A 120954-nucleotide genomic window follows, 5' to 3' on the forward strand; every position below is an offset into this window, starting at 1 on the left:
TCATGAAACAATACCCCAACATCCCCTGTACTCGTGAAACAATACCCCAACATCCCCTGTACTCGTGAAACAATACCCCAACACCCCCTGTACTCGTGAAACAATACCCCAACATCCCCTGTACTCATGAAACAATACCCCAACACCCCCTGTACTCGTGAAACAATACCTCAACATCCCCTGTACTCGTGAAACAATACCCCAACATCCCCTGTACTCGTGAAACAGTACCCCAACACCCCCTGTACTCGTGAAACAGTACCCCAACACCCCCTGTACTCGTGAAACAATACCCCAACATCCCCTGTACTCATGAAACAATACCCCAACATCCCCTGTACTCATGAAACAATACCCCAACATCCCCTGCACTCGTGAAACAGTACCCCAACACCCCCTGTACCCGGGGAACCGTACCCCAGCACCCCCTGTACCTGGGGAACTGTACCCCAACACTCCCTGTACTCGGGGCACCGTACCCCAAAACCCTCTGTACCCGGGGCACCATACCCCAGCACCCCCTGTACCAGGGGCACCGTACCCCAGCACCCCCTGTACCAGGGGCACCGTACCCCAGCACCCCCTGTACCAGGGGCACCGTACCCCAACACCCTCTGTACCCGGGGCACCGTACCCCAGCACCCCCTGTACCTGGGGCACCGTACCCCAGCACCCCTGTACCAGGGGCACCGTACCCCAGCACCCCCTGTACCAGGGGCACCGTACCCCAGCACCCCCTGTACCAGGGGCACCGTACCCCAACACCCCCTGTACCAGGGGCACCGTACCCCAGCACCCCCTATACCAGGGGCACCGTACCCCAACACCCCCTGTACCAGGGGCACCGTACCCCAGCACCCCCTGTACCAGGGGCACTGTACCCCAGCACCCCCTGTACTAGGGGCACTGTACCCCAGCACCCCCTGTACCAGGGGCACCGTACCCCAACACCCCCTGTACCAGGGGCACCGTACCCCAGTGGGATGCAGAGCCCGGGACAGGAGGGGATACATTCAGAGTGGGGTAGAGAGGTTTACAGGTTGCTGGTTGGGGTTGTTCAGAACTCCTGGAGCTGTGAAATCCCAGTGCTTGAGGTCAAAGCATGAGGCTCATTAATTCACAGAACAGCCCAGCTACCCCACTGGGCCGGGGGGGTTGTTGCCAGGCGACCGGCACCCAGCCACTTCCGCCCCGCACCCAGCCACTTCCGCCCCGCACAATCATGGCGGCGGACGCTCGGACGTCACTCGGTCTAGGCCCCGCCCCAGGGGGTTGTGCGCGCGCAGCCTGGCCCCGGAAGCGCGGCCGCAGTGTTCACATCCGGGTGGCGGCGGGTGACCCTGAGCCTGAGTCCGAGTCTGTGGTCGTCATGGGGGCGCACCTGGGGCGGCGGTACCTGACGGAGCGGGACACCGAGCCTGAGCCCGGCAACCTGCCCAGCTTCTCCCCACACCTGGGCTTCCCGGAGCGGCAGGAGCGCGGTGAGTAGCGGCAGCAGGGCGGGCTCACTGACTGGCAGCCGCTCCGTGGCGTTGCTCGGATGGAGCGAATCTGCAAGGGTGGTCCCACAAACACAGGCATCCCATAATAATGCGGTATTCTGCTGCTGACTGGACCACTGCCCCGTCTTTCGGATGAGATGTTAAAGCGAGGCCCCACGTCTGCTCTCTCAGGTGGATGTAAAAGATCCCATGGCACTATTCCGAAGAAGAGCAGGGGGAGTGCTCCCCGGTGTCCCGGCCAATATTTTTCCCTCAACCAACATCACTGAAACAGATTATCTGGTCATTATCATGTTGTTGTTTGTGGGAGCTTGCTGTGCTCAAAATTGGCTGCTGCGTTTCCCACATTACAACAGTGACTACACTCCAAAAGTACATCATTGGCTGTAAAGTGCTTTGGGGTGTCCGGTGGTCGTGAAGGGCGCTATAGAAATGCAAGTCTTTTTATTGTCCGGATTTGGGTCCTAGCACTGCAGATTGTCGATTGCTGTGTCAGTTTCAGGCTGCCGGTCAGTAGGGTTCAGCATCATTGGACCATTTGGCCTCTCTGGTGCCTGACTTTACTGCATTCATTATCATGGACTGCCTGTGATATCTAAACATTTTAGAGATCAATGGCCCGGCACCTGTCCCCCTCTGCAATTCTGGATGTAGTTTTATATATATGTATAATCATCCCTTTTGTCATTTAATCTCTCCTGCCTTCCACCCTATCACAGACCTTTGCTTTTGTTCTTTCCTCCCCTCCCCTCTTTCCCTGCCCCTACACTTGCTTAAAACCTGTTAGCCCTCGAACCTTTTCCAGTTCTGACGAAGGGTCATCGACCTGAAACGTCAACTCTGTTTCTCTCTCCACAGATGCTGGCTGACCTGCTGAGTATTTCCAGCATTTCCTGTTTTTATTTGTAGTTTTATTTATTGAGCTAATGGGATCAGTGAGGGTGCACAGCCCTGGTACAAACTGTTACACGAGAAACACCCGGCATTAAACTCCTGGCTTAGTGAATGTTTGCAGGAGGTAGCTGTAAATAAACAAAACTGGTCCACCAGCCTAAAATCTTATAATTTATCACTGATGTTAGCAAAGGTTGGAATGTGATCCCAGAGTGTGTGATTTATGCATTCTTTGCATGTGATGCAGGCACATTCTGTTATGCATATGCAGTGTCTGATATATATACTGTGTCTGATATACAGGCACTCGAAAACGACAACTTGCTTGTATACAGCACCTTTAACATAGTAAAACATCCCAAACATCAGACAAAAACTGACATCGAGCCAAAGGAGGAGACATTAGGACAGATGACCTAAAGCTTGGTCAAAGAGTTTTGACTTCGTCAAGTTTTAAGGAGCGTCTTAAAGGAGGAGAGAGTGGGGGTCTTAGAATAGCAGGACATGGAGAGGTTTAGGGAGGGAATTTCCAGAGTTTAAGAGCATAAGATAAGAACGTAGGAAATAGGAGCAGATGTAGGCCTTGCGGCCCCTCGAGCCTGCTCCACCATTCAATAAGATCATGGCTGATCTTTGACCACTTTCTCGCCCAATCCCCATTGAGGGCCGAGACTGTTGAAGGCACAGCCACCAATGGTGGGGGAAGAAAGTAGGGGAGCACAAGGGGAGGTCTTGGAGGGTTGTTGGGCTGGAGGAGGTTACAGAGAGGGGGAGGGGGTAGAGCCATGAACACAAGGATGAGAATTTTAAATTCGAAGCGTTGGTGGATCGGGAGCCAGTGTAGGTCAGCGAGCACGGGGGGGTGATGGGTGAACGGGACTTGGTGACAGTTAGGAAACAGGCAGCCAAGTTTTGGAGGAGCTCAAGTTTATGGAGGGTAGAAGGTGAGCGGCCAACCAGGAGAGCAATGAAATAGTCTAGAGGTAAGAAAAATGCAGGTATGAGGTATTGAGTAGCAGTTGAGCTGAGGCAGGGGCAGAGCCGGTCGATAAGTGCAACGAGACCTGGGTGTCCTTGTGCATCAGTCACTGAAGGTAAGCATGCAGGTGCAGCAGGCGGTTAAGAAGGCAAATGGTATGTTGGCCTTCGTAGCGAGAGGGTTTGAGTACAGGAACAAGGATGTCTTGCTGCAGTTGTACAGGGCCTTGGTGAGACCACACCTTGAGTATTGTGTGCAGTTTTGGCAGCCTTATCTGAGGAAGGATGTTCTTGCCATGGAGGGAGTGCAGCGAAGATTCACCAGGCTGATACCTGGGATGGCAGGAATGACGTATGAAGAGAGATTGGGTCAATTAGGCTTGTACTCGCTGGAGTTTAGAAGCATGAGAGGGGATCTCATTGAAACTTATAAAATTCTAACAGGACTAGACAGACTGGATGCAGGAAGGATGTTCCTGATGGTCGGGGAGTCCAGAACCAGGGGTCACAGTCTAAGGATAAGGGGTAGGCTATTTAGGACAGAAATGAGGAGGAATTTCTTCACCCAGAGAGTGGTGAACCTGTGGAATTCTCTACCACAGAAGGCAGTTGAGGCCAAATTATTAAATATATTCAAGAAGGAGTTGGATATATTTCTTGAGGCTAAAGGGATCAAGGGATATGGGGAGAAAACAGGGACAGGGTACTGAAATTGGATGATCAGCCATGATCGCATTGAATGGCGGAGCAGGCTCGAGGGGCCGAATGGCCTACTCCTGCTCCTATCTTCTATGTTTCTATAATACAAAGGTGGAAGTCGGCAGTCTTAGTGATTGAGAGGATATGGAGTCGGAAGCTCATCTCTGGCTCAAGTAGGATACTGAGGTTGTGAACAGTCCGGTTCAGCCTGAGACAGTGGCCAGGGAGAGGGATGGAGCCAGTGGCCAGGGAGAGGGAGGGAGTCGGTGGCCAGGGAGAGGGAGGGAGTCGGTGGCCAGGGAGAGGGATGGAGCTGGTGGCCAGGGAGAGGGAGGGAGTCGGTGGCCAGGGAGAGGGAGGGAGTCGGTGGCCAGGGAGAGGGAGGGAGTCGGTGGCCAGGGAGAGGGAGGGAGTCGGTGGCTAGAGACGGATTTGTGGCGGATGCTGAGTGCACTGGCTTTGGTCTTTCCGGTGTTTAATAGGAAACTTTGGCTCAGCCAGGACACAGTGTGACCAATCCGAGACAGTGGAGGGGTAGAGAGAGGTGGTGGTGAGGTCCAGCTGGGAGTCAGCGTACATGTGGAAACTGACGTATTTTCGGAAGTTGTCGCCGAGGGGCAGCATGTCATTTGTGACTCTGATGAGGACCATTTCAGTGCTGTGGCGTGGCGGGGGTGAAAACCTGATTGGAGATGTTTAAACATGGAAAGATTGGCACAAATTTGGGAAGCGACAGCACGTTGAAGGATTCTGGCGAGGAAAGGGAAGTTGGAGGTGGGGCGGTAGTTTGAAGGACAGAGGGGTCAAGGGTGGGTTCTTTGAGGCGGGGGTGATGACGGGAGATGTTGGCACTGGTGAAACGGGCAGATACATGGCATTTTGGTAGGAAGAATGAGGCAAGGCAATGCAAACTAAAGGTACAATGTTAAAGGGGGTGCAGGAACAGAGAGACCTGGGGGTGTACGTACACAAGTCTGCGAAGGTGGCGGGACAAGTTGAGAAGGCTGTTAAAACTGCAAATGGGATCCTTGGCTTTATAACTAGAGGCCGAGAGTACAAAACCTTTATAAATCACCGGTTAGGCCTCAGCTGGAGTATTGTGTTCAATTCTGGGCGCCACACTTTAGGAAGGATGTCAAGACCCTTAGAGAGGGTGCAGAGGAGATTTACTAGAATGGTACCAGGAATTCGGGACTTCAGTTACGTGGCGAGACTGGAGAAGCTGGGGTTGTTCCCTTGGCGCAGAGAAGGTTAAGGGGAGATTAAATAGAGGTGCTCAAAATTATGAAGGGTTTTGATAGAGTAGATCAGGAGAAACTGTTTCCACTGGCAGGAGGGTCGGTAACCAGAGGACACCGATTGAAGGTAATTGACACTTCGTCACTTACTCCCACCACCTCTCTCTCCACCTTAAAATCTCCTTAAAACCCATATCTTCAGCCAAGCTTTCATTCACCTCTCCTAATCTCTCCCCTCCTGGCTACATCATTATTTTCCCAGTGCCTATCTGCCTGGTGCTTTGGAACGTAAAGGCTCTGTATATGTGCAAAAGCAAAATACTGTGGATGCTGGAAATCTGAAATAAAAACAGAAAATGCTGGAAATACTCAGCAGGTCAGGCAGCATCTGTAGAGAGAGAGAGAGACATGTCTTCCTTTTTCCTCAACCGAGGATTCCCCTCCAACGTGGTTGACACGGCCCTTGACCGTGTCTGTTCTGTTTCCCGCACTTCTGCTCTCACCCCTTCCCCTCCCTCCCGGAACCACGCTAGGGTTCCCCTTGTCCTCGCCTTTCACCCCACCAGCCTCCACATTCAACGGGTCATCCTCCGCCATTTCCGCCACCTCCAGCGTGATCCCACCACCAAACGCATCTTCCCCCTCCCCCCCCCCCCCTTCAGCATTCCGAAAGGACCGCTCCCTCCGCGACACCCTGGTCCACTCCTCCAGCACCCCCAACACCCCTTCCCCTTCGCCCGGCACCTTCCCGTGCAAGCGCAGGAGATGCAACACCTGCCCTTTTACCTCCTCCCTTCCCACTGTCCAGGGCCCCAAACACCCCTTCCAGGTGAAACAGCGATTTACTTGTACTTCTTCCAATCTAGTATACTGTATTCGCTGCTCACGATGTGGTCTCCTCTACATTGGAGAGACCAAACGCAGATTGGGTGACTGCTTTGCGGAACACCTCCGTTCAGTCCGTAAGGGTGACCCCGAGCTTCCGGTCGCCTGTCACTTTAATTCACCGCTCCATTCCCACTCGGACCTCTCCATCCTCGGCCTCTTACACTGTTCCAACGAAGCTCAACGTAAACTCGAGGAACAGCACCTTATCTTTCGATTAGGCACTTTACAGCCTTCTGGACTCAATATCGAGTTCAACAATTTCAGATCATAACCTCTGCCTCTGTGTGTTTTTTTCTCTCACATGGCAGCTGTCGATCATTCTGTCATTTACACTTCATCTAGACTCATCTTTTGTTTCTTTACTTGTCCCATTACCATCTCCTTTCGTCTCGCACCATCGTCCCTTTTGTCTCTAATCTCTCCTGCCTTCCACCCTATCACAGACCTTCCCTTTTGTTCTTTCCTCCCCTCCCCCCTTTCCCTGTCCCTGCACTTGCTTAAAAACCTTTTACATCTCCAACTTTTTCCAGTTCTGACGAAGGGTCATCGACCTGAAACGTTAACTCTCTCTCTCTCTCTACAGATGCTGCCTGACCTGCTTTTATTTCCAGCATTTTCTGCTTTTATTTCTGTATAAGTGCAGCTTGTTGTCATGTGGAATAAACTTTGCTTGTATTCCCTTGAGTTTAGACGGGTGCGGCGTGATCTAATTGAGGTGTTTAAGATGATTAAAGGAGTTGATCGGGCAGATACAGTGAAATTGTTTCCTCTGATGGAAGAATCACGAACAAGGGGGCACAATCTTAAAATTAGAGCCAGGCTATTTAGGAGTGAATTCCGGAAGCACTTTTCCACACAAAGGGTAGTGGAAATCTGGAACTCTTCCCCCCCCCCCCCCCAGAAAGGCTGTAGACGCTGGAGGACAATTGACATTTACAAGACTGAGATTTTTGTTAGGTGACCGTATCGAGGGATATGGGAGCAAAGGCGGGCAGATGGAGTTACGATACAGATCAGCGTTGATCTAACTGAATGTCGGAACAGGCTTGAGGGGCTGAATGGTCTCCTCCTGTTGCTGTGTGGACACTCAGTACTTGATAGTTATACAGGGGTCAGGTGATCCCAAAACCCCGCCTCTTATGCCCCTCCGACCCCCATGTGAGCTACAGCCGTGAAACCCACTCTGAGTGTTAACTGTCAGCCATTCAACCTCTATTACTGACCAGTTTTACCGTGCCCCGATTCTGGTAACAGCCTCGTACCCTGACATAAGGGCAGGCCATGGGGCTCGGGACTGGGAGAGGGGGTTTCAGTGGGACTCGGGTAACAGCCCTGCAACTGTGGACTCTGGGAACTGTTTCTAACAGATACCTGAACTCTAACCCTGTCAGCTGTCTGTGATACACTCAGGCTCAGCTTGAGTGTCAGCCTGGATTTTTGTGCTCAAGTCTCTGGAGTGGGACTTGAACCCACAACCTTCTGACTGAGGGGAGAGAGTGCTGCCCACTGAGCCACGGCTGACTCTTGAGTGAGTGCTGCATTTTTGGAAAACATTAAATCTAAGGACCTGTCTGCCTGTTTAGGTGGTGGTTAAAGATCCCATAATTCTCCCAGTATCCTGGCCAAGTCTTCCCTCAACCACGACCATCTAAAACAGATTAACTGGTCACTCATCTCATGCGGGATCTAGCTGTGCACAAATTGGCTGCCGCACTGGTGTGCAGAAACCACGGTGACTGCAGTAGTAGTGCTTAGGCTGTGATGAGAGATGTGATGAGTTTTCTTCCTTAACTGTCCACTTGAAGTGTGAAAAACACCCAGCAGAACAACGCCCAATTCTGGGCAGAGTATTTTGAGCTGATTTTGTGCAGTTGTACAGGGCCTTGGTGAGACCGCACCTTGAGTATTGTGTGCAGTTTTGGTCGCCTTATCTGAGGAAGGATGTTCTTGCCATGGAGGAAGTGCAGCGAAGATTCACCAGACTGATACCTGGGATGGCAGGAATGACGTATGAGGAGAGATTGGGTCGATTAGGCTTATATTCACTAGAGTTTAGAAGAATGAGAGGGGATCTCATTGAAACTTATAAAATTCTAACAGGTCTGGACAGACTAGATGCAGGAAGGATGTTCCCGATGGCGGGGGAGTCCAGAACCAGGGGTCACAGTCTAAGGATAAGGGGTAAGCCATTTAGGACAGAGATGAGGAGGAATTTCTTCACCCAGAGTGGTGAACCTGTGGAATTCTCTACCACAGAAGATAGTTGAGGCCAATTCATTAAATATATTCAAGAAGGAGTTGGATATATTTCTTAAGGCTAAAGGGATCAAGGGATATGGGGAGAAAGCAGGGACAGGGTACTGAATTTGGATGATCAGCCATGATCTCATTGAATGACGGAGCAGGCTCGAGGGGCCGAATGGCCTACTCCTGCTCCTATCTTCTATGTTACTATGATTAACACTGGGGTGAAGTTCTGTAGTCAGTGGCGGTGAGCGCAGGTTAAAGGGATGATCAAGAACATTGCAGAGCAGTAAAGTGCATCAGTCTTAGCGTCTTTCTGTTCAGTGCATCACACTCTTTTACAGACACAAAACCATCTTCAAAGAAAAAGGAAACCAGTTGTTTTAAATGCTGGTACTTCTGTCCCGCAGCTCGACACTTACAATCTGCACAACTCCCTGACTGAACACCAAATAAACTGATTGACCTGAGCCCGTATTTACTTAATAACAATGAGGCTTTGCAAGAGGGACATAGCTCCATCTTAGCAGCGGAATTACTGAGTTATACTGTGTAATGTGTGCACAGCAAGATCCCACAAACCGGACAATGAGATAATGTCAGAGGTCATCGCTTTTTTTTTAGTGATGTTGATTGAGGGATAAATATTGGCCCCATGACACCAGGAGAACTCCCCCTGCTCTTCTTCGAAATAGTGCAGAGAGATCTTTTACATCCACCTGAGCGAGCAGACGGGGCCTCGGTTTAATGTCTCATCTGAAAGACGGCACCTCCGACAGTGCAGCACTCCTCAGCACTGCCCTGGGAGTGTCAGCCCAGGGAGCAGTGAGCCTCTGGAATGGGTTGCCGGCTGGTGGGGTGGTTGCTGACTCTACGCCTTCGAGAGGGAGCTGGAGCGGTTCCTGACTGGGGCAGAGGTGGCATCGTATAGAAGGTCAGTGTCTTTATAGACAACACAGTGTGATCTCCTGGACTGGTATCGATCGCCAGAGGGGGTCGGAGAGAAGTTTTCCAGATCACGTGGCTGCGGCTGGGGGAGCGTCTAGTCACGACGCTCCAGCCATCACGTGTGGGGGAAGGCTCGATGGACCAGCTGGTGTTTCCTGCCCATCAATTTCGTATGTTCGTATGTAACACTCCTGCCCTTTATAAAAACACGTGCAGTGAGCAACACCACGTGAAATCGACTAGTTGCATGAAATGTCGGCAACAACACTGGAAAAAAGCAATTTGGTAAATAGAAGCGGTGATGGGAAGTGTTCAGTGAAGAGCAGGAATTCTGTAACCGGAGTTAATCAGAAGTAATTTTTTTTTTAAGTGCTTCTGTTGCCTCCAGACTCAACTATTTCAATGCTCTCTTGGCCTTACACCCTCTGTATTCTTCGACCTGACAGAATTCCACAAGGTAATTGAAGCTTTACGATAGGTAAACGTCAACTTGAGCTCATCCAGACTCTGCTGCCCGTGTCCTAAGTCGCACCAAGGTCACGTTCACCCATCGCCCCCCCCCCCGTGCTCGCTGACCTACACTGGCTCTCCATCCGGCAACCCCTCAATTTTTAAAATTCTCATCCTTGTTTTCAGATCCCTCCATGGCCTCGCCCTATCCTATCTCTGAAACCTCCTCCAGTCCTGCAACCCTCCAAGATCTCTGCGCTCCTCCAATTTTGCCCTCTTCAGCATCCCCGATTTTAATCGCTCCACCATTGGTGGCCGTGCCTTCAGCTGCCAAGGCCCTAAGCTCTGGAATTCCTCCCTAAAACTTCTCCGTCTCTACTCTAAGACACTACTTAAAACATATTGCTTTGACCAACCCCATCCTGATATTGGAATCGAATTTTGTTTGAAAACACTGCTGTAAAGCACTGTGGGACGTTTTACTACATTAAAGGTGCGATATAAACACAAGCTGTTAAGTAGAATTGTCTGCTGGGAATTTAATATAGTGACCGTGTGTTTTCTCTCTCTCTCTTTCTCAGTGATGATCGCGACACAGCAGGAGATGAATGATGCCCAGCTGCCCCTCAATCAGCGAGATTACTGCGCTCATCACCTCATCAAGTTTCTGAAGTGTAAGCGGGACATGTGGCCCAATTTCCTGGAGTGTAAACATGAACGTCACGACTGGATTACTGCGAGCACCAGGAGTAAGAGTTCACCTTTGCCTGCTGCGCTCGCGCTGTGTCTGGGGTGGCGGGTGGTCTGACTGACCCACTGAACCTAGTTTAACCCCCGCCCCCCCCTCCCTCCCTCCCTCCCTGGTCAATGAGTTGGTTAATACATCAGGAAAGGCATCTGCTTTGTTCCCAGGTTTCCGTCCAGTCCACTGAGGAAGTGGCAGAGGCTACAACTTGCTTCAGTGCCCCTCACTGGGCCAGAGAGCGTAACATTCAGCCAGACCTCCCGTCGGTGGGTTGCTATCTTGTGGTGACAGGATCCAATGGGTGGTGGTGTCCTACTCATAGCCAGTTGGTACTCGGGTTCCAGATTGGCATGAAGAATGGTCATTTTGGGCAGAAGAATGGTCATTTTGGGCAGGGTACCAGAGGGCTGCTGGCCTCTTTGGAGCTGTACTCAAATATAGTTCCCTAAGCCAACAGCAGATTCTGACGAAGGCTCTCTTTCTCTCTCCACAGATGCTGTCTGACCTGCTGAGTGTTTCCAGCATTTTCTGTTTTTATAGCAGATTCTCTGCTCATTTGTATTGGTGCATTCAGGAGGGGGTTGGGGGGCGAATTGGTGGAGCAGAGAGCCCAGCCCACTAACCTCATGTTCTCTCACCCCAGTTACGTGATGCGTATGAAAGAGTACGAGAGGGAGAGGCGCCTGCTGAAGAGGAAGAGGATGATGGAGGAGAGGCAAGCGGCATAACCAGCGCTCCCGGACCCACTCCGAGTAGCGCCTGGGTCGGTCTCCCACCGCGAACAGCGCTCCTAATCTGGCCCGGGACATCCCGTCTGCAGCGGGTGTTGGTGAATTATTTTGTATATAATTCTAACGTCTTCTGAAATCAATAAAATGTCTAGTTATAAACCCAACTCTTTTGTTCATATATTCCCTTTGTCTCTACGCCCCCGTGTTCCTCAGTTTCCGTCACCTCGCTTGTTTGCTTGATGTGCCGGTATAGACGGCGAGTCTGTGGGTTGTTCATTCGTCAAGGGCATCACAGCTGAACCCAGTCTTGTCCTCGCCCCGCAGGCTCCCCAGTTCCTGGAGAGCAGAGGGAGCAGGACCTGCCCCCAGCCTGCGTGATGAGGGTAAATACTCCCCCTCTGCCCAATGGTGGGAAATCACCACCTCCATCTAAATGGATTTCCTGAGCTCTGCTCCTGGAGGCTGAGGCTCACCACTAGGGGCGCATAATGAGAATTTACCCTACTCCAAGATGGGATGGCATCGTTGGCAGTGATAAGCTACTTCACTTAATGAATAACAGGTTCCCTGTGCCAGAGAACAAGTTAAGTTTACCCGTTGTTCTTCTGATTCAGTGATGATTATTCACAAGTTCCTGAATATCTCAATATCGAGTTCAACAATTTAAACTCATAACCTCTGCCCCTATTACTTTTTTCTTGTAATTTTTCCACTCCTTTCCCCCCCCCCCCCTCTTTCACTCTCCCACCTGGCAGCTATCTCTTGCCCTGCCAGTACACTTCACACCTAATCTCAGCCTATTACCATCTCGGCTGGCTTCGAATACCTTTTATTGTCTTTTACTACTTTTGTCCGCTCGCAGCCCAGCCTTCGATCTATTTTCTTTTCTTTCCAGTTTTGAAGAAGGGTTCGACCCGAAACGTCAACTCAAATTTCTCTCCACAGATGCTGCCTGACCTGAGTTTTCCCAGCATTCTCTGTTGTTATATTGAAGATCCCCCACTGTTAGGGTGCCAGATATAAATTACACCCAGCAGTGTCAGGGGGCCGTGGCTCAGCGGGCAGCACTATAGTCTCGGAGTCAGGAGTCCCACTCCCGAGACTTGAGCACAAAATCTAGGCTGACACGCAGTTCACCACTGCGGGAGTGCTGCACTGGTGGAGGTGCCATTTTGCAGATGAGACGTTGAACAGATTGCCCTCCCCGATGGCACTATTTTTCACTTTTCATTATCTCATTGCTGTTTGTGGGATCTTGCTGTGCACATATTCCCCACATCACCACACTTTATTGGTGCTTTGGGATGTCCCAAGGTTGTGAAGGCGCTATAACCAAGGCTTTCCAAAGTCATAACGCTTTTTTAAAAAAGTTACTGAAATCCCTCGTGCCTTGGTGAAGCTTCCCACCTGGCCCATTACAACAAGCGGGAGATCCAGACCACCCTGTGTCTGCTGCCGCCCAGGGGGAGCTGATCAAGCACGCTGTGTCGGAAGGGACAAAAGCAGTGACCAAGTAAAGCAGTGACCAAGTACACCAGCTCCAAGTAACACGCCACACTGTAAAAATAAAACACAACCTCCAGCCTTCGGTCCGGCCCTGTGCCTCCCTCTCCGCAGCAGAGCCTTCACTGCCTCAGCCCAACATGGTGTAGTTAAAGCGAGTAGCTAAACACAGGGGAGAAAGGACTGGGAAATGCTGATTAGGGTTAGATGAAGTAGGGTTAGATGAAGTAGGGTGGGAAGGCGGGTCGACCCGTTGTGCCAAATAGCCTGTTTCTGTGCTGTAAATTCTCTAACTCTCTGGCACTCCGCTGTTAAAACCTTTCTGTTCAAAAACCCTTGCAGCCATCTCGCCTAACTCTTCCCCCTGCTGCCAGGATAACTGTTGCTCTGCATTCCTTCACTCCACAGGCCCCGGGCCTGTTTTCTACATTAAAGGTGCGGTTTGTTTAAATGCAATGGATTAAAAATTAGTTTTGGGAAGTAACAAGAACAGTCACTGGAATGGAATACCCAGCGGACATGTAACAGACCAACTGCGCGTGACACACCCCATTAGTGCTTCCGCCCATGATAAATTGCCACCCCAATCTGTTCTGTAGGTTGTCTTTGTTCCCCATTCTAGTCTCTGCTTTTTCAGAATACTGAAGAAACCAAATACCTGAATATTTAACAGATCCAGGCAGCGGGCGGTGTAGTTTGGCCTGACTGCCTTCCTCTCTGTCGCGGCTACATTTGGACCTGGGTCCCTGGAGATGGAGTACGCGGCCTCTACTGGTACGCTTAAGGTCCTCCGCAACCTGTGGACACTGGATAGTTTCATCACCACCCCCCCTGCAGAAATTGAATTGAATTTGCTAAGTTTCATTTAAAACCCCTAAACTAAATTAAACAAGTTATGCCCCTTGAAGGAGGCTCTTGCTACCTCTCAATTGGCAGTGACAGCTGTCATCTATCATCATTAGTTATCATAGGTAGAATTCCACTTGGCCCCACCGCAAGAACTGCATGTAGTTTTGATCTCCCTATTTCAGAAAGGATAATCAGATATTGGAGTCGGTACAGAGAAGGGCCCCGTGTTTAATGTAAGCTACTATACACATAATAAAACCGCTGCTACTGTGTGGAGATCAAAATTGCAAATGAATTGTGAGATGACAATGGACGGATTCAAAATGGAGGAGGTCAGTGTGTGATCCTTTGTAAGACCAGATGGACAGGAAGGGGGAACACAGGGTGAAGAGGGAGTCCCACCTCCCCCACACATCACAGGAACATGAGCATATCATGCAGAAAGAACACCAATCAGGGAAAGATGGGAGTGAAACTGACTTATCAAAGGCAGGCAGCTGAAGAAATACAAGGGGGCCTATTCAGAGGACAATATAAAGAGAATTAGTCAAAAACTCTGGACAAAGGAAGCTGTTTTGAATGGCCAGTCGACTCGTGCAGCCTACCACCAGTTCGGATTGATCACCCGAGGCGGAGCGTATATATGAAAGTCAGACATAGGGCATATACATTGCTGGGGGTATTTAAACACAGGCTCATATTTACAAATTAAAAACAAAAAGAAATAGGATATGCAAGAGGAACTTGACTAAGAATGTTAATAAAGCCACAGGCCAGTTTCTCGGAGTCTAAATTACAAGAGACAGTAAAAGAACAATTCCAGTATTAATATTGCAACAGAGAAACACACAAGAGACGAATCAAGTTTATTCTGTTTCTTTTGTAAACGAGTTATTGCTGACATTGCAGAGTTTGAAAGAAAAACATTCTTTAATCCACCACACAAATCTCAGACAGAAAATAAATCATTGAAAAAGAAATCTGAAATCGTTATTCGAAAGCCCAACTTTCCCCTAGTAACTGGCGACACAAAATACTAATTAACCGTGCGCCTGCAAACAACATTGAGCAGAGATCAATGGAAACACGCAACGCATTGCCATTACACACAGAGACAGCAGCTAGTCACACTGTTGATACGAAGACTTAAGGTTACGTGAAGCAGCAATTAGAGAGAGAGAGAGAGAGAAAACCAAAAATTCACTCGGGTGTGAACGGCGCACAGTCCTCAGTTAAAGTAACCCAGGAAAGCTCCTGTAGTGTCAACTTTCCACACCATTTTCTATCGCCTTTCTAATCAGTGCATATCCATTTTCTAAGCAGGATCAATAATTGGAATCTGCCAACATTCAGTGCTGAGGCCCGCTTTGGTTTTGTTCATTATCTGCTCCAGGATGAAAGGCGGACACAAGCTCCTCTTCAGTTTATTAATCACGTTGAGATAAAAGTACGGGTGAAGGGTGAAAACAAAGCCTACGAGCTGAAATGTGAGGCTGGGGCGGATAATGAGATTGAGCGGCTCACAGCCCTGTAATTAAATTGGATACAGAGCCCCCCAGGTCCACCCCTCTCCTGCCCTGAAGCAGACGGCACCTGACTATGTTACAGGTCGACAAGTGTCATGGCCAATGATCAAGGTCTGCCCCATCAAACACTCCCAGGGCAGGTACAGCACGGGTTAGATACAGAGTAAAGCTCCCTCTACACTGTCCCATCAAACACTCCCAGGGCAGGTACAGCACGGGTTAGATACAGAGTAAAGCTCCCTCTACACTGTCCCATCAAACACTCCCAGGGCAGGTACAGCACGGGTTAGATACAGAGTAAAGCTCCCTCTACACTGTCCCATCGGAAAAGGTGCTCGATGTAACAAAGCGTGAGGATCGCCGCTCGACAGGACAGGTGTCGATCCAGGGGGATCAGAACCTCTGCTCCCGCTGTTTGGAGGAAGTCGTCGAGCCCCATTAACGGCAGAGCTCGGTGGGGATCAATATCCTCAGAAGTGTCTTGTCGTCAGTACTCCCGTGTTAGCCAAGATTTAATGCTGTGCCTTTAAACAACAAAACATTTAGAGCTGATGTTCTGAGTGAGGAGCCCTCCCCCCAAAATCTGGAAATCAGGGGGTTGTGAACCCACCTGTCCCAAGCGGCAGCCAGTGGGCATGGCTCAAACTTGCAACATTACCCCGTTTAAATGAGCTGATGTTGCCAGACCGGCTGCGAATGTCAACATCAACACTGGTGGAAGCAGGAGTTAGGATTCATCCACCAGCGAGGCAACAGCACCAAGAGCAGCCACTTCACTAAACCTCCAGGCCCACAGGAATTCAAACCAGTGAGAATACAAGTGCAAATAGGCCGAGGCAGCTGGGGCTCAGATCCCTCACGCGCACTCCCCCCCCCCCCCCCCCCCAGTAACCCCCACCGATCCCCTGCCCACCCCCAGGAATTACACTGTTCAGATGTCCAACAGGGGAGGAGAAAGGCTGGAAGGAAGTGAAGGTTGGCAGGGTAACAGGGCGGGAAGGTGGGGGGAGTGGGCACCATGGCGGGGGGGTAGGTATAAGCCAGTCTTGGGCGGGTAGCGAATCAGCTGCCCATTTCACACCCGATTTCCTTTCCACCGATATCAAAATCGTGCAAAGAGTAAAACGAGCTGCGATTCGCAGTCGCCCAGCACGTGCCAGGACCCAAGACCAATTTATACCCCCCCGCCACGTCCGACTGTCCTGCCACTAATGGACCTGGGGATCCCGCAGAGTAACCGGAACTCGGGGGAGCAGAATTAAAAAAATTAGGAAAATACACAGCATCCAAAGAGAATAGGCCGGGACCAGATTCCCAGTATTTCCCCCACCTTTACTTCCCGTACAAAAAAGGACAGAATTCCCCCGGAGGTTTTTCATTCACAAGAACACGATGGCAGCACAGGACGGTATAATCACACAACTCTGCAGAAGCTTGTGATTGGTTTACTGCAGGAGAGACAGACAGACAGACATTGGGGGGTCACAATCCCCGGCCCACCCAGGCTCACGGAGTCCGTGTTCTACAAGAAGAAGGGGACGATTGGGGTGCGCAGAGGCGGGTAGTCACGGAAGTCCTTCAGGTAGCTGCGATGCTTCCCATTTGCCCAGATCGCCATCTGGATGAACCCAACCAGCGTAAATAACGCAACTGAAAAAACAAAGAGAATGAAGCCTTTTACAAACAGGCTCAAGGTCCCTCCCGCTCCTCCGCCAGGCCCAGTAAACCTGCCCTTACACAGTGAGCACCGGATACTCGGGTCCCTCAGCCGCCCACAGCCCGGGTTCACCACGGTCTCACCGCCCGTGTCAGGAGCTGGCAGCACAAAAGCCGATCCACAGATTGGATCCAAACTGCGGACAGCAACCCCAGCATGGTCACTGGTCCCTCGCCTTCTACCCTTAGAACGCAGCACTCTGTCCTGCACAGTAACCAACATCCGGAGGTGGTGAGAATGAGAGGGAGAGGAGAAGAGATGAAAGAGGAAAGAGAGAAAGAGAGAGAAAGTGGGAGGAGCTCACAGACTTGTCTCCAAGATCGACACCAGCTGTTCAGCTGCCTCTGCCATATTCCTCCCTTCCCCTTAGAGGGTATATCAGGAAAGGATGAAGAGGCTGGGTCTCTTTTCTCTGGAAAAAAGGCTGAAGGGTGACCTAATAGAGGTCTATAAAGTTATGAAAGTTTTGATAAGAGTGGATAGAGAGAGAATGTTTCCAATTTTGGGGGGGGAAGAGCATAACTAGAGGCCATCAATATAAGATAGTCACCAAGAAATAGGGAATTCAGAAGAAACTTCTTTACCCAGCGAGTGGCGAGAATGTGGAACTCGCTACCACAGGGAGTGGTTGAAGCGAATAGTATAGATGTATTTAAGGGGAGGCTAGATAAGAACATGAGGGAGAAGGGAATAGAGGGTAACACTGATAGTTAGATGAGGAAAGACGGGAGGAGGCTCGAGTGGAGCATAAATCCAACATGGACTGGTTGGGCCGAATGGCCTGTTTGTGTCGTATATCCTATGTAATCCCGTGAACACTATTTTCTGTCTTGCACAGTGGTCAATGGGGGCGACACTTGGAGGTTGAGGGTGGGGGAAGGAGAGCGAGAGCGTGACAGGGAGCAGTTAATGGCTGTAACTAGTGATGAATTGCCAGCTCACAGAGAGTCCAGTATCTCACCCCCCCCCCCACCTCACCACAAATAGCTGCCCAATAACGTTCCCTCCCAAAGCTTCTCTCTCCTCGTTTGACTTCAACACAGAGAAGTCACAGCGAGGCTCAAGCTGTTCTGAAGACATTGGAGAAGGGCAATGCGATCCAACCAACGCTGTACGGGAGAATCCGGTTACCCAATGATGCCATTTTAAGGATCTAAACCACAGGACACGACAATTAAAGGCTGCGCTCCTCTCCTTTGCCAGTGCCTAGCTGGGCAGAGGGTGGGGAATAATTACCAGGATGCGGGACATAAAAGGAAAGAGCGAAGGAACAGTGCAACCTAACCGGAGGCGACGGCAGTGGGACCTTCCCCGATTTCCAAAAATACCAAGGGGTGATGTCACAGGGCAGCAGCTAAGTGATTGGTTGGTGAATATTAAGGTTTTTTTTTCTCTGAACTACGACAGTGGTTTATACTATGAGCGGGAAACTAACATACTGTATTAGTTTTAACTAGTTAAGCTATAAATTAAGAGGCATGGCAGAGCAGCTCAGTCCTGTGATTTGCACATCCTGGGCCATGTGGGATATCCTGGACGCTTCTTGTGGCCTGGACGACCACGTGTGCAGGAAGTGTCGCCAACTGCAGCAACTCGAGATCTGGGTTTCGGAGCTTGAGCGGCAGCTGGAGTCACTACAGTGCATCCGCGAGGCTGAGAAACACTTGGAAAGCACGTTTCTCGAAGTGGTCACCCCGCAGCCTCAGAATGTGCAGGCAGAGGGGGAATAGGTGACCACCAGACAGAGAAGGGGGACCAGCTAGGTCGGGCAGGAATCCCCAGAGTGCATCTCGCTCGCTAACCGGTTCACAGTTCTGAAACTGGTGGGGGTGATGGCTCCTCTGGGCAGAGCAGCCAGAGCCAAGGCCAGGGCACCACGGGTGGCTCGGCTGCACTGGGGGGGGGGGGGGGGGGGGGGGCGGTGGAGGAAGAAGAGTGGAAGAACAATAGTGATAGGGGATTCATTAATTAGGGGAACAGACAGGCGTTTCTGTGGACGCAGATGTGACTCCAGGATGGTATGTTGCCTCCCTGGTGCCAGGGTCAAGGATGTCACTGAGCGGCTGCAGGACACAGAGAGGAGGGGGGGGGGGGGGGGGAAAAAGAGAAAGAGAGGGTGAACAGCCAGAGGTCATTGTCCATATCAGTACCAACGACATAGACAGAAAGAGGGATGAGGTCCTGCAGGCAGACTATAGGGAGCTAGGAAAGAGATTAAAAAGCAGGGCCTCAAAAAGGTAGTAATCTCCAGATTACTCCCGGTGCCACATGCTAGTGAGTACAGGAATAGGAGGATAGAACAGATGAATGCGTGGCTGGAGAGATGGTGCAGGAGGGAGGGCTTTAGATTCCTGAGGCATTGGGACCATTTCTGGGGAAGGTGGGATCTGTACAAGCCGGACGGGTTACACCTCAACGGAGCCGGGACCAATATTCTCACGGGAAGGTTTGCTGGTGCTGTTGAGGAGGGTTTAAACTAGCTTGGCAGGGGGGCTGGGCACCAGCATATAGGAGTAGAAAAGAGGAATAAGGTGCATAAAAGAGTGAGTGTGTTGGATAGTACTAGAGAAGAAAGTATTACTAGAGGCAGAAGCAGTACCACATTAGAGAGGAGCAGACTAAGACTACGAAAAATTCAAAAATGGGTTTAGAATGCATGTACATAAATGCACAAAGTGTGGTGAATGAGGTTGGTGAGCTACAAGCACAATTAGTCGTATGGCAATGTGATGTTGTGGCAATAATGGAAACGTGACTTAAAAGCGGCGAGCACTTAATATTCAAGGCGTTCAGAAAAGATAGGGAAGGAAAAAGGGGAGGTGGGGTGGCAGTGCTGATCAAGAAAGACATTGTAGTGTTGGAAAGGGAGGATGTTCTTGAGGGGACAAGGACAGAATCCATTTGGTTAGAGTTGAGGAGCAAAAAGGGTATGATCACGCTATTGGGGGTATTCTATAGGCCTCCAAATAGTGAGAGGGAGGTAGAGGAGCAACTCTGCAGGGAAATCGCAGAGATATGCAAGAACTATAGAGAGTGGTGATATTGGGAGACTTTAATTTCCCAAATATCGAGGGGGAAGAAATTTCTGACATGTGTTCAGGAGAATTTCCTTGACCAGTATGTTCTTGGCCCAACTAGGAAGGAGGCATTGCTGGATCTGGTGCTGGGGAATGAGGTGGGCCAGGTCGACCAAGTGTCTGTGGGAGAACACTTGGGTACGAGTGATCATCGTATAAGATTTAGATTAGCAATGGAGAGGAGCAAGGAACAATCTCGAGTGGAACTTCTAAACTGGAATAGGGCCAACTTCAATGGGATGCGAAAGGATCTAGCCAGGGTAAAATGGAACTAAAGACTGACAGAAAAACCTGTAACGGAACAATGGGTGATCTTTCAGGAGGAGATGTTCCAAGTACAGGCTAGGTACATTCCAACAAGAGGGAAGGGTAAGGGAATCAAAGCAAGGGCTCCTTGGATGACGAGGGAGATAGAGAAGATGATGAAACAAAAAAAGGTGTATGATGCATGTCAGGTGAATACCAGACCAAATACAGTAAGTTGAGAGGGGAAGTGAAGATGAAAATAAGATTGGCAAAGAGAGAATGAGAGTAGAATGGCAGTTAACATAAAAGGGAACCCAAAAATCTTCTACTGGCATGTAAACAGTAAGCGGGTAGTAAGAGGCGGGGTGGGGCCTGTTAGGGACAAAGGTGGTGATATATGCTTGGAGGCGCAGGGCAAGGCTAGAATACTCAATGAGTACTTTGTATCGGTGTTTACTAACAAAATAAAAAATAAAAATCGGTAGAACTGGAAAAGGTAGAAGCAATGGAAGGGGTGAAAATTGATAGACAGGATGTACTGGAAAGGCTGGGTATGCTTAGAGTGGATAAGTCGCCTGGTCCAGATGGCTAAGGGAATTGGGGGAGGAGATAGCAGACGGGCTTGCCATAATTTTCCAATCTTCCCTAGATGTGGGGGGAGGTGCCTGAGGATTGGAAAGTGGCAAATGTGACACCATTGTTTAAGAAAGGGTGCAAGGACAATCCTAGTAACTACAGGCTGGTCAGTTTAACATCAGTGGGTAAAGTTTTAGAAACAATAATCAAGGGAAAAATTAACGGGCACTTGGAGAGGTTTAAGCTAATTAAGGAGAGCCAACATGGATTTGTAAAAGGCAGATCGTGTTTGACTAATCTAATTGAATTTTTTGATGAAGTAACAGGGAAGATCGATGAAGGGAATGCAATGGACGTTGTCTACATGGACTTTAGGAAGGCGTTTGACAAAGTGCCACATAGAAGGCTGGTTAACAAAATTGAGGTTCATGGAATAGGTGGGTCAGTGGCAGCTTAAGGACAGAAAACAGCAAGTTGTGGTAAATGGCTGTTTTTCAGTCTGGAGGATGGTAGACAGTGGTGTTCCCCAAGGGTCAGTGCTGGGGCCACTGCTTTTTGTGATAGATAGATAATAGGAATACAGTAGAATTTCTAAATTTGCCAATGACACCAAACTTGGGGGTGTGGCAAACAGTGAGGATGATACCAATCGACTGCAGCAGGACATAGAAAGGCTAGCAGAATGGGTAGACAAGTGGCAGGTGGAATTTAATACAGAGAAGTGTGAGGTGATGCACTTTGACAAAAGGAACAGGGAGAGGCAATATACAATTAATGGCACAGTTTTAAAGAAAGTGTGTGCAGGGACAGAGGGACCTGGGAGTTAATGTGCATAGGTCCCTGAAGGTGGCAGGACATATTGAGAGAGTGGTTAACAGAGCATATGGGATATAGGCTTCACAAAAAGAGAGGTATTGAGTACAAAAGTAGAGAAGTTATGCTGAACCTTTATAAAGCGCTGGTTAGGCCACAACTGGAGTATTGGGTCCAGTTCTGGTCACCACACTTTAGGAAGGATGTGAAGGCCCTTGAGAGGGTGCAGAGGAGATTTACCAGAATGGTTCCGGGGATGGGGGATCTTAGCTACAAGGACAGGTTGGAGAAGCTGGATTTGTTTTCATTTAAGGAGGTTGAGGGGTGATTTGATAGAGGTGTACAAGATTATGACGGGTTTGGATAGGCTAGACGGGGAAAGGCTGTTCCCACTAGTTGACGGTACAAGGACTAGGGGACACAGATTTAAGGCTTTGGGCAAGAGATACAGGGGGGACGTGAGGGGAAACTTTTTCATGCAGCAAGTGGTGAGGACCTGGAACTCGCTGCCGACGGAAGTGGTGGAAGCGGAGACACTCAATGTTTTCAAGGGGAGACTGGATACGCACTTGAGGGAAATAAACTTGCAGGGCTACGGGGATAGAGCGGGGGAATGGGACTGACTGGATTGCTCTGCAGAGAGCTGGCGCAGACTCGATGGGCCAAATGGCCTCCTTCTGTGCCATTATGACTATGAAGAAATGCCTCCTCATCTCAGTTTTAAATGGCCGACCCCTTATCCTCAGACCCCTGTAAGACAGCAGTTGTAAGTTCTCGGTTTGAGGGACTCCCCCATAGAGCTCCAAGGAGACTTTCAGATCAAGACTGCACAGAGCGAACCTGCTGCAGGATCTGCCTCGGTCAGTTACCTTACCCACGTCAGCATCAAGGTGTGACCTTACCTGGGAGACACTGAGTCATTATAGTGAAGCCAATCCAGGACCCCACCTGCGGACAGAGAGAGAAAGCTACACATTACTCACGGACGTCGGATGCTGCATCTTTTTTTCCACAGAATTCACAGAAACCCCACAGTGCAGGTAGAGGCCATTTCGGCCCATCGAGCCTGCACCGACACATATCCCACCCAATCCCCGTAATCCCTACACCAACACATATCCCACCCTATCCCCGTAACCCCACGTATTTAATCCCCCTAGCACTAAGGGTCAATTTTATCATAGCCAATCAACCTAACCCGCACATCTTTGGACTGTGGGAGGAAACCGGAGCACCCGGAGAAAACCCACGCAAACACGAGGAGAATGTGCAAACTCCACACAGACAGTCGCCCGAGGCCGGATTCGAACCCGGGTCCCTGGCGCTGTGAGGCAACAGTGCTAACCACTATGCCACCAGAATTCCCATAAACCCGCGCGCCATAACCAATTACCCCATGGGCTGATATGAAGATGGTTGCGGCCAATGTTCCCTTTAAGCTGCGGACCGCACAGCTCCCTCGCAGCCGGCTCACTGGCTTTTAAATAGGGAAAAACCACGTATGCGCGGTACTTTGAATGGGCCGCGCACCCCCTTAAAGGGGCCGCGCACTCGAACAAAAATGACAGGGAACACTGGTTACGGCCACGGAAGGAGTGTTCACATCACGCTCGGCCGGTCAATCAGGCTGCAAACCCTTCCACTACTTCACACTGTTCTCCAAGGGAGGATACGAGAAATAAATGGATTTGATTTGGAAAGACTCTCGGAACCTGCCCCTCTCTAGCATTCTGATACGTTGACATATTTCACACTGGATCAGATCAGTAGCTGCACTTCCAGGGCTTCGAGAGATGACTGACAGAGGGAGATATTCACACCCTCAGTGGGGGCAGAGCACAAAAATCACCAACACATTCATCCACCAGCAGCCTTTTCGATTAGAGTCTGCGGTCACATTATCTCCAGTCGGCAGCTGGCAATAGGCTGAAAATAAACGCGGGGATAATTAAAAAAAAAAAAAAAAAAAAGTCTCACATTGCAATAACAGGAAATATCGCATCATTTTCCCAGCAGTACAAACTGGGACACCTGTCGACAAAAGGTTGGGGAGAATGTGTGGCGTTGCTCAGATCTCAAGCTTAAATATTTCAGGGTGGAAAATTCAGCAGCCGGCGCCTCCAGTCAGAGGTCCGTCTGTCTGTGTGGTCTGTCCATGCGTGCGTGCATATTTTTAAATTAACTAAAGCCACGAGGTACTCAGTTCAGTCAGAGTTCCAAGCAACAACAGACCAGCAGATGACAGCAGCGAGTTCAGTGTACAGGCAGGGACTTACCTCACACTCGAGGAACAGCACCTCATCTTCCGATTAGGCACTTTACAGCCTTCCGGACTCAATATCGAGTTCAACAATTTCAGATCATAACCTCGGCCTCTATTACATTTTTACTTATATTTTTTATCCACATCTTTGTTTTGGCCTTTTTCTCTCTCCCACATGGCAGCTGTCTCCCATTCTGCCAGCGCATTTCACACCTAATCTAGAGCCGTCTTTTGTCTCCACTAGTCCTATCACCATCTCGTCTCGCTTTGAATACCTCTTAATGTCTCTTCACTTCTCTTTTGTTCTCTCCCAGCCCTCAAACTGGCCTTTTAATCTGTTTCATTTCCTGTGCTTCTTCAGTCTTGACAAAGGGTTTTCACCCGAAACGTTGACTCTATTCTCTCTCCACGGATGTTGCCTGGCCTGCTGAATTTTTCCAGCATTTTCTGTTGTTATTTCGGATTTCCAGCATCTGCAGTATTTTGCTATCGGACTTACCTCATACGTATAGTTAGGACATGACACCAAGAGGAACAGCCAGGTAAAGGGGTTCTTTGTTGGGAAAGGAATCCTGCGTGCCTTGGAACCTGGAGGGAGAGAAGGAGCGAGAGGATGCAATGATTTCCACTGATTTCACAACATGCGTTGCCCAACCGGGCCCTCTCCTATAGGCGAGGAGTTGGCCTGAGCGACTATCCCAGGGGCCACTCGCCATTTACCTTGCACAGATGGTTCTTATCCTGGCTAGTGCCACGATGGGGTGCGTCAGCTATTCAACTGTACGAGGCATCACAGCGGAGCTCAGTCCTACCCCCACAACACCAGAGATCAGCAGGTAGCAACCAGCAGTGGGAACCCGGTCCTATTTCCCACTTGCCAACCCAGGGCACAGAGACCAGTGTACCCCATCTGCTACACCAGCTGGAATCATCCAACAACACAGAGGCCAACTGGTGAGTAAATTGCAGCACCCGATGCGATACAGAATAAGGAGGGGTCAATCCCTGGGCAGTGTGGGGTTAGCTGAACTCCCCCAGGGCAACACGAGGGCATGACAATCAGCTGCCGTGATCCTCCGGCATACGAAATGGTCAGCCGCGTTCCCACTCCTGCTTCCTGCCCGGTGAGGGTGTGTTTGGGTGAACATCTGGCAAGAATAGGATCAGGGTCAGTCGTGGTGCCCTCTATGGCAGAGCTGCCTGTTGACAAAGTTATTGTCACGTGAAAAACAGCCTCTGTGGGATTGGGGGTTCCCACAGGGCAGATGACACTCACTGATCTTTACCCCGGCACAATCGGAAACACAGATGGCCATGATGTTCTTTGTAAAGAGACACAGACAAACTGGAGAGGGAGGGAGACAGGGGATGCAGACACACAGACAGAGACGCTGAGGTTGGGGATGGCATTAAAACGGGAAATTAGAGATGCATGCAATAAGGGCACAGCAGTTATCATGGGTGACTTTAATCTACATATAGATTGGTCTAACCAAATTAATAACAATACTGTGGAGGAGGAATTCCTGGAGTGTATACGGGATAGTTTCCTGGACCAATATGTCGAGGAACCAACTAGAGATCAGGCCATCTTAGACTGGGTATTATGTAATGAGAAAGGATTAATTAGCAAGCTTGTTGTGCGAGGCCCCTTGGGGAGGAGCGATCATAATATGATCGAATTCTTCATTAAGATGGAGAGTGAAGTAGTTGACTCCGAGTCTAGGGTCCTGAATTTAAATAAAGGAAACTACAATGGTATGAGGCGCGAGTTGGCTAGGATGGATTGGGGAATGTTACTTAAAGGGTTGACAGTGAATAGGCAATGGCAAACATTTAAAGATTGCATGGATGAACCACAGAATTTGTTCATCCCGGTTTGGCATAAAAATAAAACAAGAAAGGTGACTCAACATTGGCTAACAAGGGAAATTAGGGATAGCATAAGATCCAAGGAGAGGACATATAAATTGGGCAGAAAAAGCAGCAAACTTGAGGATGGGGAGCAGTTTAGGATTCAGCAAAGGAGGACAAAGGGATCAATTAAGAGGGGGAAAATAGAGTATGAGTGTAAGCTTTCAGGGAACATAAAAACTGACTGTAAAAGCTTTTATAGATATGTGAAGAGAAAAAGATTGGTGAAGTCAAGCGTAGGTCCCTTGCAGTCAGAATCGGGGAATTTATAATGGGGAACAAAGACATGGGAGACCAATTAAATACATACTTTGGTTCTGTCTTCACAAAGGAGGACACAAATAACCTCCCAAAGATGTCAGGGAACATAGGGTCTAATGAGAGGGAGGAACCGAGAGGGAGGAACTGAATGAAATCAGTATATGTAGGGAAATGGTATTAGGGAAATTGATGGGATTGAAGGCCGATAAATCCCCAGGGCCTGATAATCTACATCCTAGGGTACTTAAGGAAGTGGCCCTAGAAATAGTAGATGCATTGCTGGTCATCTTCCAAAAATCTATAGACTCTGGAACAGTTCCCATGGATTGGAGGGTAGCTAATGTAACCCTACTATTTAAAAAAGGTGGTAGAGAAAAAACAGGGAATTATAGACCGGTAAGCCGGACATTGGTAGTGGGGAAAATGCTAGAGTCCATTATAAAAGATGCAATAGCAGAGCACTTGGAAAACAGTGACAGGATTGGACAAAGTCAACATGACTTTACAAAAGGTAAATCATGCTTGACTAATCTACTGGAATTTTTTGAGGATGCAACTGGTAGACTAGAGAAGGGAGAACCAGTGGATGTGGTGTATTTGGACTTTCAGAAGGCTTTCGATAAGGTCCCGCATAAGAGGTTAGCGTGCAAAGTTAAAGCACATGGGATTGGGGGCAAGGTACTGACTTGGATAGAAAACTGGTTGGCAGACAGGAAGCAAAGAGTTGGAATAAACGGGTCTTTTTCCGAGTGGAAGGCAGTGACTAATGGGGTACCGCAGGGATCGGTGCAAGGACCCCAGTTATTCACAATATATATTAATGATCTAGACGAGGGAACTAGATGTAATATCTCCAAGTTTGCAGACGACACAAAGCTGGGTGGGCGTGTGTGCTGTGAGGAGGATGCAGAGAAACTCCAGTATGATTTGGACAGGTTGGGCGATTGGGCAGATGCATGGCAGATTCAGTATAATGTGGATAAATGCGAGGTTATCCACTTTGGTGGCAAAAACAGGAAGGCAGATTATTATCTGAACGGCAATAGATTGGGAGTAGGGGAAGTGCAATGAGACCTGGGTGTCCTTGTGCACCAGTCGCTGAGGGTAAGCATGCAGGTGCTGCAGGCTGTTAAGGCGGCAAATGGTATGCTGGCCTTCATAGCGAGAGGATTCGAGTACAGGAGCAAGGATGTCTTGCTGCAGTTGTACAGGGCCTTGGTGAGACCACACTGAGTATTGTGTGCAATTTTGGTCGCCTTATCTGAGGAAGGATGTTCGTGCCATGGAGGGAGTGCCGCGAAGATTCACCAGACTGATACCTGGGATGGCAGGAATGACGTATGAAGAGAGATTGGGTCAATTAGGCTTATATTCACTAGAGTTTAGAAGAATGAGAGGGGATCTCATTGAAACTTATAAAATTCTAACAGGACTAGACAGACTAGATGCAGGAAGGCTGTTCCCGATGGTGGGGGGAGTCCAGAACCAGGGGTCACAGTCTAAGGATAAGGGGTAAGCCATTTAGGACAGAGATGAGGAGGAATTTCTTCACCCAGAGAGAGTGGTGAACCTGTGGAATTCTCTACCACAGAAGGCAGTTGAGGCCAATTCATTAAATATATTCAAGAAGGAGTTGGATATATTGCTTAAGGTTAAAGGGATCAAGTGATATGGGGAGAAAGCAAGGACAGGGTACTGAATTTGGATGATCAGCCATGATCGCATTGAATGGCGGAGCGGGCTCGAGGGGCCGAATGGCCTACTCCTGCTCCTATCTTCTATGTTTCTAGGTGCAGGCAGCTCCTGGTGGTTGCAGTAAATGAATGTGTAGGACGTCCCCTGTTCAGTGATAACTTTCACTACCACGAATTGGGAAGTGGTGCCTGCAGTCCATTTGTCTCCTGTGTGTGTAGGGCCCAAATTTCAATGTGATCTGACCCAGACTACAACAGCCTGGAGAGATCCTGTACAACAGTATCTCTAATTTCGGATGAGACCTTAAACCGAGGCCCCGTGTGCCCTCTCGGGGTGGATGTAGCAGATCCCATGGCACTATTTCGAAGAGCAGGGGAGTTCTCCCCTTCCTGGCCAATATTTATCCCTCAGCCAACATCACAAACAGATTATCTGATCATTATCACATTGCTGTTTGTGGGAGCTTGCTGTGCAAAATTAACTGCCACGTTTCCTACATTACAACAGTGACTACACTTCAAAAGTACTTCATTGGCTGTAAAGCGCTTTGGGATGTCCTGCGGTCGTGAAAGGCGCTATATAAATGGAAGTCTTTCCTAATAATGTGGGAGGGAAGCTCCGATCACAAACCCCCTCAACGTCCTTTGACAAATACAGGAAATAGTGGCACGACCTCAAATATATCTTCATGGGATTGTCAGAAAACATGAAGGATTTCTCAAATTATAAACCACAGGAATCCTGGGTCGGTCATGGGCATTGTTCCTCCCAAGGTGCGCGGGCGTGCATCCATCGGGCAGTCCCGCGCAGGCCGCTCACACGCTGTTGCCGCTGGAATATACCGCGCCGGTCACGGGGATGGATAGGAAGTTTGTTAAAAAGCGAGAGTGTGCCTGTGAGAGGTGCACGAACAGAGTGGGGGTGGAGGAGGAGAAGGAAGTGTTGATTGGACAATCTGCAGGGTCAACGTGTTGCCGTCTGTTGCTTCTAATCTAAAAAGGACGTGGTCACTGAAACAGCAACTGTTCAGTTCTCAGATGACACTAAAATAGGGACGGCAGGAGAGGCAGAGGATGCAGTTAAATTTGCAAAAAGGCTTACAACACTTATACTTCTAGAGTGCTCATCACAGAGAGACAGCTCAGAGCACGTTACACGGACAGAACTGCAGAGGTGGATCGGCTATGCAACAGGGCAGACAACGTTTAATACAGACAAATACGTTGAATGGAAAAGAATCAGCGACTGACACTTGGGAGTGAATAGCAAACTTTTAAAATGCTGAAGCAATGTTAAAAATCCAACAGAATGTCGGGGTTATAAAGCTAGAAGAGTCTACAGGAGGTGGTGCGGAGCTTTTAGAATACGCTGGACAGATCTCACTACGCACTGTATCTGGATACCACACTTCAAAAGGGTGCATTGGGAGTAGAGACAGGAGCAAAAAGGGGGCGAGCTATGAGGAAAGAACACTACAGTGTGGCGAGACTGTCAACAGGGAAACCTCACCTAGACATCAAAATATTAAATAGATCGATAAATGAACCCGGAATATCACTTCATGATAGTACAACCAGGGGACACAAAGCAAAACAATTTCTTTATTCATAAAGGATGCTCAGGGATGGAGGGTTTTAAAGTACTAGAGGGGTGAGCTTTGATTGGAGGAGCTGGTAAGTTAGCCTATCAGAGGGACAAGCTTTGACCTTGTCTCATCCATGACTTTGCACTCGACTGGGGCGGGGGGTGTTGGAGAGGACGAATTGACAGCATGTGGACACGCGAGTGTTGCGAGGAAAGCCGGTCAGCTTTCTCAGCCATGGTTCCTGGCTGCCGCTTTTGTCCCATTAACCCGGGGGGGGGGGGGGGACTGCACCATCTACGGCTGTCGATGCACTGAAATAGTGATGGCAAGGGTTCGACATTCCTGAGGCTGTGGTGATCTACGAGCAAGGAGAAGATTTGCTGACTGACTGAAGTGTCTAGCTAACCTGTTTCATAAGACTGTGGGCCAGCAGTGGGCCCAATATGGGGGTGGGGAAGAGGACAGACAGGCCTGCATCACTTGCAGTAGGGCAACAGGCCCGGAATCCAGCTCACTTCCACGGTGATGCCACAATGGCCTTTGATAAGAACAATCACGTTGCTCGGTCACACACCTTTGTCACATGACAAGCTGATCAGGGCTCGGTCACAAATCAAGCTACTAATATTGTTTAAGAGCAAGACACATCTCGTCTCCAGATTATAAAAAAGATGGAGACACTGGAGAAAGTCCAAAAAATATTTACAAGGTTGATACCAGAACCGAGAGGATACACCCATCAGGAAGGATTGAACAGGCTGGGGCTCTTCTCTCTAGAAAAGAGAAGGCCGAGGGGTGACCGGATCGAGGTCTTTAAGATTATGGAAGGGGTTCGATAGGGTAGACACAGAGAGAGAGTGTTTCCACTTGTGGGAGACACCAGAACTAGGGCCCATAAACAGAAGATAGTCACTAATAAATCCAGTAAGGAATTCAGGAGAAACTTCTTTACCCAGAGAGTGGTGAGAATGTGGAACTCGCTCCCACAGGGAGTGGTCGAGGTGATTAGCACAGATACATTTAAGGGGAAGCTCGATAAATAGATGGAGAGGAATGAAAGGATATACCGATAGGCTAAGATGAAGGTGAAGGGCGAAGGCTCGTGTGGAGCATAAACACCAGCACGGACTAGTTGGACTGAATAGAATTTTACAGCACAGAAACAGGTTATGTACATTAGCAAAATTAAAATACAAATTAAGTTTAAAAAAAGAGCACTTTTCCCCCATCTCAGGCAGTTCTGAAACTGGTTTGTGGGAGATTAGAAGCAAAGCACAAACGGCACTATTTCTGGCCTCAATCTCCTCTACAACAAGGAGCATTTATAGAAGAACATCTCGAGGCGTTCTACAGTGGGGGGTAAAGGAGGGTGCACGCACAGTTGAAGAGACGGAGACTCTGAAGGAAGGGAGAGGTACTGTGGGGCGGGTTGGGGGTAGAGACAGAGAGCTGGCGGTCTCTTGGTGAGGTGGTCAGCACTCCCCATGGCTGCAGCGTTCCATCAGCGGCCCTGAATTGTACACCGGAGTAGCCCGCTCGCTCCCAATTGGCCTGACGGTCAGGGAGCGAGTTATTCCAGCGGTTTGGGAGTGCCAAACGCGGTTACATCTGGCTGCCAGACTGAGCAGAGTCTGCACAGGAAGAAACCCCAGGATTGGAGGAGGCGGTGAGCCTCATTCACACGGCAGCACGCTGCAGCTCCCACAGGCCGAGATCAGCTCACAGCTCAGACTGGGCAATCCAACCTGGGGGCCTTCCTGGTTCCTATGGGCCAGTACCCCATGATGCATTCAATCGGGGAGCCATTGGGGCACTGGAGGGAGGGAGGGAATTACACCAAGTGATACGCACGTATAAAGCTCAAGGCATTGTTCAGTATTTAAAATTTTTTTTTTTTACATAGAATTTACAGCACAGAATCTGGTCTGTACCGGTGTTTATGCTCCACACAAGCCTCCTCCCACCTACTTCATCGCACCCTAGCTTTCCCTTAAATGTATCTATACTATTCACCTCAACCACTCCCTGTGGCAGCGAGTTCCACATTCTCATCACTCTCTGGGTAAAGAAGGTTTCTTCTGAATTCCCTATTGGATTTCTTGGTGACTATCTTATATTGATGGCCTCTAGTTATGCTCTTCCCCACAAGTGGAAACACTCTCTGTGATCACTCTATCAAAACCGTTCATAATTTTAAAGACCTCTATTAGGTCACCCCTCAGCCTTCTCATTTCAAGAGAAAAAAAGAGACCCAGCCTGTTTATCCTTCAGCGACAGGTATACCCTCGCATTTCTGGTACCATCCTTGTAAATCTTCTCTGCACCCTCTCCAGTGCCTCTATATCCTTTTTATAATATGGCGACCAGATCTGTACACAGTACTCAAAGTGTGGTCTAGCCCTACTGGATTTATTAGTGACTATCTTATATTTATGACCTAGTTTTGAACTCCTCCACATGTGGAAGCATCTTCTCTACATCTACACTATTAAAGCCTTCCAACAGGGCACCCCTCAGCCTTCTGTTTTATAGCAAAAAGCCCAGCCTGTCCCGATAGTTATAACCTCGCAGTTCTGGTATAATTCTTGCAAATCTTTTATGCACCTTCTCCAGTACCTCTATCTTTTTTGTAATATGGAGACCAGAACCGTGCACAGTACTCAAGTGTGGTCTAACCAAGGTTCGATACAAGTTTAACATAACTTCGCTGCGTTTCAATTCTATTCTTCTAGAAATAAACCCCAGGCGGCGATAACCAGTTTAAACTGTTTCAAAACAGCAAGTGTCCCTTATAAACTTATAAAATTCTAACAGGGCTAGACAGACTAGATGCAGGAAGGATGTTCCCGATGGCAGGGGAGTCCAGAACCAGGGGTCACAGTCTAAGGATAAGGGGTAAGCCATTTAGGACTGAGATGAGGAGGAATTTCTTCACCCAGAGAGTGGTGAACCTGTGGAATTCTCTGCCACAGAGGGCGGTGGAGGCCAATTCATTAAATATATTCAAGAAGGAGTTAGATATATTTCTTAAGGCTAAAGGGATAAGGCAGGGACAGGGTACTGAGTTTGGATGATCAGCCATGATCTCATTGAATGGCGGAGCAGGCTCGAGGAGCTGAATGGCCTACTCCTATCGACCGGAAACGTTAACTCTGTTTCTCTCTCCACGGATGCTGCCCGGCCTGCTGAGTATTTCCAGCATTTTCTGTTGTTTTTTCAGATTTCCAGCATCCGCAGTATTTTGCAATTATATTCTATGTTTCTATGTCCCAGAATATTCAGCGCAAGTCATTTTGCAGAAAACCTCACCAAGAGATCGCCAGCTCTCTCACTCTACTCCAAACCCACCCCACAGTACCTCCCCGATATTCAAGGGTTGGGGTTATAGCTGTTCAGAAAGCTCCTCGGCACTGAAAGGGTTACTCGAAGACGTGAGTACTGCCTGCTGTTAATGGGCTGTCAACAGGCCACCTGTTCGAAATGAATAAGCCGCCCGTTTGGATAAGTAAATGCTCCAGAATCCTTGGCATCAGACTCGGGCACTCAACCGGACCAGGGATTAATTATAAACAAATTATCTTTAATTAGAGCAGGAGCTGGAGTTACAAAACCACCAGAGGTTAAAGTTGACACCAAATTCTGCACACGGACCGTTTGCTCGGAGAGACAGTGGGTCGTGCGGTGCTTTTCCTGAGGCGCTCTGGGCCAGTTTCATACCCCCCTCAGAGCCACACGCCCACCTCACACTGAAAGGAAAGGCCGCAACATGCTGCCCAAGGAGATACTGCCTTTTCTTCAGGAGGGTTTGTGATAAACCACTAATCTGCCTGTGCAGAACATGTCTGGGCATGCCTCAGCTGGCTCCGCCACTGGCTCCACCCCTAAGCCCAGGTATAAAGGTGATTGACCTCCAGTCCCCCTGGCTTTAAGGATCGGTCTACCAGCAGAAGCATGCTCGTATTCTTTTGTTAATAAAAGCCTACTTGTTATAAGTTTAACTCTTAGTCTTCTGGAGTTATTGATGGCGCATCAGGGTTAAACCCTATTTTCCTCAGGTATTTGCTCCCTTCTTCCCATCTCACCCAGCAACCTTGACCTGTGGGTGTAGGGTCTGCCCTGCGAGGACACCAGTATTTTCGTCCTCCATAGAAACAGGAAAGATCTGCCTCTCTTTCAGGGGTTTAAAACTAGCCCAAGATGGAGGCCAGCTTTCCTACCAAATTTCAAAATGGAGGCTAGTCATCCATGAGACACAGGTTGTTTGATCTGTATGACCTTGTGTTCAAATCCCTCCATGGCCTCGAGCCTCCCCATCTCTAACTTCCTCCAGCCCTACAACCCTCCGAGATCTCGGAGTTCCTTCAAATCGGGCCTCTTGTCCAGCCCCTACTCCCTTCACCATCGGCGGCCGTGCCTTCAGCTGCCTGGGCCCCAAGCTCTGGAATTCCCCTCCCTAAACCTCTCCAACTCTCTCCCCTCCTTTAAGACGCTCCTTAAAACCTCCCTCTTTGACCAAGCTTTTGGTCACCTGTCCCAATATCTCCTTATTTGGCTCGGTGTCAAATTTTGCCTGATCAGAGAAGCTCCTTTGGATGTTTGACTATGTTAAAAGCGCTATATAAATGCAAGTTGTTGTTGTAGATTAATCAGTGTACAGAAGCTTTGCCTCACATGCTAATTAAAGTTGTAACTGGTTCAAGGCAAACAGACAACGTGTGAACACTTGCTGGTCAGCCATTCCATACCGTAGTGCGCTGTGTTGGGTCAGTGACCTTGACTGACTGACAGCTCCGTCTCCAGAGGCTTTGTATCCAAAATATATAATGGATACCTCCTCAACATCTTTCGTTCTATCTACAATTCTGGACTTGGGATTAGTCATTTGCATCATCCACGTAATTTTTATTTTTGAAGAACTATCAGAGAGTCCCATCGTTGATCAAACTTCTAAAAAGGGCATATTAACAGCTCCTGGATCAATTCCAACGTTTAGTCTACACTTTCAGTTCCTCGCTTGTCTTGCTACAGGAAACTCTTGATTTACCAGCACCTAAATAACCAGAAATCTCTGTTAACCAGCAAAATTCATGAGTAGGTTCAGGTAAGTTTTACTTCATATTAGTGGCCGTTCCTGGATCTGTGGCTGTGTAACCAGGGTTCCTGCACCTGTTGCCAAGCAACAGGGAAGCCCGGATCTGTTGCTGTGTACGGGGCTCTTGTACCTTTTAATTATACCTCTCTGTAATCCGGACTTTTTGATAAACCGGCGCCACACCGGTCCCGGATAAAAGAGAGAGTTTCCTGTATATTATTCCAATTGCAAATAAATCTATCCATTTTAGCCGGTCTGTGTCAGTTTTTCCGGAGGAGGAGGATGTAGCGGAGAGCTCGAGGGGAACACGGTGACCAGTATCACGATAAAAGGGTAATTGTCAATAGTGGGCCCAGTGCAAAAAGGTGCAGGCTTCCACTCAGAGAAAAACGGCTCTGCCGTGAGCCCAGAGCGCGAGGAGAAAGTCGGAGCTCTGACTGACCCTCCGCCCGGCCGCAGCTGGGCACCTCTCACCGCCGAGTGTAGCAATTCAGCTCGCTAATCGCACCCACAGTGAATCTCCCAAAACACGTGTTTCCCTTCCCCCTTCATTGTGGGGGAGGAGGGGGGAGAAGATCACCTTTTTAAAAATTGAGAAAAGGTGTTGAATCCTAAGCTGGGAAAGAGCGAGGGAATGGGAATAACTGGATTGTTCTTCGAAAGAGCTGGCGCAGACTCGATGGGCTGAGTGGCCTTTGATTCTATGAAGAGGGGAAGGGAAAACTTCTCACAATTTAAAAAGTATATTTAAGGTTTCAAAAGTTTATTGACATTTATCTTGGTTATAACAGCAACATATACGCCATTTACAGGATAACGTGTACGGGGAGGGCGGCATAGCATCGGGTGTACCCAGGATAATCTACACACCAACCTGCAGTGTACACGAAGCGGGTGATGACAGCGCATGGTATACACAGGAGGCGGCAATATGGCAGTAAATGGTGTGCATGGTAAATTGGGGTGTCGAATGACCTCGTGGCAGTCGGTGCTTATGGACCATTCTTGGCAAGATCATTCTTAAATTGTATTTGCAAGAAATAAAAAAATCAGGTTATTTATTTATTAATTCACGGGACGTGGGCGCCGCTGGCAAGGGCAGCATTTATTGCCCATCCCTAGTTTCCCCCGGAGATGGTGGTGGCTTGACACAACTGATTGAAGTGGGCCTAGCGAGCCAGAGGGCAGTTAAGAGGCAACCATATTGGTATGGGACAGCAACACCTTGCATTTATATAGCGCCTCTAACATAGTAAAACATACCAAGACACTTAACAGCAGCGTCAGCAACAAAAAATCTCGACACCGAGCCACAGGAGGAGATATCAGGACCAAAAGCTTGGTCAAAGAGGCAGGGTTTAAGGGGCATCTTAAAGCAGGAGAGAGCAGTAAAGAGCAACGACAATCGGGAGGTCCCACGCACACCGCTTTGCAAGCTCACAAGCTGGAAGAGATACCATGCATTTATTAGAGGGAACATTGAGAGAGAGAGAGGCAGAGGGGTTTAGGGAGGGAATTCCAGAGCTAAGGGCCGAGGTAGCTGAAGGCACAGCCACCATTGGTGGAGCGATTAAAATCAGGGATGTGCAAGATGCCAGAATTGGAAGAGCGCAGATATCTCGGAGGGTTGTGGGGGCTGGAGGAGGTTAGAGAGAGATTGGGAGGGGCGAGGCCATGGAGGGATTTGAAAACAAGGACGAGGATTTTAAAATTGAGGCGTTGTCAGACTAGGAGCCGAGGTAGGTCAGTGAGCGCGGGTGATGGGTGAACGGGACTTGGCGCAAGTTAAAATACGCTGGCAAGGAGCGCAGTTAAATAGTCAAGTCTAGAGGTAACAAAAGCATGGATGAGGGTTTCAGCAGCAGATGAGCTGAGGCAGGGGCGGAGACACATATAGGCCCAGACCGGGTAAGCATGGCAGGTTTTGTTCCCTAAAAAAGGACATTCATGAAGCAGTCGGGTTTTTACAACAATCTGACATCTTCACAGTCACTTTTACTGAAACTACCTTTTTATTCTTTAAGCCGAATTCAATTTTCAAACTGCAATGGCGGAATTATAAACTCACGTTCTCGGGATTACTAGTCCAGTGACAGAACCACTGCACCACCGTACCCGTTTGAACGGTTAGCGCAGCCGGCACGTCATGTACAGTCTCACCTGGTGGCCGGAGGTTCCTCAGCGCTACGTGGATCGAGAAGTTTCCAATCTGGCAGAACTGCAAGAAAGAAAGAAGAGGAAGAGGAGGTGTGATCAGCAAGAACTGGTGGAGCGGAGGCTGCCGCGAGCTCGGCTCCCAGCGGTTTATAGCGGCTCAGCGCAGCGAGTTTGAGGAGCTCCACCGCCAATCGATACTGGATTAGCATCACAGGAGGAGGAGGGGCATGATCCAGAGTGCAGCAAGGGAATCAAAGACCAGCAACATCGGTTGGGATATGCTGATGGGGCGAGATGAGGCCATGGAGCATAAACACCGGCATGCACCAGTTGGGCCGAATGGCCGGTTTTTTGTGCTGTAAATACTATGTTTCCGGGGCCTCCTCTGCGTCACATTTTAGTGGCAGTGGTTCAGGAGCACATCAAGAGCCCTGGAAGTCACTCTGTGTGTGCACTGCCGTTCAGAAATAGTGAGTGCAGCCTCCTAGACGTAGATGGGAGATTGGCCCAGATCGCGCTCCTTTACACAGTCAGTGACGGTGTTTCCCGTGTCGCAGGTATTGGCACCACAGCGCTGGAGCCCGGGTACAGCATTCCCGTTCCCCGGCCCCCCCTCCCCATTCCCGACTCTCTCTCTCTCTCTCTCTCTCTCTCTCTCTCCGGCACCCTCCTCAGGAACCCGCTCCCAAGCGCCCACCAGCATTGCTCTAAATCCAGCCACTCGGCGACGTGGAAGAGCGGCTTGGGACAACTTCCCCCCGGATTGTCCCTCCCTACCCGTTTGATCTCAACACTGCATAACAGGGAGGTGAATAAATGCACTCTTGTAGACTGTAGGGCCGTCTCCGAAACAGGAGCCTCAAACTAAATGTTAGTAACAGATTGAAAGAAAGTTAATTTGGTAACTTTACTCAGGAGGCAAGGAAAAGAAATTAAAATGGAATGAAATCCAGTAAAACTCACGTGATCTGGCTATACAAATAGTTTAAACTCCAGAGCAAAACCACCTCAATAACACTCACTTTACCAAATGACAAGCTGCAGTTTCCATATACTGGGGGAAGGGGAACTCACCAGGAATATGACAAGTGCCACTTTCACTTGTCTATCTCCATAAGCTGAAACAGAAAAAGAGTCAGATTATCAGTGCGATTCTCGAAAAGGAACCACATCTTCACCACCGTCCCCCCCACACATCCCCCCCCCCCTGCCCGGCCATCTAAAGGTTGCTGATCGATAACCATCAGGAGGCCTCAAACAGCTGGAACCGGGGCCTTGCCCATTCCAAACAGCTGGAACCCCGTTTACTTTTGCATTTATACAGCACCTTCAATGCAGTAAAGTGTCCCAAGGCACTTCACGTGAGTGTAAATCAGACAAAAAAAAATTGACACCAAGCCAAAGGAGATACAGGAAACTTTGTGATCTGGCACAGACGGGACCGATGTGGTGCCGGTTCATCAACAATTCCGGATAACCGAACGCTGTAGTAAAAGATACGGAGCTCAGAGCTCCGTATAAAGCAACAAACACTGCTTCAGAACAATGGCCACAAGTTGCAAGCGTCTCTGTAGCTTAGCAACAGCTACACCCTTGCACAGCAACAAATGGAGTAATAAAAGTTACCTGAACCTACTTCTGAATTTTGCCGGTTAACCGACATTTGCAGTTATTTAAGGGCCGGTTAATCGAAAGTTTCCTGTATGAGGAGGTGATCAAAGAGACTGCAAGAGAGAGAGAGAGAGAGAGAGAGAGAGAGAGAGAGAGAGAGAGAGAGAAAAAAGAGGTTAAGGGAGGGCATTCCAGATCTTGGGGCTCAGATGGCTGAAGGCACGGCCGCCAATGGTGGGCGAAGGGAGTGGGGGGATTCACAAGAGGCCAGAGTTAGAGGAGGGTTGTATGGCTGAAGGAGCTCCGTATTATAGGACCCGTAGCCGAGTGGGAGTGGGAGGAAGTGGGCTCCAAACCCATCGCTCTCCCGTGTGGCAGTACACTGCTGCACCAATGTGTGCGCCAGACTATTCGCTCACAGACAGGGGGGGGGGGGGGGGGGGGGGGCGGGGGGACGCGCACACGCATGCACACACTGCAGTTGTCCCAAAAAGATACGGTTTATTTTGTTCCGGAGATGCGGGTGAAGCGGGCACGGCCCCGCTTATTGCCAGTCCCTAGTTGCCCTGAGGGTGTGGTGGGACAGCTGCAGTGATGGTGCTCCCACGATGGTGTTGGGGAGGGAATCCCAGGATATTGCACATCCCCAATTTCCTTCACCCCACCATTGGCGCCCCTGCCTTCAGCCGTCTAGGCCCCCAAGTTCTGGAATTCCATCCCTAAATCTCTCCGCCTCTCTTCCTCCACATTTAAAACACTCCTTAAAACCTACCTCTTTGACCAAGTTTTTGGTCACCTGTCCCAGTATCTCCTTATGGGGCTCGGTGTCACATGTTGTCCAATTCCGCTCCCGTGAAGTGTCTTGGGACGTTTTACTATGTTAAAGGTGCTATATAAATGCAAGTTGTTGTTGCCCCAAAAGAGATCAGGAATATTTTATTCCCGGGATGTGGGCGACACTGGCACAGCCCCATTTATCGCCCACCCAGAGGTGGTGGTGGAACTGCTGCAGCCCTTGGTGCTCCCGGGTTGGCGTTAGAAACAAACATGGAAACATAGGAGATAGGAGGAGTAGGCCATTCGGCCCCTCGAGCCTGCGCCGCCATTTAACGAGATCATGGCTGATCATCCAAACTCAGTACCCTGTCCCTGCCTTCTCCCCATATCCCTTGATTCCTTTAGCCTTAAGAAATATATCCAACTCCTTCTTGAATATATTTAATGAATTGGCCTCAACTGCCTTCTGTGGTAGAGAATTCCACAGGTTCACCACTCTCTGGGTGAAGAAATTCCTCCTCATCTCTGTCCTAAATGGCTTACCCCTTATCCTTAGACTGTGGCCCCTGGCAAAGACCCTGCAGGATATTGACCCAGCGGCAATACATGTCCTAGTCTGTGCGACTTGGAGGTTATGGCGCTCCCACGACATTGCTGCCCTTGTCCTTCTCGGCGGGAGAGGTGCGTGGGACTGGGCGGTGCTGTCGAGGGAACCTTGGGTCAGCTGCTGCACTGCAGCCACGGTGAGCTGGTTGGGAGGGGTGTTTGTTACGGAGTTCAGTGGCAGGAGCGGCGATCGAGCAGACTTCTTGGTCCTGGATGGACCTCACCAATGGACACCACTGGTCTGTGAGTCAGAGTATCGCACCTGGGCAGTGCATTTACTCACCGAGCCACCGGCAAACAGCTGGGCCTCCCCAATTAATTAAATTTCCAGCGTTTGTGAACCATCTTTTCCAGTCGAGCCTGCCTGCTCAGCACGCCCTACTGGGGCATGACTTGCACGACCGTCGCATGTGGAGGAGCAATTACTGCCACGATTCAGCGCAGGGCAGACGGGTTACCGCACACTCTAGCACCTCAACTTGCAGTCCACTGATGCGCGACGCAACTTACCGGGAGGCGTGTAGAGCGGGTGGTTGATGTGATATGCCAGCCAGGCCGCGAAGCCCCAGTAGTAGGTGCAATTCTAAAAGAGTGGGGAAAACCAGACTTAAACAGGACTCGAAACAAAATGGGAGATCAAAGCAGCAACAGACAGGGTGAAGACACAGCTCAATCCAATATAGTCACTAACAGCACCAAATGACCAGGACAACACGCGCATGAACCTGATCAAAACTCAGCCCCATGTCTATCTTTGGAATTCTCTACCCCAGAGGGCTGTGGATGCTCAGTCGTTGAGCAATGTTCCCTCTAATTTTTTTATTCCCTGCATGGGCCCTTTAAATTTGCCGCGCGGCTGCTGCACCGTATCTCCTCCAGCGGCAGCAGCTGGCGATTGGCCCGCGCGGGGCCCTGGCGATCGGGGGGTGGCCCGCGCGGGACCATGGCGATCGGGGGGCGGCCCACACAGGACCATGGCGATCGGGGGGCGGCCGTGTGCCTTCTATGAACACTGTCGTGGAGTACATTCAAGGCTGAGATTGATAGGTTTTTGTACTCTAAGGGGAATCAAAGGATATGGGGAATCGTTCAAGAAAGTGGAGATGAGCTCGAAGATCCACTGTGATCTTATTGAATGGCAGAGCAGGCCCGAGGGGCTGTACGGCTTCCTCCTGCTCCTATTTCTAATGTTCTTGCACGCACTAACCCGTCCCAAGGGTCAAGAATCTCCAAATTCCACACAGCTAGAATTTCTGTTTACCAAACACAGAGTGCACATTCTCTCTCTCCTTTAGAGGTGCATGCCACCTATCCAAGCCTAAAACAAAGGTGCAGATTGGTGGAGCAGAGGCTTAGTGACCCCAGTGTGTGTGTGCCGGGATACTGCTGGACCGCAACCAGATAGAACCACGCAGCCCTCCGGCACAGCACCGGTAAACCCTACCCACAAGTGCACTTGTTTTTGTTATTGGAAAGAGGGAGTGACTGGCAAGACTGGCATTTATTGCCCATCCCGAGTAACCTGGAGAAGGTGGTGGTCAATCACCGCCTTCTTGCAGTCACTGGGGTGAAGGTACTCCCACAGTGCTGTTAAGTAAGGATCCAGGATATTGACCCAGCGACAATGAAGGGGCAATATACGCCCAAGTTTGGATAGTGTGTGATTCGGACTGGAGCTTCGAGGCGATGGTGTTCCCATGCACCTGCTTCCTTTGTCCTTCTAGGTGGTGGGATTGGGCGGCACTGTTGCAGTAACCTTGGCGAGTTGCTGCGGCGCATCCTGTAGATTGTATACACTGCAACCACGGTGCGCTGGTGGTGGAGGGAGTGGATATGGAGTCTCGTGGCAAGGGCACTGGTCCAGTTAAGTGCTCTGTCCTGGATGGTGTCGAGCTTCGAGTGTTGCGGCTGCACCACCCAGGTACGTGGTGAGTATTCCATCACACTCCTGACTCGAGCCTTGTGGATGGCGGAGAGGCTTTTGGGGGGGGGAAAAGAGAGTCAGGAGGACAGACACTAGTCGCCCAGTAACTGGCCTCTGCCCTGCCCCTGTTGCCACATCGTTGAAGGCAAATGGAATATTGGCCTTTATTGCAAAGGGGGCTGGAGTATAAAAGTTGGGAAGTCCTGCTACAACTGTACAGGGCGCTGGCGAGACCACAGCTGGAGTACTGTGTACAGTTTTGGTCTCCTTATTTAAGGAAGGATATACTTGCATTGGAGGCAGTTCAGAGAAGGTTCACGAGGTTGATTCCTGGGATGAAAGGGTTGTCTTATGAAGAAAGGTTGAGCAGGTTGGGCCTATACTCACTGGAGTTTAGAAGAATGAGAGGTGATCTTATTGAAACGTATAAGATGCTGAGGGGACTCAACAGGGTGGATGCAGAGAGGATGTTGCCCCTCGTGGGGGAATCTAGAACTAGGGGGCATAGTTTCAGGATAAGGGGGGTCACCCATTTAAAAGGCGAGGAGGAATTTCTTCTCTCCAGAGGGTCGTGAATCCTTAGAATTCTCTACCCCAGAGAGCTGTGGAGGCGGGGTCATTGAATATATTAAAGGCTGAGGTAGACAGATATTTGAGCTCCAGGGGAGTCGAGGGTTATGGGGAGCGGGCAGGGAAGTGGAGTTGAGGCCAAGATCAGATCAGCCATGATCTTATTGAATGGCGGAGCAGGCTCGAGGGGCCGAATGGTCGGCTCCTGCTCCTATTGCATTTGAAGAAGGGTTCGACCCGAAACGTCAACTCAAATTTCTCTCCACGGATGTTGCCTGACCGGCTGAGTTTTTCCAGCATTTTCTGTTGTTATTTCCTATTTCATATGTTATGTTCTGGTCAAAGGTGACCCTCCAAGATGGCGATGACGGTGATCTCAGTGCTGGTGGTGCCAGAGGGCTGGGGGGAGATGGTGGGCTCTCTCATGGTCAAAATGGACATTAGTTCAGCCCGAGGGAAGGGGGCAAAGAAACAAGGCAGTCACCGAGTGTTTCTGCTTCCAATTGCTAGTGGCAGCAGTGGCTCAGGTGGTAACACTCGCGCCTCGGAGTCAGAAGGTTTGTGGGTTCAAGTCCAGAGACTGCAGCACAAAAATCTAGGCTGACATTCCTCTGCAGTGCTGAGGGAGTGCTGCACTGTTGGAGGTGCCATCTTTCGGATAGGCATTAAACCGAGGCCCCATCTTTCCTCTCAGGTGGACACATTTCAAAGAAGAGCTGGGGGAGTTCTCCCCGGTGTCCTGGCCAATATTTATCCCTCACCCAACATCACTAAAACAGGTTATCTGGTCATTATCACATTGCTGTTTGTGGGAGCTTGCTGTGCGCAAATTGGCTGCCGCTTTTCCTACGTTACTACAGTGACTACATGTCAAAAGTACTTTTCATTGGCTGTAAAGAGCCTTGGGACGTCCTGAGGTCGTGAAAGGAGCTATATAAACAAGGCTTTCTTTTTAAAATTTAAAACAGAAACTCATAACCAGCTCCCAAGTAAATCGATTTAAAAATCAAGGCAGCTGATGAACAGGTTGTGGCCTCATGTTCATTCTGTTCTGACTGACTGAATCGCGGCACGTACGTTGCATGTAACGCGATACCGCCTGGAGGATGTACTAAAGGGGGCAGCTCAAATTCAGTGCGGATCAACATATCTGAACCGGTCGACCTCCCAGTGCCGGAGGAATGCAGGACCGGTTTTGTTGAGGGGCGTCACCGGCATACTCTTTGGTTAAAGTTAACGCCCGCCCCAAAAATGTTGTTTCTGTAGCTACAGGCAATGATGTTCCCTTGAGCTCAAAGGGTTAAATTAAGGAGGACAGGTTTCACAGACTAGGCTTGTATTCCCTTGAATATAGAAGATTAAGGGATGATCTAATTGAGGTGTTTAAGATGATTAAAGGATTTGATCGGGTAGATCAAGAGAAACCATTTCCTCTGGTGGGCGAGTCCAGAACAAGGGAGCATAGCCTTAAAATTAGAGCCAGGCCGCTCAGGGGTGATGTCAGGAAGCACTTCTTCAAACACACAGGCTGGTGGAAATCTGGAAAACTCTCCCATAAAAGGCCGTGGATGCTGGGAGTCAGTTGGAGCTTTCAAGATGGAGATCGATAGATTTTTGTGGGGTAAATGTTATCAAGGGATATGGAGAAAAGGCAGGTAAAAGATCAGCCATGATCTGACTGAATGGTGGAGCAGGCTCGAGGGGCTGTTCCTATGTACTGTAGCTGTGGGGCCAGTCTACAACACTCCCAGGCAGGTTAAGAGCGCTATACAGATGGGAAAACTCCACAGATAACCAGAGGGTAAGCTTTACAAGGAGGTCATTGTTACCTTAAAGATGTTTCGGAATGGCATGGTGCCGTGGGAAAACCGGTGAACAAACAGCGTCTCCAGTAGCCTCTTGATGTAGTGGAAAGAGTGACAAATACAGGCCAGGCTGCAGGAGAGAGAGAGAGAGAGAGAGAGTAGGGTTAACCTCAAACAGTGGATGCCTGTCACTCAGCACTGCAATCTGGTAGAGCACTGCTTAATATGGCTGCTACCCTGTTGGGTTACTGACTGCATTAAATGAACACAACGAACTTTGGCAAGTGCATTACGGAGTGGTCACTAAGGAACATTCAACCCTTCAATGCCCAAGTGCAGTGCTCCATCCAGGTTTCCCACATTCTACCCCCGGCCTCCTCACTAATTACATAGGATATACGGCACAGAAACAGGCCATTCGGCGTTTATGCCCCACTCGAGCCTCCTCCAGTCTTTCCTCATCTAAATCCATCAGCATAGCTCTCTATTCCCTTCTCCCTCATATCCTTATCTAGCTTCCCCTTAAATGTATCTATACTATTCGCCTCAACCCCTCCCTGTGGCAGCGAGTTCCACATTCTCACCACTCTCTGGGTAAAGAAGTTTCTTCTGAATTCCCGATTTGATTTCTTGGTGACTATCTTGTATTGATGGCCTCCAGTTTTGCTCTTCCCCACTACTCTATCATAGGTTTTGATCAAGTAGATACAGATACTTTCATAATTTTATAGACCTCTATTAGGTCACCCCTCAGCCCTCTCTTTTTGAGAAAAGAGACCCAGCCTGTTCACCCTTTCCTGATAGGTATACCTTCGCATTTCTGGTATCATCCCTGTAAATCTTCTCTGCACCCTCTCCAGTGCTTCTATATCCTTTTTATAATATGGCGACCAGGACTGTACGCAGTACTCCAAGTGTGGTCTTGCAGGGGCTCTGACACAAATTCTCAGAACCTCTCTGGCCACAGGGGATGTGCCAGAGGACTGGAGAACAGCTAACGTAGTACAGGTAGACTACCCTTTATCCGAACTTCCGAAAACCGAAACCCTCTAAAAACTGAAGGTTTTTTTGGTCAGCGTAAGTCGTGCGCACGACATGACCAGAGTAGCGCACGACTTACGCTGAGCAGAGGGTCAGCGCAAGTCGTGCGCACGACCCCCCCGCGATCCCCGGCCCCCGCCGACCCCCCCGCGGACTTACGCTGAGCAGAGGGTCAGCGTAAGTCGTGCGCACGACCCCCCGCCGACCCCGACCCCCGCTGAGCAGAGGGTCAGCGTAAGTCGTGCGCACGACCCCCCGCGGACCCCCGCCGACCCCCCCGCGGACTTACGCTGAGCAGACCTGTTGGTGGAAATGCGGAACTTCATTGCATTACAGGCTAGCAGCGACGGACAAGCCATGACTGCGGACCCCCCCGCGGACCCCGACCCCCGCCGACCCCCCTTGCGAAATCCGAAATTTTCCGAAAACTGAAACACGGCTGGTCCCGAGGTTTTCGGATAAAGGATAGTCTACCTGTACCATTATTCAAGAAGGGTAGTAGGGATAAACCAGGGAATTACAGGCCAGTGAGCCTAACATCAGTGGTAGGGAAATTATTGGAAAAAATTCTGAGGGACAAAATTGGTCTCCACTTGGAGAGGCAGGGATTAATTAGGGATAGCCAGCATGGCTTTGTCAAGGGAAGATCATGTATGACCAATTTGATTGAATTTTGCGAGGGGGTGACTAGGTGTGTGGATGAAGGTAGTGCAGTGGATGTGGTTTACATGGATTTCAGTAAGGCTTTTGATAAAGTCCCGCATAGGAGACTGGTCAGGAAGGTAAGAGCCCATGGGATCCAGGGTGCCTTGGCACATTGGATCCAAAACTGGCTTAGTGGCAGAAGGTGATGGTGGAAGGTTGTTTTTGTGACTGGAAGCCTGTGTCCAGTGGGGTACCGCAGGGATCGGTGCTGGGTCCCTTGCTGTTTGTGGTCTACATTAATGATTTGGATGTGAATGTAAAAGGTATGATCAGTAAGTTCACAGACGACACGAAAATTGGTGGGGTGGTAAATAGCGAGGCGGGAAGCCTCAGGCTACAGGACAATATAGATGGGTTGGTCAGATGGGCGGAACAGTGGCAAATGGAATTTAACCCCGAAAAGTGTGAGGTGATGCATTTTGGACGGAGTAACAAGGCAAGGGAATACACAATGAATGGCAAGACCCTAGGAAGTACAGAGGGTCAGAGGGACCTTGGTGTGCATGTACATAGATCCCTGAAGGCAGCAGAACAGGTGGATAAGGTGGTTAAAAAGGCATATGGGATACTTATATTCTATGCCTCGGCTAATGAAGGCAAGAGCAGGGAGGTTATGATGGAGCTGTACAAAACGCTGGTAAGGCCACAGCTGGAGTACTGTGTGCAGTTCTGGTCGCCTCACTATAGGAAGGATGTGATTGCTTTGGAGAGGGTGCAGAGGAGATTTACCAGGATGATACCTGGGCTGGAGCGCTTCAGCTATGAAGACCGGACAGGCTGGGGTTGTTTTCCTTGGAGCAGAGAAGGCTGAGGGGGGACCTGATTGAGGTGTACAAAATTATGAGGGGCATAGATATAGGGTGGATAGAAATAAACTTTTCCCCTTAGTAGAGGGGTCAATAACCAGGGGGCATAGTTTCAAGGTAAGGGGCAGGAGGTTTAGAGGGGATTTGAGGAAAAACTTTTTCACCCAGAGGGTGGTTGGAATCTGGAACTCACTGCCTGAAAGGGTGGTAGAGGCAGGAACCCTCACAACATTCAAGAAGCATTTGGATGAGCACTTTAAACGCCATAGCATACAAGGCTACGGACCAAGTGCTGGAAAATGGGATATTAGACAGGGCTTCTTTCTGTGCTGTATAACTCTATGACTCGCTGTCTGGGCTCGTCGGAGGAGTGAGCCAGTAGCTGTGGAACTGTACTGAGGCAAGGAGTCGGCACTTTCAGGAGAGAAAAACTAGGGGAGGGAGGAGCAAAAAACACGCAAGTAGGGCATTAGTGAAAGTAAAAATATACACTAGCATTGAGCAGGTCTCTGACTGGCCCTGAAGGAGAGGAAACACTCGTATCGCCCACTGTGTAGGTTGAACCCTTTTAGAAAATTAATTCTTGGGATGTGGGCATCGCTGGCAAGGCCGACATTTATTACCCATCCCTAGTTGCCCTCGACAAGGTGGCGGTGGGCCTTCTTGAACTGCTGCAGTCCTTGTGGGCTTTCCACGTTTAAGTCTGGGCCGATAGTAAAAGATCGTCTCCAAAAGTCAGACAGCATTCAACTTACTGCACGACCGAGTGTGGACTCGAGGTTAAAGCGTATTTAGGGCCGTAGATAAACGGCAGCCGGAAATAGAAGAGCAGGTAGATCATCAAAGGCCCAGCATACTCGGTGAGAAACACCTGGGGGAAAAAAACAACAAAGCACGTCACACGCTGCACTTGCCCTCTTCGAGGGGGTCCGCTCCTCAACACCTGGCTCCACTTCCGTCCCATGCTCTTGATCTCTGGCTGCCCGGGTGTGGAGGTGGGGGGTGGGGGGGGAGCCAGAGGAGTGTCTCGTGGGTCTGTTCCTGGGCCTGGCCAAGGTGGCCATCTACAGGTCCAGGATGGACGCGGCCCGTTTTGGGGGGGGGGGGGGTTGTCGCTCTGCCTACTTCTTTTCCGCGGTCTTTCCCCTGCCAGGGTGGTCCTGGGAAGGGAGCACACTGGGCCCTTCCGCGATCGGTGGGCACCGCAAGGGATTGGAGTGTTTGATGGGTGTCTAGAACCATGCGATTATTTTGTTTGCTAAGCCTCCTTTATAGTTAAGTTACAACAGAAAATGCTGGAAAAACTCAGCAAGTCAGGCAACATCCGTGGAGAGAAATTTGAGTTGACGTTTCGGGTTTGACCCTTCTTCAAAACTGGAGAGAAAGGAACTAGATCGAAGGCAGGGCTGCGATCGGACAAAAGAATAAAAGAACCAAAAGAAGTAAAAGAGATTAGAAGCTAGACGAGATGGTAATAGGCTGTGATTAGGTGTAAAGTGTACTGGCAGGGCAAAAGATAGCTGCCAGGTGTGAGAGAGAAACAAAAGGAAAGGGGGGGGGGGGGGGGAAGGAAAGGAGTGGAAAAATATAAGTGAAAATGAAATAGGGGTATCTTTATAGTTAAGTTCTTTTAATTAGTTGTGCCCCTTTAAAAGAGGCATTCATGACTAAATCACTAACTCATTGCTTTCCTGCTAATTCAGATCCTCTCTTGCACCTGCACACACATTGAGGGAACATCCCAAGGATTCTTGGTTCTGTTTAGTTCACTTACAAAATTCAGTTATGCACTTGTAAACCAAATCTTCTGCGAGTGTTGTTAACCATACATTAGGTTGGTTCTTCTTGTAACACTGAAAATTTATCAAAGGCCACTTCTACAGCATAGAGTGTAATTTAGAGTCACTTGACATCACTGGGGACTGACTGTACTTCTATAAAAATAAAATATCTTCGCCGCCTGTGCCAGCTCGGCTCGGTGAGTAGCACTCGTACCTTGGAATCAGAGAGTTGTGGGTTGAAGTCCCACTCCTGGAGTGGAACATATAATCCAGGCAGGCACCCCAGTGGGAGTGCAGCATTGTTGGCAGGGCCTGTGTACTTAGGCTTTAATTAGCAAGGTTACCACTCAAATTCAGGCTGGTCCTTTGGTGAGCTCAAAATAGCTACTCAGAGACAATCCATCTGACTTAGAGTAGAATCATAGTACAGGAAACTCTCGATTTACTGGCACCTAAATAACTGGAAATCTCTGTTAACCGGCAAAATTCAGGGAGTAGGTTCAGGTAAGTTTTACCTCATAATAGTGGCCGTTCCTGGATCTGTGGCCGTGTAACCGGGGTTCCTGCACCTGTTGCCATGCAACAGGGACGCCTGGATCTGTGGCCGTGTACGGGGCTCTTGTACCGTAGTAAGTATACCTCCCTGTAATCCGGACTTTTTGATCAACCGGCAACACGCCGGTCCCGTTGGTGCCGGATAAAAAAAAGTTTCCTGTAGAAACACAGGAGGCCATTCAGCCCATCGTGCCTCTGCCAGCACTTTGAAAGAGCTATCCAATTAGCCCCACTCCCCTGCTCTTCCTCTCTTTAAGACACTCCTTAAAACCTACCACTTTGACCAAGCTTTTGGTCATCTGCCCAAATATCTCCTTATATGTGGCTCGGTGTCAAATTTTGTTTGATAACGTTCCTGTGAAGCACCTTGGGACGTTTTACTACGTTGAAGGTGCCGTATAAATACACGTTGTTACTGTTGCTCTTTCCCTGTGGCCCTGCAAATGTTTTCCTTTTCAAGTATTTATCCAATTCTCTTTTGAAAATCACCATCAAAACTTCCAGATCAAACCTGAATTTATATAGCGAGTCATCACGTCCTTCAAACGACCTGTTGGATGAATTACTTTGACGCGCACTAACTTATATAGGTGGACAGAGCGGTCAACTTTCACCAGGATCCCACAAACACCTGGTCACTAGTTTACCATGTACAAAAACAGGCTAGCACTGCGGTACTGCGGCTCTTCCTGACTGGCCGATGGAATGGGCATCCTAAAGGCCTTTCAGTAAAGAACTCACCAGGATTGTGTTAGTTGTTAGTCTTGAGGTGCAGTAACTCAGTATAGCGGAGAGTAAAAGACACAGGTTTCCATTCATAAGGTGGGTCCATTTACAAATCTATCAAGCAGTTTGCACAAGAAAGATGTTCATACAAAAAGGTTGAACTGTTAACGGTGGTGCCCTTCAGATCAGACAAGGTCCAATCTCCCTGTTTAGGTGGCTATTAAAGATACCACAAGACTATTCAAAGAAGGGCTGGAAGCTTTCAGTGACCCGGAGAACATTGCTCCCTCCACCAACACCACTGAAAAAAATTATATATATATATTTTTTAATTCGTTCTCGGGTTGTGGGCGTGGCTGACAAGGCCAGCATTTATTGCCCATCCCTAGTTGTCCCTCGAGAAGGTGGTGGTGAGCCGCCTTCTTGAACCGCTGCAGTCCGTGTGGTGAAGGTCCTCCCACAGCGCTGTTAGGGAGTTCCAGGATTTTGACCCAGCGACGATGAAAGATCGGCGATATATTTCCAAGTCAGGATGGTGTGTGACTTGGAGGGGGTGGTGTTCCCATGCGCCTGCTGCCCTTGTCCTTCTAGGTGGAAGAGGTCGCGGGTTTGGGAGATGCTGAAGAAGCCTCGGCGAGTTGCTGCAGTGCATCTTGTAGATGGTACACACTGCAGCCATGGTGCGCCGGTGGTGGAGGGAGTGAATATTTAAGGTGGTGGATGGGGTGCCGATCAAACGGGCTGCTTTGTCCTGGATGGTGTCAAGCTTCTAGAGTGTTGGAGCTGCACTCATCCAGGCAAGTGGAGAGTATTCCATCACACTCCTGACTTGTGCCTTGTAGATGGTGGAAAGGCTTTGGAGAATCAGGAGGCGAGACACTCGCTGCAGAATATCCAGCCTCTGACCTGCTCTTGTAACCATAGTATTTATGTGGCTGGTCCAATTAAGTTTCTGGAGCGATTATGACAAGGTACTGTATAAATAGAAGACTTTCTTTGCTGTGGTGTCAGCCGTGGCAACAATGTTGTCTCGGAGTCAGGGGTCGGGGGTTCAAGTCCCACTCCAGAGACTTGAGCACAAAATTCCAGGCTGACACTCCAGTGCAGCACTGAAGGCATGCTGCATTGTCGGAGGTGCTGTCTTTCGGATGAGACGTTAAACCGAGTCCCCGTCTGCCCTCTCAGGTGGATGTCAAAGATCCCACGGCACTACTTTGAAGAGGAGCAGGGGGAGTTCTCCCCGGTGTCCCGGACAATATTTATCCCTCAACCAACATCACTAAAACAGATTATCTGCTCATTATCACATTCCTGTTTGTGGGCTCTTGCTGTGCAAAAACTGGCTGCTGTGTTTCCTACATTACAACAGTGACTACACTTCAAAAGTATTTCACTGGCGGTAAAGTGCTTTGGGATTCCCAGAGGTTGTGAAAGGCGCTATAGAAATGCAAGTCTTTCTTTTTATAAAAGAACAAGGACTTAGGAGTCCAAATTATATGAGAAATGTGTGCTTTTTAATGAGTACCTCTATAAAATTACACGCTGGCTGGGAGATCATTCTTGCCAGAATACACGGCATGCTGGAGCAGCAGTGGCTCCCTCGAGACTTGCAGACTCCCTCACGTCACAGTGGAGAGTGTACAAGGACACACCGCTAAAGATTTCACTTGTGATTGAAGCACTGAGGTTATTAAAAACTTACCGTGACCCACCCGATCTGGGCACCGAGGTCTTTGAAGTAAAGGGTGGCTGTGGTACCAACAGGGAGGTTCTGCAAGATTTCCTCGTCCCTCAGCGACTTTCCCTCTGCAAGAGAGCAAAGGGAGTTATCTCACCCTGCCCCAACCCAAAGAAAGGCCGTTCCTGCATGATCACACACACAGCAGCATTAATAACAGGTGAAGGCCATTCAGCCGCTCCAGCATTGAATTAGACCAACTCCATTTACCCACCGTTGCCCCATATCCCTCGATACCCTGACCCAACTAAAATCTATAGTCTTTTTTGAGGGGGGGGGGGGGGGGGGGGGGGGAAAGTGTGAGAGTGTGAAATACCCTAAAGCAGTGACACACCCAGAACTTCGAGTACAGGAGCAAGGATGCCTTACTGCAGTTGTACAGGGCCTTGGCGAGACCACACCTTGAGTATTGTGTGCAGTTTTGGTCGCCCTATTTGAGGAAGGATGTTCTTGCCATGGAGGGAGTGCAGCGAAGATTCACCAGACTGATACCTGGGATGGCAGGAATGACGTATGAGGAGAGATTGGGTCGATTGGGCTTATATTCGCTGGAGTTTAGAAGAATGAGAGGGGGTCTCATTGAAACTTATAAAATTCTAACAGGACTAGACAGACTAGATGCAGGAAGGATGTTCCCGATGGTCGGGGAGTCCAGAACCAGGGGTCACAGTCTAAGGATAAGGGGTAAGCCATTTAGGACAGAGATGAGGAGGAATTTCTTCACCCAGAGAGTGGTGAACCTGTGGAATTCTCTACCACAGAAGGCAGTGGAGGCCAATTCATTAAATATATTCAAGGAGTTGAATATATTTCTTGAGGCTAAAGGGATCAAGGGATATGGGGAGAAGGCAGGGACAGGGTAGTGAATTTGGATGATCAGCCATGATCTCATTAAATGGCGGAGCGGGCTCGAGGGGCCGAATGGCCTACTCCAGCTCCTATCTTCTATGTTTTACCAACCCAGATGGAGTGGTACCTCAGTGTGGCGTTACACTGATCATGCTGGACACACAGTTGGTGCTGGCTATCCAGTAACTGGGGATATGGCAATTGCAACAATTGCTCAGTATTCTACTGCTTGGTCAACCCTCTTCACCTCTGTACGAGGGAGTAGGGGGCTTAAACCTAGAACTGGATCTCCTCCACTCTCCTGCTGCCCGCCCCCCCTCCCCCTCGCTGCTTGTAATCTGTCTGACAAGAGTTCTATACAGACTCGAACCACTTCCTATTTTAAACAAAAATCAATTAACCTTTATTTTCCAAAAGAAGCGCCTTGAAATTTGGACCTGGCAGATTAAAAAAGGTTATTAGAAAGAGCCCAAGCTTCGGATGACTTTTCAATGGACACTCCAGTACTCTGGTGCCACGGGTGGTGGAACGCAGTTTGCCCGCAGATAGCGGGCTCTCAATCAGAGTCATGCCGTTGGGGGCAGGCGCTGGGTGGAGCCAGAGAGAGCTGAACAAGACAGGCTCCTGCCTCATAGATACTTAGAAGAGGAACACCGGTTGCATACAAGCCTCTCAGCTGATGGTGACTGTGTGAGGGGCAGGGGAATGCAGAGAGAACAACAGGGAACATGTCGGCTATTTCAAATAAACAGGTGAACACATCTGAGAACAGCAGAGTAGGTCTTTATCACATTACAACAGTGACTCCACTTCAAAAGTACTTCATTGGCTGTAAAGCGCTTTGAGACATCCGGTGGTCATGAAAGGCGCTATATAAATGCAAGTCTTTCTTTCTTTATCAATGCAATAAGCATAGGCTGCATACAGAGACACCACGAGTCCCGGCCCGTCAATCACCGCACTGCTGCAAGTGACTGGGATCGAACGAACGCTCACACACACACACACGACTAGTTCCATTTACTGGCTGCAGGACCCACTGGTGAGATCACACAAACACTGCTTCCTCCAATACCAATACAGCGTATCCCACCCTCCAGTTCTGAGGGAATACAGACGGCTTCTAGATAGGAACAGGAGGAGGCCATTTAGCCCATTCAAGTCGATCCTGGCTGATCTGTATCTCAACTCCCATTTACCTGCCTTAATACCCTTACCTAACAAAAATCTATCGATCTCAGTTTTAAATGACTCCAAGCCTCGACAGCTTTTTGGGGAGAGTTGCAGATTTCCGATACCCTTTGTGTGAAGAGGTGCTTCCTGACATCACCCCTGAACGGCCTGGCTCTGATTTTAAGGTCATGGCCCCTTGTTCCACCACCAGAGAAAATAGTTTTTCCACCATCTACCCTAACAAATCTCTTGATCATCTTAAAACACCTCACCCCTTAATCTTCTACACTCACAGGAATACAGGCCTAGTCTACGCAGCCTGTCCTCATAATTTAACCCTTTTAACCCCAGGTATTATTCTGGTGAATCTGTGCTGCTCCCTCTCCAAGGAAGACACCGCCATGAGGACAAGCGCAGTACTGCAACGCAGTGCGTCACCACTGGCCCAGCACAGGGCGACAGGCACGGATTCATACTGCGCGGTTCACCAGAGTAATTTGATTTCGATCAGCTGGGTGACTGAAAGCTGTGGGAAGCCATCAGCGCGAGCAGGAGCCTCCGAACCAAGCTACCGATATGGAGATTGTTCGGCAGACGTGGGGTGCACACCAGCTGCCGGTACAAAGCTTGGACGCAGGGGGGCACAGCCAAGGCTAGGAGGGCACAGGGGGTAGCGCCAGAGTGTAACCAGGCACCACTGCTGCCACGGGTGGGCACCAAGACGAGTGTAAATGGATGTGGGATTGGTTTATAACTTACTTGGGTCCAGCCGGATGGATTGCCTGGCAGGATACCACTGAGCATCTGAAACAGAAGAGAAGACCATTGCGTTAACACTTAGCTCCACAGCAGAGTATGGGTGCACACCTTACCTGTAAATAGGAGCAATTTAAAATACTGAGAACCCATTATACAGTCCCCACCACTTAAAACATCCACTTTTAAATGGGCAGTCGCTTAGATCGGCTAAAACACGGCAACCATGATCTAGCTACAGTAACATTAATTCAAAGTTTCCTGTATAGTGTTGTAAGCGCTCTGTTTATTTCGGGCAGAAGCAGCCAGCTGAGTTCCAGGAATTTTGTCCTAGTGCTCTGCAGACTGGATGGTCTTGTTTAGCACCCTGCCTATCAGAGCAACAAATATTACCAATACCCTTGAAGGGGAAATATTTCCAGGGAACTTATTGAAAGCTTTTAAGAAAAACTATCGAGCATGCATCTTACGCCAGGCATGGCTCGGATCACGAGGGACTCTCCCGGTTACGAGCACCTCTCACTCAGCTGAAAGAGTACAGCAAATCAAATCCTAACTCTTTCTGGCACCCTGGGTGTCGTATCCGGTGTACCGTATCGGGGGAAAATGGCGTTCGCATGCATGTGTCCGCTATAGGCGGTGGGGGCCGTGTATAAACCATCGCGAACTCTGCAAGTTCCTTCACTTTACCAGCCGGTGTTGTAGTCAGACAAAGACCACAAGGCTCCAGGTTTCATCCCAGGTCCGGCTCAAATCCCCTGATCCCAGTCGCTGAGCCAGTGAGGGTGCTGCAATGGACCCCCTCGCCCCCGACCGCGATCTAGTGCTCTGCTGTTAGAATGTGTATTGGAGGTCAGGTGGTCAGTACCAGGCTTGCTGCGCGGCCTTCCATCGTCAAATAGCTGGTCAACACTCACCGTCGTGGGCGAGGTACCAGAGGCTAACGAAACCCCAAGCAAAAATAAAGGCCTGGGGGGGTAGGGGGAAATCCAGGAAGCATCCAAACTGTAAAAGTTATGTGACGATCGCATGTTGTGGTTTACAGCCATCAGTCAGATAGAGGCCCCAATGCAGAACCTGATCACCCCATGGACCCTACATTAAAACAGAGAGCAGAGACTCAAGAAGGTAAGAGCCCATGGGATCCAGGGTGCCTTGGCACGTTGGATCCTAAACTGGCTGAGTGGCAGGAGGCAGAGGGTGATGGTCGAAGGTTGCTTGTGTGACTGGAAGCCTGTGTCCAGTGGGGTACCTCGGGGATCGGTGCTGGGTCCCTTGCTGTTTGTGATCTACATAAATTATTTGGATGAGAATGTAAAAGGTATGATCAGTAAGTTTGCAGATGACACGAAAATTGGTGGGGTGGTAAATTACGAGGAGGAAAGCCTCAGGCTATAGGACGATATAAACGGGTTGGTCAGATGGGCGGAAAAATGGCAAATGGAATTTAACCCTGAAAAGTGCGAGGTGATGCATTTTGGACAGACAAATAAGGCAAGGGAATACACAATGAGTGGTAGGACCCTAGGAAGTACAGAGGGACCTTGGTGTACATGTACATAGATCCCTGAAGGCAGCGGATCAGGTAGAGAAGGTGGTTAAAAAGGCATATGGGATACTTGCCTTCATTAGCCGAGGCATAGAATACAAGAGCAGGGAGGTTATGATGGAGCTGTACAAAATGCTGGTAAGGCCACAGCTGGAGTACTGTGTGCAGTTCTGGTCGCCTCACTATAGGAAGGATGAGATTGCTTTGGAGAGGGTGCAGAGAAGATTCACCAGGATGTTACCTGGGCTGGAGCGCCTCAGCTATGAAGAAAGACTAAACAGGCTGGGGTTGTTTTCCTTGGAGCAAAGAAGGCTGAGGGGGGACCTGATTCAGGTGTACAAAATGATGAGGGGCATAGATAGGGTAGATAAAGAGGAACTTTTCCCCTTAGTAGGGGGGTCAATAACAAGGGGGCATAGATTCAAGGTAAGGGGCAGGAGGTTTAGAGGGGATTTGAGGAGGAACTTTTTCCACCCAGAGGGTGGTTGGAGTCTGGAACGCACTGCCTGAAAGGGTGGTAGAGGCAGGAACCCTCACAACATTCAAGAAGCATTTGGATGAGCACTTGAAATGCCATTGCATACAAGGCTATGGACCAAATGCTGGAAAATGGGATTAGATTAGACAGGGCTTGATGGACGGCGCAGACACGATGGGCCGAAGGGCCTCTTTCTGTGCTGTATAACTATGACAACTGGGGAGCTGGAGTGATCAGAGAGTGTTTGAAGAGCTCACACGGACAAAGATGGTTCCTGGGCGCGCTTAGAGGCTCAATCTTCCTGCAAGTGTCACTCTTACTTTCTGTCACACTTTGAAGATACACCCCCGTGGTTATAAAACAGCCTCCGACTCACCACATGCAGTGCTGACGGCTTGATTCAGCTTTGGGTCCTTTGGTCGCAGTGTGCCAGACATCGTTCACACTGAAAGACTAGCGATGCCGCTACCACAAGCTCATTACAAAACATCACTTGCACCTACTGTCCTGTAGGATCGAGCTGTGGAAACCTAAAGTTTGAGCCCTGCTCCGTGCAGAGCCAGTGGATCCCAGTTGGGGTGGCAGTGCTGTTGCTGCACTTTGACCCTATCATCCTCTTGGTTGGGGGGGGCGGGGGGTGGAGGAGAGGGAGCCAAGATTCCTGCTCCCAATTTCCACCCAATGATGGCCGGAAGTGTGCCCATCTCCCCGAATGCCACCATTTATCTTGGCTGATTTGACTGATTAAGCCAGGGAACAACCACCGATGGGCTTGGTGCTGCGTGCCCACTACGGAGGAATAGCCGGCCTACACTCAATGTCTAGGCTCACCCCTGAACGGCCAACTGGGTGTTGTACTGAAGGGTGCTCAGTACCCGTGCGACTGTACCGCAGCGAGAGGGGAGGGGAGAAACTGTAGTGTCAAAACCGTGTCACAATCTTCCCAGTGTCCGAGGATACTGACCAGCATGTTCCCGCTAAGGAGCGCATGTGCACGGTCGTGCAAAAATCTGAAAGGCCCCACGCAGGCCGCTCACTGGCTTATACACTGTGAATACCGCGCATGCGCAGAAATTTAAATAGACCACGCATTAAAAGAAACAGGACGCGCAGAGCAAAGCGCAGCTTAGAGAACATTGCTGATCAGTGTTTTTTAATATATAAAAAGGCCATCAATCCTGCTGTGGGACTAGAACTGCTGAGGGCTCAAATCTGAATCCCAAGCCCGAGCTGGAACGCGAGCTTAGTCAGCAGCTACAGGCGGTAGTTTATGCAGACAGCCAAACAGGGCACCAAGGTAAAGGGCGGTTCACAGGGCACCGGGGGGGGGGGGGGGGGGGGGGGGGGGGGGGTAAAAGGGTGGTTCACAGGGCACCGGAAGGGTAAAGGGCGGTTCACAGGGCACCAGGGTAAAGGGCAGTTCACAGGGCACCGGGAGGGTAAAGGGCGGTTCACAGGGCACCAGGGTAAAGGGCAGTTCACAGGGCACCGGGAGGGTAAAGGGCGGTTCACAGGGCACCGGGAGGGTAAAGGGCGGTTCACAGGGCACCAGCTTCCTGCCAGGTTAAAAGTCAACAGCAGCATCGAGCGAAACATCGATTAAAAAACCCCAAAGTAAAACAAGCTTCGGAAAGGACTGGGCTCTGGTTTGTGCCTCACTGATTATGCAGCTGGACCACTGCTTGATGCTTACGGTTCTTGTGGAACATAACCTTGATCTCCCCAATTGTGGCATTTGGCTCCACCTGTTTAAAAAAAAAACAAACACACACCCGAGTTCAATAGTTAAGCGTAAAAACACAACCAAATTCAGCTTCCACAGTAACAGACACCCTTCAGAGTCTGGGGTGCACCAGTTAAATTAAATTATGCCCGGCGATGCAGAGTCCCAGGTCAGACCTTGGAGTGCCAGCTATTTATCCAAGGGGTGCATCGCACCCGAGCATGCTCCTTGCCGTCCAGCAGGGGTCACAGGACAGCAATCTGGACCTGAAATCTTGACCAACTTTTCAACCTCTCCAGCCCAGGGGCTCAGAGTCTAACTGCAGCACTAACCCTGTCCTTGATTCCTGGGGTGAGAGAGCTGTCCTATGATGAGAGACTGTGTAGAATGGGCCGATACTCTCCGGAGTTTAGAAGAACGAAAGATCATCAGATTCTGAGGGGGATCGACAGGGTCGATGCTGAGAGGTCGTTTCCCCTGACTGGAGAGTCTAGAACTAGGGGGCATAGTCTCAGGATAAGGGGTCGGCCATTTAAGTTTAAGTTTGAGAGGAGAGGAATTTCTTCACTCAGGGTTGTGAATCTTTGGAATTCTCTGCCCCAGAGGGCTGTGAATGCGGAGTCTTTGAGTATATTCAAGGCTGAGATCGATAGATTTTTGGACTCTAGGGGAATCAAGGGATATGGGGATCGGGCAGGAAAGTGGAGTTGAGGTCGATGATCAGCCATGATCTTATTGAATGGCGGAGCAGGCTCGAGGGGCCGTGTGGCGGAGCGGGCTCGAGGGGCCGCGTGGCGGAGCGGGCTCGAGGGGCCGTGTGGCGGAGCGGGCTCGAGGGGCCGTGTGGCGGACTCCTGCTCTTATTTCTGATGTTCCTTCGGCTTCCACTCTGCCAGTGATCAGCTAAATCAGCACAGGCTGGGACTCAGACCTGCGATGCTGCTGCCCCGTGTGGCATTCGCCAACACGAGATAAAGTTAGCAAGGCAGGGCAGCCAATGCCACTGCTACAGCCAATCAATCAATCACAAGACAGTATTGGCACTTGGGAGTAAGGGTCCCAATTAACCTCCGATTACTGAATGGAGAATGACTGAGGAGTTGAGGGGGGGGGGTGGTGTGGAGCACCCAAAAAAAGAGCAGTTTTAAAAATCAGAATCTCAATGCCAACAAGCCAGAGACCAGTCAATTCTTCAACCCCTCACTCCAACAGAGTCTTCATACCAGTGTGACTCACGCACCGAGGGAGTTCACTTTCGAGGCTGGCACTGGTGCAGGAACATAGTTGTAAGGAGAGAGGTGAAAAACAAACTCCACTTGTGCCAGTATCTGCTCCGGAGCACAGAGCAAGTGCAAGGCTGCTGGCACCAACGAATGCCGAACCCATGAAATCAGAACAGCAACTTGGGGAAGAGGGTTACGCAACTGGACAGGTACAGCGAAGCAGCGAGATGCCCTTTGTTTAAAAAAAAAATGCAACTTGAATCTCTGGAATCTTTACAACTAAGTGTCCTGGCCAAGGTTTAATCCCTCAACCAATTAAAACAGATGATCTGATCATTTCTCTCATTTGTGGGAGCTTGCTGTGCGCAAATTGGCCGCCACGTTTCCTACATTACAACAGCAACTACACTTCAAAAAGTACTTCATTGCCTGTGATGCGCTTTGGGACGTCTGGAGGTTGTGAGGGGCGCGATATAAATGCAAGAGGAAGACCGCACCGACCATTCTCCCTCATCCAGTATCGGCCTACAAGCTCAGGAGATGACAGACAAGCTGCAGGAGGAGTCGGGAGTAGGGACAACGTACAGACCCAAGAGCACAACAGGACACGCGTGCTGGGGTGGGACAACGCTTAGGAGAAGCTGCTGGACTTCTCCAGAAGTGTCTCTACCGGTTGGCCCTAAAGTGGCTCCTGCACAAAGAGAGTGGCCTCCTGCTCTGCCAGGGGGGCAGATGAAGATACATTCCACAGCTAACAGCGTAAAGGGCAGCCGACGTATTGATGGCTGGTGTCACCAGGCCTAGGATGGGAGGTCCATAACTTGTACCCATCTCTCTCTCTCCTCCCCCCCCCCCCCCCCAAAGCCAAGGAGCATTTCACTTCAATCATATCAAACCTGTTCCACAAGAGAGAGACGATACCCTTCCCTGGCCGGAGGAGACAAGGCTCAACAAGACTGGCTCAGTGTCAGATGCAACTGAATTTCCCCCCCACTGTCCTGGGATGGCGGGACTGTCGTATGAGAAGAGATTGAGTAAACTAGGCCTGTATTCTCTTGAATTCAGAAGAATGAGAGGGAATCTCATTGAAGCATACAAAATTATTACAGGGCTTGATAGGGTGGATGTTGGGAGAATGCTTCCCTTTGCTGGGGAGTCTAGAACCAGGAGCCACAGCCTCAGGATAAAGGGTAGGCCATTCAGGACTGAGAGGAGAAGAAATTTCTTCAGAGGGTGGTGAATCTTTGAATCTCCACAGCCCTCTGGGGTAGAGAATTCCAGTCATTGGGTATATTCAAAACAGAAGTCGATAGATTTCTGACTAGTAAGGGCATCAAGGGATATGGCGATAGGGCCGGTGAATGGAGTTGAGGCAGAAGATCAGCCATGATCTCACTGAACGGCGGAGCAGGCTCGAGGGGCCGAATGGCCGACTCCTGCTCCTAATTCTTATGTTCTTATGTCAGGCGTTCCAGCAGCATCAGGACCTGCTCGACTTGTCACTTTTGTACAGCATGTTCTGACCAGTCACCCACCCAGAGAGCCCTTGCTACCTCGGGGATGCTGCAACCACTGACAGGCACTTAGTGAAAGCCCTGGAGGGATCAGGTCAGTCCGACTGAGGACTTGCACCACTCACTCACCAGCTGCCAACCGAGCGGAGGTCAGCACAGGCGGTTGATCAGACCTGGGATCCTCCTGCTCCCTGTAGTTCACCCCCACACACCTTGCTGAACTAGGCCTGGCCTCAACAGCCACCTTCATGGCACCAGACACACATATGTTTCAGTAACTTCTACATTTTCCACTGTCAAGAGCTAGTAGTAAAAACATTGGGTACAGAATGCCAAGCTCATGAGCTGCAGGCCCCTCTCTGCCACCATTAGAAGCAATGACTGGCGCCCACCTGGCAAGGCGGGCGCAGGAACAACCTCCAGGGAGCAACACAGACAGCTGATGCTCGGATAGCCTTCCCTGGCAGGACGCTCCACAATGACCTCAGGACAAGGTTCCTCCACGTGACCTCCCAAACGGGACGGCATTCCAGACCCTGCAAATCGGTCGAGATGGCCGCGAGATAAAGCCACGCGATCAATTATCGCGTCTTCGTTCACTGGCAGACCGGGACTCCCGGCTGACAGACCGAGCCACCATTTGGCAGCTGGTCTAGTTCGACAGCTACTGACGACACTCATCCCCACCTCCTCTCAAAACAAGAAGCCTTGAACAGTAGCAGCGTAGTCACTGGAACTTCAGTGAAGAGTGGCGGTGCTGGGGCGAGGGGATTCCGTCATAGAATGATACAGCACAGAAGGAGGCCATTCGGCCCATTGTGCCTGTGCCGGCTCTTTGAAAGAGCTCTCCAATTAGTCCCACTCCCCTGCTCTTTCCCCACTGCCCTGCAAATTTGTTCACTTCAAGTATTTATCCAATTCCCTTTTGAAAGTTAATATTGAATCTGCTTCCACCGCCCTTTCAGGCAGCGCGTTCCAGATCATAACTCGCTGTGTAAAAAAAAAAAAAAAATTCCTCATCTCCCCCTCGGGCTCTTTTGCCAATCACCTTAAATCGGTGTCCTCTGGTTACCGACTCTTCTACCACTGGAAACAGTTTCTCCTTATTAACTATCAAAACCCCTCATGATTTTGAGCACCTCGATCAAATCTCTTCTGCTCCAAGGAGAACAATCCCAGCTTCTCCACATAACTGATGTCCCCTCAACCATCCTTCGAACCTTGAGCTACATAGAAACATAGAAGATAGGAGCAGGAGATTCAGCCCCTTGAGCCTGCTCCGCCATTTAATGCGATCATGGCTGATCATCCAAATTCAGTACCCAGTCCCTGCCTTCTCCCCATATCCCTCGATCCCCTTAGTCTTAAGGAGATCAGGAGTTAGTACACACCAGTGTGAAACCCCGATGATGGGTCCATCACTGGTGCAATTTGAGGTGATGAATCAAGAGCCAATTCCCGGGGTGCAGGCTCGAGAACAAATTTTCCCATAGCACGGATAGCAGTACTTTCCACAAGCCTGGTGACACATGGAACAGGCGCACATTCCCTACTAGTTAACGGTTTGTCGACAGGTTATGTTTTTGTTTAAAAACGCACGTCCAATTGCGCTTACCTTGTCCAGAAAGCTGAGCTTCTGTTTGGTCCTTGCATCCAAGATCTCCACCTCAAAGAAAACAGAGGCTTTTTTAGATTTCTTCTGTGATTTTAAGGGACGGCCGGGCAGAAGCAGCCCGTTAGCCAGCAGCAGGCTTGACTCTGGCAGCATCACGCTAGTGTGCATAGTCATTCCGATCTGTTCTACTCCAAAATTTAACCTCTCTTTCCTTTCCAAAAAATGTTTTCCTCTTTTTAAATTTAAAAAAAAAACAAGAAAGCAAAATCCAAATCACTTCTCTTGCCCGAGGCACAGGGAGCAGAGATCAAACTCAGTTATCTGCTGCTTTCAGACGGGGCAGCTCTAAAAAGGAGACCGCCCGGGGGAGGTAACTAGATAGCCCCGGAATGTGAGCTTCTGACAACTCCAACTAAATATAATCCAATTAAACAGCAGGAGAACATCTGGGACACGAAAGGTTGAGCGGACCGGAGGAATTCACTCGTCTGATTTTTTTGGCTAACTAATGAACGTCGCGCGCGGTCAAGCCAGGCAGGGCGCCTGGGAGACCCCACACGCCGAGTCGGAAAGACACCCGGGAGACCCCACAGGGCGAGTCAGAAAGGCACCCGGGAGACCCCACAGGGTGAGTCGGAAAGACACCCGGGAGACCCCACACGCCGAGTCGGAAAGACACCCGGGAGACCCCACAGGGCGAGTCGGAAAGACACCCGGGAGACCCCACACGCCGAGTCGGAAAGACACCCGGGAGACCCCACACGCCGAGTCGGAAAGACACCCGGGAGACCCCACACGCCGAGTCGGAAAGGCACCTGGGAGACCCCACACGCCGAGTCGGAAAGGCACCTGGGAGACCCCAGAGGGCGAGTCGGAAAGATACCCGGGAGACCCCACATGGTGAGTCGGAAAGGCACCCGGGAGACCCCATACGGTGAGTCGGAAAGATACCTGGGAGGCCCCACACGCCAGACTGTCTCTTGAGCCATGAGTCAGTGACCAGCAGCCCCCACACCTCTAAAGGAGGAGTTGGCGACGGGACAATGCAGTCCTCGTCTAGCACGGTGATTCTTGAAAAGTGCCGACCCTTCGAGCCGTGAGGGAATCTCGATCGTCACTTGGGTTGGACACGGGTCCCCACTGAGATACAGCACCAATTTCATCAAATGTACAGCACAGAAACAACCATTCGGCCTCACTGAGCCGTGCCGGTGTTTATGCTCCACACAAGCCTCCTCCCACCTACTTCATCTAACCCTATCAGCATATTTTAGAAGGTCAGTGTCTTTATGGATAACACTCGGGTTTCGATCGTCTTGAGGGGGCCAGAGAGAAATTTTCCAGAGTATTTTTTTTCCCCTTATTGGCCCTGGGGTTTGCTCATATTTTTGCTTCGCCCAGGAGATCACATGGCTGTGGAGATTGGGGCGGTGGGAGAGGGGACCGGGGAGCGTCTAGTCACAATGCTCCAGCCATCAGGGTGTGGGGCAGGCTCGATGGGCCAGTTGGACTTTTCCTGCCTGTCAATTCTCTATGTTTCAACAGGATCAACTGTGATGCTTCTTGCTGTTGAATAGTCAGCAGACACTCCGAGTCAAGGGTCACAAAATGAAGAATTCCTCACCCTCGTGACCACTGAAGGGCAGCCAGGGCATATCGAACCTAACCCCAGCAGGGATACTTGGTGAAAAAAAAATTAAAATCAGATTAGAAGCTCAGCCAGCACAATGTGACGGATGCAGTGCCTTTTTATTTAGAACCAACATTCCCATTTTGCTAAATAAGTGCAAAGTGTTCTTCCCTCAAATGCCCCTTCTCCTTTCTCCCCACCCCCAAATAACTGCACCCCACAAGTATGCCCCCCCTCAGCCTCCTGACTCGCTGGTACAGCACTGGGATCCTCAGTGACCACAGCACCTGCCCCCAGACAGCGGCCGGCCCTCAGTGAGGGAGGGGCTCTTTCAGAAGTGGCAAAGGAGGTTACGGATTTGGTCCGCTATCGGGAGAGTCAGCTGTATATCAACCACTTTAACCTCTGCCAACACAGAGCGCTGAGGATTCGGATATACAGCATTAGTACTTTAACCCGGGGATTCCGATATACAGCATTAGTACTTTAACCCGGGGATTCCGATATACGGCATTAGTACTTTAACCCGGGGATTCCGATATACGGCATTAGTACTTTAACCCGGGGATTCCGATATACAGCATTAGTACTTTAACCCGGGGATTCCGATATACAGCATTAGTACTTTAACCCGGGGATTCCGATATACAGCATTAGTACTTTAACCCGGGGATTCCGATATAGAAGCTGGGATTGCTCTTAGAGAAGAGAAAGCGAAGGGGAGATTTGTTAGAGGAGTTGTAAATCATGAACGGGTTTGATAAAATAATTAAGGAGAATCTGTTTCCAGTGTATGACAGGCCGGTAACAAGAGGACACAGATTAAAAAAGGTAGTTGGCAAAAGAACCAGAGGCGAGATGAGAATTTTGTTTACGCAGCGAGTTGCTGCGATCGGGAATGCGCTGCCTGAAAGGGCGGTGGAAGCAGATTCAATAAAACTGTCAAAAAAGGAATTGGATAAATACTTGAAGGGAAAAAAATTGCAGGGCTCTGGGGAAAAGAGCAGGAGAATGGGACGAATTGGAGAGCTCTTTCAAACAGTCAGCACAGGCCGAATATTTGTATCATTCCATATATCGATATACTGCATTAGTACTTTAACCCTAGGTGGGAAAATAGAATGCTTTGGTGCAGAGCTACGCAAGACAGAAACATTAAAACGCCCATTTAAATTTTCATGATCTGCATTTTGTGTGTTGTAAAAAAAAAAAATCCAGAGAATGACAAATTCAGAGAGTGATCATTTGAATCATGGAAGTATTTTGTCAGACACAAGACCATTTGGGCAAGTTTCAAAGTCTTCTTGACTATTTTCTTTAGCCTCTAGGCTGGAGGTTGGCAGAGGCCCCACACTGCAGCCTGTGGGCTGTTCGTAGTCCATTCGGCCCAGGCCACCCTGTACTAACTGTGCTGATGTCCCTCGCTCGCGGGCTTCCAAGTCCAGTTTGGGTTTCTTGGCCCTGGAGGTTCGGAGGGGGCTATTCTTGGTGCTGTTGCCTCGTTGGTGAATCGGAACCAGAGATCTGTTAGTATCGGCAACTCGGGACTCCGGCAAATTAAAAGGGAGCAGGGATTTAAACTTTGGAGAGCAAATAAAGAAACTGTTTCCATTGGCTGAAGGGTCGGTAACCAGAGGGCTCAGATTTAAAGGTGATTGGCAAAAGAACCAGAGACGACATGAGGAAAAACTTTTTTTTACACAACGAGTGGTTAGGATTTGGAATTCACTGCCTGATAGGGCGGTGGATACAGATTCAATAGTAGCCTTCACAAGGGAATTGAATACTGTAAGGAGAAAAAAAAATTGCAGGGATATGGGGAAAGAGCAGGGAGTGGGACTAACTGGATTGCTCTTCGAGAGAGAGCCAGCGCAGATTCGATGGGCCGAATGGCCTCCTTCTGTGTACTATTCTAGGATTGTGTGTGGCCCGGGACTCATGAAGATGAAAATACTCCTCACGGGACACAGACTGACACTTACTTCATGCCCAGATATGGCTGGCGAGCAAGTTCTGATGCAGACAGGGGCTCTGGAGAGCTTTGCAGTCAGTCACAGACACTGTGAAAGCAAGCTGAGCGTTGCGTTAATGTGCAAATGCTAGCACCTTAGTTGCAGCTGTTGGGACCGAGCACGGAGCTCAGCTTGTGTCAGTCATATTAATAGAACACAGGCAGGAGCAAATGCAGTGGGCAGTGCACAAAGGGAACAGCGATCGTCACACAGCCGTCCTTCACAGGGAGACCACAGGGTGTAGCAGCAATGGACTTTACCTGAAACCCCGGCTCCATCATCATCACACAAACCGTAAGCTACCCAGCGCTTTAAATCTACCTCCTCCAATGGATCGCGCCATTATTTTTTAAAGTGCTGTAGGAGACAGTTGAGAAGGCGCAGGAGGGTACGACACACGCGTAGAGGGGCCACACAAGTAATGCGTTTTCCTAAAGTTTTGACAGCAAGGTTCTATAAAATAATTGCAAGGATACAGCCCCGACGCAGGTCTCCGGGCTGGGGGACAGGGGCAGGATAAGAATAACCGAAGAGGCTCTCAGAGAACAGAGACCTTTCAAGGCCGAATGTCACCCACTTTTCCGCAGCGAGTCAGAATACGGTGAACTCCAACACTTGGCTACAGCAAAGTAATTGGTGATTTATATGGCAGCTTGTGGGTGGGCGGGGAAAAGAGGGGGAGGGAGGGTGAAGCAAGATCAATCTCAGCTTTCAGGAGCTGTGAACAGTATCTGCATTGACCTCCTGCGACCGAGACTGCCTGGGTTGAAGTGGCTGCCACTGGGCTATTTTTTGCACTCCCATCCCTCGGTTTGCCTTCTCACAGCAAGGCAGTCGGTAACACTCCACCCGCAGTTCACAAGCGCCGGAGAATCACTCTTCACCTTGCTGTCGGGGGGCCGGACGTTGCTGGAACTGGGGTCTGCGAGAGCTCACCGTCTCTTGAAACCAGAGCGGACGAAGCACTTAAACAGCACGCTTGGTATTCTACAAAATGTAGACAGCCAAAAGCAACAATTGCCAGCCGCTTAAACCCAGGCAGTCTCGCTTGGAGGAAGACACAAGGCAGCTGCACACAAGCGTTCTCACACTGCCAAGTGCTCCTCGCAGTGAATTACTGAAGTGCCGTGACGATCGGGTAGGCACGTCCCTGCTTTAGGGATAGCAGCAGTCCAGGAGCTAATGGTATTCTACAAAATGCAGACAGTCTAAAGCAATAATTGGAAAACATAAACCTATACATCCAGGAGGAACAGGTAACTTTGGACCTATAGTTCCCAAAGTTCTCCAGCACTGCAGTTTTCCTCGCTTCACGTCTGGGTTTGTTGTAGGCTAATTAACAGAAAGTTAACATGCAGCTACAGCAAGCAATAAGGAAGGCAAATAGTATGTTAGCCTTTATCGCAAGGGGGTCGGAGTATACGAGTAAGGAAGTCTTGCTGCAATTGTACAGGGCCTTGGTGAGGCCACACCTGGAGTACTGTGCACAGTTTTGGTCTCATCTAAGGAAGGATATACTTGCCTTGGAGGCGGTGCAGCGAAGGTTCACTAGATTGATTCCTGGGATGAGAGGGCTGTCCTATGAGGAGAGATTGTGTAGAATGGGCCGATACTCTCTGGGGTTTAGAAGAATGAGAGGTGATCTCATTGAAACAGACAAGATTCTGAGGGGGATTGACAGGGTAGATGCTGAGAGGTTGTTTCCCCCTGGCTGGAGAGTCTAGAACTAGGGGGCATCGTCTCAGGATAAGGGGTGGGCCATTCAGGACTGAGAGGAGACATTTCTTCACTCAGAGGGTTGTGAATCTTTGGAATTCTCTGAGATTTTTGGACTCTAGGAGGAATCAAGGGACATGGTGGGCAAGTGGCGTTGATGTAGACGTTCAGCCATGATCTTATTGAATGGCGGAGCAGGCCCGTATGGCCTACTCCTGCTCCTATTCCTTGTGTTGTTAACTGATAGATCGCTGTGATTAGCCAACAACTCCCATAACGTTGTATCGTGCGACTACCAGGATGGTAGGAGGTGAACTAGATGGGCCTTGGTCTTTCATCATTGAGCAATTCCTATGCAACACCAGAGGCAGAGCTCAGTCATGCTTCAAACATGTATACCTTTATATGGCTTTAGATAGACAGGGTAGTGCAAATTAAAAGGATGCTTTTGGACTAGCTGCATCTTTGGGAGAGAGTTTGAATCAGTAACAAAATATCTAATAGTCTTTTACTTTTCCATGGGAGAGGGACAGCTAGCCGAACTGATTTCCTCGTTTGATGTTACTGCAATTAAAGAAATCAACTGTATCAGAACATTGCTCAATGTCTAGACATGTGAACGTGAAAGTCAGCACATCGAGGGAAGCGGAAACCATCATTACTTGTAACCCGACACATCAGGACGTATTTTGTAAAGGGGGCAGTTGATATCTAAAGCTCAACACCCGTAGCTGTGCGTTCAGGAGAACCTCGGACGTCCTGACTGGCACATCGGATGATCAAAGACAACAACAACTTTTATTTATATAGCACCTTTAATGTAGTAAAACATCCCAAGGCACTTCACAAGAGTACTAAAAGAAAAATATTTGACGCTGAGCCACATAAGGATAAATTAGGGCAGGTGACGAGGGAGGTTTTAAGGAGCGTCTTAAAAGGAGGAAAGAGAGGTAGAGAGGCGGAGAGGTTCAGGCAGGGAATTCCAGAGCCCTTGGCAGCTAAAGGCACGGCCACCAATGGTGGAGTGATTATAAATCAGGGATCCTCAAGAGGGCAGAATTAGAGGAGCGCAGATATCTCGGGGGGTGTTGTGGGGCTGAAGGAGATTACAGAGATAGGGAGGGGCGAGGCCATGGAGCGATTTGAAAACAAGGATGAGAATTTTAAAAATTGAGGCGCTGCTTAACCAGGAGCCAATGTAGGTCAGTGAGCACAGGGGTGATGGGTGAGAATCAAAGACAGGAGTGTAACTGGGATATTTAGCGCCCTGCCTCACAGTGCCATGTACACTGACCAGAGAGGGGCTCCAAACAGTCAGTCATTCGCCTCTGTAATGTTTCACCGGAGCTTCAATCAAAACTTACCGTAAAGAACGAAGGGCTAAAAATGGAGTAGCGCCTAATTTCGCCAAGGCGCTAAAAGTAGCGCCCCGGCACCGGAAATTGAGTGGTTGCGCCCCAAGAGGGAAGCGGGGTGCTACTGGAGGCGACCCGCATCCTTCTTGGGGCGCTGAGTCAATATTGCGGCGTTATGTGCTGCAGCGCCATGTCGCACCGCGGTATTGCAGGCCTTCCTCCCCTTCTTAAAGGGGAGGGGCCTTGTGCAGCACGATCTGGGGCCCAGCTGGGCCCCCCGGGGATCGTTGGAGCGCAGCCAGCACTCCGCGCCGGGGGGGGGGGGGGGGGGGGGGGGGCCCTTGGCGTTTCAGGAGGCCGGGGACGGAGCGCAGGCAGGTGGCCAGCAACAAAAATGGCCGCCCCACACCTCGCCTTTAATTAGCGCCTCCCCGGCCGCAGGTACGCCCCCGACCCTGTCAGACATAGTGTCCGGCGGTAAGTCAGGGGGCGCTCCCGAAGATCGTGGCCGGGGCGAGCAGGGCGCTGCGCGCAATGATGTCATCGCCAGGGCGCTACCGGTTAGCGCCACCACTAACCTCCCGCTGAATTTTGCGGGAGGCGTGGGCAGTGCCGCGCCCGGGCGCTAGTTGGTTTGCGTCCACTTAGCGCCCTCTTAAGGCACTAACGGGAGGCGCGACCAACTGAATTTTTACCCCCAAGGGTTTTAGATACAGTGTTTGAAGCAGTTCCCAATGCCCATTGATGTAGACACAGTGTATAAATATACCTCTAACCACACAGCAACACTCCCAGTTGAGTGGGACACTGCGATCTCATTGGGGTAATTTTAAATTTTGGGTGATATTGAATTAGCCCACCCCAGTTAAACACCCCGCCCGATTATCCTCTCTATTGAAGTCAGTGGAAGGGAGAAATGCTGGGTTTTATTACCGAGTCAACTTCACCGGTTTTTTTTTTAATTCAGAGGAATCACGGGGAATAGGGGAGTCGAAGAGTACAAACAGGAAATGGCTCAGTTCACCAGGTGTCCTACACCAGCCAACACCACTGAAAAACACTGGCCATTCATTTCACTGCTGTTTGTGGAGCCTTGCTCTTGTGCAAATGGCTGTGGAGCTGCCTACATAACGGGCACCATAAAGTTGAGCTCATCCAAAACTCTGCTGCCCGCACCAAGTCCCACTCACCCATCAACCCCCTACACCGAGCTACACTGGCTCCCGGTCCGGCAATGCAGAGATTTTAAAATTCTCATCCTGGTTTTCAAATCCCTCCATGGCCTCGCCCTCTCCCCATCTCAGAGTCATGGTGGCATAGTGGTTAGCACTGTTGCCTCACAGCGCCAGGGACCCGGGTTCGAATCTGGCCTCGGGTGACTGTCTGTGTGGAGTTTGCACATTCTCCCCGTGTTTGCGTGGGTTTTCTCCGGGTGCTCCGGTTTCCTCCCACAGTCCAAAGATGTGCAGGTTAGGTTGATTGGCTATGATAAATTGACCCTTAGTGTTAGGGGGATTAAATACGTGGGGTTACGGGGATAGGGTGGGATATGTGTTGGTGCAGGGGTTACAGGGATCGGGTGGGATATGTGTCGGTGCAGGCTCGATGGGCCGAAATGGCCTCTATCTGCACTGTGGGGTTTCTGTGATTCTGTTTCTGTGATTCTGTGATTCATAGAGTTATACAGCACAGAAAGAGGCCGTTCGGCCCATCGTGTCTGCGCCGTCCATCAAGCCCTGTCTAATCTAATCCCATTTTCCAGCATTTGGTCCATAGCCTTGTATGCAATGGCATTTCAAGTGCTCATCCAAATGCTTCTTGAATGTTGAGGGTTCCTGCCTCTACCACCCTTTCAGACAGTGAGTTCCAGACTCCACCCTTTCAGGCAGAGAGTTCCAGACTCCACCCTTTCAGGCAGTGAGTTCCAGACTCCACCCTTTCAGGCAGTGCGTTCCAGACTCCAACCACCCTCTGGGTGAAAAAGTTCCTCCTCAAATCCCCTCTAAACCTCCTGCCCCTTACCCTGAATCTATGCCCCCTTGTCATTGACCCCCCTACTAAGGGGAAAAGTTCCTCTTTATCTACCCTATCTATGCCCCTCATCATTTTGTACACCTGAATCAGGTCCCCCCTCAGCCTTCTTTGCTCCAAGGAAAACAACCCCAGCCTGTTTAAGTCTTTCTTCATAACGGAGGCACTCCATCCCAGGTAACATCCTGGTGAATCTTCTCTGCACCCTCTCCAAAGCAATCACATCCTTCCTATAGTGAGGCGACCAGAACTGCACACAGTACTCCAGCTGTGGCCTTACCAGCGTTTTGTACAGCTCCATCATAACCTCCCTGCTCTTGCCTTCATTAGCCGAGGCATAGAATATAAGTATCCCATATGCCTTTTTAACCACCTTATCTACCTGTTCCGCTGCCTTCAGGGATCTATGTACATGTACACCAAGGTCCCTCTGACCCTCTGTACTTCCTAGGGTCCTACCACTCATTGTGTATTCCCTGGCCTTATTTGTCCGTCCAAAATGCATCACCTCGCACTTTTCAGGGTTAAATTCCATTTGCCACTTTTCCACCCATCTGACCAACCAGTTTATATCGTCCTGTAACCTGAGGCTTTCCTCCTCTGCGAACTTACTGATCATACCTTTTACATTCTCATCCAAATCACTTATGTAGATCACAAACAGCAAGGGATCCAGCACCGATCCCTGAGGTACCCCACTGGACACAGGCTTCCAGTCACAAAAGCAACCTTCGACCATCACCCTCTGCCTCCCGCCACTCAGCCAGTTTAGGATCCAACATGCCAGGGCACCCTGGATCCCATGGGCTCTTACCTTCTTGACCAGTCTCCTATGCGGGACTTTGTCAAAAGCCTTACCGAAGTCCATGTATACCACATCCACAGCATTTCCCTCATCCACACACCTAGTCGCCCCCTCGAAAAATTCAATCAGATTGGTCAGACATGATTTACCCTGGACAAAGCCATGCTGACTCCCCGATTAATCCTTGCCTCTCCAAGTGGAGACTAATTTTGTCCCTCAGAATTTTTTCCAATAATTTCCCTACCACAGATGTTAGGCTCACTGGCCTGTAATTCCCTGGTTTATCCCTGCTACCCTTCTTGAATAATGGTACTACGTTAGCTGTTCTCCAGTCCTCTGGTACATCCCCTGTGGCCAGAGAGGTTCTGAAAATTTGTGTCAGAGCCCCTGCAATCTCATCCTTTGCCTCACACAGCAGCCTGGGATACATCTCGTCCAGGCCTGGGGATTTATCCACTTTTTGGCCTGCTAAAACCGCTAGTACCTCCTCCCTCTCGATGCTAATATGTTCAAGTATATCACAGTCCCCTTGCCCGATTTCTAATGTCTACATCGTCTTTCTCCATAGTGAATACAGATGCAAAAAATTCATTTAAAACCCCGCCTACATCATCTGGCTCTACACACAGATTGCCACTTTGGTCCCTACCCTTTCCCTGGTTATCCTCTTGCCCTTAATATACTTAAACATCTTAGGATTTTCCTTTACTTTGCTCGCCAGTGTTATTTCATAGCCCCTCCTCGCTCTCCTAATTTCTTTTTTAAGTATGCCCCTGCACTTTTTATACTCCTCTAGGGCTTCCTCCGTCTTTAGTAACTGCTAAAAATCCCCCTTTTTTTCCTAATGCATTTTTGTATATCCCTTGTCATCCAAGGTTCCCTTTGCTTGTTGGTCCCACCCTTGACCTTTACAGGAACATGTTGGCGTTGTACTCTCTCTATTTCCCTTCTGAAAGTCTCCCACTGTTTTGATGTGGATTTTCCTATAAGTAGCTGCTCCCAGTCCACTTTGGCCAGATCCTGCCTTATCATATTAAAATCGGCCTTCCCCCAATTTAGAACCCTTATTTCCGGGCCGTCTTTGTCTTTTTCCATGACCACCTTAAATCTCACCGAATTATGGTCACTGTCGCCAAAATGCTCTCCTACTGACACTTCCACCACTTGCCCGGCTACATTCCCTAGAATTAGGTCCAGTACCACCCCCTCTCTTGTAGGACTTTCTACATGTTGGCTCAAAAAGCTCTCCTGGATGCACTTTAAGAATTCTGCACCCTCCAACTATCCCAATTAATATTGGGGAAGTTGAAATCCCCCACTATTATAACCCTATTATTTTCACACTTCTCTGAGATTTGCCTACATATCTGTTCCTCTATCTCCCCCTGACTGTTTGGGGGCCGAAAGTACACTCCCAGCAAAGTGCTTGCCCCCTTTTTGTTTTTAAGTTCTACCCATATGGCCTCATTAGAGGAACCCGCTAATAGATCATCCCTCCTTACAGCAGTAATTGATTCCTTAATTAATATTGCAACACCCCCTCCCCTTTTACACCCCCCTCTGTCTCGCCTGAAGATTCTATACCCCGGAATATTGAGCTGCCAGTCCTGACCCTCCCTCAACCATGTCTCCGTGATAGCAACAATATCGTACTCCCATGTGTTCAACAACAACTTCAGTTCATCCACCTTATTTGCAAGACTCCTTGCATTAAAATAAATGCCTTCCAGCCCTGCCATATTCCCTTTTGCGTTCACATATTTGCTCTGCCTTCCCAGCTGACTTGTTTTTTCCTCCGTATTTGGCTGTAAATCACCCCCTACTATAGCTCCACTCTGTATCCCATCCCCCTGCCAAGTTAGTTTAAACCCCCCCCAACAGTGCTAGCAAACCTCCCCAGCAAACCTCCCCGCAAGGATATTGGTCCCCCTCTGGTTCAGGTGTAAACCGTCCGACTTGTACAAGTCCCACCTTTCCCAGAAGCAGACCCAGTGATCCAGGAAACTAAAGCCCTCCCTCCTGCACCATCCCTTTAGCCACGCATTCATCTGTTCTATCTTCCTATTCCTATACTCACTAGCACGTGGCACCGGGAGTAATCCAGAGATTACAACCAATCTCTGTAACCTCCTCCAACCCTCGCAGAGCTCTGCGCTCCTCCAATTCTGGCCTCAATCATGGGGAAAGAGCAGGCGTGTGGAACTAATTGGATAGCTCTGCCAAAGAGCCAGCACAAGCTCGAGGGGCCGAACGGCTCCTTCTGTGCTGTACCATTCTAGAATTCTCTTGCGCATCCCGGATCGCTTTCGCCCCACCATCGGCAGCTATGCCTCAGCTGCTTAGGCCCTAAACTCTGGAATTCCCTCCCTAAACCTCTCCATCTCTCCCTCCTCCTTTCAGACGCTCCTTAAACCCTACCTCTTTGACCACCTGTCCTAATATCACCTTATGTGGCTCGATGTCAAATTTTGTTTATTTACGTTCCTGTGAAGCGCCTTGGGACATTTTATCGGATATACGGCACAGAAACAAGCCGTTCGGCCCAGCCAGTCCATGCCGGCGTTTATGCTCCACTCGAGCCTCCTCCCATTCTTCCTGATCTAACTCCATCAGCATAACCCTCTATTCCCTTCTCCCTCATATCCTTCTCTAGCCTCCCCTTAAATACATCTATACTATTCACCTCAACCACTCCCTGTGGTAGCGAGTTCCACATTCTCACCACTCTCTGGGTAAAGAAGTTTCTTCTGAATTCCCGATTAAATTTCTTGGTGACGATCTTATAGCGATGGCCTCTAGTTTTACTCTTCCCCACAAGTGGAAACCTTAACCCTACTCTATCAAAACCTTTCATAATTTTAAAGACCTCTATTAGGTCACCCCTCAGCCTTCTTTTTTCAAGAGAAAAAAAAAAGAGACCCAGCCTGTTCTTTTCCTGATAGGTATACCCTCGCAGTTCTGGTATCATCCTTGTAAATCTTCTCTGCACCCTCTCCAGTGCCTCTATATCCTTTTTATAATACGATGACCAGAACTGTACGCAGTGCTCCAAGTGTGGTCTCACCAAGGTTCGATACAGGTTTAACATAACTTCACTACTTTTCAATTATGTCCCTCTAGAAATAAACCCTAGTACTTGGTTTGCTTTTGTTATGGTCTTATTGACCTGTGTCACTACTTTCAGTGATTTGTGTATTTGTACTCCCAGATCCCTTTACTCCTCCACCCCATTAAGATTCTTGTTTTCCCAGTAATATGTGACCTCCTCATTTTTCTTCCCAAAATGCAATACCCCACACTTTTCTCTGTTGAACTTCATTTGCCAATTATACGCCCATTCTGCAAGTTTATTAATATCTTCTTGCAATTTGTTGCAGTCCTCCTCAGTGTTGACTATCTCCCCCCGCCCCCACCAAATCTGGTGTCATCAGCAAATTTAGAAATTGTGTTTCTGAATCCAAAGTCTAAATCGTTAATATAAATTGTGAACTGTGGTCCCAGCACTGATCCTTGTGGGACTCCACTTCCCACCTTCCGCTACTCTGAATAGCTCCCCTTTACTCGTACTCTCTGCTTTCGGTTAAGGTGCTATATAAATACAAGTTGTTGTTGTGATTGCACTTCAAAGGAATTCATTGGGGTGAAGCATCTTGGGAAGGTGCTGTATAAATACAATTCTTATTATAAGGAATACAGTGGATATTATATTTTCTCCACATGCATTGCTAGAACACATCACCGGATTACAGCGGTAACTACTGAATGTATAGCTGGTACACGTAATGTGTTACACTGTGGCCCCATAGAGGAAAAAAGAAAAAGACTTGCATTTATATAGCACCTTTCATGACCTCAGGATGACCCAAAGCACTTTACAGCCAATGAAGTACTTTTTGAAGTGTAGTCACTGTTGTAATGTAGGAAACGCGGCAGCCAATTTGTGCACAGCAAGATCCCACAAACAGCAATGTGATAATGACCAGATCATCTGTTTTAGTGATGTTGATGGAGGGATAAATATTAGCCCCAGGACACCGGGGAGAACTCCTCTGCTCTTCTTTGAATGTGCCGCGGGATCTTTTACGTCAACCTGAGGGGGCAGACGGGGCCTCGATTTAACGTCTCATCCGAAAGACGGTGCCTCAGACAGTGCAGCACTCCCTCAGCACTGCACGTGGAGTGTCAGCCCAGATTGTGCGCTGAAGTCTCTGGAGTGGGACTTGAACCCACAACCTTCTGACTCCGAGGCGAGAGTGCTGCCCACTGAGCCACAGCTGACAGGACCACAGTTCCGAACCCTCCCACACACATGGCAAGTGATTTCAGCCACACAGATCTAGCTCCCGGGAGGGTAACATGGTCAGGAACAAATAAACTGTGGGTGGGGTGGGGTTACACTTGGACGATGGCATAGACCACACGACTCCCAGCTGCTGCAGTACAACAGGACCTTGCTCTGGAGAGCGCCACAACCTTTTCAACAACAAGGGGCCACGTTAATGGCAACTGGCCTCACTCTCAACTGCGGCTGTGGTGGATTGGCGGCATCACTGGAACAGAAGTCTTGCAAGAGTCAGTGTCTTCACGGGTGGCCTCCTTCTCCTTCAGATACAGCCCCTGCCACCGCAGTGTCCAATTGGAGGGCTGCAACCGTGAGCAGACCAGAGCCTGGGTCATCCAGCTCAAGCAGGATTGCCTTGTCCTCTCTGTAGTCAACTCTTCCCATTACTCCAGGGCCGTCCCTTTACTCCAGGATGATGGAAAGATCAATCCTAGACTGCCTCCTTCGACCCTCTTCCTCCATCACTAGGTGAGCATCTCATGGCTTTCTTCAGCAACCAAAAACACAAACTGTCCAGGCTGCTGCCGCCTCAGTTTCTCACATGAAGTGACTCCCTTGCCCTTGAACAACCCAAGCCCCAACCCGGCCTCTTTCTAACCTAGCCCTGAACCCACAATACTGCCTTCTAAGCACCTCACCTCACCCCCCACCCCCCCAAATCCTCAGACTCATCTGCGAGTTCCTAAACTTACCTACCCCTCTTCAGCCCGACAGTCAGACTTTCCCCCTCAAAGCTGCCGTCACCACTCCGTCCTTTAGACGCCCGCCCTCTACTCCTCAGTCTGCTCTGGCAACCCCATTTCTGCCCTGTTCAAAGTTGCCAACAACATCCTGTGACCGTGGCTTTTTAAAATCCCTCATCCTCCCCAGATGTGGTTGACCACTTCATTCTCCTCCTCCTCCTGTGTTCTACCATTGTGGTGCCACACTCATATTTCCATTGCTACCCATCCCATTGTCAGCCGGAATCTCAGTGGGTAGCACTCTTGTCCGAGTCAGAAGGTCGTGGGTTCAAGTCCCACCTCAGAGACTTGAGCACGTTATCTAGGCTGACACTCCAGTGCAGTGCTGAGGGAGCGCTGCACTGTCGGAGGCGAGTATAGTCACTGTTGCAATTTAGCAAATGCAGCAGCCAATCTGTGCAGAGCAAGGTGATAATTGACCAGATAATCTGTTTGAGTGATGTTGATGGAGGGATAAATATTGGTCAGGACACCGGGGATAACTCTCCCTGCTCTTCTTCGAAATAGTGCCGTGGGATCTTTTACACCTGCCTGGGAGAGCAGACAGGGCCTCGGTTTAACGTCTCTTCCGAAAGACGGCACCTCTGACAGTGCAGCACTCCCTCAGCACTGCACGTGGAGTGTCAGCCCAGATTGTGCGCTGAAGTCTCTGGAGTGGGGCCTGAACCCACAGCCTTAGCCTCCGAGGCGAGAGTGCAACCCACTGACAGCTTGGGAGTGCCAAGGTTCTTCAAACAAGCCTCTGCTCAGAAGGCATTGGATTCAGAGCTTATCAGGGCACATTCCAAGGCAGGGAATGCCTGAAGCGGTGCCAGTGTATATTTAGAGTGGTGCAGTAATGCGGTGTTTGATGTCGATGCGCGCAGGATACCAGGTTTATACCTTTGCAGAGACAGGCAGAGTTCAACGTACAGATTTAATTCTAACCAGTTTTAAAGAAACCTTTTTGTGTATTTGCCCGGAGCTGCAATGGCAGCATGAACCACCATTTCTGGGACTGCAGATTCTGATTAATCTCCCTACCGTCAGCTAGAAACAGTCCTTCGTAAACAGAAATATCAGGTCATCTAATGTCACCTTGTCTATAAGCTGCCAGCTGCAGAGAGGAAAGGGAGTCAACACAGCACGCACTCACTCACACACGCCTCCTAATGGTGGATTATGGAGCAACAGAGAGGGGTGGACAGGTCAAGTTACCATGCTCCCTGGGAGGCACTGCATTACTTACAAAAGGAACACTGTAGGTGAAGCATTCAAACCCGAGCAGGTCAGACCCCCTGGTCTGTGCAAAGTTCACCGATCTCCTTTCTCCAGCTGAAACGAGCCGGGGGCCAAGTAGATCCCGCTCCACCTTCAGGCTCAGATGAAGCCAGCGGGGTTCAAGTGCCCCAGTATCATCAACAGTGCTCGTGCAAGTGCTCCCTAATGGCATCAGCCGTGACTCAGTGGGTAGCACTCTCGCTTCCGAGGAGGGGGGGGTCGTGGGTTCAAGCCCTACGCCAGAGATTGAAGCGCAACGTCTAGGCGGACACGCCCAATGCAGTACTGAGGGAGTGCTGCTCTGTCGGAGGTGCCGTCTTTCAGATAAGAACAGAAGAAATAGAAGCAGGAGTCGGCCATTCGGCCCCTCGAGCCTGCTCCGCCATTCAATAAGATCAGGGCTGATCTTTTACCTCATCTCCACTTTCCCGCACTATCCCCATAATCCCTTGATATTCAAAAATCTAATCGATCTCTGCCTTGAATATACTCAACAACTGAGCCTCCACAGCCCTCTGGGGTAGAGAATTCCAAAGATTCACCACCTTCTGAGTGAAGAAATTTCTCCTCATCTCAGTCCTAAATGGCCGACCCCTTATTCTGAGACTGTGACCCCTGGTTCTAGACTCCCCAGCCAGGGGAAACATCCTCCCTGCATCTACCCTGTCGAGCCCTGTAAGAATTTTGTATGTTTCAATGAGATCACCTCTCATTCTTCTAAACTCTAGAGAATACAGGCCTAGTCTACTCAATCTCTCCTCAGAGGACAATCCCCCCATCCCAGGAACCAGTCTGGTGAACCTTCGTTGCACTCCCTCTATGGCAAGTATATCCTTCCTTAGGTAAGGAGACCAAAACTGTACACAATACTCCAGGTGTGGTCTCACCAGGGCCCTATATAATTGCAGTAAGACGTCTTTACTCTTATACTCAAATCCCTTTGTAACAAAAGCCAACATACCATTTGCTTTCCTAATCGCTTGCTGTACCTGCATGTTAACTTCCAGTGATTCGTGTACAAGGACACCCAGGTCCCTGTGAACACCAACATTTCCCAGGAGATGTTAAACCGAGGCCCTGTCTGCACTCTCAGGCAGACGTAAAATATCCCATGGTACTATTTCGAAGAGCAGGGCAGTTCCCGTGGCCGATATCTATCCCTCAACCATCATCACAAACAGATGAGTTGGTTCATCATCACTTTGCTGTGCGCAAATTGGCTGCCGCATTTTCAACATTCCAACAGTGACTACTCCTATAGCACCCAGCCAGTGCACCCCGTGGCACTCTGCATAAATGCTAGGATAGGCCAAATGTCCTGTAAATCCTACGTTGAAGAACTTAATTGGCTGTGAAGAACTTTTGAAATGTTCCGAGGTCGTGAAAGGCGCTACGGAAATGCAAATCTTTCGTTCTTGCTCAGAATCCTCTCTCCAGGCACAGCCCGGAGTGGGGCAGAATCCGCACAGGCTTGATTTCGTGGTTGAACCTCACAAGCAGACGCAGGGCTCCGCTCACACTTTCCAAAGTGCGCCGGCCGCACTGCGAACACGAGGCTACCTCACACCGCTGTACATCTGGGGCAAGGCGTGCGTGCGCGAGAGGAGGGCCGAGCGTGACCGGGACCAGGGTGAGAACATACCCAACCCGAGCGAACAAGGGATGCCCTGTTCCAAATGGCCGTCGATGGCAAGTACTACAACCCGGCTCTACCATTTTAGTGCAACAGTGTGTAGGAGTCGACTGCTCTAATATACAGTACAGGCAACTGCTTTTGGCCACTTAAAAGCAAAAAGGACCGAAGTAGCACACGGGTCGTACCCCAGTCCTGGGTCAGAGATCAGAATGCAGGAGTGTGCTGCATATTTTTAAATACAGGAAACTTTAGTTTATCCGGAGGTTAACTGTCCAGAATGCTCGAGCCACTGGCAAAAGTCAGGAGCCGTTTCGTTAGGTTTTTCTTTTTTTCCGTTGCTTCCCCCCCCCCCCCCCCAGCAGTCAGGCTCTGCAAGGTCTCGCAAGCGTCTCTGTAGCTTAGCAACAGCTTCAGCAAGGTACGCCCAACTGTTTAGAAGCTGTTGCTAAGCAACAGGGTTGGTCGCTAGATACGGAGCTCAAAATCTCCGTATGTTTCGACATTAGCGCTGGTTTGTCCGGCAGTTTTGATGGGACGGCAACAGCTCGGTCCCGTCGGTGCCGGATAGCACAAAGTTTCCTGCATATAGATTGTATGTGCAGTCGGGAATGGTGGCGTAGTGGTAATGTCACTGGACTAGTAATCCAGAGGCCTGGACTAATGATCCGGAGACGCAAGTTCAAATCCCACCACGGCAGCTGGGGAATTTAAATTCAGTCAATTAAATAAATCCGGAATAAAAAGCTAGTGTCAGTAATGGTGACCACGAAACTATCGGATTGTGGTAAAAACCCACTAATGTCCTTCAGGGAAGGGAAATCTGCTGTCCTTTCCCGGTCTGGCCTATGTGTGACTCCAGACCCACCATGTGGTGGACTCTGAAATGGCCGAGTTAGGAAAACCTTCCCCACACGAACTGCAGCGGTTCAAGGCAACTAGGGGTGGGCAAGAAGTGCCGGCCTCGTCAGTGATGACCACATCCCGTAAACAAATAAAACAATTCAGAGCAAGGATAACGGTCACGAATCACAACAGTGAATGCAAAGTGCACAACAGCGACCACGAATCACAACAGTGAACCTTTGGAAACATTAACCAATTTAAAATAAAACCTTTTTAGCAAGGTGGTGCTTGTTTTAATTTTGAGAATCGAGACTCATCTTTTTTAAAATAAATCAAAAGTCAGATGATTTTAGTGGAGCAATTCAACACCCCCACCCAGTGGCAAGTTGAAGTACTGCAAAGAAAGACTGACATGGAATGGGCGGTACAGCAGGATTACCCACGGACGTCCATTAAGCATGCCAAGTTCAGTCTCCGCACACACTTATTTTCTGCCTGTGATATTCATTTTAGCCACCTCGGGAAGGCGGAGTAAACGTGCGAGAGATCCAAACAGCGGCTGGCTCGGAGTCCTGGTGCTCAATTGACCGTGCTACCCAACCTTCACATTATACAGCGGCTCCCCTTACTACAGGATGGTGCTGCCCCTCGCCGCTCTCCAAACCTGGAAAGTAACTCGCTCCCCAAAAATGTCAGCGAGTGAAACTCTCCAGCCAGAGGAACGTTCTGAAAGCCCCGTTCACAAACTGAAGAGGCGGGGCTGCCGTCTCTGGTTGGATGCATTCCCAGAGGTTTCGTCACATGACCTTGCACTTCCAAACACCCCCGCCGACGGTCACCTGACACGTCTGTCCTCGCCCCACCCCGCGTTCCTCAGCCACTCAGTGATTCGTTACCCGATTGGACAACACTTGACTGTCAAACAGCCTCGCCTCACGTCTCCCAACTTTTTTTTAATATAACTAACGAGACGCTACGACCATCTCCGTCTCACCACCAAACTATTACTTAAATGATGCCAGATTTTGCCTCCACTACCCAACCCAGAGTGCATTCCATGTGTCGATCACTCTGAAGGACTCTCTAACCTTAACCATACACTTAATGGCACAGTGCTAAAGAGCACATCGTCCGCATGCCCGATACGAGACTCCCAAAACAAGCGCTGTACTCGGAGCTCCGGCACGGCAAGAGAGCCCCAGCTGGGCAGAGGAAACGCTTCAAGGACACCCTCAAAGCCTCCTTGGAAAAGTGCAACATCCCCACCGACACCTGGGAATCCCTGGCCCAAGACCACACAAAGTGGAGGAGAAGCATCCGGGGAAGGCGCCGAATGCCTTGAGTCTCTTCGCCGGGAGCAAGCGGAAGCCAAGCGCAAACAGCGGAAGGAGCGCACGTCAACCCAAGCACCCCACCCACCCGCCCCTTCAACCACCGTCTGCCCCACCTGTGACAGAGACTGTAGGTCCCGCATTGGACTCATCAGTCACCTGAGAACTCTATCTGTGGCTGAGAGAGAGAGAGAGAGAGAGAGAGAGAGGGGAGAAGAGTGTGCAGGGACAGAGGGACCAGGGGGCTTGTGTGCATAGATCTTTGAAGGTGGGGGGGACATATTGAGAGAGTGGGTCGCAAATCATATGGGGTATTCGGCTTCATAAATAGGAGGTATTGAGTTCAAAAGTAGAGAAGTTATGTTGAACCTTTATAAAGCGCTGGTTAGGCCACAACTGGAGTATTGCGTCCAGTTCTGGTCACCACACTTTAGGAAGGACGTGAAGGCCCTTGAGAGGGTGCAGAGGAGATTTACCAGAATGGTTCCGGGGATGGGGGATCTTAGTTACAAGGACAAGTTGGAGAAGCTGGATTTGTTTTCATTAGAGCAAAGGAGGTTGAGGGGTGGTTTGATGGAGGTGTACAAGATTATGACGGGTTTGGATAGGCTAGACGGGGAAAGGCTGTTCCCACTAGTTGATGGTACAAGGACTAGGGGACACAGATTTAAGGTTTTGGGCAAGAGATACAGGGGGGGACGTGAGGGAAAACTTTTTACGCAGCGAGTGGTGAGGACCTGGAACTCGCTGCCGACGGAAGTGGTGGAAGCGGAAACACTCAATGTTTTCAAGGGGAGACTGGATAGGCACTTGAGGGAAATAAACTTGCAGGGCTCCGGGGATAGAGCGGGGGAATGGGACTGACTGGATTGCTCTACAGAGAGCTGGCGCGGACTCGATAGGCCGAATGGCCTCCTTCTGTGCCGTATGACTCTAACTTGTTACAAATTTGCCCTGCACTAGTTTGATCCTGTTCCCCCTGATCCTACTGTCATGGTTTTAGTTTGAAGCGCTCCACATTAACAACTTGCATTTATATAGCGCCCTTAACGTAGTCAAATGCCTCAAGGCGCTTCACAGGAGCGTTGTCCGTCAATAATTGGCACGGAGCCACACAAGGAGACATTGGTCAGAGGGTCTTAAAGGCGGCGGCGAGGTTTAGGGAGGGAATTCCAGAACTTAGGGCCGAGCCGGCTGAAGGCATGGCCGCCAGGGGAGGGGTAAAAGGAGTGGGAGATACACAAGAGGCCAGAACTGAAGGAACGCAGACTTCTTAGATTTATCTTTTCTATACAGGTTATTATCTGGTGTATATCTTTGCTAAAAAAGGTCCTCGCGGCCGCCTCCTTTCAAAGCTGAAAAGTGCCGGTTTCTCTGATCTTCCCTCATAACCCAGCCCCCTTTACGCCTTACAAGGGAGTGGTGTGATGAGCCAACAGGCCTAGCGCTTGGGCAGAAGAGCGAGCAGGTGGGCTGGGACCCACTGGCTACCCTGCTGGGTGGGAGATGGTCGGTGTGGGAAGGGGGGGGGGGGGGGGGAAATAGCTTGGTTGGGAGCGTGGGACCAGCAGACTGAAACTTCAGCAGAGGCACAGTAAAACCACAAAACGAGTCTGCGAAGGGTTTGCCAGCTGCTCCAGAGAGCGCGCAGCAGGCTCCACCCAGAGGAGCAGGCCTGTGCGAGATTTACAGCAATGTTGAAGCAGCTCAGAAACATCTCCAGTGCTTCACACAAAATTACTCTCGAGGTCTAGTCACTGCTGTGTAGGTGACGGCAGCAGCCCACATTGCGTTCGACAAGGGCCCCACAATCAGCTCCTGCACAGACTGGCTTCCCGTAGCATTAACAGATTGGGGAGGACCAGGTGATAGGAGTTTAAACTATGCGAGAGTCGGAATAGATTGGATGTTGGGCGGTGGTCCTTCCCCCCCCCCCCCCCCACCCCGGCAGAGAGTAGGGAGCCTCTGGAGTGTGTTGCGGGCTGGTGTGGTGGGTGCTGACTCTCTGTCTTCAAGAGGGAGCTTGCCCGGTTCCTGACTGGGGCAGAGATCACATCGTATAGACAGACATTGTTTTCAATCCCCGCCACAAACTCCGTTCCCTAGCCACTGACTCCATCCCTCTCCCTAACATCTGTCTGAGGCTGAACCACACTGTTCGCAACCTTGGCGTCATATTTGACCCTGAAATGAGCTTCTGACCACATATCCGCGGCATAACAAAGACCGCCTATTTCCACCTCCGTAACATCGCCCGTCTCCGCCCCTGCCTCAGCTCATCCGCTGCTGAAACCTTCATCCAGGCCTTTGTTACCTCTAGACTTGACCAGTCCAACGCACTCCTGGCTGGCCTCCCACATTCTACCCTACGTAAACTTGAGTTGATCCAAAACTCAGCTGCCCGTGTCCTAACTCGCACCGAGTCCCGTTCACCCATCACCCCCTGTGCTCGCTGACCTACACTGGCTCCCGGTTAAGCAACGCCTCGATTTCAAAATTCTCATCCTTGTTTTCAAATCTCTCCATGGCCTCGCCCCTCCTGATCTCTGGAATCTCCTCCAGCCCCACAACCCCCCCCCCCCCGCTGCTTAAAATACTCTTGCAATACTCCTGTGCAGCGCCTTGGATGTTCTACTACGTTAAAGGCGCTATACAAGTACAGGTTGTTGTTGTTGTTTATAGACAACACTCAGTTCGTGTGAGCTCCTGAGGCCGGGGGGGGGGGGGGTTCGGAGAGGAATTTTCCAGAGCACTTTATCCCTTATTGGCCCTGGGCCCTTTTCTCGCCTTTCCCAGGAGATCACATGGCTGCGGGGGGAGGGGGGGAAGAAGTGTCCGGTCACGATACTCCAGCCATGGTGTGTGGGGCAGGCTCGATGAACCACCTGGTCTTTCCTGCCCGACAATTTTGTATGTCCTCAGCTTCTCCCCTGCTAATTCACCATCCACGGGCACTGCCACCATCCTGGTTCATTTTGTCTTTTCTGTGGTTCTCGTCTTCTCAGTCTCGCTTAACTAACCTGGCACATTAGCTCCTGTACTGTACACTGCACCGTCACAGTACCTCGTGTTCAGAGACTAAGCTCGTAACCAATAGCTGTGACACAGTTTCCAAGTTGGATTTCTGTTGGATTAACTTCTAAGCAATCTCTCTCTTTGCAAAGGTGCTTCAGACATTCTTTACAACTTCCTTCGGACATTCTGTCCTTTCCAAGGAAGCTTCCTGGCACTTCCTTGGAATCTCCTTGTGCTTTGAATAGAAGTGGAGGAATTGCCTGTCTTTCCTATCATTTAAATTCTACAAGCCCACTCATGGGATCAAACCTCACAATCCAAATCCAGAGGATCAACCTGGTCACATGGGTCCTTTCCAAGCCATTAATCAACTGGACAGGCCTGTGTCAGACGTCAATTAATTTGACAATATTCTCGTGCCGACTCATGGCCAGGACATCGAAAGGATGACTGACCCCAGTTGTCTCCAAGGCTCTTCCTGCTCATTACTCTTTCAACTAGGATTTCTATAGCACCTTTCACCACCTCTGGCTGTAAAGTGCTTTGGGACAATCTATGACGAGTATTCACTGTTGCAAGGTAGGAAATGCGGTAGCCAGTTTGCGCACAGCAAGTTCCCACAAACAGCAATGTGATAACGACCAAATAATCTGTTGGTCAAAGGATAAATAACTGGGGGACAGTTCCCCTGCTCTTCTTCAAATTAGTGCCATGGGATCTTTCACATTCTCCTGAGAGGGGGCAGGCGGGGCCTCAGTTTAACATCTCATTCAAAAGATGGCACCTCTGACAGTGCAGCACACCCTCGGTACTGCACTGGGAGTGTCAGCCTGGATTATGTGCTCGAGTCTCTGGAGTGGGACTTGAACCCACAACCTTCAGACTCGGAGGAGAGAGTGCGACCCACGGCTGACACCCGAACACAACACATCTTTGCAAATGTTCGGTTCACCATCAGGACAATGACCTCCGCTGTTGCACAGCTTTCGATGCTTGTTAGTCTTTGTTGCAAGACCCACAGAACGTTACCCAACTCCCTAAGAGCTTGTCACACACAACTGGACAAACTCCATCTGCACGGACCTCCTGGGATAGCCAGGGCTGTACAAGTACTTTTGAGCTTGCAGTTTTGCACAGCACGTTTTACAGAAAGAGTGTGTGGTGGGTTTTAGAATGGCCAGCATAAAAGATTTAGTATGGAAAGAATTTCTATAGCGCCTTTCACAACCTCAGGACGTCCCAAAGCGCTTCACAGCCAATGAAGTACTTTTTGAAGTGTAGTCCCTGTTGTAATGTAGGAAACACGGCAGCCAATTTGCACACAGCAAGCTCCCACAAACAGCAATGGGATAATGACCGGATAATCTGTTTTAGTGATGGTGGATCTGTTTTAGTGATGGTGGTTGAGGGATAAATATTGGCCCAGGACACAGAGGATAACTCCCCCTGCTCTTCAAAATAGTGCCATGGGATGTTTTACATCCAACCGAGAGCGCAGACGGGGCCTCGGTTTAACATCTCATCTGAAAGACGGCACCTCCGACAGTGCAGCACTCCCTCAGCACTGCACTGGAGTGTCAGCCTAGCTTTATGTGCTCAAGTCCCTGGAGTGGGACTTGAACCTATGACCTTGACTCGGAATGCATCGCAAGTGGCTACTAAACTCCAAGCACATTCAAAAAGAAAAAAAAAAGAGATTTAAACACTTGGAAAAGAGCAGGGAAGCAATAAATGCAATTAGACTGCACAGCTTTGGTAACAGAGCTGCAATTGGCACAGGTACGAGAGTCTCTTCCAGTGCGGATGTCAATTTAAAGAATGTTTCCTTCCCCCTTCCGTGGCTGTCCATCACTTGATATCTTCCGGCTCCCTGTTACTGCTGCTGCTTAGAGGCTGCCCGCCAGCAAGCAGTTTAGAGAACTGCTCCTCGTGTCACATAAGACAAGAACATAAGGATTAGGAGTAGGCCATTCGGCCCCTCGCACCTGCTCCAGCATTCAATAAGATCACGACTGATCTTCTACCTCATCTCCACATTCCCCTAGAGTCCAAAAATCTATCCATCTCAGCCTTGAATACAATCAACCATTCAGCATCCACAGCCCTCCGAGTGAAGAAATTCCTCCTTATCTCAGTCTTATCCCGAGACTGTGCCCCCTAATTCTAGAATCTCCAGCCAGGGGGGAAACAATCTATCGGCATCGACCCTGTCAATCTCGCTCAGAATCTTGTGTTTCAATTAGATCACCCCTCATTCTTCTAAAGGGAGTGTATAGGCCCAATCTACTCAATCTCTCCTCATAAGACAGCCCTTTCATCCCAGGAATCAATCTATTGAACCTTTGTTGAAAGTGCAGCCCAGTGACACTGCGATTAGAGCATGGCCGCTGTCCCAGTTTACAGTGTGAAATGTCACAATAATCGCAAGTTCTGCACAACACATCCCCTCACAGGCTCCATTTGGCCAGCAGCTCTTGGGGTACAGCACACTGCAACAAGGAACTGAGCAGCTCTCCCCCTCCCCCCCCCTCCTATATTCCCTGAGGAACTACAGGAAACTTTCTGGTATCCGGCACTGACGGGACCGAGCTGGTGCCGTACCATCAAAACTGCCGTAGAAACCAGCGCTAATGTTAAAACATACGGAGCTTTTCAGCTCCGTGAGAATCAACAAACCCTGTTGCTTCAAAACAAACAGTCAGCCGCAGCTTAAAAGCATCGCTGTAGCTAAGCAACAGCTTCAGCTAGACCTTGCAGAGCCTGACTGGAAAAAAAAAGCAACAAGAAGTAAAAAAAACTTATAGGAAACGGCTCCTGAATTTTGCCGGTAGATAGAGCTTTCCGGACATTTAACCTCCGGTTAAAATGAAAGTTTCCTGTACTGGGTAAATGCATCAAGTGGTACTGAACCATACAGAACAGGAAGGTTCAAGGTTCAAGTCCCAGTCTGTGCTGTGTTAGCTGGGGAGAAAGGGAGATAATAAATCACACTGATGCATTCAGAGCGCCCCCGAGGAGAGCGAGAAGGCACGTTGCCAAGGGAAGTGTAGCGAGAGTTTTACTCTGCATCCAACCGTGCCGCCCCTGAGCTAGGAGTGCTTGAGGTTGATAAGGCGGTTTAAAAAAAAGCATACAGGATCCGGGGCTTTAGAAATAGAGGATTAGAATACAAAAATCAAGGAAGTTATGCTAAACCTTTATAAATCACTGGTTAGGCTCCGAGCTTGAATAGTGTGTCCAATTCTGGGCATCATATTTTAGGAAGGATGGCAAGGCCTTGGAGAGGGTGCAGAGGTTGTTTACTAGAATGGTACCAGGGATGAGAGACTTACGGGGAGATTGAATAAACACGTTCAAGATTATGGGGGGGGGGGGGGGGGGGGTTTGATAAGAGTAAATAAGGCAAAACTGTTTCCACTGGCAGGAGGGTCGGTAACCAGAGGACACCGATTTAAGATAATTGGCAAAAGAACCAGAGGCTAGACGAGGAGAAACGTTTTTACGTAGCGGGTAGTTATTATCTGGAATGCGCTGTCTGAAAGGGCGGTGGAAGCAGATTTAATAGTGACTTTCAAAATGGAATTGGATAAATACTTGAAAAGGAAAAATTCGCAGGGCTATAAAGGGCAGGGCAGGACAGCAGGACTAACTGGAGAGCTCGTTCAAAGAGCCGGCACAGGCACGATGGGCTGAATGGCCTCCCTCTGTGCGGCATGATTCTAGATATCTGGAAAGTGCTCCATTCCCAGCATTAACATCCCTCACCAAGATAAACAAAAAACGACCTGCACCAAAGCCCCAGTTAAAGTGGAGGCACAATTGTTCTCGCTCAGTGGTAGCACTCTCGCCTCTGTTAGACGTCATGGGTTCAACTCCTACTCCACAGACTTAAAAACACATGATCTAGGCTGACGCTTTAGTGCAATACTGAGGGAGTACTGCACTGTCGGAGGTGGCGTTAAACAGACTGCCCTCTCAGGTGGGCATAAAAGATCACATGGAAATATTCAAGCAGGGTAGTCCTGCTAGTTTCCTGGCCAACATTCATCCCTCAACCTGCATCACAAACAGATTATCTGATCATTTATCACATTGCTGTTTGTGGGTGCTTGCTGTGCACAAATTGACTGCCACATTTTCCTACATTACAAGTGACTATACTTCAAAAAAGTACTTCATTGGCTGTAAAGTGGTCGTGAAGGGCGCTTTATAAATGCAAGTCTTTCTTTCTTTCAAAGACTGGTGGAAAATGCCTGCATGTCAAAGTTGGACAACAACAGGACCAGGCTCAGCTGCAAGATCCTGCGGGATCAGATAGCCGGCTGACATTCACTGTCGAGACTCACACATGAAGATGGGCAACTTGGGTGAGTGATTGGAGACTGGCTAGCACTCAGGGACCCACCCTCTGGCGTTAGACAGAAGAGCACAATAGATTTCAAAATTCATGTGCGGAGACCAAACCACCATGTGAAACAATCTTGCATTCCATCTCTACAGGAAAAGAATTCGAGCTGCATTAAGTGCATTTTAACAGTAGACTGGGAATTACAACAACAAGTAGTATTTATATAGCACCTTTAACATAGTAAAACATCCCAAGGCTCTACACAGGAGTATTTTAAAGACAAAAAATTTGACACCGAGCCACATAAGGATAAATTAGGGCAGGTGATCAAAAGCTTAGTCAAAGAGATAGGTTTTAAGGAGCGTCTTAAAAGGAGGAGGAGAGGTAGTGAGGCGGAGAGGTTTAGGCAGGGAATTCCAGAGCGTAGGGCCCAGGCAACAGAAGGCACGGCCACCAATGGCGGAGCAATTATAATCAGGGATGCACAAGAGGACAGAATTAGAGGAGCGCAGATATCTCGGGGGGGTTGTGGGGCTGAAGGAGATTACAGAGATAGGAAGGGGCGAGGCCATGGTGAGATTTGAAAACAAGGATGAGAATTTTGAAATCGAGGCGCTGCTTAACCGGGAGCCAATGTGGGTCAGCGAGCAAAGGGGGCGATGGGTGAACGGGACTCGGTGCGAGTTAAGACACGGGCAGCCGAGTTTTGGATGACCTCAAGTTTACGTAGGCTAGAATGAGAGAGGCCGGCCAGAAGTGCGTTGGAATAGTCAAGTCTAGAGGTAACAAAGGCATGGATGAGGGTTTCAGCAGCAGATAAGCTGAGGCAAGTGTTCAGATCAGATAATGGCGTTGAGGTAGTCCATCACTGCGTAGCCTCTGTCTCCTCTTAGCCTCCCACTAACCTAGAAACCAAAACCCAACTCCCCAATGGGTCTCCATCCCACCTCGGCACAGCTGTGAAGATGCGCATGCGCGGCAAGGGGGTTTGCCGCGCTTGCGCAGTTTGGGTGATCCAGAAGGCCGCGCCTGCGCAGTATGGGGGTGTCGAGAGCCACGCCTGCGCAGTGAAGTTGTTCAGAGTCGCGCCTGCGCAATACCGAGCAGCGCCCCCCGCCGCCGAGTTCGCGCATGCGCGGGTATGGCGGCCAGTCGGCGCCCACTCCCGGCGGCGGGTTTCACCCGAACCTCTCCCCGCCTTGCAGAACTGCCAGAGCCCCGCATCACAATGATCTTCAAACCCTGCCCGCTTCCAGCGGCACTCACCTCATAATGCTTCATGGCGGCGGCTGTGAGGCAGCGGTACGAGCTCCCGACCCCTTAACCGACTTCGGCCCCAGACCGATCACGTGATACGCAAAGGGCGGGCACTGCGGCCAATTTAACCAACCAGCCAATCAGCGCACGGGATGTGATCCGGGTCGGCCAATCAAAGCGGAATGTCCTGATTTCCCGTTCCAGCCAATGAGTCGAATTGACTCCCCAGGCGGACCAATCAGAAAATACTAGAACGGGAGGACAGCCTGCCAGATCAGCCAATGAGGATGCAGCTGTACTGTTGTTATTTCGAATTTCCAACATCCGCAGTATTTTGCTATCGTACTTTAAAGGGGGTGGGGCTTACAGGGTGTATACAGCGCAGGGTGTACACAGGACACTGTATACGCAGCACAGGGTGTACACAGGACACTATACACAGCACAGGGTGTACACAGGACACTATACACAGCACGGTGTACACAGGACGCTGTATACACAGCACAGGGTGTACACAGGACACTATACACAGCACAGGGTGTACACAGGACACTACACAGTACAGGGTGTACACAGGACACTATACACAGCACACGCTATACACAGCACAGGGTGTACACAGGACACTGTATACACAGCACAGGGTGTACACAGGACACTATACACAGCACAATGTCTATACAGCACAGGGTGTACACAGGACAATGTATACACAGCACAATGTCTATACAGCACAGGGTGTACACAGGACAATGTATATCTTCTTAGGCAGTCCGAGGGACTTTCTTTAAAATTCATATATGAGATGTGGGCGTCGCTGGCACGGCCAGCATTTATTGCCCATCCCTAATAGGCCTTGAGAAGGTGGTGGTGAGATGCCTTCTTGAACCGCTGCAGTCCGTGTGGTGAAGGTACTCCCACAGCACTGTTAGGTAGGGAGTTCCCCCACCATCAGTATCCTGGGGTCACCATTGACCAGAAACTTAACTGGACCAGCCACATAAATACTGTGGCAACAAGAGCAGGTCAGAGGCTAGGTATTCTGTGGTGAGTGACTCACCTCCTGACTCCCCAAAGCCTTTCCACCATCTACAAGGCACAAGTAAGGAGTGTGATGGAATACTCTCCACTTGCCTGGTTGAGTGCAGCTCCAACAATACTCAAGAAGCTCAATGCCATCCAGGACAAAGCAGCCCGCTTGATTGGCACCCCATCAACCACCTTAAACATTCACTCCCTCCACCACCGGCGCACCGTGGCTGCAGTGAGTACCATCTACAAGATGCACTGCAGCAACTCACCAAGGCTTCTTCGACAGCACCTCCCAAACCCGCAACCTCTTCCACCTAGAAGGACAAGGGCAGCAGGCGCATGGGAGCACCACCACCTCCAAGTTCCCCTCCAAGTCACACATCATCCTGACTTACAAGTATATCGCCGATCCTTCATCGTCGCTGGGTCAAAATCCTGGAACCCCCTCCCTAACAACACTGTGGGAGTACCTTCACCACATGGACTGCAGCGATTCAAGGAGGCACCACCACCACCACCTTCTCAAGGGCAATTAGGGATGGGCAATAAATGCTGGCCTTGCCAGCGATGCCCACATCCCATATACGAATTTTTTTAAAAGCCCCTCGGAACCGAGGATGTCTTGCTTCCGCGCAAAAAATTAGTTCTCAGGTGACTGATGAGTCCAATGCGGGACCTACAAATCTGTCACAGGTGGGGCAGATGGTGGTTGAAGGGGCGGGTGGGTGGGGTGCTTAGATTGACGTGCGCTCCTTCCGCTGTTTGTGCTTGGCTTCCACTTTGTGCGGTCTTGGGCCAGGGATTTCCAGGCGTAGAACTGGTATTTACTTGTTTTGTTGAAGAAGTTTCGGGTTCTGGTTAAAATTGGTTTACTAGAAATTTTAATTGATTTCTGATATGGTTATGGGACTTTGTATATCGTGATGTTATTTAGTGTTAAGTGTCAGTGGGGATGTTGCACTTTTTCAAGGAGGTTTTGAATGTGTCCTTGAAGCGTTTCCTCTGCCCACCTGGGGCTCTCTTGCTGTGTCGGAGCTCTGAGTAGAGCGCTTGTTTTGGGAGTCTCGTATCGGGCATGTGGACGATGTGGCCCGTCCATCGGAGCTGATCGAGCATGGTCAAAGCTTCGATGCTGCGGATGTTGGCCTGAATGAGAACACTGATGTTGGTGCACCTATCCTGCCAATGGATTTGCAGGATCTTGCGGAGGCAGCATTGGTGGTACCTCTCCAGTGCTTAGAAGGTGCCTGCTGTACATGGTCCATGTCTCTGAAGCATACAGGAGGGCGGGAATCACTACTGCTCTGTAGCCCATGAGCTTGGTGCCAGGTTTGAGGTCCTGGTCTTCAAACACTCTCTTCCTCAGGCGACCGAAGGCTGCACTGGCACACTGAAGTCGGTGTTGGACTTCATCACCGACATCTGCTCTTGCTGACAGTAGGCTCCCGAGGTATGGAAAGTGGTCCATGTTGTCCAAGGCCTCGTCGTGGATTTTGATAATCGGGGGGCAGTACTGTGTGGTGGGGGCAGGTTGGTAGAGGACCTTTGTCTTACGGATGTTTAGTGTAAGGCCCCTGCTCTCGTACGCTTCGGAGAAGGTGTTGGAGTTCGACCTCCGAGTGTGCGCAGACGTAAGCGTCATCTGCATACTGTAATTCGATGACATCGAACAATGTATATACAGCACAGGGTGTACACAGGACAGTGTATATACTGCACAGGGTGTACACAGGACACTATGTACAGCACAGGGTGTACACAGGACAATGTCTATACAGCACAGGGTATACACAGGACACTGTATATACAGCACAGGTTATACACAGGACACTATATACAGCACAGGGTGTACACAGGACAATGTAAATACAGCACAGGTTATACACAGGACACTGTACAGCACAGGGTGTACACAGGACAATGTCTATACAGCACAGGGTGTACACAGGACAATGTCTATACAACACAGGGTATACACAGGACAATACATATACAGCACAGGGTGTACACAGGACAATGTATATACAGCACAGGGTGTACACAGGACAATGTAAATACAGCACAGGTTATACACAGGACACTACAGCACAGGGTGTACACAGGACAATGTCTGTACAGCACAGGGTGTACACAGGACAATGTACAGCACAAGGTGTATATAGGGCAGTGTATATACAGCACAGGATGTACACGGGACACTATGTACAGCACAGGGTGTACACAGGACAATGTCTGTACAGCACAAGGTGTACACAGGACAATGTACAGCACAGGGTGTACACAGGGCAGTATATATACAGCACAGGGTGTACACGGGACACTATGTACAGCACAGGGTGTACACAGGGCAGTGTATATACAGCACAGGGTGTACATAGGGCAGTGTATATACAGCACAGGATGTACATGAGACACTATGTACAGCACAGGGTGTACACAGGACAATGTTTATACAGCACAGGGTGTACACAGGACAATGTATATACAGCACAGAGTATACACAGGACACTATATACAGTACATGGTATACAAGGACAATGTATACACAGCAGAGGGTATACACAGGACGATGTATATACAGCACAGGGTGTACACAGGACAATGTATATACAGCACAGGGGTATGCACAGGACAGTGTATATGCAGCACAGGGTGAACAAGGGGAAGATTCTATACAGTACAGAGGTATATACAGGACAATGGGAAAGAAGGGGTAGGTAGTGACAGCGGAATCTGCACAGATGATCTCAGTCTTGGAGATAATATTGCAGATGAAGGCAAGAGGAGTTGGAGGAGGTGCTTTGTCATGGAGAAAAGGATGGGTTAGATTGTCCTGGTCTTCAGGGATGATGTTGGAGTCAGTAGGAGGACTTAGTTGAGGAAAGAAAGGCACAGCAATGCTTAACATGATCAAACCCAGTCTGGTGACAGAACACTAGACCATCCATGCACCCAGTGCACTTGAGTTTTCCAGCCCTTGGACTAATGGTGACTGTAGTGGGAGAAGGTCAGGGGTGAGGATTTGGTGGTAACCAACTAAAGGCAGAGGCAGAGGAACAGCAGCTGAGGTGCCGTGGCTGGTGGTGGGCCAGAGGAGAGGGGTTTGGGAGTTTGAGATTGAATTATTGAGGAAGCTGTGGAAGAGTGTTTTTTTCCCATGGGGTAGACAGTAAGTGTCGTGGGGTTGTGAAAGGCAGGGGGATATGGATGCTAAGAGAAACGAGGACTTGGTCAGAGATAGTCTACCGGGTGATTGAGAGCTTGGAATTCATTGCTGAAGGTAAGCATGCAGGTGCAGCAGGCGGTTAAGAAGGCAAATGGTATGTTGGCCTTCGTAGTGAGAGGGTTCGAGTACAGGAGCAAGGATGTCTTGCTGCAGTTGTACAGGGCCTTGGTGAGACCACACCTTGAGTATTGTGTGCAGTTTTGGTCGCCTTATCTGAGGAAGGATGTTCTTGCCATGGAGAGAGTGCCGCGAAGATTCACCAGGCTGATACCTGGGATGGCAGGAATGACGTATGAAGAGAGATTGGGTCGATTAAGCTTATATTCGCTGGAGTTTAGAAGAATGAGAGGGGATCTCACTGAAACTTATAAAATTCTAACAGGACTAGACAGACTAGATGCAGGAAGGATGTTCCCGATGGTCGGGGAGTCCAGAACCAGGGGTCACAGTCTAAAGATAAGGGGTAAGCCATTTAGGACAGAGATGAGGAGGAATTTCTTCACCCAGAGAGTGGTGAAGCTGTGGAATTCTGTACCACAGAAGGCAGTTGAGGCCAATTCATTAAATATATTCAAGAAGGAGTTAGATATATTTTTTAAGGCTAAAGGGATCAAGGGATATGGGGAGAAGGCAGGGACAGGGTACTGAGTTTGGATGATCAGCCATGATCTCATTGAATGGCGGAGCAGGCTCGAGGGGCCGAATGGCCTACTCCTGCTCCTATCTTCTATGTTTCTATGACACTCATAGTCACATTACAATGCTATGTATCATTTTAGTTGTAATATCAAGGTGTCTGCTTGGCTCATTTTGTAGCGGTTTTACCCCCGAGTGAGAAGGTCGTGGGTTCGAGTCCTACTCCAGAGACTTGAGCACATATCCAGGCTGACACTCCAGTGCAGTACTGAGGGAGTGCAGCAATGTCGGAAGTGCCGTCTTTTGCATGAGACGTTAAGCTGAGGCCCCGGACTGCCTGTTTAGGTGTAAAGGATCCCAATGACACTATTCAAAGAAGAGCAGGGGAGCTGCCCCTGGCCTCGGCCAACATTTATCCCGCAACCTCCAAAACCGATTAACTAGCCACTTACCTCATTGTTGTTTGTGGGACCCTGCGAAAGACAAATTGGCTGCTACGTTTGCCTGCTTAACGACGGTAACTACACTTCAAAAGTAATTCATTGGCTGTGAAGCACTTTGGGAGGTCCTGAGCATGTAAAAGGTGCTATATAAATGCTAGTTTGTTCTTTCTTTTAAATGTTCCAACCAAAGTGCCAATCTACATCTTCAGTTCTTCTGCAGGCTCTGTACAGAGTTCTCATTCAAGCCAGAGTACTTTTTCGCAAGTCAAAATCTCATGTTGCTTCCTCCTTCAGCTTAAACCTCGTTGGCAATGGCTTTGATTAGTCCAAAGGCACATTTCCAAGAGGTTAGATCGTAGCAAAACATTTTCCTCCTTTTTTTTTGCCAATTGAAGGTATCATCACTAATTTGGATTCTCTAAGCTATACTTTCCAATCCGATGTGCACAGAGATTCCTTGTGCGGTCCTGATGCACAGTGATTACTCATCGTTCACTTGCCATCTTTACATTCCCATTCGTAGTTAAGCAGCAATGCTATTCGTCACTTTTATTACTAACCCAACCCAAATCCAGAGCTTAACATGGCTGCTCATTCAGAAACCTCATTGGCAACAGCTGCTGGAGAGAATGCAAACTCCCATTACAGCTGCTGTTCTTAAACCGAACCATGTGTTCACATTCCTTGATAATTTGCCGTTTCAAATTACTGCTACCATCTTGGACTCCAATCTGTTCTTATGGACCCCACTATGTGTTCCAATCCCTTCCTCCAGATCTTTGTCAAAGGGATTGATTGTGCACTGCAGGGGATTCCGAGCTCAGTACTTAGTCACAATCCACTATCTCATCTTCATTCCCCCCTTCCGATCCCATCTCTCAGTTGAATTTATTGGCAATAGTTCTTCCTCTGTGCAAACTCACCGTCCATCTACTTTTCACGTTTCTATCTATTTCAGATTTCGTTCAGAAGAGAATTCTGTCCTCTCGGGTGGATGTATACGATCCCACGGCACTATTTTATACATAACAAAAACAGATGATCTGGTCATTACCTCATTGCTGTTTGTGGGAGCTTGCTGTGCGCAAATTGGCTGCCGCGTTTCCTACATTACAACAGTGACTACACTTCAAAAAAGTACTTCATTGACTGTAAAGCGCTTTGGGATGTCCTGAATTTGTGAAAGGCGCTGTAGAAATGAAAGTCTTTCGTTCTTAACTCTCCAGTCCCACTGCAAATTCAAATTACAGGTACAGGAAACTCTCGATTTACCGGCACCTAAATAACCGGAAATCTCTCTTAACCGGCAAAATTCAGGAGTAGGTTCAGGTAAGTTTTACTTCATATTAGTGGCCGTGTAACCGGGGTTCCTGGATCTGTGGCCGTGTAACCGGGGTTCCTGCACCTGTTGCCATGCAACAGGGACGCCTGGATCCGTGGCCGTGTAACCGGGGTTCCTGCACCTGTTGCCATGCAACAGGGACGCCTGGATCTGTGGCCGTGTACGGGGCTCTCGTACCTTAGTAAGTATACCTCTCTGTCATCCAGACTTTTTGATCAACCGGCAACACGCCGGTCCCATCGGTGCCGGATAAAGAAGAGTTTCCTGTACCAGTTTGGATTAATGCTTAGACTCTCTTCACTGATCCAAACCTTTCAATCCACTTGTCCATTCCAGCGGAGAAATCCTGGGCACCATTGATTTAATCCACAGTTTTTTCATGATCTGATGTGAATTGCTTGTTTCCCATTCATAGTTAAATAGTAATGGCTTGTACCAGCCCAACTCCACTCCATCAGGTGTCAACCATGGCTCAGTGGGCAGCACTCTCTCGCCTTCTGAGTCAGAAGGTCGTGGGTTGAAGTCCCACTCCAGAGACTTGAGCACAAAATCTGGGCTGACACTCCAGTGCGGTACTGAGGGCGGGCAGCACTGTCGGAGGTGCCGTCTTTCGGATGAGATATTAAATTTTGGCCCCGTCTGCCCTCTCGGGTGGATGTAAAAGATCCTATGGCACTATTTGAAGAAGAGCAGGGGGAGTTCTCCCCGGCGTCCTGACCAGCATTTAACCCTCAATTAACAGCACCAAAAGCAGATTATGTAGTCACTATCACATTGCTGTTTGTGGGATCTTGCTGTGTGCAAATTGGCTGCCTCATTTCCCAACATTACAACAGTGACTACACTCCAAAAGTACTTCACTGGCTTTAGGATGTCCTGAGGTCGTGAAGGGCGCGATATAAATGTAAATTATTTCTTTCAATTGAAACCTCATTGACAATAGCCATTTCCCCTTCTTTTCCCATTTCAAATATGTGCTCTTTGTTCATTATCTCAATGCTAATTCAGTTAACTTTCTACTTCAAACTGTTCTTAATCACCCAAAAATTCGAATCCATTGTCAAAGGGGTGCTCTGACGGTGCACTACTCTCATTTACACTAGTGAGCACTCACAACGCAGTGTGATTGCCATGTTCCCCATTCAACCCAAATTCTCAAAGGAAATCTCATTGGCAATAACGGTTATAGCCTGGGGTGTGGGACGAGTGCGGCATGGCTGAGGGGTGCGTGTAGGTGATGTGGGTAGGTGCACTGAAAGAAGCCTGGGTTATGGGAGGGCAGGGAGAATTAAAGCAGAGATTGGGGCTGTGTTGTGGAGTATTTTAAACCAACACTCGACACAAGGTTTTAGATCGATAGTCAAGTTGTCTTTATTGCACCGGTGGGGAAACAGTCTGCTGTCTTAGTCAGACCTTTCCAAATTGGTACAGCAAACACTACATTTTTATACATTACAACACACGTCAAAATTCATTCCTGCCACCTGATTGGACCTTGGCCCGCATGCATCTTCACCGATTGGTTGCCTATGCCGCGTTACATTAAAGTACCGCCTTTATTATCGTCCGTTATCCCCCAAGATGTTGTTGCACCTATGACCTTTGTTTATGCCAGATGGGTCTCATCAACATTGTACTTCTGACTCATTGTCCTCCTTTCCTGCCTCTCTAAGTCTCTTTCATTGTTTTACTTTCCTGCCAGAACAGCACTTACATCCTCTTAGGCCTCTTATGGTTCCATGTCCGGCTATGTTATCTCCACTGCCAATTCAGCAACTTAGAAAAAGATGGTCTTTATTACACCATTCAGTGAAACTGCCAGCGATGTCAGTTTAACTCTTTCCCCGCTGCAGGCTGGAAGCACTGAGCGGGGGCGATCGGAGTGGGAGGTGCTGCGGTTTAGAGCTGAGACTCCAGTCCCACATGATGCGGTTGACTCTTAATGCCCTCTGAAAGTGGCCGAGCAAGCCAATTGGCTGTAAAAAAAAAAAAAATTGCTTAATTCCATCACCACACGGACTGCAGTGGTTCAAGGCCCAGAACCACCGCCTCAGGGCAACGGGGGATGGGGAATAAACGCCGACCTTGCCAGTGACACCCACAGATCCTGAGGATAGAAAGATAAATGCCTTTTGAGAAGATTGGGAATATCTGGCGTTGAACACATCAGTCTGAGCACAGAGTAGGATAAACCGTCCCTTATGGGGAAATAACTCACGTGCACAGTGTTAGTAAGAAGCCAGCACTGTGCCTTCACCTCCCAACCTGTCTCTGTTGCAGCCATTGATGGTTTTCTCTGTTTGTCATGTCCCTGTCAGAAGGCAAGAGCGCCCCAGGTGGGCAGAGGAAATGCTTCAAGGACACCCTCAAAGCCTCCTTGAAAAAGTGCAACATCCCCACTGACACCTGGGAATCCCAAGACCGCACAAAGTGGAGGAGAAGCATCCGGGAAGGCGCCGAACACCTCGAGTCTCTTCGCCGGGAGCAAGCGGAAGCCAAGCGCAGGCAGCGGAAGGAGCACACGTCAACCCAAGCACCCCACCCACCCACCCCTTCAACCACCGTCTGCCCCACCTGTGACAGAGACTGTAGGTCCCGCATTGGACTCATCAGTCACCTGAGAACTCATTTTTAGTGTGGAAGCAAGTCATCCTCGGTTCCGAGGGACTGCCTAAGAAGAAGAAGAAGGTGACTGATAAAGTGGTCCTTGAGTGCGGCTTATTATTAGAAGGATATTGAGTTTAAACCAGCAGATTAATAGTAAAACAAAGGCAAAATACTGAGGATGATGGAAATCTGAAATAAAAACAGAAAATGCTGGAAACACTCAGCAGGTCAGGCAGCATCTGTGGAGAGAGAAACAGAGTTAATGTTTCAGGTCGATGACCTTTCATCAGAACTGGAAGAAGTTAGAGATGTAACAGTTTATAAACAAATGCAGAGCCAGGGGAAAGGGGAGGGGGTGGGTGGGGAGGAACGGGCAAAGGGAAAGGGCTGTGATAGGATAGAAGGTAGGAGAGCAAAAATAGGGGCCATCAATATAAGATAATCACTAATAAATCGAATAGGGAATTCAGGAGAAACTTCTTTACCCAGAGAGTGGTTAGAATGTGGAGCAGTTGAGGCAAATAACATAGACGCATTTATGGGGAAGCTAGATAAACACATGAAGGGGAAAGGAATCGAAGGTTATGGTGATGGGGTGAGATGAGGAGGGGTGGGAGGAGGCTGGTGTGGAGCAGAAACACCGACATAGACTGGGCTGAATGGCCTGTTTCTGTTCTATGTATCTCTCTGTAAATGACAAAAGGGATGATGGTGCAAGGCAAAAGGGGGCGGTAATAGGACAAGTAAAGAAACAAAAGATGGGTCCAGAGGAGGTGAAAATGGTTACAGCAGAACCATTACCAGCAGCCGCTGTCCGAGAAAATGGGAGCGGTGTTTATGATCCGAAATAACAACAGAAAACGCTGGAAAAACTCAGCGGGCCAGGGCAGCATCCGTGGAGAGAGAAACAGAGTTAACGTTTCAGGTCGAAGACCCTTCGTCAGAACTGGAAAAAAAAGCAGGAAAAGGGATAGATTTTAAAGCGAGTGGGGGCTGGGAAAAGGGGGAGGGGATGAAAAAACAAAAAGGGAAGATCAGAGATAGATTAAGAGACATTAAGAGATATGGAAGGTGGCATCGTCGGAGCAGGCGCAGCAGAGACGGAGAAACTGGGAGAATGGAATAGAGTCCTTACAGGAGGCGGGGTGGGAGGAAGTGTAGTCCAGGTAGCTGTGGGAGTCAGTGGGCTTGTATATGTCTGAAGTTGTTCAACTCAATGTTGAGACCGGAAGGCTCTAAAATGCCCAGTAGAAAGATGAGGTGCTGTTGCTCGAGCTTGCGTTGAACTTCATTGGAACAGTGTCGGAGGCCAAGGACAGAAAGGTCAGGGTGGGACGGAGAATTAAAGTAGCTTAATTAAAGATTAATAGTAATCCTGATTGGGTAAATCTGGTTTAGTGACAGAGGCTGCTGTGGAGACGGTTGATCACCATGGTGGACCTGTTCAACGGAATAACCTTGATACAGAACAACAGAGACAGAGACCAACTGGACACCCAGCAGCAGCTGGAGCGCGCGGTGCGCAATAAGCTGGTGCTGCTGTACTTTGGCTCGAGGGAGTGCCCGCGATGCCAGGAGTTCGCCCCCGCGCTGCAGGACTTCTCCAACCAGCTGCTGGACGAGTATTACGTAGACCGAGCCGCTCAGCTGGTGCTAGTGTACGTCTCCCAAGATCAAACCGAGGCGAAGGAGCAGCAATACCTCAGGACACTGCACAGGAAGTGGCTCTTCTTACCTTTCCGGGACAAGTACAAAAGGTAAAGGTGGCGCCGCACGAGAACAGGGTCGGTTAAAGGGCGACCTGATAGAATGCTACAAGATCGTGAAGCTTTACGATAGGTCAACATAAACTTGAGCTCATCCAAAACTCTGCTGCCCGTATCCTAACTCGCACCAAGTCCCATTCACCCATCTTCTTCCTTCTTCTTAGGCAGTCCCTCGGAACCGAGGATGACTTGCTTCCACATTAAAAATGAGTTCTCAGGTGACTGATGAGTCTAATGCGGGACCTGCAGTCTCTGTCACAGGTGGGGCAGACGGTGGTTGAAGGGGCGGGTGGGTGGGGTGCTTGGGTTGACGTGCGCTCCTTGCGCTTGGCTTCCGCTTGCTCCCGGTGAAGAGACTCGAGGTGTTCACCGCCTTCCCGGATGCTTCTCCTCCACTTTGTGTGGTCTGGAGCCAGGGATTCCCAGGTGTCGGTGGGGATGTTGCACTTTTCCATGGAGGCTTTGAGGGTGTCCTTGAAGCGTTTCCTCTGCCCACCTGGGGCTCTCTTGCCGTGCCGGAGCTCCGAGTAGAGCGCTTGTTTTGGGAGTCTTGTATCGGGCATGTGGACAATGTGACCCGTCCATCGGAGCTGATTGAGCGTGGTCAGAGCTTCGATGCTGGGGATGTTGGCCTGAGCGAGAACACTGACGTTGGTGCGCCTATCCCTGTGCTCGCTGACCTACACTGGCTCCCGGTCTGCCAACACCTCGATTTTAAAATTCTCATCCTGGTTTTCAAATCCCTCCATGGCCTCGCCCCTCCCTATCTCTGCAACCTCCTCCAGCCCCACAACCCTCCGAGATCTCTGCGCCCCTCCAATTCTGGCTTCTTGAACATCCCTGATTTTAATCGCTCCACCATTGGCGGCCGTGCCTTCAGCTGCCAAGGCCTTAAGCCCTCGAATTCCCTCCCTAAACATATCCGCCTCTCTATCCTCCTTCAAGCTGTTCCTTAAAACCTACCTCTTTGACCAAGCTTTTGGTCACCTACTCCTGATACGTGACTCAGTGTCAGATTTTGTCTGTGAAGCACCTTGGGACGTTTTACTATGTTAAAGGCGCTATAGTAATGCAAGTTGTTGTTGTATTTGTATTGAAATCCCTCCGTGGATCATTGTGTGTATGCTTTTCTTCTCGGATCTCAATGAGTTTTATTAAATCGGCAACAACAACAACTTGGTCGGCAATTTGGTGGTCGGTAGGGTCGTAGAGTTCACTCATCAGCCAGTAGATGTAGGAGGGAATGTTTTCTTCCGACGCTGGAGATGAGCAGAGCGATCAGTTCAGGGGGTGGTGGGGGGAGTAGTCTCGAGCCCAGGGCAGAGTCTGCTCACTGCGGAGAGAATCTGACCTCCGGTGAAGGGAAGAAGCTGAAACAGACGGGCGTGGAGCGGTGCCCGGCCACGAGAGTGAGTGTGCGCGCGCGTACGGCCCCTTCGCTGCTCTCAGTCCTCCACCAGCGAGGAAGGTCTCAATCCCTGTAAAAAGGCGATACAGCGTCCAACAAGTATAGCGGGTTAATCACGTTAACACCAACGTGCCCGCTATAAGTGGTGGGGACTGTAAAGGAGGTAAAAATTCCACTACACAGAGCAGTTAGAATGCGGAATTCTCTGCCACAAACCAGTGTTAAAGCAGATTTCCAAAGTACCTTTAAAAGGGAATAAGACAGGAATATTAAAGAGCATGGGGATCATGAGAGTGAGATTGGACTAGGGAGAAAGTACCAGTGCAGACTGATGGGCTGAATGGCCTGTTTCTGAGCTAGAACGTACTATGAAGTTTACGTACCCATTGTTCATACTTCTTGAATATGGCATCCTAAGTTTGTTAAAAGGTGAGCTGCGCTGCTGTTAGCACGGGAGTAGGTGCAAGCTTGGGGCAGCTATGCAAATGGAGGGAGAGGTCTAAGGGCCTTCCACCTCATGTTCCTGCAGGCACGTTGGGTGGGTGCCCACCAGGAAGGACACCCAGAAGAAGCATGAATCAGACCTGGAACCTGGTCCACCCCCCACCTTCGGATGAGAGGCAGGCGGCAAGGCCAAGGGAGGACAATAGAGGCCAAGTGGAATCCTTTTTTTTTTAATAGGAATCTCCGGGCTGGAGGACTTTGGGCTGCTTCTGGTGGCTGTTATCACTGTTGTGGACTCTCCGGCCTACACCAACAGCTGACTTTCCTCATCCACTTCCAGGTACTAGACCCTGTCAGGAATGGGCCTGCGCTGGGGGAAAGCCTGGCTAGAGCAATGACCTGAACTTGGAAATCAAGTAGGATCAGGTCACGTCAGGGTGAGTGCACTATTTCCAATACCCAAGGCAAACTAGTTGCATCAATATTGGTGCAAATTTGCATCCATTTTTAAGCAAGGGAAGTTACCTCACTGTTCCTTCTGACCCAGAAACATTTGTATGATTGACAGCTGCATGCAGTTTATTAAAATGGCTGATCAATACAGACCACGGTTTAAACATTTGTTGGGTTCTAACAGGCCTACTAAGCGCTCACTATGGCGAGCAGGAAGCTCGTGCACAGTTCCGTCCAGAGGTTCGCCGCCCACCATATTGGGAAAGAACAAAAAAAATCATCGCGCAGTCCCTTTGCATATGCAAATAAGAGGCCTAACTCCTATTTGACACCCCCGCGGCAAGACTGGTTTGCCCTGAGGCAGCCTCACCATTCAGGTTGCAGGGATTGTTCCCTGTGTCTCCCCCCTCCCACAAATGGGCACACACAAATTTCTACCCCCACATGTTTTGAAGCTCTGGTGTCTTTTCTAGTTTGTTACAAGCACCACACCAGTGACCACGATGCAAGACTGAGTGGACGGTGGGAAGAAGCCCAGGGGCAGGTTAAAGGTTGTCGGCTGGACATTTCTCAATCTGCTTCTGGTATTTACTCTGGATTTGGATTGTGAGGTTTGATCCCATGGAAGTGGGCTTGTAGAATTTAAATTATAGGAAAGACAGGCAATTCATCCACTTCTATTCAAAGCACAAGGAGATTCCAAGGAAGTGCCAGGAAGCTTCCTTGGAAAGGACAAACTGTCCGAAGGAAGTTGTAAAGAATGTCTGAAGCACTTTTGCAAAGAGAGAGATTGCTTAGAAGTTAATCCAACAGAAATCCAACTTGGAAACTGTGTCACAGCTATTGGTTACGAGCTTAGTCTCTGAACACGAGATACTGTGACGGTGCAGTGTACAGTACAGGAGCTAATGTAGGGGCCAGGTTAGTTAAGCGAGACTGAGAAGACGAGAACCACAGAAAAGACAAAATGAACCAGGATGGTGGCAGTGCCCGTGGATGGTGAATTAGCAGGGGAGAAGCTGAGGGCATACAAAATTGTCGGGCAGGAAAGACCAGGTGGTCCATCGAGCCTGCCCCACACACCATGGCTGGAGTATCGTGACTGGACACTTCTTCCACCACCCCCCCCCCCATGTAATCTCCTAGGAGAAGTGAAAAACAGATTTAAAAAACCCAGGGATAAAATACCCTGGAAAATTCCTCTTAGACCCCGAGGTGATGGAATCCAGTCCAGGAGATCAGACGGACCAAGTGTTGTCTATAAAGACACATGCCTTCTATACGATGCGATCTCTGACCCTGTCTGGAACCGGTCCAGCTCCCTCTTGAGAGAGAGCCAGCGCCCACCCCGCCAGCCGGCAATGTATCTACACGGGCTGGATAATAAACGCAAATGTAACTGTCTCAAACCGGCTGGCAATGTTGAAACAGGAAGAGGAACAGAGACAGAAGACACAGCAAAAAATGTTGCCAATCTGGCAGACAAATGCCAAATTAAATTTAGTGCCGGGAAAAATGACGTCTGGCAAAAATGATTCGTTGTAAAAATACAAATGAATGGAAGTGTACAGAAATAATGTTTACCCTGCAGGAGACAGACAGCATGAGCAATAATGTGTTCGGACATGGTCCCCACCTTCATCAAACATACAGGCAAACAAACATGGAGGAAGATGCAGAGAAAAGCAACAGGAATAGTCCGAATTATAAAGGGAATGAACTTTAAAGAGAGAGATTAAACGTCAAGCTTTAAAAACCAGGGACAAGTTTAAGGAGTCTGGGGGAGTTTATAAAGTATTAAATGTTATAAATGAACTGAAAATATTATTTCAAATTAAGGAACATGGGGCCAGAGGATATAAATTTAAATTTGTGTAAAGTAAATTTAATTCTTCCCACTATAAGGCAGGTCTCTACTCAAAGAGTGAGAAATATTTGGAATAATCTGTCACATGTGATGGTTAGAGAGGAAAATATTATTCAAAATAGAGCTAGATGTTAAGGTATGAGATGTGATTGCGCTAGAGGGGGTGCAGAGGAGATTTACGAGGATGTTGCCTGGGCTGGGGAATTTTAGCTATGAGGAAAGATTGGATAGGCTGGAGTTGTTTTCTTTGGAACAGAGGAGGCTGAGGGGAGACTTGATTGAGGTGTATAAAATTATGAGGGGCCTAGATAGAGTGGATAGGAAGGACCTATTTCCCTTAGCAGAGGGGTCGATAACCAGGGGGCATAGATTTAAAGTAATTGGTCGGAGGTTTAGAGGGGAATTGAGGCGAATTTTTTTCACCCAGAGGGTGGTGGGGGTCTGGAACTCACTGCCTGAAAGGGTGGTAGAGGCAGAAACCCTCATCACATTTAAAAAGTGCTTGGATATTCACTTGAAGTGCCGTAACCTCCAGGGCTACGGACCAAGTGCTGGAAAGTGGGATTAGGGTGGAGAGCTCTTTTTCGGCCGGCACAGACACGATGGGCCGAATGGCCTCCTTCTGTGCTGTAACTTTCTATGATTCTAGTTATGATATACAAGGGACGTGACGAATGCCTTTCTCGTCCTGCCTCTTCCAGTGTCCCACTGACCGGCTGTGCCGTCTCCCAACGTGCTAATACTGTGGTCTTTATTTAGAAAGAAGGAACTTGGATTTCTATAGCGCCTGGCATGTGCGCATGACGTCCCAAAGCACTTTACACCCAATGAAGAACGTTTGAAGTGTAGTTACTGTTGTAATGTAGGAAAGGCAGAAGCCAATTTGTGCACAGCAAGACTCCACAAGCAACAATGTGATAGATTTTTGAGTGATCTTGTTGAGGGATGAAAGTTGGCTAAGACACTGGGGAGAACGCTACTGATCTTCAAATAGTGCCGTGGGATCTTTTACCCATTCACCTCATTTGCCTACAAAACAACAGTGACCACAGTTCAAAAATAGTTCATTAGCTGTGAAGTGCTCTGGGACGTCATGCACGGTATAAATGCTCGTTCATTCCTTCAAGGAGCCGATCCGGTAAGGTGGCATGGACCCCAATAGATGTTTACCTTTTGTATTCCAGAGAGTTACAGAAGAAGTACAACATCAAGGCCATCCCAAGCATCGTTGTTCTCAAACCCAACGGAGACCTCATCACCAGGAACGGCGTGGCAGAGATCTCCACACTGGGAGTGGATTGTTTCAAGAACTGGTGGGAAGCAGCTGAGGTCATCGACAGGAACTTTCTTCTGGCAGAAGACTTTGAGGACTGGACGTGGAAGAGTCTGACACACCCTTTAAGGCAGCTTAAGTACAGGATTAAGAAGATGGGCGAGGAGAAAGCCCGTGAAACAGAGTGAGCAGCATTTAGTGTTACTGCCCGAGCTCCCTCCCGACACGTTCCGCATGTTCCAGGGTTGTATCCAGTTTCCGTAACAGACCGCCCCCCCCGAATCTTTATTCTCCACTGGTATGTGTTAGCATAGCCCAGATGTAACAATTAACTCCAAACTGCGGTAAAACGTGCGCTGGAGAATACGTGGGATTCCCGCTGACATGAATCTTGTCATTCATGTGAAAATGACTTATGTAATAATACTGGGCGGCCTGCTGGTGGCGCTGTCCAGGGAGAGTATAAATACTCGGGCATGGGCCCAGCTTGTGCAGGACATTCTTTAACAGGAACTAGTGAAGGACACAACTAGATCTCCATGTTGAAAAACAGTTGATTAAAGCCTTGTTTAATACTCAGACCAAGTGCCTAGTAGTTTTCTTACGTCACCCACTATAATCGCGATGTCACCTCAGAAGGGAGGAAATAACACACCGCCAGACTGCAGGCTAAACTACCCAGCCAGATTTATTTACAAATAAAATTATACGTCAATGCAAAAAAAAAATGCAAGAAGATACCAAACAGCACAATACTTATACAATAGAACTGGAATCAGTCTACAAGGCATTTATATATGTTGATCCTAGCAATCTCTTCCCAGCAAATTCTTGGAAAAACAGATTCTGCTGGTAAACTCCGTGAGATGTGTAGTGTATGTAACTGTTCTACCTTTAAGAGAACTATTGTATGTAACCGTCCACCTTTAAGAGAACTATTTTAGGTGTGGCACTACTTTATCCTGGCTGCTGTATACTGTAATACCGACGGTGACCACACCGGTATATAAGTGCTGTGGCAGAATTTATTGGGCAGATTCGCCCTGACCTTCGAATAGTAAAGTCCTGTTTAAGTTACTCTTGTAGTCTGTGTATTACTTCGCTATACAACCCACAGACTTTACAGTGGCGACGAGTTCGATCTTACCCTGCGGCAACAATACTTCTGAAGAAGTAAACGAGCGTCGAGAAGAGGCACCCGCCCTCGTCGTTTTGCTGAGAGAAAACTCGAGTCTGCAGACCAAGAAAGGAGGAAGATTTCAAACACGAAGTCTTCCATCAGCAACAGGCACGGATTGTCCCTTCTGCCACGGTGGTGAGTGAGCCGATCAACACGAGAAGCAAGTCGGCCACGGTGACTGTGAGTAAAGGGAAAATAGAAACAAATAAACGGAGGATAAGGGCGGTGCACTCGACCACGGTCGAGGGGGAAAGGAGCCGGACAGAAGCCGGGCCCAGAGGCGCTAAGACTGGGGCAGCGTGGAGCAGAAGCCGCGGTACAAGCGGGCTGGGGAGCGTCGTGAGATGACTAGGCCGCGACGGCAAAAAAGGCCGGACAAATACCGCGACCACGAGGCGCTGCGACCGGGATCGTAAGGCGCGGGAAGATATAAACATAAATAAGCCACGGAAAACTCAGCCACAGCCGGGGAGGAAAGCACCGGACTGCGAGAAGCTGGGAGGCGCGATTGGGGTGAAAAAGGCCAGACAGTGACTGAGGCCACGAAGCGCTGCGACCGGATCGTAAGGCGCGGGAAGAGATAAAAATAAATAAACCGCGGAGAACGCAGCTGCAGCCGGGGAGGAAGCACCGGACTGCGAGAGGCTGGGAGGAGCGATTGGGTGAAAAAGGTCGGACAGTGACCGAGGCCACGAAGCGCTGCGACCGGGATCGTAAGGCGCGGGAAGAGATAAAATAAATAAATCGCGGAGAACTCAGCCGCAGCCGGGGAGGGAAGCACTGGACTGCGAGAGGGCTGGGAGGCGCGATTGAGAGCCGCGCGAGCAGGAGAGACAGAGCCCGAGCGAGAGCCGCGCGAATGGGAGAGACAGAGCCCGAGAGAGAGCGAGCGAGAGCCGCGCGAGCGGGAGAGACAGAGCCCGAGGAAGACTGAGCAAGATCCAGCCCAGCGGCTGAAACTGTTCGCCGTCAACGGGTTGTACCCAGCACCGGAGAGACAGAGCCCGAGCGAGGGAGACTGAGCGAGATCCAGCCAGCGGCTGAGACCGTTTGCCGTCAACGGGTTGTACCCAGAGCCGGCTGCCCGGCCGAGAGAAGGGAACGCGTTGAAGCCGAAGAGCAGGCTGCGAACCCCGAAAGCCAGCGGCCGTCGCCCGAGGGAAAAGCTTACCCCTCCCGCCAGGGGAAGAAAAGCGGGAACCGCCATCTTGAAAGTAGGCGGGGAAAGAAGATAAGCGCGGGAAACCGCGGGAAGCCGCCAGTAGGCGGAGAAAAAGACAGAAGCGGGAACCGCCATTTTGAAAGGGGCGGGGAAAGAAGATAAGCGCGGGGAAACCGCCATCTTGGAAAAAAAAAGAGTTAAAGAAATATTTCGTTGTTGTTTATCAGGGAGGTGAAGATGCCTAAGCGTGGTAACATCAACAATTTCGATTCCGAGGTAGAAGATTGGGCCACGTATGTAGAACGCATTGAGATATATTGTGAGGCCAATAAAATAGAGGATGATGATAAAGCTATAACCTTGCTAAACTCGATGGGGGCGAAGACATACGGGCTATTGAAGCATCTTCTAGCACCAGTTAAACCGGCGGATCAAACCTTCGCTAATATTGTTGCTGTTCTGAAGGATCACTTGAACCCCACACCGCTGATGTTGGCGGAACGATTCAAATTTTATGCGAGAACGCAACGGAAAGAGGAAAGCAACGCAGAATACTTGGTCGAACTGCGTAGGCTAGCGAAATACTGCCAGTTTGGAGGAAATCTGACAGAGGCATTGCGAGACAAGTTCGTGTGCGGGTTGTCGAAGGAAGGAACGCAAAAGCGACTGCTCGAAGAGAACGACCTTACACTGGATAGGGCTGTCCTTATTGCAGCATCACACGAAGCCGCAGCGAAAGGAACTGCGGAAATGCAGCTGAAGGCAGCGGTCCTCAGTGTGGATCAAATTACTTCGGGTGCAACGAAATGTTATCGTTGTGGGAAGACAACACACGACCAGAACCAATGCTGGTTTAAAAACCAGGACTGTAGGAAATGTGGCAAACTGGGTCACATAGCCAAAGTATGCCGGTCAGGGAAGAAGACCAACAACCAAAAAAAAAAAGCCATCACAGGAAAAGTACAACAAAGTACACAAGGTGGTTGAGAAGAGTTCAGATGAACAGAATTCGGATTCAGACCCAAGCGGCCAGGAACTGGGTAGTCTGAGAATTCATAATGTGAGTAAGGAAGCTGACCTACAAACTATCTGGGTCATGCTAAAAATAGCCGGAGTCCAAGTGAGAATGGAATTGGACACTGGATCAGCCCTATCAGTCATAAATCGAAGGGATTACAACCGGCTATTCTCACATATACCCTTGAGAGATACCAAGTTCGTATTGCAGACATACACGGGGCATAAAGTATACCCCATGGGAAAGATAAGAGTCAAGGTGAGAGACAGGGGCAAAGAACACCCCGGAATGGACTTATACGTACTACCTGAGGGAGGACCACCACTTCTAGGACGGGAGTGGATCAAGAAAATAGACATGGAATGGCACTACCTCAAAGCAATAACGAGTGAGGACTCAGGGCAGACAATCAGCTCAGACTCTGAAACGGATGACGATAAGACCAGCCCAAGCATGAAAGACAAGTCTAAAATGAACTTGCTGACTAAGGTTGGTAGAACGAATGTGGGCATAAAGGCTTATGCTCCAGAGGAGAACAAAGCTTCAGAACAGAATTCCTCTGAACAACAACAACATAGCTTGACAGAGAATTCTGAGTCTGTTCAAGTTACAGACATATATATTACTGAGGAACATCGAGCTCGAACGCAAACTTATTTCAGATCTACGACAGCAATTAGAACAATTGAATTGCCGTCTCGAGCAAGAGATGAAAGCAATGAAAAAGTTCTATGATACCGAATGGGAGAATCTGGAAAGACAACAGAAGCAGCTGGGGAAGAAAAAGGAGCAGGAGCACACAAACCGTCTGCACGAGGAGGCCAAACGAATCAAAGCTGATTCGGCTTCTGAAGGGGCGTGCTCCAATCCGGTGGAACAAGATGTGCCGCAACTGAAGGCGCTGGTTAGCAGGTTGCAGGCAGGAAAAGCTGAGTTGGTCGACATGACTTCCGAGCTCCTACTGAAGTTGGGTGCAGCATCACCGGATGATTCATTTGTGGAAATTCGAATGATGGGGGCTGCGGATGATGGCGAAGTAGAAGCAGCAAAGGAGCCCCAGGACAAGGTTCTAAACAGCCCTGCAGCTAATGGAAAAGGGATGAGGACAGAAGAGTTAACAGTCAGCCAACTCCTCCAGGGCAAGCTTATAAACAGCCCTGTAGTTAATGGAAAAGGGATGATGGCAGAAGAGTTAACAGTCAGCCAACTCATTCATATGCTGAGGGATAAAACTCTAAAATGGGAAAAACTTAAATACGAGCCTCAATCTTCAAAGGGAAGGGAGCTCTCAAAAGTCATTGGAAGAGCTGAGGTGGCAACCCAGACTGAGAAGTCTGCAGCAGAACAGCCCTTGGATGCCAAAAGTACGCTGATGCACGGCAATGTAGAACAACAGAATACTGAAACAGCTACTTCAGTAGAGGGATTGAATAGTCCGATCAATCAATCTCCGAATGAAGTTGAAGTATTGAAATCACAAATGAGGTCATTAGTAAAAGACTTGCAGGAAGCCCAGAAAAAGCGGGATGAATCTGAACGCATGATGAAGTCTCTTCAGGACAGATGTCGGGATTTGGAACAAAAGTCGGCTAACGTCCAGCTGGGTAAGGAGGAAATAGAAGACCCTCTCGCTGGCCTATCTCAGGACGACACCGAATATTACCATGATCTGTTGAGTGACACTGAATATTACGAGGACCTGGTCTGCCCAGCTTGTGCCGAGAACTCCCAAAGTGCCGAAATCAGGATGAATCACTTAAAGTCTAAGGAACATAGGGAGATGGTGGCGTTACAGCTGGCAGCTGACAATGGAGCCCCGAGAGTCTCCAAGAAGCAAAAAAGGAAAAGACGAAGCAGAAGATGATAACCATCTGAACCATTATTACCTCTACCCGATCACACACGTGGTCCCCCGAACGGAGCCAAATCAGTTGGAAAGTAGGAAAATTTCCCAAGGCAATCCAACTGTTTTTTGTTTGTTTTAAAAAAGTCAGCAATGCTGGTTCAGAAGTGATGGAAGTAAAGCTGTTAAGTCTAGGGAAGGACTATGGGGTGAGTCCCTCTAGCAAGGTGACCCGACTACACCACGGAGGCGTGGTCCGGACCGAGTCAAGAAGATCAGAGACTGAATCTGTGAACTGTTTCCCGCAGAGACTGAATCTGTGAACTGTTTCCGCAGACTACCTCTGTGAACTGTTGTAACATGAAGTTGGATATGTTATGATGTTATGTTAATGGGGAATAAGTATGTTGTAAGCTAAAAAGGGAGGATTGTAGTGTATGTAACTGTTCTACCTTTAAGAGAACTATTGTATGTAACCGTCCACCTTTAAGAGAACTATTTTAGGTGTGGCACTACTTTATCCTGGCTGCTGTATACTGTAATACCGACGGTGACCACACCGGTATATAAGTGCTGTGGCAGAATTTATTGGGCAGATTCGCCCTGACCTTCGAATAGTAAAGTCCTGTTTAAGTTACTCTTGTAGTCTGTGTATTACTTCGCTATACAACCCACAGACTTTACAAGATGCCCCTACTGGCTCCTGGCACCATTAGTGGCACAGTGAATAGAGAGCTAATGAACAGTGCAGGGCCCCCGGTTAGAAGGGTTCCCTTTCTTCAATGTGGAAGCACAGCTGTTGAGAATGATTAAGTTTGATTGAATTAGCCAGCAAGGTAATAATTAGCCTGTAACAATGAAAATAAAAGAAAGACTTGCATTTATATAGCACCTTTCATGACCTCAGGACGTCCCAAAGCGCTTTACAGCCAATTAATTCTTTTGAAGTGTAGTCACTGTTGTAATGTTGGAAACGCGGCAGCCAATTTGCGCACAGCAAGCTCCCACAAACAGCAATGTGATAATGGCCGGATAATCTGTTTTTTAGTGATGTTGGTTGAGGGATAAATATTGGCCCCAGAACACCGGGGAGAACTCCCCTTGCTCTTCAAAATAGTGCCAGGGGATGTTTTACGTTCACCTGAGAGGGCAGACGGGGCCTCGGTTTAACGTCTCATCTGAAAAAACAGCACCTACCGACAGTTCAGTACTGGCACTGGGATTGTCAGCCTGGATTTTTGTGCTCAAGTCTCATGGAGTGGGACTTGAACCCACAACCTTTGAACTCAGAAGCGAGGGTGCCGCCCACTGAGCCACAGCTGACACAATTGACAACAATCTTAAAACACTCTTTACAATGGGGTTCCTACTAACAGCAATTGTCGAACACAAAGCCTTCTGCATCTGGCGGACGCTCGTCATTCATCCCAGTCTGTCCATCTGTACACATTAACACCTTACAGCCTGACTATTAAAGGGAATCTTTTTGTTGGCTGTGTGTGTGTCTGGCTTCCATTTGTAACTTTGTGAAGAATAGTCTCCGTTTTGACCCTGACACTTAAAACAGGACATAAAATAAAGACGGACGTTTCAGTTTCTATCAATTATCTTGTACGGTTTTAGCTTGTTTAATGGTCATTCTGTTTAAACAGCAGGGGGGGAGCATTGTTTAGTAAAATAAAAATAATTGTCATTTTCTTCATTTATTAATTACTCCTTAATTTCATTTACACCCACGTGCTGCTGAAGGAGGGAAGGACGCAGGGTCACTCGAACCCTGACCCTGACGAGGAGGCACTGCCCATCACTTTGACGATTTGACTACTCCAGTGTCAAGGGCTGGGTCGTGCTTTCACTTTCCGCACCAGTAAGGGTTTGTATTTTGGCTTCAAGCCTGGGAACTGGCCAATTGGGGACAGACCATAGAAGAGTCAGGGGTCAAATGGCTGAAATCAGGACATTTTCACAAATTTTACCACCGATTGTGGGAGAGGCAAAAAAGAGAGAAAAACCCCAGGGCCAAGAAGGGAAAAAAATACTCTGGGAATGTCCTCTCCGACCGCCCCCCCCAAGGCGATCGGAACCAGCCCAGATCACACGGACCAAATGTTATCCGTTAATCCACTGCACTCTGCTCTCACTTCTTGTATAGGATATACGGCACAGAAACAGGCATTCGGCCCAACCAGTCCATGTCGATTTATGCTCCACTCGAGCTTCCTCCCGTCTTTCCTCATCTAACTCCATCAGCATGACCCTCTATTGACACAAAAGGTATCAAGGGGTATAGGGAGAGAGGGGGAATATGGTATTGAAATAGAGGATCAACAATGATCATATTGAATGGCGGAGCAGGCTCGAAGGGCCGAATGGCCTACTCCTGCTCCTATTTTTTTTCCATGTTTCCCTTTCCCCTCATATGCTTGTCCAGCCTCCCCTTAAATGCATCCATACTATTCGCTTCAACCACTCCTTGTGGTAGCGACTTCCACATTCTCACCACTCTCTGGGTAAAGAAGTTTCTTCTGAATTCCCTATTTGATTTCTTGGTAACTATCTTATATTGATGGCCTCTAGTTATGTTCTTCCCCACAAGTGGAAACATTGGGCTGTATTTTACCTGCCGAGATGAGTGGGGGGCGGGACTGCTGCCTTCCGGGTTCTAGTCCCGCCCCCAGCGACGTCCGACGCACAGACACTATTTTCCCCTGATTGGCCTCGTTAAGCCCACCCTGCAGGATTGCCGGCCAATTAAGGGAAAGCCGGTGTCAGATGACGTCAGTTGATGACGCTTCATCTGCCGGTTTTCTTAAAGGGACATGAACCATTTATTTTTGACAGATGGTTTGACAGTGTTTGACAGCATTGAGGGTGAGCCCTTGCACCCAGGCTCTCCAATGACTCTCTCCTTAGGATAAAACAGATGGCAGCTGCAGGTGAGGGTACAGAAGTGATCTGTCACTTCTCCCAATGAGGTGAGGCCACACAAACACTTCAAAGCTTGTCACCTACAGAAAAATCTAAACACATTAAAAATAACTTTCCCAACATTTCCTTACCTCTGATACTCACCAGTGTCCCATTGCATCCTTCACACTACTTCTGCAGCTGTCATCTATACACACACATTACAACAGACCCACAGCATGCCTCACTTGCCCTGCCGGGGTTCCCCGACGTCGGGAAGCCCGGAGCAGAAGTCTCAAAATGGGAAAAAGCCTCATAACAGGCAGTTAAGTGGTAAAATCCAGCCCAAGCTATCTGTATCCACTCAATCAAAATTTTTCATAATTTTAAATACCTCTATTAGGTCACCCCTCTGCCTTCCTTTTTCAAGAGAAAAGAGACCCAGTCTGTTCATCCTTTGCTGATATGTATACACTGAATGACTCTGGCTGACTGTATATAATTCCCTTTAACGATGTTCTAACACCAGCCTAAACCTGTACTCGGAGTCCACATCACGGAAGACCTCTCCTGGTCCCTCAATACCTCCTCTCTGGTGAAGAAGGCCCAGCAGCGCCTATATTTCCTAAGGAGGCTGAAGGGATGTAACCTGTCACCCCTGATCCTCTCTAACTTTTACCGCTGCACAATAGAGAGCATCCTGACGAACTGTATCACAGTATGGTATGGCAGCTGTAGCTACTATGACCGGAAAGCCCTGCAGCGGGTAGTCAAAACTGCCCAACGCATTACCGGCACCCGGCTACCGACCATAGAGCACATATACCAGAAACGCTGTTTACGGAGGTCACGGACCATCATCAAAGACCCTACCCACCCCAGCCACAGTCTGTTCGCCCTCCTGCCATCTGGGAGACGCTACAGATGCATTCGCACCTGTACGACCAGATTTAGGAACAGCTTCTTTCCCAGGGCTGTCATCCTACTGAACTCCACAAATAAACTCTAAAGCCTGCACATCTGCCAATGCACTTTATTATGTTTATGTTAATGTATTACAAGCCAAATGAATGTTGAATGTTTAAATGTCTTAATCAAAATGTACACTCTCGGGAGCCGCAAGCCTACATTTCGTTGTACTGCACTTGTGCACTAACAATGACAATAAAGTTGATTATTATTATTATTATTACTGTGTTTTGTATATAGAGTTTGCATGTACGGGGCGTGGCCCCTTTAAGAGCGCAGCAAACGTTGCAAGCCACGGGGCTGCACAGGCAGTCCTCGTGGAGTCCCTGATCAGTAAAGACCTGTTTTCTTGTTCCCTGGTGTCAATCTCCGTTATTTATAGGAATTCGTCAATTCCTACATTGGTGACCCCGTTTTTTGTGAACGTTTTCACAAAAGAAGAGCACAGCATGGAAGCCAACGCTGTGTCACTGAAGCTGCCACAGTTCTGGGAGCAGCAAGCGACCTCGTGGTTCATTCAGGTCGAGGCCCAGTTCGCCCTGCGGAACATCGATGTGGATCAGACCAAATACCTGTATGTGGTCTGCGCACTCGACAGCTCTACCGCCTCTCGGTTCGTCAGCCTCCTCGAAAAACCCCCAACGGTGCGCAAGTATGAAACCCTCAAAGCGCGGTTACTGCAGGTTTTCGGGCTCACAAAATCTCAGCGCGCCCGTCGATTACTCGCGATGCCCGGCCTCGGGGACTCCAAGCCTTCAGAGTTGATGAGCCAAATGCTCACACTCCTGGGCTCAGAACCGGAATGCTTCCTGTTCCGAGAAATTTTCCTCAGCCAACTGCCTGAACAGGTGCAAGCTGCCCTGGCCAGATCTGAAATCGTGGACTGTGCAACACTCGCTGCGGAGGCTGACAAAATTTTTGCTGTAACTTGGCAGTACTGCGCCGCCACGAGGCACCCAGATGCCACCCCAGCTCGTCAGCCTGCTGGGCTGTGTTTCTACCACGCGCAGTTCGGCGCGAAGGCGAAGCGTTGCCGCCCTCCCTGCAGTCTTCCCCCCAAAAAAACAACCAACAACTGTGACCACCGAGGAACGGGTCTAACGGGCACCCCGCGGCCGCGATGGCGATCGGCAATGCGGGAAAGTTGCTCTTCATCACCGACACTCTCTCCGGTCGCCATTTTCTGTGCAACACCGGAGCGCAGTGCAGCATTTTACCCGCGTCCGCCCTCGATGTGCAGACGGGGAATCACGGCCCCACCCTTGAAGTGGCCAATGGCGGAGCAATTCGGATCTTCGGCAGACGGCGGGTTGAGGTGGGCTTCGGGGGGCAACGCTTTCACTGGGAGTTTGTTATGGCCAAAGTTTCCCAGCCCCTCCTCGGCGCGGATTTCCTGTGCGCCAACAGCCTCCTGGTCGACGTCAGAAACCGGCGGCTGATCAACGCAGCAACTTTTAATTCTCTTCCGTGTTACCGCAGTAACACTACGTCACGCACCGTCTCCTGTGCGTTCCCGACTCCTGATGAGTTCGCCCGCCTGCTCGGCGAATTCCCCGACCTGACAAGACCCACGTTCTCCGCCTCGGCCACGAAACATGGTGTGGAACACCACATCACCACCAACGGCCCCCGGGTCTACGCGCGGGCCCGGCGCCTGGAACCTGGCAAGCTGGCGGTCGCAAAGGCGGAGTTCGCAACCATGGAACAGTTAGGGATTATTCGCCGGTTGAATTGTCCCCGGTCTTCACCCCTCCATATCGTCCCGAAGCAATCTTGTTGTAAGAGGCCCCTTGGGTCAGAGCGATCATAATATGATCGAATTCTTCATTAAGATGGAGAATGAAGTAGTTGACTCGGAGACTAGGGTCCTCAATTTAAATAAAGGAAACTATGATGGTCTGAGGAGTGAGTTGGGTAGGATTGATTGGGGAATGGCACTCAAAGGGTTGACGGTGGATAGGCAATGGCAAACATTCAAAGACCGAATGGATGAACTACAGAATTTGTTCATCCCAGTTTGGCATAAAAATAAAACAAAAAAGGTGACCCAACCGTGGCTAACAAGGGAAATTAGGGATAGCATAAGGTCCAAGGAGAGGGCATATCAATTGGCCAGAAAAAGCAATAATCCTGAGGATTGGGAGCAGTTTAGGATTCAACAAAGGAGGACAAAGGGATTAATTAAGAAAGGGAAAATAGAATATGAGAGTAAGCTTGCAGAGAACATAAAAACTGACTGTAAAAGCTTTTATAGATATGTGAAGAGAAAAAGATTGGTGAAGTCAAGCGTAGGTCCCTTGCAGTCAGAATCGGGGGAATTTATAATGGGGAACAAAGAAATGGCAGACCAACTAAATACATATTTTGGTTCTGTCTTCACAAAGGAGGACACAAATAACCTCCCAGAGATGCCGGGGAACATAGGGTCTGATGAAAGGGTGGAACTGAAAGAAATCAGTATTTGTAGGGAAATGGTGTTAGGAAAATTGATGGGACTGAAGGCCGATAAATCCCCAGGGACTGATAATCTACATCCCAGGGTACTTAAGGAAGTGGCCCTAGAAATAGTAGATGCATTGCTGGTCATCTTCTAGAACTCGATAGAATCTGGAACGGTACCCATGGATTGGCGGGTAGCTAATGTTACCCCACTATTCAAAAAAGGTGGTAGAGAAAAGGCGGGGAATTATAGACCGGTAAGCTTGACATCGGTAGTGGGGAAAATGCTAGAGTCCATTATAAAAGATGTAATAGCAGAGCACTTGGAAAGCAGTGACTGGATCGGACAAAGTCAACATGGATTTACAAAAGGTAAATCATGCTTGACTAATCTACTGGAATTTTTTGAGGATGTAACTGGTAAAATAGGTAAGGGAGAACCAGTGGATGTGGTGTATTTGGACTTTCAGAAGGCTTTCGATAAGGTCCCGCATAAGAGATTAGCGTGCAAAATTAAGGCACATGGGATTGGGGGCAAGGTATTGACTTGGATAGAGAACTGGTTGGCGGACAGAAAGCAAAGAGTTGGAATAAACGGGTCGTTTTCCAAGTGGCAGGCAGTGACTAGTGGGGTACCGCAAGGATCGGTCCTAGGACCCCAGCTGTTCACAATATATATTAATGATCTGGACGAGGGAATTGGATGTAATATCTCCAAATTTGCAGACGACACAAAGCTGGGGGGGAGGGTATGCTGTGAGGAGGATGTCGTGAAACTCCAGCACGATTTGGACAGGTTGGGTGATTGGGCAGAAACATGGCAAATGCACTATAATGTGGATAAATGTGAGGTTATCCACTTTGGTGGCAAAAACAGGAAGGCAGATTATTATTTGAATGGTAATAGATTGGGAGAAGGGGAAGTGCAAAGAGACCTGGGTGTTCTTGTACACCAGTCACTGAAGGTAAGCATGCAGGTGCAGCAGGCGGTTAAGAAGGCAAATGGTATGTTGGCCTTCGTAGCAAGAGGGTTCGAGTACAAGAACAAGGATGTCTTGCTGCAGTTGTACAGGGCCTTGGTGAGACCACACCTTGAGTATTGTGTGCAGTTTTGGTCGCCTTATCTGAGGAAGGACGTTCTTGCCATGGAAGGAGTGCAGCGAAGATTCACCAGGCTGATACCTGGGATGGCAGGAATGACGTATGAGAAGAGATTGTGTCGATTGGGCTTATACTCACTGGAGTTTAGAAGATTGAGAGGGGATCTCATCGAAACCTATAAAATTCTGTCAGGCCTGGACAGACTAGATGCAGGAAGGATGTTTCTGATGGCCGGGGAGTCCAGAACCAGGGGTCATAGTCTAAGGATAAGGGGTAAGCCATTTAGGACTGAAATGAGGAGGAATTTCTTCACCCAGAGAGTGGTGAACCTGTGGAATTCTCTGCCACAGAGGGCGGTGGAGGCCAGTTCATTAAGTATATTCAAGAAAGAGTTGGATATATTTCTTAAGGCTAAAGGGATCAAGGGATATGGGGAGAAGGCAGGGACCGGGTACTGAATTTGGATGATCAGCCATGATCTCATTGAATGGCGGAGCAGGCTCGAAGGGCCGAATGGCCTACTCCTGCTCCTATCTTCTATGTATCTATGTATCTATGAAGCCTGGCGGCGGTTGGCGGCCATGCAGCGACTATCGACGCCACCACTCCTGATCGGTACCCGATCCCCCACATTCAGGATTTCTCCGCCCATTTGGTAGGGAACACCGTGTTTTCCAAAGTCGACCTCGTCCGGGGCTACCACCAGGTCCCGGTGCATCCACAAGACGTCCAGAAGACCGCAGTCATCACCCCATTCGGCCTCTTCGAGTTTCTACGAATGCTGTTTGGGTTAAAGAACGCCGCCCAGGCTTTCCAACGCCTGATGGACTCCGTGCTGCGGGACCTCAAATTCCTCTTCGTCTACCTGGACGATATTCTGATTGCCAGTCCTACTAAGGAAGAACATACCTGTCACCTACGCACCCTTTTTCGACGCCTCAGCCAACATGGCCTGATTATCAACCCGGCCAAGTGTCAGTTTGGCCTGCAACAAATCGATTTCCTGGGGCATCGCATCACCTCAGAGGGAGCGGTTCCTTTACCTTCAAAAGTGGAGGCGGTGACATCTTTTCCACGCCCGCAGAACATAAAGGCCCTGCAAGAATTCCTAGGCATGGTAAACCTTTACCACCGCTTCGTGCCTAAGGCGGCACTGCTCATGCAGCCCCTGTACGAGGCCCTCAAGGGCAAGACCCCGGTAGACTGGACGGATGACATGGCTCGAGCGTTCGCTGACACCAAACGCGCCTTAGCCAACGCGACTATGCTGGTGCACCCGCTGCCAAGAGCCACCATCGCCCTCACCACCGACGTGTCGGACTACGCAGTCGGTGCCGTGCAACAGCAGTGGGTGAACGGGACGTGGCAGCCGTTGGCATTCTTCAGCCGTCAACTACG

The 120954-nt window shown here is 49.4% G+C and overlaps 3 protein-coding genes across 10 annotated transcripts; 2 read left to right on the plus strand and 1 right to left on the minus strand.

Moving 5' to 3' along the window:
* Positions 1–1298: 1298 nt before the first annotated feature.
* ndufb7 (NADH:ubiquinone oxidoreductase subunit B7) lies at positions 1299–11481 on the plus strand. Its single transcript, XM_085971545.1, is given in 4 exon segments — positions 1299–1481; positions 10423–10569; positions 10572–10590; positions 11230–11481. Coding segments are annotated over 4 exon segments (363 nt in total). The 5' UTR covers positions 1299–1369; the 3' UTR covers positions 11315–11481.
* Positions 11482–16075: 4594 nt separating this feature from the next.
* tecrb (trans-2,3-enoyl-CoA reductase b) lies at positions 16076–90556 on the minus strand. Of its 6 annotated transcripts, none has more exons than XM_085971556.1 (13): positions 90450–90556; positions 62117–62167; positions 57735–57786; positions 54018–54062; positions 51201–51304; positions 47192–47307; positions 43909–44014; positions 40096–40168; positions 37666–37709; positions 36595–36652; positions 24387–24475; positions 22527–22572; positions 16076–16845 (listed from the first exon to the last, which is right to left on the minus strand). In XM_085971556.1, the coding sequence occupies exons 1-13, from the start codon at positions 90462–90464 to the stop codon at positions 16718–16720; spliced, it is 927 nt and encodes a 308-aa protein (XP_085827682.1). In that variant the 5' UTR covers positions 90465–90556; the 3' UTR covers positions 16076–16717. The 6 variants fall into 6 exon arrangements, with proteins under 6 accessions (XP_085827682.1, XP_085827684.1, XP_085827680.1 ...); XM_085971558.1 differs by having other exon boundaries at positions 62117–62161; positions 90450–90545; XM_085971554.1 differs by lacking the exon at positions 90450–90556 and adding an exon at positions 66019–66251.
* On the plus strand, positions 65563–108015 carry nxnl1 (nucleoredoxin like 1). Of its 3 annotated transcripts, none has more exons than XR_015074313.1 (3): positions 65583–66052; positions 89074–89202; positions 106849–106939. XR_015074313.1 is itself a non-coding variant. In XM_085971560.1 (3 exons), the coding sequence occupies exons 2-3, from the start codon at positions 101158–101160 to the stop codon at positions 107123–107125; spliced, it is 603 nt and encodes a 200-aa protein (XP_085827686.1). In that variant the 5' UTR covers positions 65599–66052; positions 101125–101157; the 3' UTR covers positions 107126–108015. The 3 variants fall into 3 exon arrangements, 1 of the variants encoding a protein (XP_085827686.1); XM_085971560.1 differs by lacking the exon at positions 89074–89202 and adding an exon at positions 101125–101483 and having other exon boundaries at positions 65599–66052; positions 106849–108015; XR_015074312.1 differs by lacking the exon at positions 89074–89202 and having other exon boundaries at positions 65563–66052; positions 106849–106938.
* Positions 108016–120954: the final 12939 nt, after the last annotated feature.

The sequence above is a fragment of the Somniosus microcephalus genome, chromosome 31 (assembly GCF_052327205.1).
Source record: "Somniosus microcephalus isolate GS21.2 chromosome 31, FLI_Smic_1.0, whole genome shotgun sequence".
Taxonomy (NCBI): domain Eukaryota; kingdom Metazoa; phylum Chordata; class Chondrichthyes; order Squaliformes; family Somniosidae; genus Somniosus; species Somniosus microcephalus.

Bases quoted from the DNA above. Each gene is read 5' to 3' on its own strand.
- nxnl1 (XM_085971560.1), top strand. From the start codon at position 101,158: ATGGTGGACCTGTTCAACGGAATAACCTTGATACAGAACAACAGAGAC. The intron at 101,484-106,848 runs GTAAAGGTGGCG...TTTGTATTCCAG, and splicing joins TTCCGGGACAAGTACAAAAG to AGAGTTACAGAAGAAGTACA.
- tecrb (XM_085971553.1), bottom strand. From the start codon at position 62,290: ATGACTATGCACACTAGCGTGATGCTGCCAGAGTCAAGCCTGCTGCTG. The intron at 37,710-40,095 runs GTAAGTTGCGTC...TTTCTGTTTCAG, and splicing joins CCCGCTCTACACGCCTCCCG to CTTATGGAGATAGACAAGTG. The intron at 22,573-24,386 runs GTAAGTCCGATA...CTCTGTCCGCAG, and splicing joins GTCCTAACTATACGTATGAG to GTGGGGTCCTGGATTGGCTT.